Below are 143,185 nucleotides of genomic sequence, written 5' to 3'. Positions count from 1 at the left end.
AAGCCCAAAAGTGTCAAGACCAGCTCACTCTGAAACAAAGCCTGCCATTCATCTCTTCTTATCCATGTGCACGAAACTTCCAGGAAACTTTTCTTCTGCCTGATTCTTAAATATGAAGGGACAACCACGAGCCAGGAGCTATTTAAGGAAACCTGAAATATGAAATAGAAAGACAAAGATAAACAAACTGAAAATAAGACCTCTGAGTCAATCACAACAATTTATAGGTAGAAGTTAAAAAGAGAATTCAAGAAGGCACTGAATTTCTCAAACATGAGTAGTATTAAAAAAAAAGGAACACTTAGGGAACAAAATAGTCCCTGGACATAAAAAAAATTTAACTAATATTCATAGAAATGTTGAAAGTTAAAGTCAGGATAATCTCTCAGAAAATAAAGCAAAAAGGAAAATAATCAAAATTTTATTAGAGAAAAGATGAGACAGAGGAAAAAAGAAACAATGCAGGAAGTCCACATTTGATGAATAAGTATTTTAGGGAGAAGAGAGCAAGCAGGGGAGAGAATTTCCAAATAAATAATTGAACGGAATTTCTCAGACCAAAAAGACTCAAGTCTTCAAACTAACACAGCTCACAGAGCCCGCAGCATAAAGAACACACAAGATTTTGAAATTTCAGAATACCCAAGAAAATGAGAAGGCATCTCCTCAAAGTTTCCAGAGAGAGAAAAAAAGTGACCTACAAAGGGATGGAGATCAGAAAAGTGCCAGATTTCTCACCAGAGGTGCTGGATGCCAAAAGACAGTGGAACAGTATCTTCAAAATTCTGAAGGAAAATGACGCTCACTTTAGAATGCACTACCTGCCTCAACTGACTGTTAGGTACCAGGGCAAATCAAAGACATACAGAGACAGATGAGGGCTGAGGAAGTTTACTTGCCACACGGTCTTTCCGAGGAAGTTATTTGAGGATGTGCTGAAGACAAGGGGGGAACCAAGAAAGGGAAAAGCAGAATTTTTGTCAGCCTGCAAGTTAGCTTGGTATGTGGTTTTAACTGATTAATTAATTAATTACGTTAGTATGTTTTCTCTTAGGTTTAGGCATCAGGGTTATGTTAGCTTTGTAAAATGAACTAAGTTTATGATCTTTTTTATGCTCTGAATGTGTTTGCACAGGGGATAATCTCTTTCTTGAATGTTTGCTCCCCTCCCCAGTAAGCCCAACCCATTTAGATTTTTTTATTTTTAAAAGTTTTATCCATTCAGGGGGCACCTGGATGGTTTAGTCGGTTGTTTGACTCTTGGTTTCAGCTCAGGTCATGATCTCACGGTTCATAAGTTCAAGCCCTGAGCCAGGCTCTGTGCTGACAGCATGGAGCTTGCTTGGGATTATCTCTTTCCCTCTCTTTTTATGCCTCTCTCTCTTTCTTTTTCAAAATAAATAAATAAAACTAAAAAGAGTTTTATTCATTCATTCATTCATTCATTCAAGCTATCTCTATGCCCAATGTGGAGCTCAAACTCACAACCTTGAGATCAAGAATTGCATACTCCACTGACTAAGCCAGCCAGGTGCCCCTAGATATTTTTCTATTTTAAAAACTTTTAAAATATTTATTCATTTATTGAGAGACAGAGAAAGAGAAAGACAGAACAAGTGGGGGAGGGGCAGAGAGAGAGAGAGAGAGAGAGAGAGGAAGAGAGAATCTTAAGCAGGCTCCACACTCAGCATGGAGCCCAATGCACTTTGAGATCATGACCTGAGCTGAGATCAAGAGTCTGATGCTTAACTGACTGCGCCACCCAGGCACCCCTAGATTTTTTTTTTAAATAAGCAATATTTTGACAATATTTTCTATGTTTTCTTTCATCATTGTTTTACGACCTTTGTGGCAGGTCATTCTGCTATCCAGTATTTGTTCTTATTCTTCCTTTGCTTGAAAGAAATCAATTTTGCCAAGTTAGAAATTAAATTTCACAGGTCCTCTTGCGGAGAGGTGGGGAGAGTGACCCAGTTCTGGCCAGTGAGAAAACACACATGTACTGAATGAAAAAAACGACCATTTTCTGGGTAAAAGGGACAGACTCAGCTGCCCTTTGGCCCTTCTCCCTTCCTCTTGCCTGGAACGTAGATAGCATGCCTAGACATGGAGTAGGAATCCTGTGAGCATGAAGACAAAAGCCACTTGCTAAGAAAGTGCAGCAGAAGGACAGAACGAGCCCTGGTCTGGGGTACATCACCTAGCTTCACACCAACCCAGGTCTGCTCACTTCTGCGTTTCCTGTTGGATAAGAAAAATATATCCCTTATTAGTTTAAGTTACCAATTGTTCAGATTTCTGTGGCTTCTCCCCTCTCCCACCCCCAGCAAATTCACCTTTCACTTGATCCAATCTTTAAACTCGGAGCTGCCTTCTGGAACACAGAGGTATTCAGATCCCTGAAAAGGTGTTCAGATCCTCTGGAACACAGAGGTATTGAGTGAATTGAGGGCTGTCATTAAGGGGGACAATTTTTTCCTCTCCCCATTATCCCACCAGCCTATGAAACAGGAACTTACATCCTCTTGGAAGTATTGGGAAGAAACCTTTCGACTTTCTTGCCACCCCCTTCCTGGGTCCTCAGTGTGAGAGAAGCAGTGACCTCTTGGGTTGGTGGGGCAGGGAAAAGGTATCAAGTGTGCAATTGCTCAGCCTGTTCTTGGCTCTCGCTCTGGGACTGACCTGACTCCAAATGGCATGTTGCCCTCTCTGCTCCTGCGTCCTCCAGGCGCTGAGCACCAGGGCTGGCCCAGCCCCGGCCCGAGAGGACTTCAATAGTCCAGCTGCTCTGGTGTGAGTGGGTGGGTAGGGTCAAGTCAGGGGAGAAGGGAAAGGAAGCCCATTCGGGTCTTGGGTCTCAGCCACATCCTCCGATCCATCTGGACCAGAAATAAAGCCGACATTTTAATCCCTACTTGTCTCCTGTGACTATTTCTCAACTGGATCAGAACTTGGAAAATCGAGGGGTGTGATTAACTAGCACCCGCAAAACCCAACATCTGTTGCCTACGTAGCCCCAGTGGGAAAAGCCACAGTTAGATGAAAACAGTGGTTTCAAAGTTTGATAATTATTGGACAGTGCTTCTCTATACTTAATTGCGTATGTCTTTTGATCTCACTGTAGAACGTGTATCACTTTTTTTTTTTTCCGCAGAGTAAGAGGCTGGATTGAGAGTGACAAGCTTCTAGGTTATGCTACCACTTACTGGCTCTGCAGCTTGACTTTTCTGGGCTTCAGCTTTGTCAGTTATAAGACGAATGGGTTCGACTAGGTGATGGGTAGGAGCCAACCCAAGCGTTGATATTCTTTCATTCATTCACCGCAGTTTTATGGAGTACCTCACTGATATGTGTTGCACGTTGTGTCGGGAGGCTGGTTATCCAATATTGTACAAAAAAATTATGGCCCCACCATCTTGGGGTTTAGAATCTAGTAGGAGAGATAGACGTCAAATAAGCACATAGATAAGTGTGTAGTTATAAGTATCTCACTCTTAATTAATAAAATTTTAAGAAATAAGCACCTGGATCATACGCAGCACTCCTACTCGGTATCGCTAACCCACACTCAGGGAAGGCCCTGCTGGTTGGTCCGACAGCCACACAAGGTGGTGTCACAAGTTTTGTAACTGTGTCAGAACCGCCGTGCTCAGGAAGACATGGCAGAGGAACTTCCAAAGGGCCAGGCTTTCAGATTAAAAAATGGTTAAACACTTTTTTTTTGAAAGTGACAAATTAATAACATGCTTGTTACAAAAATTCAAGCAGCACAGCAAAAAAATTGCAAAGAAAACCTCTTTCCTTCTCCCCCTCCAAACTCACTTGGAAATAAAAACAATGGGTAGATGTGTGCCCTTCCAGCAAGCTGCTCCCCAATTGTGTAGGCTCTAGGAAGGCAGGGATGGGACCCGCCTTATTCACTGCAGTATCCTAGTAGGTGCTCGGTAAATATTTGTTGAATGAGTTAACAAATAAGTAATAATTACACATAAAGGCTCAGACGTAGGTTTTGTAGAAGATCACAAAGAGGATCATGCCGTGTATGCTTTATTTCATGTACCCTGGTTTTTTTTTGTTTTGTTTTGTTTTTACTCAAAAGTCTATAACGAACTTTCTTCCGTGTATCCATTTCTAATGTATGCACTGTCTTTGTTGTGGGTTGAATTGTGACCCCAAAAACGTATGTTGAAGTCTTAATCCCCGGTACCTGGGAATGTGACTTTATTTGGAAAGAGGATCTTGGCAAGGGGCGATTGAATGCAGATGAAGTCACACTTAATTAGGGTGACTGGTATCCTTATAAGAAGAGAAGACGAGAGACAGAGATGCAGCGACGATGTCAAGTGATGACAGAGACAGAGGCCGGTGTGATGCAACCACAAGCCAAGGAGCACCAAGGATTGATGACCACCACTGGAAGCTAGGAAGAGGCGAAGAAGGATTCTGCTCAGAGTCCCAGAGGAAGCCTGGCCCTGCTGCCTCCTTGATTTTGGGCTTCTAGCTTTTAGAATTGTGAGACAATGAACTTCTCTTATTTTAAGCCACTTCGTTTGTGGTATTTGTTACAGCAAACCTAGGAAACCCAAGACACTCCTCTTGAAGGACATTTATGTTGCTTCTAATCTTGCATTATTATAATAGTGATGCTTGCTGCCATTTTCTGAGCAGTGTGGCTGGGGCCTGGCCTGTTTGGAGAGAGGAGCCCTAGAATTAATTCCTTTCTCCAGAAACTCCTTGGAACAATCATGGACTCCAGCCCGGGTGCCAGAGACTCAATTCATACTTGGCAGAGTTGCCAGATAAAATACAAGACGCCCGTGTCATATTTGAGACATACTTATTCTAAAAAGTTATTTGTTGCTTCCCTGAAATTCAAATTTAATGGGGGCATCTGTGTTTTTATTTGCTGAATCTGGCAACCCTAAATCTCGGGGCTGTGGGCCACCCACACTGTACCTGAAGGAACCCAAGGATCCCGATTTTCTGCAGGAATTCTGGAAGATCTCTGCCTGTCCTGGATCTCTGACTCTCCCCTGGCATCCTCAGTGTTCTCAGTGGAGCCCAGATGTCCTGTGGGGCCTGCCTCCCTCAGAACCAAGCTGAGTCTCCCTCCTGTCCACATCAAAGCAATCAGTGCTGCTTTGCTCTGCCCCACCTTTTCGGTGGCAGACTGTCCCCATCTCCCTCTGGCCTGCTCCCTCCCTTCCCCATTCACCCCCCCCCCCCCTTCAGGGAACCAACTAATCAGTCCCCTGTGTGCCATGTTCTGACTGAGGTTGGGGAAGGAAGTGCTGTGGGAGCCTGTAACAGTGATGGCCAGGGTCTCCCAAACCTGCACTACATAACAAATCCCCCAGGGCTCGCTGAAAATGCTCTTCCAAGTTGAGTCAGCCTCAGAAATCTCCAGGGAAGCGTCCTGTCTCCAGCTTACTCTAGACAGGTGGCTCTCTAAGTGTATACACTGGAGTATTTGTAGGATCAGATTTTTTTTTTTTTTTTGGGTAGTTTGGTGACCAAATAACCTTAAGTAAGAAAATGGATTTAAACAGATTTGCACCTGCTCAAAGTTACTGCAGGAGTTTTCAAGATCTGCATAGAGGCAGAAGACGCAACTTTGCTCAAATCGACCGGACCACAGAACTCTTTTCCCAGGGAGCATTTTGGGAAATGTCACTTTTAAGGATCCAGAGGAAAGTAGACATAACCAGATGGATATCAATATGATTTAGAGTCTAGAATTTATTTCGTTTTGGCATTTTGGGGGAATTCCTTCCCTTTTGGATATATCGTGAACTTAATGGAGACAAGTTTCATGGAGAGTAGATGACACAACTTAAAAACATGAAAGAACTTGTGTGCAAAGAATACTTTGAAACTTTGAAAAAACAGTCTGTGCTAAAGCTTTTAGGAGACTGATTAAAAATAAATGTCGAAATTCTTCGAAATGAGAAAAAAAAAAAAAAAGAAATCTCTAGGGAGGGGACCTGGCCTAGTGTGGAGGCCCAAGGGAAGTCCCTGCAGGGAGGTGATGTCCAGGCTGAGGCTGAAGGTTCAGTAAGGGTTAGGCAGGTGAGGCTTTGGGGCAGGCCAGGGTCCGAGAGAGGCAAGATCACAAGCTCTTGCAGGGAGATGGGAGAGGCTGGCCTGAGACCGGGGAAGAGGCCGGTGTGGCTGGAGTGAGGAGGGCTGAGAAGAAAGTGGGGAGTTGAGCCTGAGAGAGATGAGGCCACCTCCGGCCAGGCCTTGTTGGCTTCTGCAAGTGTCTGGTTGCCCCATTCCCACATGACTGTCACCCTCCTTCCAAGTCTGGAATTCACTCATTAAGCCGGGCCTTTCTGCTAGGTGAGGTGGGAATCAGAGGCCATGAGCACCATGAACCTTAGCTCCATGGGGGCAGGGGACGCCCGCCCGCGGCCTATGAGAAATGGGTGTGGGAGTTTGCCGACAGATTTAGAAAATCCCCACGTTAGACAAGTCATGTCGAAAATACTGTTTTTTGTTATTGAGAAGATACTATAAGTGTTCAAGTATGTGGTAGGCACACCACACGTCCTTGTGTATTCCCCTCCCTCTGAGTGTGGGCTGGACCTAGTGACTTGCTTCTAATGAATAAAACATGGCACACATGAGAGGATGTCACTTTTGAGGTCAGGCTATTCAGGACTGTGACTTTCATCCTGCTCGAACCCACTCTCTGTGACTCTTCTCTCTCACTCACTCTGTTGAAGCCAGCTGCAGCCTTGGGGCTGCCCTATGGAGGAGCCCATGTGCCAAGGTGGCGAGGGAGCCCTCCGGCCAACTGGCGGTGAGGGAATCAAGGCCTCTGGCCCAGCAGCCCACAAGGAGCAGAATCCGGCCAACGACCGCGTGAGTGAGCTTTGGACGGTGCCTTCTTTGCGGCCCTCGAGAGACCCTGAGGCGGAGGACTCGGCTAAGCTGTACCTGGATTCACGACCTTCACCGTGACCTGCGGTTTAATAAAAGTCGGTGAAAGGCACTTCAGTGTTAGGGCAATTCGTAGCAGTAGGTGACTAATACAAAGTATGATTTGGAAAAGTATGACTGATATGACAGCCATCCTTGTCACCATCCTAACGTATATATACATTCACGTAATTTGAACTCCTGGCGGGCAGGCTAATTTTGAAATCTCCTTTTTCCCCTCCATTTATCAACAAGGGGGGCGATATCGTACATCAGGGTCTGTGGTCCGTGTATGTGTCTCCCGGGGTCCCGCCAGAAAGCAGAAACCATACCAGTTACCTTCACAGAATTTATTTTATTATTCTTCTTTAAAATTAAAAAAATTTTTATTTGTGTTTTGTTTATTTATTTATTTATTTTGAGAGGGAGGGAGAGAAAGCACGAGCGGCGGAGGGGCAGACGGAGAGACAGAGAATCCCAAGCAGGCTCCATGCTGTCAGTGCAAAGCCTGACCTGAGCCAAAATCAGGATTCGAACACTCAACCAACTGAGCCACCCAGGTGTCCCTGTTATTATTATTTTTTTAAACCTTCACAGAATTTATGAAGAATCACATCACTTAATTCCATCACAGCCACGGTGTGAAAGGTGAAAATCATCAATAACCAATAATCAAAATCACTCTCTGAAAATCCTCTAGATCATTAGGACCTGGGGCCTCGGAAACTCAAAAGCAGAGAATTCCTTAGCTTTATATTGTCGCTGTGTTTCAGCTTGTCTTTCATTTCCTTGGGGGCGGCGGAGGCTAAGAATCTATTTTGAACACCAGCAGAGATTTCTCTCCCTCTCCGTGTCTCTGATAAGCGTGGTTAGTTGAGTTAGCTAGTGGGGCGGGGGGGGGGGGGGTGTTGGTGGTGACACAGCGGGTAGTAAAATCATTCCCCATTCCTGTCACAGTTCTACAGCTGCAGTTTTCCAGGCCTGATTGCCCATTGTGTTGATGTCCCAGTTTACTAAACCACTTCCCTAGTCTGGTTCCCAGTTTTTGACCTTTAAAGAAAAGACTTCAGTGCACGCATTTATGCAGATAACACTGGGCTTCCGCTGAAATTATTTCCTTGGAATAAAATCCCAGGAATGAGATTATTGGGTCAAAGGAAGAGAAACAGCTTCATGGGTGTTGCTGTGAGATGCTTTATTGCTTTCAAAGGAACTATGCCAACCAACGTCAACAGTTTAGAGCATGTGAAGGGATAGCTTCAGGGCAACAAGCAATTCACTCTTGGGAAATCAGTTCCCAGGCCCTTCCAAAACTACCTGAAAGGCCTCACAGACGAGGCAAATGGGGTGCAGTGTGGAGTCCTGGGCTGAGAAATAGGAGGTCTGGGGGCGCCTGGGTGGCTCGGTCAGTCAAGCGTCTGACTCGGCTCAGGTCATGATCTCGTGATTTGTGACTTTGAGGCCTGCGTCGGGCTCTGTGCTGACAGCTCGGAGCCTGCTTCAGATCCTCTGTGCCACCCCACCCCCCCCCTCCCCCCGCCGCCAATAAATAAACACGTAAAAAAAACTCTTAAGAAATAGGAAGTCTGAAGGTCTAAAGCCGAGGGTACAGAGTAGTTAACAGTGTTGACTGTGGACAACGGGTCCTCAGTTCAAATTCTGACTTTGCCCCTTAATCTTTCTGAGACATGTGTTTTGTCACCTATAAAGCAGGGATTATAGCAATACTGAGCCTTGCAGAGGTGAGGTGAGGATGAAATGGGTTATTACCTGCTGGGCGATTAGATCAGCACATGGGACATCACATGGTAAACACCGAGTAAATAGAACAATTGTTATTACTATTTCCATTATCTACTGACTGAGGCTCTATCCTCGTCTCTTGGCCTCATTTCTCCAGCGGCTGGCCATCTCTTCCTCCGGACTTCCACACGAGACCCCACCCAGGCCCTTCAGTTTTCCCTGCGGGTCGGGTCTCCTTGTCTCTGAGGCGAGAGTAGTCACCTTGGCTTTCAGGCGTTGAGTCCCAATGGTCTCTGGATGCCCCCTTGTGGCCAGCTGGCTTTCTCTTGCTCTCCTCCACTAAAGGGGAAAACCAGCCCTGCACTTGTGAGGGACCAGATGTGTGTGTATGTGTGTGTGTGTGTGTGTGGTGGAGGAGGCTTCCATTTCTGCAGATAAAACAGGAAATAGCACGTCACAGCATCCTCCTTGCTAGCTAGAAAGGGGATGAGTCTCTATATGCTTATACCTACGCACGAATGGGAACTGCTTGTGCTGGCTTGCATGTGTGTACGTGAGCACTTGTGCGTACACTTGATATCACTCTTCTTGCCCCAGGGGTCTCATGGGATTCCACTGAGACTATCTGGTCTGAGAAACGAAAGCAATGTGCGGACATCATCAGGCCACTATTATGTATAAGAGCACCTATAACCACTCGGTTTATCCATTTGCTCAGGTGGACATTCAGTTCCACAGGTATTTACTGAGCGCCTACCACATGCCAGGTCTTCTGAGGTCTGGGGAGGCAACAGTGACAAAGACAGAATCCGTTTCTGCCCTCTCCCAATCTAGTGGGTGAGACAACCGTTGCAGTACAGGGAAGGGGTAGAGGCGCCAAGGAAGACTGCCTGGAGGAGGGGACACCTGAGCTGACCCGTGAAGCTGTGGGTGCTCTAGGCCCTCTGCAGCTTTGGGGCGGAGGGGTTTATACAAAGAACACTTGTGGGGGTTTTGAAGTGCCGATTTTAACCCCAGCTCACCGAGCTAGTCTTTTTCTTGGGGCCTGTTTCCTCCTGAGGTAAGCCAGTGGGCTGGCCATGATACCCACAGTTTCTGTCGACCTTGATGTTCTCTGATCTTTCATTCCATCAGCCTGAGGAATTCTCTTTCTTTCTACTTTTTGGTCATACGCCACCCCCTTCCCTGAAGAAATGAAAACCAGACTGAGTGAGAGAGGAACGGCAAAACACTGATACACTCACGTAGGACGCGTGCCTGCACATGTGCAGTGTGCATGTGCCCACGGGCACACGTGCGTGTGCATGTGCCCCTCCATTCCCACCTTGGCTCTGCCAGAACCCCCCGGGAGGGTCAGCAGTGATCTGACAAGAGAGAGGTGGAATGAAGGTGAGGCTTTCTCCTGGGCTCAGCGTGGAGGTGAGGGTCCAACAGACACGGCTCCTTCTACTTGGCCCGGTCGCTTAGCTTCCTGGAAACTGCTTCCAGGTCAGCCAAGTAAATACCCGCCAGGCAGGGTTTCTGCAGTGATCAGAGGTGACATATGGGCAGTGCCACCCCCCCCCACCCCCTGTTGTAAGACCTAGCAGGCTTTTGGAAAATAAGAACTAAAAAGCAGCTACATTTAACAATATCTAGGGTGGCTCACACACTTGGCCGTGCAGCGGAGAAAGGGTTGACTAGAACACCACCCTGACCCTCCCAGTGACAATAACCTCAGGGAGGATATCAGACAAGTGCCCAACTCACTATAGATGGCTCTGTTCTCTGGTTCCAGTTAGAATGAAGCTTATTAACTGGGTAACTTTGGCCAAGTTACTTAATCTTTCTAAGTGTTAGTTTTCTCATCTGTAAAATGGGGACTTAACAGCAACTCCCTCACAGAAGTGCTGGGAGCATGAACTGAGGTAATGAATGTGAAAGCACTTAATAGAGTTGCAGGCAGATAGTAGGTGCCCCATGCTTTGGTAGCTGCTTGTATTGGTCACGACAGGCTAACTGGTGTAACAAATAGGCCCAAGAATGTATAATGGCTGAGAGACGATTCGAGGTTTGGTTTTTGCTCCTAGGATGGTCTCGGGAGATACCAGGTTGGCCGTGGAGTTCATTAGGAGACCAGGTTGCTGCCAATTCCGCCATCTTCAACGTGTGGCTTCCAAGATTTCTTCAGCCATGGGCATCCAGGCAGTGGGTGGGGAAGAGAGTGTAGAGAAGGTACATCAGTCTCTTACCGCCTCGGCCCAGGAGCTCCACATGTGCTCACATTCTATTGGTGAGTCTCGTGGCCTCATCTTAATGCCATGGGGGCCAGAAAATGTAGTTCTGGGTGGGCAGCCACTTCCCAGGGTCGACTCTGTGTACTACGGAAGGGGAGGCAGGACTCTCTGGGAAACAAAGATTTCTATTTCTGTTATTATTGCTCTTTCCATCCATAGCAGAGCGTAGTAAACATCGGGTGGGAGGTGAAAGCACAGGGGGAGCTTAGCAAAGGGGGTGATACATTCTGACTTCCGACGTGTTTGTGTGTGTGTGTGTGTGTGTGTGTGGTGGTGGTGGAATCTGAGGGGTCTTGAAGGAGAGGCAGGACAGCCACATAGGGGGAGGTGGAGAAAGCTCATGGAGGCCTAAGGGAATCACATGAACAGAGTCAAGAGGGAGGAAAGCTCAGGGAGGGGGAGGCGGAGGCGGGAAGGGGTGGAGAGGTGTGTTGGCAGCCCACGAGGAAGCCTGGAATGTCAAGATAAGGGGGTGGAAATGCAGAGTCACGCGTGGTCTTTCTGCAGTGGAGTCCAGGGGAGTAGGTGGTCATGGAGACAAAGGAGGGAGAGATGGGGGAGGAGGTGAGGAAATAGAAAGACAAAGGAGGTGGGGGAGGAAAGTCTGGGGTTCACAGAGGAGAGGCTGGAAGAAACAGAGGATAAGGGGGGAAGAGAAGGGGTCTTGGGCCGACCACACCCTCAGGTCTCCCATTTGTCACCTGGCAGCCTCCCTTCTTGGAGGCCTGCCCACTTGGGGCCCAGCCCTCCACACCCTCCATGCAAGGGGAGGTTTTATCTCCTCTTTCTGCTTTGTTCTCTTTCCAGGAAGGAAGTGGCTCCAGATGCCATGGGTGGGACATTCCTTGGCTCTGCTCACCGTTCCCAGATTTCTCCTGATTCCTGGTGACAGAGTTGGCACCTCTAACCAGTCTTGGAGAGGGGCAGAGCCTTGCTCAAGAACACCCTGCACCCCAGGAAATCCGAGTCTCGTTTTGAACCACCCTAGCTCTCTAGGTGCAAGACCTGCTTCCAGAGAGATGCCATGACAATTCTGTTCCACCCAGGCCTGCGAGGCACCTGCCACGTTCCCAGTGCCGTGTGGGGCACCAGGGAATTCGCACGGAGAAACCAGACAGGGTCTGCCCTGGGAGCTCGCAACAGACTGGGGCGAGGGGGAGTGGGGGATGAGCTATTCTTTGGAGAACTGTAAACCTGGTGGAGTAGACCCATGGGGAACTACAGGAAGGGGAGTTCGCATTAAAGTGTTAGTTGGAGGAAGTGGCATTGGTAATGGGTCATGACAGAGACACGGGACTCGGACAGGTGAAGATGGCTGGGTGGGGATTTCAGGGGGAAGAAAGAGCCCAGCAAAGGTGGAGGGGAAGGGAAACGCAGGTCTTAGTGGGGGAACACAGACCAGTCCAGTTGAGCTGAAACCAAAGGGGTGATGGGGAGTCAGGGGGGTATGGAGCAGGGTGGGGTTAGACAGAGGAGGGCTTGAATGTGAAGCTTGTGTTTCACTGAGAGGCAGTGGGACCCTTGTGAGGTTTCTGAGCGGAGGAAGGATGAGGACATAACTGACAGCTTGCTCTTTGTGTGGAACACACCTTTCCAGCCGCCCTCACCCCGTGGTGAGACCGTCCACCTGCCTGCGGGTCAGGCCCCGAGCAGCGCTGACCACACTGAAGCGGCTAGAGGGCTTGCGCACGGGCAATTCGGCTTCCGGTCTCAAGAATCAAATCAGGCTCACATTTAAAGGACTGAGATCCTGGGGGAAGTATCAGCCCTGAGAGGAGAGGGAGTCAGAGAAGCCCGGGCTTGCCTCTTGGCTGCTGCACCCACCAGCTGTGGGACGTTCGGCACGTTGGTAAATCCCTCTGGGCCTCGGTTTCCTCAGAGTGACCTGAGCATAACAACACCTGTGGCTCACGGGTAAAATAAGATGGCCATCCTGGCTTACTTCAATAAATATTAGTTTTCTAAATATTGGGAATGGCACGGGTGGGGGAACTCTTCAGTACTGTGGCAGGCCAGCCTGGCAAAATGGCCCCTGCTCCTTTTCACCCTGTGCCTGCCCTGGTTGGGGGAGAGGAGGGTGCAGCTGGAACACCTGTGCCCTTCCCGGCCCCAGCTGGCTCCTCGCCTGGCTCTCCCACCTGGTAGGATGGGTAGGGCCCTGGGATCTGTGGCGTCCTAGGCGCTGTGACATCAGGCCAGCAGGAGCCCTGCAGCACCAGGGGCTGGGAATGAGACTACGTGGGGGAGGGGTGGCAGTGTCAGGATCTCTGGGCCCTATGCCCAATGCTGGCACAGCCACCAGGTCACCAGAGGGTGCCACTCAGGCTGGCTTGCCGGCTCCCTTTCCTTTTGTGAACTTTCTCCAGGAGGAGCGTTACAGAGAGGGGCTTCAGGATGGAGGTTCATTTTGCCAGTTTTTGTCCAAAGTCCATGAGGAGGGATGTGTTGGAGCTGTCCACATCAGCTTTGGCTGGTCTCAGAGGCAGAGCAAACGGACTCATGATCCTGCCTCGCTAGACCTGGCTGGTCGTGGGGGAATCCCCAGGTTAGACAGAACTTGGGTCTAATCCTGCCTCTGCCTCTCATTAGCTGGGTGACCTTGTGTGCATTATTAACCTCTTCCAGCCTCAATCTCCTTGACTATAAAATGAGAATAATAACAGTACCAACTCACAGCATTGGGAGAACCCAATGAGCTAATGGTTACACAGTCAGCACAGTGACCAATGCATATTAGGAGCCCCTGAAATACCAGTTTCCCTCCTTCCCTTCTTCTTACCTCTCTTCTTTCCATTCTAGGAAATTTCAAAGCTGCTTTGAAGGAAGAGCTCTGAGGCAGCCCCCTCCTCATAGAACCCCTCGAAATCCCAGGTCAGGAGACAGGGGCAAACTGGAAACTGGTGACTTCACCCCTAGGCACAGACCTCTGAGGTTTTGCCCTTGCAGGAGTGGCTGGCTGGAGTAGTGGGGGAGAGGAGTGGAAACGAGCTAGACCCCTGCTTTCCCAATCCTGAGACCAGGTCTCTTAAACTCTCACAGGCCACACATCCCAACCCACCTCTGCCAGTAGCTAATTCACACTAAGATGTTAAGTGAATAAGTGAATCGATGATATTCACACCCTAGGGGCGTTGATAGCTGTTAAGGGCTTTCTATTCAGCCAAACTGCCTTCTTAACCAACATGACTCCCCTCCCTGAACTCCGCTGGGGCTCTGGGGCTCGTCTGGAGTGCTGATTGCCTGCAGGGAGTGGAGGCCCAAGTTTTGGCTCTAGTCAACCGAGGAGGTTCAGAATAGAGCTAACCAGGGGACACAAGCCAAAGGGCAAGGGGTAGGCACACCTGGAGTGCTGGGTCACCTTTGTGACCATCAACTGTTGGAGAGTGGGCCAGCCGGAAGACTTTCAAAGGTTTGGTCAGACCAGATGACACCTTGCATGTGGCCCCCTGCCCACCACCGCTCCATGCTTCGAGACGGACAAAGTCTGGAAGGTGGAGAGAGTGGGGGGGATGAGAGGTAGGTTCGGGCATGGGGCTTCTGCCCATTGTCAGCACAGGCAGCCAGCACCCTCTGAGTCATGAGCACACCCACCTCACCTGACTTTTCTCTGGGGAAAGAAGGCAGTGGTGACTGAGGTGAGCTGGCCGCAGCCTCCCTGGGGCACAACACAACTCCCAGGAGACCTGGGCCTGGGCTGGGGAGTCAACTAGGGAGCTTGTCAAAACGCACATTCTGATTTCAGAGGTGTAAGGCCTGAACATCTGCGTTTCCTATAAGCTCCCAGGTGCTGCTGGTTCAGGACCACGCTTGAGTAGGAAAGATAGATAATGGGGAGTGGGGGTGCTGGGGACTCTCCAGGCCTGAGGCAAGTCCTTGCGGTGCTGGCTTGTGACCTCTGGTGTCTCCATTCTGACACCCTGCACAGCTAAGACCACATGGGGGTGGGTGGCCACAGTGCTGAGCTCGGCCACTCGACGGCTCTTCTCGATGCTGTTCCAGACTGACAGAGGAAAGCAGCTTCCCTTTGATGGGGACTAATAATAATAACAGCTGCCCACCACCAAGAACTAACCACGAGGAGACCATATCTCACTTATAAGCGGCAGAATTGGCCCTAAGATATTTTTGTTTGGGTCCGCGGGACTCTGGGTGTAGAGAAAGTGCAGGGACAGGACACATTTTTTTTTTTTTTTCCTTTGGCAGATATTTCCACTCAGGACCTCTCTGGACCTTTTGGGGGTCAGGGAACTTGTTAACAATTCCTTTGTCGGACCGTAGCATGGCGCTGAGCTGGGGGATCTGTGGGGGTGTGGTATATGGCCCCATCCTGCCTGAACTTAGCAACCCGGTGGGAAAGCTGACACCTCACAGAGGCTCAGACCATGTTAGAGGCAATGTCCCCTGCAGGGGAGGCACCTCAAACCGGCCGTGCTCATGAAGGAGGTCTCAGTGAGCTCAGGTAAACACCGAGCTTTGTACCCCAGGAAGCTCCGGGTACAGGCACTTCAGTCTCTCCCCCTCTCTCTCAGGGCTGGGTTCCTGTCAAGGAGACAGAGAAAGTTTCCACTGTGTGGAACTTGCATGTGTGTGCAAGTGAGCGCCTGTGACACCACCCACATGGAAGTGCCCTGTTATCTTTTCTTTTTTGCAGAAAATCAGGTCAGTGGTTTGACTGTTGTCGTTAACCACATGGTGCACTGAATAGGTAGCATGAATGGCCATGGCCTCCAAGCGCTGAGGGCAGAAGGGTGAGGCCAGGGTATGGGGCCACCGGGTCACGGGGGCCCCCAGAAAGCAACCACATGGCTACCAATCTGGGGAGGGCACGTTGCTGGCCGTGTCCCGTTTCCTCTCAACATTCCTCTCGCTCTGCTGGGGGCCTCGGCCGCCTGCCTGGGGTTGAAGCGTCCCGAGTGGACACTGTTGAGTAATCGGGGAACCCGGCCTGCCGAGAGGCAGGCCATCAGTCGGTCCGTGGCCGGGCGCTCTGCAGGAGGGGTGGGCAGTGTGGAGAGCTCTGGGGTTGAAGCAGGGTACAGTGGAGCTGTCCCCACAGGTAACAATAACAACAACAGCAGCAGCTGAGGGCTCTGGGGTGCAGAGCATTGTCACACATTTCCTCACCCCGCCCACGACACCCTTGGAAGGGGCAGGAGTAGGCGTTATTGTTATGTCCCAAGTTGCTGATGATGATGCTCAGAGAGAGAGAGTGTGAGGTCAAGGGCCTAGTTCAAAGGCATCCAAACTCCTGCCCTGGCTTCACACTCCCCTTCTGGGGCCCCTGAGGGTGCCTGGGCCATGCACCTGTTGCCTTTATAGGTGGTGGGAGGCAGAGGCCACAGCCGCCCTGGGCCAGGAGTCCAGGTGGGCTTAGCTGGGTCCTTTGGCTCTGGGTCTTTCCCAGGCTGTGGCCGTCTCAGGGCTTGACTTGGGAAGGACATGCCTCCCAGGCCCTAAGCCTGAATGGACAGGAGACAGAGAGCAGAGAATCGTCCCCCCACCCCTGCTCCATATAGTTCTCATCCTGGCTTTTAAGTTCCCCATTGCCTTGTCCACCAACCACACCCCCTCCAGCTCCCAAGCCCTTCTCTGCTCTGCTTTTGCTTTCGTGGCGGTTTCCTCAGAGGCTCAGACAATAGAGGCTGATGATCCAACCGCTGAGAGCACCACCTCCCCTCCCCCCTGCAGCCAGAAATCATCTGTTACCCATCGCTGGGGCCCAGGCTGCCAGACTGAGACCTTGTGCATCTCTCCTACTTCTTACTGGAAATGAGTCCCCCGTCCACCCCCGCCCCCCGCCCCCGTCCCCCACCCGGCCTCCCTGGGGAGGTTCGAGGACTCATCATCTCTCCCTCTCCTCCTCTGCTGGGCACCACTCCGCAGTGGGGAGGCAGGCAGAGGCTGGCGACTGCTGTCCCCAGAGACCCTTCCGGGAGAGGACCCTCATTGTGATGTCTCTGGGTCAGCTCAGCTGCCCTGGTCTGGACTCACACTCCGAGGAGCAGCTTGCCGTGAGGTTACGATGCTGACGTTGCACAGAAATGTGCTGGAAATTACAGAGTGCCTTGGAGGGAAAAACAAACTGGGGTTTCAGTTCCCATGGAAACGGCATCTATTTGTAGAGGAGCCTGCGTCAGCACCTGGACCCCGTGCTGGGGGGTGGGGGGTGGGGGCGGCCATAAGAGGGCAAGGTCATCTGTTTATGGTCTGAAACTCTTTCAGGACAGCACGTCTGAAAGGGCCCCCCTTACCTTTAGCCTTGACTAAGCTCTTCCCACACAGAGGCCCGTCTGCTGGGCATATCTCTGCAGCACAGGGGATTTTGGGTAGATTTTAAACTTATGAGTCAAGGGTGTGGGAAGACCCCAAATTCACCATTTATACATTTATTCCACAAATGTTTTTGACCTATTCTGTGCCAGGTACTGGGCTCGGCTGGCCAATCAGGAACTGGTCTGTATCAGCTCAGGTTGGTGGCTGAAGTCCTTTCCTGGAAGGAGCTGCAGTCATCAAGGAGCACGGTGGGCACCTGCTGAGGACCGACCACATGGTACAGGAGCACACAGGTGCACCCAAGCCACTGCCCTTGTTCTGCAACCAAAGCAAGAGACTTCTGTTCTCATGTGCCAAGGTGGGCTACTTCCCGCATCTTTTGGGGAAAAATTGCCCCTAAATGATCAAGCATGTACTCACATAAGAGGGGAGTATTCCAGCTACTGTGAAGGAAAGGGTGTCTTTTCCAAAGGTGTCGTTCAGGCTAAAGGGCTTTTTGTCTAGTGATTGCCAGGCCGAGGCCCTTGTTTTGTGTTAATTTCCCAGTTAGGTATCATTTAGCAAGCCAATACAAAAAGGCTTTATTTCCACACGACTTTACTGTCACAAAGAGCTCCTGTCTCCCCTATGTCATTCAATGTAATTCTCCCGACAGCTGTAGGAAAGTTGTTGGAAAAACATCATGCCCATTTTCAGAGGGAGAAACAGAGGCTGTGGAGGGTAAGGCACTGGTCAAGGCTACACAGACAGTAAATGGTGAAACCAGAATGGGAATCGGGCACCAGATCCCTTGTTTTGCCCCACTCCTGCCTGTCAAGGGGTACCTGGTGACCAGACCGCCTCTACCCCTCCCTGGCTGACCTCCAACCTGCCTGAGGAATGGGAAAAGTCAGCTGTGTGTGAGAGAGACTGGGGGCGGGTGGGGAAGGACGCTCTGAATTTCGTCTCTTAGGGGCCGCATGGCAGAAAGACCACAGGCCCATCTTCCCCATCATTTCACTCATCAGTGCCTCAGTTTCCTTCTCCATAAATCGAGGGAGTGTGTGTGGGGATCTGAAGGATCTACACCCTTGTAAGAATTCTAATGAAATCAAGGTTCTTGGTGGTCATCACTCAGATGGCCGTTCTGCTCTTCGTGTGGGCGGGTGTAAGGGGGGCAGGGCCATGGCCCTCACTCTGCAACCAAAGCAAGTGACTTCTTCTCTCATGTGTCAAGGGAAATCGTTCCTTCATCTCTTAGGGGAAAAGAGGCACCCCTTGGAGCTGATTTGCTTCCCGGTTAACTCCTTAGTGTCTGGTAACACTGAACAGATTGCTGGGCCTTTAGGGTAGTGACAGAGTCTGGAACAACTTTAAGGAGGGAACATTAGGATTGGGGGCAGAAAGCAGAGAAGGAAGAAAATGTTCCAGGCCTCGAGGCCCTGCTTGGTTTGAGGGTGTGTGTGCAGTGGCATCAAAAGGGCCTTAGGATGCTGAAGGTCTTTGAAGGGATGGTGGGTCATGGAATGTGTCTACCTGTCACGTCTGTGTCTGGCTAGGAAAGGAGGGGAGGGGAAGACAGGGAATAAACACGTCTGAACATCTGCCATTAATGAGGGGTCTGGAGTTTCTGAACCAAGGATCGGATTGCAAGGCCTGACAAGGAGACAAGATGTTGAAGCTTGGGAAAAATCCAGGAGGCGAGGCTGCGGGATCTGGGCGTACCTCATACCCCTCCGGTGTGGACATAGTTTTCTCCATTCCGAGGAGAAGGAAGCTGAGGCTGGGAAGTTGAGTGGCTTGCTCAAGGCCCTGGAGCTAGTGAGAAGAGGAGGTGGGGTTCCTGTGACTGCCTCTCCTGGGTGGGGTGGGGGTACTGTGCTTTCAGGGGCGGACAGTGCTGTTACTTTTTTGAGTCAAAGACCTTTTTTTCTTAAGTTTATTTATTTATTTTGAGAGAGAGAGTGTGTGTGTGTGTGTGAGCAGGGGAGGGGCAGAGAGAGAGAAAGAGGGAGAGAGAGAATCCCAGGCAGGTTCCGTGCCGTCAGTGCAGAGCCTGACGTGGGGCTCGAACTCACAAACCGTGAGATCATGACCTGAGCTGAAACCGGCTTACCCAACTGAGCCACCCAGGTGCCCCGAGTCCAAGGCCTTTTAAACTCGTATGGGACCACTGCTCTGGCTAACTTGCCTGGAGACTCCATTATTGTTCTTCTTGTTCTTTTTTGCTGTCTCTCTCCCTTCCACCCCATGTCCTGCTCCCTTCCCACTGATCCCTCCACTTCCCAATCTCTACCTTGCTTCTGGTCCCAGCTGCTGGCCTTGGGCTGATGAGAGAAGCCAGCTGTAGCTGTTGGGGAGGCTGGGGACAGGAGGAAATGCTTTCCCACCATGCCCTTCCCCAAAGCTTTGTTCGGCTGTCTCTCAACGTTAAGGTGATTGAGCTGTGCCAACAGGTGTGGGTGAACTGCAGGTGTCTGAGTGTTACTGGTGAGTGTCCATGGCCCCTCGGTCATGTGTGTGCTGCAGTGAGTGTGCATGGAGGATGAGGGGACTACTGCTCTATGTGGGAGTGTATGCACATATCTATACTTGTGTGTGTGTGTGTGCGCGTGTGGTGTATATAAATGCTTGTGTGTTTCTTAAACATATTGTGAATGTACATACTTTTGCGTGTACACCAGCAGGGTTCGGTGCAGAACTTGTACACTCCAGTCCAGTGCAAAATGAGAACGCTGAACCTCTTGAGCAAAAATTATTAAGAAGTTCAAGATAGAGACAGCTGAGCATTAAATCAAGTGTGGGCCCTTCTGAGCGCAGCTCTGTGGGACTGCACGGGTCTCAGGCCCGTGAAGCTGGTTGTGTACATGAGTGTGTGCAACTTGTATATGTGTATGTGCGTGCCGGTTGTGTGCAGGTGCGGTCTCGGGCATGAAATCGAAGCCTTTTGCTCACCGCCCCCAGGCTAGGCACCTCGGCAGCCGCTGGTGTCTATCAAAGGAAAGGTGTGTTTTATTTTTGGCACTTTTGGCGCCCTTTGCTGCCTGCTCCCATAGTGCCCCGGGAGGCTTTTGTTTTACTGCTTTGTTGGAAGGGTGACAAACACTTCCCTCCACCTGCTGCCACGGTGGCCCCACCAGAAACCACAGCTGGGGGTGGGGCAGCTTCCTCAGCCCCTCACCCACTCACTCTGTACCCCTTCCAGGCATCAGTGTGCCCAGAGCCCTGCCTGGCCGACCCCACCCAGGTGAGGAGCCGCCACCGCGTCAGAGCGGGAAGCAATGGTGGAAATCATTTGGTGCAGCTCCCCCACCTCACAGTTAAGGAGATGAAGGCCCGGGGTGGGGGTTGGGGGAGCCACTCGCCGGTGTTGCCCAGTATGTCTGTGGCAGAGTCCAGACACTTGCCTCCTAGAGCCTGCAGCCCTGCAGGGCTGGCCTGTGGGGGAAGCTTGGGTGGGAAGCAGAGCCTGGAGGAGAGAAGGGGAGACCAAGCTCTCAAGGAGCAGCAAAGACCTGGTTGCCACAGGGCCCGTGGGGTCACATCCCCCTGGTGGATGGGGGCTGTATCTTTGTTATTTGGTTCTCCCTCCTCCCAGGTCAGAGCTTTGTGTCCAGTAGGTTTTGCAAAGTTTTGGCTGGTACATTTTGAGAATATTGGCACAAGGCCTGGCGCAAAGGAGGGGCTCCATGCATATTTGGTAATGACTGAGCAGCTATTTATTTGGCTTGTGTAGTTGAGTGGCAAGAACACGGGCTTCGGAAGCCAGATGGTCAAAGAACTGGTCAAGAACTAAGCCATTTAGTGAAGATTTATCACATAGCAGCTGTGCGTTTTGGCCAAGTTACTTAACCTCTCTGAGCCTCAGATTCCCGGCTGTAAAATGGGACGCTAGCAGGGTTGCTTGAGGATTAAATGAGTTAAGGTTTGATGCTTAGTGCAGGTTTGATGCTAACACAATTGTGGTAAGGTTGTAGTTATTCTTATGGCTGTGTTACTTCAGGTAAGTCACACAGGCTTTCTGAACCTCAGCGTTTTCATCTGTTCTAAGAATTCAGCGGGAGGTGGTATACCCAGCAGTCCCTGGCACATCATAGGCACTCAGTAAATGTGAGCCTGTCTCCCCTCCTACGTGAGGTCTTTTCCACCTAGAGGCTCTGTGATTCCTGCAGTCACTTCTGTGATAGCCTCCCACCCTGTAATTATCCAGCCTCTGACTCAGAAGCTCCACCTCTGACAGGGACTGAAGGATTTCAGGCAGGTGTAGGCCTGTGTCTTGATCTGAAGGTGAAGTTGAAGGCAGAGGGGCCTCTCCCTGAACTCCCCAGGCTCAAAGCTTCCCATTGTTCTTCCTGCTCCCCTTTCCCTGGACCCCCAAGGCCAGAGGTTGCCAGAAATACCCCTTGGTAGCTGAGCATCCCTGAAATGGCGGTGTCCAAAGAAGGCAGGTGGCAGAAAGAGGTGTTAGTGCAGGCAAGATGGCAGGGTCCGGGGAGTTAGCTACCGGGGTGGGAGCCCAGGCTTCCACGCAAGAGACAGAGCTGGTGCCACCAGAGGTGACTCCTGGCCCCTGGCTGGACCATAGGCTCTGACCATGCCGCAGAAAACACCTCCTGGGCCTGGGAAGAATGCTTCACTTGGCCTTCACACGTGACCATGTTCCTGTTTCAGTCACTTGAGTAGTTTGCATAAACCATAGAAGATAAATGTGCGTGCATTTCCAGGCCTCCTTTTAAACTCTGGGAAAGGGTCTGGGGCATTTCATCTGCAGTATCTGTTGAACTTCACTGTGTCAGATATTTACTTGGGACTAATATAAACTACGCTGCCCTAAACAAGCTCTGACATAGGCACAAGAGAATGCCGGGGCAAGGCATGTTTCCTCACTTGCCCTCTTGCTAGGGGGATGGCTGTCTGACCTCTGGACCTATTGCACCCGGAGGGAATGAAACTGGCCAGAACCGGGCAAAGCCTGACCCCACCCTGCTCGTGCAGGCCGATGTTTATTTACACAGAGAGGAGCACCTGGAGGCCACACTGTGTAGTGGTTACTATTACACATAGAACAATCCAGCAAGTGGATTCCCTGGGGTTAGGAAACAATAGACAAAAAGAAGGTTATATCCATCTTCACAGCGAATGCGGGAGGAAGAGCAGTCTGAATTGGCCACGCACGCACCCAAGGAGGGGAGTCGTGGAGCAATCACGTGCCCTCGCTGCTGATTTTGGAGATCAGATGAGATTTGTTGGTCTAGAGCTGCTTTGGCTGAGCAAGGGGCCATGTAGCCTTTTCTACAGCAGACCCCTTGTCTGTGTCTCTTTCTAGGCCCCTGACAAGACAAATGGCTGAGCTGGGGGGTGGTGTGTGTGCACACGTGTGTGTACGTGTGTGTGTGCGCGTGTGTGATGAGGCTTCTCCTCCCTGCAGTGCCTCTCAAACATCTGCTCTCAGAGTGGAAGCTGGGAGGGCTGACACGGTTGTTCTTTTGATTTCAGGGAGAAGATACCTGCTTCTTTTACTCCATAGGGTTTTTCTAGGGGCTCAGACTAGGGGAACTGGGCTTTCTAGCCTCCTCCTGGCAAAGAAGGCCATGAGCCCACCTGTGTCTAAGATTAATAGAGCTCCTTTCTCCTCACCTGTGATTGGGAGGTCCAGGGAAGCCGTGTGCCGTGTGTGTGTGTGTGTGTGTGTGTGTGTGTGTGTGGTGGGAGGACATCTTTCCATCCACTGACAACACTCTCCAAGTCTGGTCCCTACCTGAGTAGTCCCTAGAATACACCCCTGCCCCACCTTCCCCCTGCCTTTTGCCCCCACTCAAAATTGCGCCCCTCTGCTCCCCATCTTATTCGCCTCAACTCCCACCCCCACCCCCACAGGCCTGTTTCTTCTCCCTCCAACTATTTACCTTCAATACAGACAAATAACTGAGAACGTGACCTCCAGAAAGGATCGTTTCTTAAAAAGATCAGTTGCCTGAATTCCTTTGGGCCTGCTGCCCATCGTTCTTTTCTTTGTACCTCATTCTCCCAGACTCAATGGCAAGGACAGGAATGATTTAAGGGGGAGAGGGGAGAGTCTCCTTAAGGACCTGGCCACAGGACAGGAGGGCTGGAGCTTGTCAGGGCAGAGCTACGTGGTCTGGGATGAGGGTGGCAAACGCCAGGGTGGATGTGTAGGGCAGTGTGAGTGAGTGCAGGAGGTCCGGAGCAAGAGCTCTGGATGGAGCTTGGGAACCTGGGTTCAAGTTCTAGCATGGCCAAGAGCTCCTGAGAGACCCCAGGGGAGTCATTCACCTCTCAGAGCCTCAGTTGGCTCACCTGTACAATTGGTGGGAAGGACAGACTGACTAATCTTCAGCTTGTCTTCCAGCTTGATTTACAAATTGTATGAGGATGGAAATGGGGCTAAAGAATTGAATTTGGTTTCCTTGTGGTTAGCAACTTTTTTTTAGTTACCGTGTCTTGAACATTTCTGAACGATTATCAACAACACTTCCGTAAGGATTTCTAAGCATTTTACATATATGAATTTTATTTGCTCCTCATGACAACCCTAGGAGGTAGGTGCAATGATTTTTGTTTCCATCACATGGATTAGGAAACCGAGGCATGGAGAGACTAAGACCAGTAGCGCAGCTGAGATTCAAGCCAGGCAGTCTGGCCGCAGAGGCTGGGTTCCTCACCGCCACATGCAGCATTCCAGGCACCGTGCTAAATGTTTGCCAAATCCTCTCCACTTTGCAGTTGAGAAATCTGAGATTCAGAGCAGTTGAGCAACAGTTGGAGGTCACACAGCTGGGAGGCAATAGAGTTGAGGTTCACAGTCAGCCAGTCTCCAGAGCCTCGGCTCTCCCCCCATCCGCCTCCACAATCTTGCCAGATCCTCAGGCGCCCAAAGCAAGTTTATCCAGTATCTGTACATTGCAGTGTCTATTTAAGCAAGTCAGTTCCTCTCTCTGAGCCTCAGTTTCCCCATCTAGAGAGTGATTGGGGCTTGGGCCAGCTGGAGGCCCTCCCTGGAAACACCATTTTGGGGATCTTTGAGGCCCCTTGCAGCTCCGTGAAACCATGATTCTAGAGGTGTGGTGCTTCTGGCTGGAAGGGCAGATTTGTGGCCTGGGTTTGCAGCCAGGGAAGCTGGGGGGCAAGGTGCTGGAGCTGGAAAGAAGGGGGAAGCTGTGGGAGACGGGGAGGGGCTGTGGGGGCCATGAACCTAGGAAGACGGGGTGGTTGTATGAAGCAGATGAGAGAGAGAGAGAGAGAGAGAGAGAGAGAGAGAGAAGCCCTTGGGGGAGTGCTCCCCAGTGAGTCTATTCTTTCTTCCTAGGGGTCCCCCAAAGTTCATTGAAGGCACATGAGGGTGCTGGGCAAGGAAACAGGGGCCAGGCCAACAATGAGCTGAGATAGAGCAGTTTGGGGAATTAATTTTGCTGGGGTTTTGTAAATACTTGGAGATGTCCAGTTATTTTAGAAAAATGTATTTGAAGCTGAGGTGGCATGTTTGTGCGGTTGGACTGGCTTCCTGTTCACGACCGTTCCTTTACATTTCTCCCTTCAGGAACTGAGGCTGGGTTTCCTGCCTGTACCCTCGTTAGGATGTGCACACCAGTGGGCTCCACGCTCCTTTTGGGGTCCCACAGGCACTCTGGGGCTCCCCCTTTCTCCCCACACTCGTGCACACACATTTGCAGCTGCACCATTTAATATTTAATGCTGCTGCGGCAAGCACTGCCCCACGCTAACTGCGTCCTTGCCGGGTTCCTTTTTCCCAGGGCGCCGGTTCCCGGTGTGGAGGCCGGCTGACAAACAGTGCCCAGGGCATCCCACGGCGGAGGGTAATGTAATGTGCTTGTGAAATTGGACAATGGGCTTCATTACCAGACAGGCTTTTTTTCACTTTGTAAAGTTGATGGAATTACCTTTGCATAAATGTCACCCCCTTCCCCGCATCAGGCCCCCAAGTATTGGTGCTCAGGGCCCTTTAGACCCCTCCTCATACGTCACAGCTTGGGCTAACTTCCGCTCTGGCTTGGAGGGGTCAGGTTCTGGGCATCAGGGCACCCAGGGACATGGATATATGTGGAGGGCAGTGGCTGTTTCTTGATTCTTGCCCCTCCATGGTGGGTAACCATACATTGACTATTGCTGCAACAATGGTCAGTAGGGAGGGACATGGGTGAACCTGGCTTTCAAGCAGCCAGCAAAGGGTAAGCCTATCACATGGGTCTCATCCCAAGCCCCCTTAATCCAGCATGCTGTGGTCTCTGTGCCCAGGGGGAGGCCCTCCCTGGAAACACCATTTTGGGGAACTTGAAGGGACTGACAAAGGGTCAGGGGCTCTGGTTCCAGGCTGAGTCGGGACAGATGAGCAGATCAGTGTGTCAATGTTCCTAAAGGTCAGGGAGAGCTCCCAGCCATTGAGGTTACAGGGACAACTTGGTTCTTTCCAAAGGTCAGCTCACACTGGTGTCTCTAGATCACTGCTGATGGTGCAGGCTTAGGTCCTCTCCCATGAGCTCTGGAAGGGCATTTGCAAGACAGGCAACTTGTGCCTCCCCTCCCCCTGCTTCTTTTAGTCTCTTGGGGCTGTGTCATTGGATGGGCTCAGGACATAGCTCGGCAGACCTCGTGGCTCCGAGCATCTCTGAGCAATGAAGACCGGGGCAAAGAGAGGAGTGGGGGTGGTCAGGTGGGAAGTGAGAGTTTGCAAAACAGGAACATGCCCATTTGTCATTTATCAAAAAATGTTCCCTTCTTTTAAAGCTGTTGTTTCCTCAAGGGAAAACTTGTATTTGTATGTGAGTAAACCGTGCTGGACAGGATGAGAGTTTTTTGTCCCCATGACTAAGAACAAAAAGCAGCTCATTGGTCTTTGGCAGCCAGCACTGTCACCACCCCGTGGCCCCTAACCCCTCTCCCTGCCCTCTCCTCCATCTGAGCAGAGCTGAGACCCGAGAAGGGCTGGCCACACGTCATCCTTGCCCCAGAGTCCTGGCTGGGAGCATGGCTTTGGCCGGGCAGAAGCGGCTGGCCTGACCTGCAAGAAACACCACACCCCTCCCCGAGGAGAGCCTGGGAGGGCAGCAGCCTGATGAGAGGTGGCAGGCGAGGGGCAAGTGTGCTTTGGGGGAGGCCTAGAGGCTGCCATTTCTTGCTGGCTCAGATGACAGTGGAAAAAGCGATGAAGGCAGAAAGTCGGAGTTGGGCCCACTGGCATCCTCCTCTCGCTGCCATGCCAAGCCTCCCCACCATCTCTGGTCTTGGAGACAAAGCCTTGTTTTCTGGAAGACCTTGTCTCAGCCCTTGAATCTCAGGGAGGATGTCATTCTAGGTCAGAAGGAGTTTCCTTCAGAGGACCCGCCGGGCCCCCTCCGCCAGCCTACCTGTCACCAACTACTTGTTTACCCCAAGAGTGTGGACCGTATTCCGACTTCCACTTTGGGTTTTTGGTTTGGGAGACAACAGCCTCGGTTTGGGAGTGTTGCAGGACTTGGTGTGGCTCATCGGCCACAACTCTTTGCAACCTTGGTGGAGGTAGCTAGGGCCGGGGTGAAGCCCGGGCTGCGGCACAGGCTTTCCCCACGAGACAAAACTTAATAGCCAGGACTGCTTTTCCCTCTGCAGTTTTTGGAGCCCAAGTCATCTGCTCCCTATCCCCAGCCCAGGGGCCCTGGGGGAGGTCCATCTAGTCCTGGCAGAGGAGCCTCCTACGGGGAGAAGGTGGTGGTGGTCTCAGCCTCCACACTCATGGAGGAGCGCCGGGTGTGGCGGCAGGAAGACCACTGACGGAGCCGCTCCTGGCTCAGGCAGCCCAAGTCCTTGAAGAGTTTGAAGAGATCGTTTCTGAACTTGACGCCAATGAAAGCGTATAAGAAAGGGTTGACGCAGCAGCGGACGCAGGCCAGGCTGTAGGTGATGTCATAGGCGATGTCGAGCTGCTTGCTGAGCTCACAGCTGCCGCTGCCGGTGATATTGAAGTTGGCCACCGTCTGGGCCAGGACCACCCCATTGTAGGGCAGCTGGAAGGCTATAAAGACCACGACCACAGCGATGATGACCTTGATGGCTTTGTTGCGCTCGAAGTTGCGTGCCTGGAGCAGGGTGCGGATGATGACGAGGTAGCAGAAGCTCATGGCCCCCAGGGGGATCAGAAAGCCCACCACCATCTGGGCCACCTGGATGGTGATCAGGGCTTCCACGTGCTCAGTGATGAGGGAGCACCGCAGTGCTTGTTCGCTGCTGCTCTTCTGGAGGCCGCTGTACATCAGCTCTGGGGTGGACAGCACCATGGCCAGCATCCAGATGCCCACACAGGAGAGCTTGCTGATGAAAAGGACGCGGGCACGGTGTCGGTGGGCCGACACGGCCTGGACAATGGCCACGTAGCGGTCAATGCTGATACAAAGAAGCAGCAACATGCCGCTGAAGAAGCTTATCTTGTAGATGCCAAAGATGATCTTGCAAATGTGGACGCCGAAGGCCCAGGACTTGGCCGCGCTGTATGCCCAGAAGGGAAGGGTCAGGAGGAAGAGGATGTCTGCCATGGCCAGGTTGAGCAGGTAGGTATCAGTCATGGTCTTGAGCCTCTTGAAATAGATGTAGGTCAGCACAACCAGCCCGTTGCCCAGCAGACCCATGAAACAGATGACGGAGTACATGACTGGCAGGAACCAGGCTTTAAAGTTCCGCACGTCTTTCTTGAAGCATACGGACTCATACAGCGTGTAGTCCACCGTGGTATTTTCTCCGATGTAATCATCTGTGACCTCATCTTGGCACAGGCACACCTGCGGGGACGGGAATAGGGCAACATGATCCAGCTTAGTGAAGTGGTTTCCAGCTCAGCTCAGCGAATCTTGCTGCCCTGGGATTGTCCCAGGGCAGTGGTTTCAACGTGTGGCCCCCACCACTGGCATCATCAGCATCACCTGCAAATTCTCAAACCCTACTTGAGACGAACCATAATCTCAGAGGGCGGGGCTCTCTGGATCTGGGCCACTTTCCAGGTGGTTCTTTGGTGTGAAACCAGTGCTTCACAAATTTTAACACACATATGAATTACCCGGGGATCTTGTCAAAATGCATGTCCTGATTTAATAGGCTGGAACCCAAGATTCTGCATTTCTAATAGGTAGCAAGGGTCTGATCTTGCCATCTCTGAGACACTTGTCACTACATGCCCTGATGGGGGACTGGAAAGTGTCTGGGTTTTGGGGTCAGATGAGCCTTGGGCCAGATAAACACACTTTATTTCTGGGCCTCAGTTTTCTCATCTGTGGAATGGACATGGGTACTATCTCCCTCACGTGGCTGTGGCGAGGGGCCTAACTTAGGTTCTGGCGCCTGGAAACTCCAGGAGAGTTGGGATGTGTGCCTTTCTTCCTGAGCCTCCTTTAAAATCTGCTAGAAAGATTTTTTCCAGGGAGCCTACAAAATACTTGAGCTTTTAAGGGAAAATCCACCTTGGGGTTAAGGTTGAGGAGGGCCTAGAGCGAGAAGAGAGGAAGGCAAATGCTTGGTTGAGAGGCCTTGAAACCCTGGTGTGGGGTGAGCTGCTGTGACTTTGGGCGGTTAGAGACTCGAAGAATTCTATGAATCCCTGGGGCCCAAGGCACAGTGTCCGGCACGCAGTAGGGGCTCAGACAATGTGTGCCCAAGTGCACTCAACTGCACGGCTATGGCAGGAGTGGTTGATGCACCACTTGGCCATAGCCTCCTCAGCTGTGACGGAGTCCTTCCTGCACCTCAGGAAGAGAGTGTGGTTCTGTCTCCCTCTCCCTCTGTGCTACCCTCTTCCCCTACCTCTCTGTCTCTTTCTTCCTTGCAGTCTCTTCCGGCAGATCCCAATCAGCCAGGCTCAGCTGCTCAGGGCTTTTTTTAGCTTGTCTGCAGGGCAGGGTGAGGGTTCAGGCAGCCTGCTGTGATTTTATCAATGAAGGAGGACTCACGTCTGCCTGCCCCGTGCCTCAGCGCACAGCGATGGCTAAGCCTGTGCAGCCTGGCAGTGGGGCTGCAAGATCGCCTCAGGAAGCCCACGGTCCCTCCTCTGGGAAGTGGGCTCTGGGCAGCTCAACAGGATGGGGTTTGCATACAACTGGGGAGCTGGAGTGACTTTAGAGCTGAGGAAAGGGAGGCTCTTGGAGAGCCTCGCTCAAAGTTACATAGCCAGAGTGGAACCCAGTCTACTGACTTCCCCACATCCTGTCTCTGTCTTTCTTACTTCCGAATTCCGAATTTATCACTGTCCTGCTTGGGGACAGAACAAGGACAAACTAATGTCCAGGAACCTTTTCTTTGGGCTTTGCTATCTTGAGCAAATATCAGTGACAACCCCCTTTCCCTCATGTGGGCATGATGGCAGCCTGGGAGTCCTGGAAGAGGCTGGTTGCTCTCAGCCACCCATGGTAAGGCCCAGGATTTTAAGTCTGGGGTCCCTGGACATAAGGGGGTACACCCAGCCTCTATGAAGCATGCTCCCCACCACCCTGTCCTGCCTTCTCTTTCTCCCCTTCATTACCTCCTGGCTCCAGGCCACCAGGCTTGATGCCTCTGTAGCCTTCAGCCCCACCACATCCTGCCCCATCTGAGCCACCCCCCTCCCCCCAAGGAAAGAGAAGAATGAGCCCCAGCTGTCTTGTCCCCTCCCCAACCTTCCAGGCTCCACTTGCAGCAACACAGCCCCTCCGGAGTCCTGGAAATGGGAAGCAAGAGGGGAGTGAGTGGTGATGAGGAGGGGGGCCAGGCTGTGGGCTGCAGCCCAAGCTCCGGGGGGCCTCTGGGATGGGGTTTTGGGAACAGCGCCCAGGTTGGGGCCTGCCTCTGGCCGGAGCTCTTGGAAAGCTGCCCCTCTGGCCTCCAGACCTGGGGAAGCGCCAAATTCTGAAGGACTGCCTCTCCGGTTCTGGCCTCAGCCTCCCCCTCCCCCTCCCCCTCCAAGAGAGCTCCCGCCCCGAACAAATGGAAGAGAGTAGACTGTATGAGTTACAGTTTCTTCTAACTCTGGTACTTCATGGGGCCAGATTTCCTGTCTCCGTTTCTGGGATTGCGAAGCAGAACGTTGTAAACTGGGGGACTTTGCTCCTGCAGAGTTCAGGCCCCCATAAAGTATGTGCACCAACCCCCACCCCCACTGTCCCAGGCCTCATCCTTTCTTCCCTCCCCATTAAGTGGGGCTCAAATGAGCCTCTTGACTTCACAGAAGGGACTGGGGCCTCCAGGGGAGGCTTTGGCTGGAGACTGGGGGAGGGAGACAGCTTTGTGGTAACTGGATAGTAACCAGGCCACCAGACCAAGGGTTCTCTCAGCTCACGTATGAAGTTTTACATGTGTGGCTATGCATACATATGCATAGACTCCAGTCACCTCACAGCCTTTGCTTTGTGCAGTTCCTTCCCACGAACTCAGATGGAGCCCACATTTCTGGATCCTGAATGGGGACAGTGGAAGTGGGGTGGGGGAGACAGTGGTGTCTTATTCCCTGACCCCATGTTTTCATTTAAATGGAGTAAAGGACATTCAGAGACCATCTGTGGCTTTGTAGGGTCACTCAGCAGATGGAAAGGGATGACCATCAGCTTAAGGAATAACGAGTGGGTTTGTGTCTGGGTCTATTTTCTTCCAGCAAGTGCCCACCTCCTCCACCAGGACCCCAGGGATGGGAAGGGGGGGGGACTTGGGGAGGGGGTATGGAGGAGGGAACAGAGCTTTTCTTGGCCACAGATCTCACCTGGAAAATGACAAGGAGAGCCACCACCAGCACGCTTTTCATTGGTTTCCCTGTAGGAGACAAGGTGAGAAAGTTATTGCGTGGCAGGGCCAGGGATTTGTTATGAAAGAAAGCCTCTGGGAGGGGTGGGGGCACTGCTGGGAACTTTCATCACAAGCCCCAGGCACCACATTTGCCTGGAACATCAGAACCAGATTGTGCCTTGAAGCACCTGGCTGCCTGCCCAGCCTTGCCGCCCTCTCCTCCTCGTTCTCTACTCCGAGGTCCTGGGAAGGAGTGGGATCAGCGGGCAGTCCCTGCTCCCCACCCCCTTCTTGGTTCTTCAGGGTGTCTTCTGGAGTTGGAAAGTCCACTCTGGCCCATACCACCCCTCAAGGCTGAATTTTGATTGACCTTGACTCCTGGGTCTGAGCGGCCCCTCCCATTCCAGGTTATATGGGTAGCACAGCCCTGAGGTGGTGGTGGTCAGGGTGTGTGTGTGTGTGTGTGTGTGTGTGTGTGTGTGTGTGTCCTGCACCGTTCTGGTGCCAGTAGCCACTGGGGAGCATTTTTCCTACACCCAGGTGAGTGGGCAGCCCCAAATACAGCCCTGAGTGTCTTCTGGGTGAGGCCAGCTGAGGAAATAGGGTAATGTCACAGGGATGGGTGGAGGAGTGAGGTTATTTCCTGGCATCTCAAAGATGGGAAAGTGCTCTGGGGACCCATCTGCCTCCATAGCCTCTCATTCAAGTGACATTCATCAAGGCCAACTGGTGGTTTACTTTGCCTGTTCTCTCAGCCTGCTTTTAGAGCAGGGATCTCTTCCCTTTTACCCAGCGCAGACCCCAAATCAAGAAGGCACCAGGGAATTGTGTGTTGGTGAATGAATGAACGAATGAATGCCCTGCTTCCCCTTCTTCCAAGGGAGAAAGAGCACCAGGATGGCCTGAGGGGACACTGTCCTGTGACAGTGTGGTATGATGGGAGACTTCTCTGAAGTAACTACTTTTTTGGCTTGACTGAAGTGTGTGTATACATTCTCTCTTTAACTTCTTGCTAATCCGGGGCCTTGTGTGATGTGGGAAAGGGGAACGTGTTCAGCTGTGGGGAAGGGACCCTGTCTGGCCTGTCCAGAGTGTGCCCTGGGTACATTCTGGAAGCCAGGAGGCTCTCCTTGAGTCTGAGCAGCAGGCCGAGACCCTAGGTGAGCACAGGCCTGGTGTGCTGCAGTCAGAAGATGGACAGTTGGCTGCTCAGTTCGGCTTTGTAGAGGAGCTGAGGGGCTGGAGCGGGAGCTTACTTCCTCTGAGCCTGAGCAGGGAGGACAGTTCACAGGGTACTTTATGTACAGATCACCTAACCTTCTGGGAGCACCCGGAGGGCAGGAATTGTGCTTTCTTGCCTTTGTAGCCCCCTCCCTATAATAACAGGACCCTCAGTTCCCAGCCAGGGCCTGGCCCACAGGACAGTCAATAACTGGGGTGCCACCAATGCATGCCCAGGCAGGACTTGCAGGCCGGTCGCACCTCCAGCCTCAGCAGGGACAGGGGAATGCTTCGGACTGTGCTTCAAGCACCTTCTGGAAGCTGGGGGCCCTCTTCCTGCAGCGAGGAATTCTGCTTCCAAGAGGGAGAGCACCGGAGTCTGTTTCCTTGGCCACAGCGCCACCTGCTGGAAGCCTCTCTGCATGACACCCATTTCACACACCGTGTGCTCTGATGGAGAGCCTAACGCGGGGGATTCTGGGCTTGGGGGTTCCTGAGTGAAGGAGGAAGGGCATCAGGCCACATAAGCAAATAGGTATTTCTCTCACGTCAAGCAAGTTATACGGCACACTACTGCTTAGACACGTCTTTCTGAGGCTGACCTCTGATGCCCACCCCGACCAGCTGTCCTCCGAAATCCTGAGGACCTCGCCATCCACCCCTAAGGAGGAAGCCCCCTTAGCTTAGTATGGCAGTCAAGACCCTCATGGTCTGCCTGCACCTGCCTTCCTGGCTGTCTTCTCTTTCTGAGGGCAGGCACCCACTAGCCGGTTGTCCCCAGCTTGCCCCCTTGTTCCCTGGTGGGGAACAGATTGTCATGCAACATCCTAGCCCCCCTCTCCCATCCGCCTTCCTTGCTGAATTACCCGGAGGGGCCCTGCCCAAGCCCACGTCTTTACTTCAGCCACGCTCTCGTCAGGGTCCAACGCGCACAGCCCAGCCTCCACTGACTCATCTTGGCGTGAAGCGCTCGAGGTTTCTTTAAACACGTACAAATATTTCGTTACTCTAGAGAAAGCTCGTTTTGACTGTCAGTGAGAACTGAGAAACCTCAAAGGTTTGATTAAGTCACAACGGGTGAGATACAAAGAGCAAGAGGTGTCTCTATTTTACTCCATCAACCCCTTCTCCTCCTGGGCCCTGTCCCATTCCTTTGCTCACCGGTGGAGGGGAAGAGAAACGGGGCGGGACCAGGGTGTGTGTGTGTGTGTGTGTGTGTGTGTGTGTAGATGATTTCTCATTCCAGGTGTGTTGGAAATGGCGGATGAGCAAGGATTTGTAGAACAAAAATAGGCCGTTTTCAAGAAAGGTTATCAAATGGGAATTTAGGGGAACTCTGTGGTGGGACAGGAGCCTGGTCAACGGCCATGAGTCAGATTGCTTCTGTCTGGCACAAAGTCATAAAGCAATGGACCCTGAGCACCAGCTTGGGTGAGGTCACTAACGTTGGGAATCTCAGGGGTTGAGAAGTGGGTGACTTACATGTTGGGTATTTTCTGAGTTCTTGAGTTTCTAGTAATAATCATAATGGAAAGAAAATTCCCTAGAACTCCAGCCTGAGCCCCCAGCAAGGGAAACTGCCTCCCTGTCTGGGAGGAGGAGACTGCTGGTCAGTTACTCCTCCAAATCCTGAACTTCCATCTCCACATTTTCCGGGCCCTCCAGGCTGCCCAGAGAATTATAGCTGCCCATCAGCTGCCCCCCCGCAAAGCCCCCCCCCACCCCCAGACTTTTTCCTCTCTGGAATTCCTCACCTGCTGACACTTTTTTTTTTTTTTTTTTTTTTTTTTTTTTTACAGGGGGCAGGGTTGGAGGGAGAGGAGGCAGTGGAGAAGGGGAGGGAAGAAGCAAGGAAGCAGTAAGGAAATTTGGAGAGAAGGTGGGAGAACTGGGGGGGGGGTGCCCTTCAGGCAGTAGGCAGGGCTGTTGAACCCGGCAGTCACTGTGATATCAACTGTTTTATCCAGTGATATCATTCAGATCCCACTGAGCTCTCAGTCCACACCAAACCCTTCCCAGGTCTGATAATTTCATCCTCACAGAAGACCTGACATAGGTATTCCTGGTATCCCCATCTGGCACTGAGGAAACTGAAGCACAGCGAGATTGGTAATTTTCCGAGTCACACGGTCAGGTAGTAGTGGAGTTGGGCTTTGAATCCTTCCATCTCCAGAAACCACACTCCTAACCCCTCTTTTGTTCTTCCCTTTCGTCTTTGTGTATGTCTCCCTTGTAACATCCTGTGAGCGATGTCTTGCGATGTTCATACTATATTCCCAAAAATAGAGGCCCAGAGAGGTTAAGCCACTTGCCTGGGGCCACACAGCTTCTAAGAGACTGATCTGAGATTGGAATGGAACTCTCACGACTGCATCCCATTACATTTCTGATGAACCCACTGTGTATAGGAACCTCCATGGGGCAGGATGGGAATCCTCACTTTCCCATATCTTACGAGTCACCCAGTTCTGTTGTTTCTATCCCCCTAACATCGCAGAACTGGCCCCACATCTGCCCTGACATAAGGGCATTTGACTTATTGGCCTCTGATGAAAATTGGATTTGTTATCCCTGCCACATCCCGCATCCCTTGTTCCTCCTTGTCTGCTTTGGTGACGCTTACCCACCTTTCAAAACCCAACTGAAATGCCCCTCTGACCCATGCTCACTATTCTTTTCTTTGAGCTTCCCAAGTGCCTCACGCTCGCCCCATCAGCTTTGTATCTCGCTCTGTCTCAGTGGCTTGTTGACATATGTGTCTCTCACTCCACGAGACTTGTCATGCCCCAATTCGCCCATCAGTGATAGCCGATGGAAAGAAGGTGCCAAACCAAGAGGAGAGATTTCTCCAACAGCCCCCTCAGGCTGTACCATTCCCACCCCCCACCCCCATCCCCACCTGGCCAGGCCCCCAAAAGGCCAGGAAGCGTTGGCCCTGAGTTCCTTCAATACCCCTCTGCCACCATTTCAGGTCAAGCTATGAGAGAGAAGTCTCTGATGGGCTCATTTTTTTCTTCTCTGCTTTGGAGAATTCTGAGGTCTTAAGTTTCCTCCCTCGAAGGTGGGGAGGATGCTTGGAGTGGGGGGTGCTCATTCAAATCGTGAATCAAAGACCAGTTCAGTCCTGCTTCAGTGTTTTCATTTTGTGTAACAGAAACTGTGTCTCCTCGCCCACCTCTTGCTCCCTGCTGGGCAGATGAAGAGAGAAAAACAGATCCTCTGTGGCCCACACGCCTTAACCAACCGTCCAGAGTCCGTTCTGAGCAACGCTTCTCTCAGTGGCTTCCCTTCTTACCAGCATTTCAGGCTTGGCCGTTGGGGCTCTTTCTTGAGTTGAGTGAGGCAGGCAAGAACATCCCTTTCTCCTAAACCAGAGGTTGCCCTCATTCCCCCCATCAAAGCCTGTGAGACTAGCTCCCCAAACCTAGGTTGGGGAGGGGTGGGGGACCCTCAGTGGTGGACTAGAGAGCTGGTTCTCACAGGCCCAGGGAGCTAGTTGTGTACATCCTTCCCTGACTCTGTGCTCAGCCATTTCATCCCTTGAAATTGTCTAAGGCTTGAAATTAACCATGGCGGGAGAATTTACACAATGGAAATTGGCAAGAACTACCAATCACAGCCTCTCCTCCTAGGGGGATGGGGGGGGAGCAGGTTTTCCAACATTTCCCATCACACCACTGGGACCCTGCTTGGTTTCCTTCACAGAGGTCACACAGAGAGTCAGGGACCGCTTCTTAGGGGGTGATGCCTGCGTTTTGTGATTATGGTAAGTGGTGGGGGTCTGGGGAGTGGGATTAGCGAGCAGGCTGGTGGCAGGAGAGGAGGTTGGAAGAGATTTTTAAAAACTAAAATCAACTCAGAGTTCTTGATGTCATTCATTCATTCCACAGATACTTTCTGCTCACAGCCCCAAAGCACCTGTGATGGAGAGGTAAAGATCAGACCCCACCTTCCCAGGAGCCCCAGGTGGTGGGGTGGGTGGCTACTTTAACCCCTTTACAGCTGATCGCTTTGTCCGCCCAGGGTTCCGGGCAGGTGTGGGGGAGGTAGAGTAAAGGCAAGAAGCTGTGGTGTGGTGGGAGGAGTATGAGGACAGCACCAGTGAACCTTCACTTTTTAAAGCCAACCTCTTGCGGCTTTGAGGCCGCCGTGGTGCTTCGCTTGCTGGTGAGAATGAACCATCCAGGAACCTGGCCTTTGTAGCCTCAGCCGGGTCTGACTTCACAGCTGAGATTTACAAATGGGGTGTCTGGAGCTGGACGTACCCCTCAAAACCCTCTCAAGAGCTTCGTTCCCTCTAGTTAAGACTGAGGTTAGACCAGAGGACAGGCTTTTTAAAGGGAAGACTCATCTGCCAGGGCAGAAAAAGCAATGAAGTGATGCAGAGGCTGTGCTGGAGGCCTGGGCTCTGACTTCAAACTGAATGCCCCATTGCGGTCCCATCTCCCATAGCCCACCCAGCCTTTAACCTGCAAGAGGCGGCGGCAAAGCCAGAGAGGTGGGCAGCCGGCTTGCATTTGCACCGCCTATACCACTGGCACAAGGCATCATCTCCTATTTACTCCTCCTCGCAACCCTGAGGTAACAGAGCTTCTGATCCCTGGTTAGCAGGTGATAAAGGTGGAAATCAGAGGGAAGACAGGAAGCGGAGGGGCCCAGAGCCCTCTGGGGAGACTTTGTCCCTGATGGAACAGGTCCTAGAGAGCCTCACCCATCACCCCAAGCTGAGATGAGAACAAGTGCCGTCCAGATCACCACCAACCCTAGCCCTGCAGCCTTCTCCCGTCCCTACTGTTCTAGAAAGACACAACCTCACTCTGCCTTGTCTTTCCTAGTACCGATGGTTACCCCCTTCCCCAGGTCTGACAGGTGCATCCACCATGCCTGGGAGAACAGGGTGGCACTCTCTGGGAGCAGACACCAAATTCAGAACCTGATTCCTCAGGAGGCTCCTCCATACCTTCCATCCCCCTCCTCCACCTCCATTCCACAAAGTCAGGCTGGATGTCAGAGTGACCCCAGTACCGCTTTTTCTCACATAGGAGGCTCACTCACCCAGGTCCATGACACTCTCTGGGCGGCTGAAACCACACAGGAAGGCTGTGCCGGGTCTTGAGCTCTCACTGTCTGGGGAGGAAGTGCTTTTAAGTTGTGAGAGCAGCCACCCTCTTCTCTGCCCCTCCTACCCCCGCTCCTCCCTCCAATCCGGCCTCAACCCTATAGTGCTTTCTGGAACCAAGGGGAATGAGAAGGTGACAGTGATAGCCCACTCATTGGTCATAGGATCATGAATCATCAGGTTATTTATATTCAAAAAGCCCCCTGTATAGTCCAACAGACAGATCCCAGCCCAAGGCAGGAGAATAAGGGCCAGTTATAGATTTGACACGTGTTTATAGACTGAATCTCACGGGCCAGAGAATCAGAGGTGAATGAGGGGTTATCTCCATCCTTCCTCTGCCCTGCTCAGTGTCACAGGGAACTACATTTCCCAAACAATTTTGCCCCCCAGCTTCTTGGATAGGTTTGGCCAATGGGAGGCATTGAATGAATGAGAGACATTGTCAGAATGTTTCTTTCTTCTTTCTCTTCTCTTCCTTTCCTTTTTTTTCTGACACCTTTATTGAGCTATAACCCACATATAAATTTAAGATTCACTCTTTTTGGTTTTGTAGATTCACAGAGTTGTGCAACCTTTACCACAATCAATTTTAGAACATTTTATATCACTTTCCCCTGCAACCCTCCCCCTATTCATTAGCAATGACTCCCCATCTCCCCTCCACCTTTGCCCCCTGCCCCTGGTAACCGCCAATCTTTCTATCTCTATACATCTGTCTATTGTGGGCATGTCACATAAATAGAATTATATAATATGTGGCCTTTATATCTGGCTTCTTTCACTTAGCATAATATTTTCCGGGTTCATCCATGTTATAGCATGTCTCATTTCCTCATTGCTTCTTATGGCCCAATAATATTCCATCGTATGGATATACCACATTGTGTTTATTCATCATCAGTTGGACACTTGGGTTGTTTCTACTTTTTGTTTTTTATGAATAACGCTGCTATGAACATTCATTTACAAGTTTTTGTGTAGGGCATATGCTCTTATTTCTCTTGGGTACAGACCTAGGAGTGAAATTGTGAGGTCATATGGCAATTCCAGGTTTAACATTTTGAGGAGCTGTCAAACTATTTCCCAAAGTGGCCTCATGATGTTACAGTCTCATAAGTTCTATATGAAGGTTACACATCCTTGGCAAAACCTGTTATTGTCTTTTGAATTCTAGTCATCTAGTGGTTATGAAATGGTATCTCATTGTGGTTTTGATTTGCATTACCCTAATGGTGTTGATCATTTCTATATTTCTTTGGAGAAATGCCTATTTAAATCATTTGCCCAGTTTTGAATTGGGTTATTTGTTTTTTTATTGTGAGTTGTAATAGTTCTTCATTATTCTGGGTATAAGTCCTTTATCAGACATAGGACTCATAAATATTTTCTTCCAATCTAGTAGATTGTCTTTTCATGTTCTTTTTTTTTTTTTAAGTTTATTTATCTATTTTGAGAGAGAGAGAGAGAAAAAAAGAGAGTATGTGTGTGTGTGGGGGGGGGGGGGACAGGGGAAGGGCAGAGAGAGAGAGAGGAAGAGAGAAAATCCCAAGTAGGCTCTGCAATGTCAGAGTGGTGGCTGACACAGGGATCACACCCATGAACCATCAGATCATGACGTGAACCCAAATCAAGAGTTGGTTACTTAACTGACTAAGCCACCCAGGTGCCCCTGTCTTTCACCTCTAACATAAAATTTTTAAATTTTAGGTCCCAATTCATTTATTTTATTTCATTACTTGTGCTTTTGGTATTCTATCTAAAAAACCACTGCCTAATTCAAGTTCAAGATTTAATTTGTTCCTATGTTTTCTTCTGACAGGTCTATACTTCTAGCTCTGACATTTAACTCTGATCCATTTTGAGTTAATTTCTATATATCATGTTCTCCTCTATTCCCAATTTGTTGGAGTTTGTTAAATGCTTTCTCTGTTTCCACCTTGGTTTTTGTTTTTTTTGGTCTTTTATTCTATTAAATATGGTGTATTATGTAGGTTGATTTTTGTATGTTGAACCAGCCTTGGATACCTGGGATAAATTATTGGGTTATGGTGTATAATGTTTTTTTTTTTTTTTTCAAAAAAAATGTTAAGTTTACTTATTTATTTTGAGAGAGAGAGAAAGAGAGAAAGCAGAGAGCAGGAGTGCAGTGAGAGAGGGAGAGAGAAAATCCTAAGCAGGCTCCTCGATGTCAGCACAGAACCCACGGTGGGGATTGATCTCATGAACTGGGAGATCTTGACTTGAACTGGGATCAAGAGTGGGAGGCTTAACTGACTGAGCCACCCAAGAGCCCCTAATCTTTGTTATATGCTGCTGAATTGGGGTGTTAACATTTTGTTGAGGATTTTTGCATATATGTTTATAAGGGATAAAGGTCTGTAGTCTTATTTTCTTGTGATGTTTTTGTGTGGTTTGGGTATCAGGGTAAGTCTAGTTAGAGATCTGTCAATTTTGTAAATCTCTTCAGTATACCAGTTTTTGGTTTTATTGATTTTCCCTACTTTTTTGTATTCTCTATTTCATTTCGTTACATTCTTGTCTTTATTCTTTCTTTCCTTCTACTTGATTCAGGTTTAGTTTGGTCTTCTTTCTCTGATTTTTCAAGGTGAGAGCTAGGTTCTTTATATGAAATCTTTCTTCTTTTTTTCCCCAATATAGTCATTTATAGCTATAAATTTCCAAGCACTGACTTAGCTGCATCCCATAGGTTTTGATATGTTGTATTTTCATTAGAAGCATTTTCTAATTTCCTTTGTGAGTTCTTTGGTCCACTGATTATTTACAAGTGTGTTATTTAATTTCCACGTATCTGTGGATTCTGAAATTTTCCTTCTGTTATTGATTGTTTTTTTAAAAATTATTTAATGTTTATTTATTTTTGAGAGAGAGAGAGACAGAGCACGAGTGGGGGAGGGGCAGAGAGAGAGCGGGAGACACAGAATCCAAAGCAGGCCCCAGGCTCTGAGCTGTCAGCACAGAGCCCAATGTGGGGCTCGAACTTATGAACCATGATATCATGACCTGAGCTAAAGTTGGATGCTCAACTGACTGAGCCACGCAGGTGCCCCATTCCTTCTGTTACTGATTGTGATCAGAGACTATCATTTGTGTGGTCTTAGTTCTTTTGTTTTTTTTTTAATATTTTTATATGTGTAGTTTTTTTTAATGTTTATTTATTTTGAGAGAGAGCAAGAGAGCAGGGAAGAGGCAGAGAGAGAGGAAGAGAGAGAATACCAAGCAGGCTCCACACTGTCAGCACAGAACCCAACACAGGGCTCAAACTCACAAACCATGAGATTATGACCTGAGCTGAAATCAAGAGTCAGACCTTAACCAACTGAGCCACCCAGGCACCCTGATCTTAATTCTTTAAAATTTGTTGAGATTTATTTTATAGCCTAACATATGGTCTATTTGGAGAATGTTCCATGTGCACCCGAGAAGAATATGTACTCTGCTGTTGTTGGGTGAAGCAGTCTATGGACATCTGTTGGGTTCAGTTGATTTATAGTTGGTCAAGTTTTCTGCTTCCTTATTGATCTACTGCCTAGTTTTTTTAATCCGTTATTGAAAGTAGGGTTTTGAAATCTCCGACCATGATTGTTGAATTGAGTATTTCTCCCTTTGATTCTGTCAGTGTTTGCTTTATGTGTTTTGGGGCTCTGTTTTTTAACTGCATATATGTGTATTTGTTATATCTTCTTGATGGATTGATCCCTATATCATTACAAAATGTTCTTCTTTGTCTCTATAATCAATTTTTGTCTTAAAGTCTGTTTCGTCTGATATTAGTATAGCCTTTCAAACTCATTTGTGGGTGTTGTTTGCATGGTATGGCTTTTTCCATCACTAGGGTGTTTCCTTCTCTGCTTCCAGTGGTGTCCCCAGCAGTGGCTTCATGTCTGTGATCCTAGAGTCCATCAGCCAGCCCCTGCTGCTTGGTGCCGGCATCTGATGAGTACCCCCACCTTGGCTGCAGCTCCTGCCCTAGTTTCTGGGCTTTGGTAATACTACTTTCTTCCTGTGTCCCTCCAGCCGCAGGGATGCTGGAAACTTTCTACTGTTATTAATCTCTGGGCAGCCTCACCATCCCTTGTTTGACTTCAGCTCTTCCATCACCTGGATAACTAGCCCCCCATATTAAATTGATTTTGTTTTAAATATCTAGAGTGGGTCTTGCTTGTTTCAACCCTGACTGATACAAGGTGATTCCTGTCCCCAAAGAGTTTAAGGTACAGAAGAAGTTAAAGTTAGATTATACCCCTGTTCCCTACAGTTATAACCAAAACCAAGCATGAAATGATGCTTTACCTAAAATAAGGGGGAAAAAAATCCAAGATTTCACAGAGCAGATGGGCAAGTAGATAGAATAGGATTTCTTCTCCCCAGACATATGAACATTCTTTTGGGGTATAGTGCAGTGGGCTTAGCTCCCTGTATGACCTTGGGCAAATTGCCTCCCCTCTCTGGGCCTCAGTTTTCTCAAGTGCAAAGTGAGGAGACTGGGCTGCCTAGAAGATGCCTAAACTTTGGCATCTGAGACTCTGAAGTGCAGGACTTTTTTTTTTTTTTATGGCATCCTGCTTATTGCTTAACTACTCCCTGTTATTCCAAATCCCTAAATGGAAGCATGAGAAGACCTCATTGAACTTTTCCTCCAACCCAAAGGTTTTGGCTACTCTCATTGGCATCTGGAACCCATTTGCTTTTAGGGATATGGGCAATCTCTTGAACCAGGTGGAGAGGATCCTCAGGGGTTATATCTGGGCAGGGTGTTGGTAAGGAATGTCAGGACAACTTCAGTTTGGAATTATTCCGGAAGCTTCCTCCTGGAGCCCTTTTCCGTGTGCCAGATGCTTCTAAGAAAAAATAAATTCAGAGGCAGAAGATCTGTGTTCTAGTCTTGCTTCTGCCATAAGTTACTATGTGACTTTGCTCAAGTCAGTTCCTCTCTCTGGTTCTTGGCTGCCCATCTAAAAAGTTACGGGATTAGACATAATCTCCAGACTCTCCATAAGCTCCAGACTCTCTTTTCAGGCTATTCCTTGTTATCCTTAGGGATTTTCTTGGTTCTCTCACTGGTATAGGCCACCATGGAAAGTCCACAAGTACAATGGGAAGGACTAGAGAATTTTGTGGCAGATACGCCACGTTTTTGGGGGTAGAGAGATAATGGGCTGCTACTGATTCTGGTCTCCTTAGTAGCTTCTGCCTGATGCTAAGTGGTGGTGCTCACTTCAAAGCCTTTTCCTCCTCTCACTGTACTGCCAAGCTCCTCCAGCTCTGGCTACGTGGATGTGGCATGTTGTGGCCTGGGAGCCTTCAGTTTCAGTTTCTTAGCTGGTCTCTGAGTGAGACGTTGGGGATTCCCTAGTATTTTCAACACTGATTATGAGCTTTCCCTCATAATCCCTCATGAGTGCTAGCATGCAGTCAGTGACTATTTACTGTGAATACACTCTTTATGGGAGGTGCAGTGTAGGAAGAACTCAGTATGACTTTCCAAGTCCCATCCCATCCTTGGAGACTCAGGATGGCCCACCTCCTCTGCCCTTTCTTCTCGGCACTTCCATAGCACTTTAGTTTGGTGACACCCAAACTGGTATATACGGCCATGGCACGTGAACTATTTTCTATTCTGGAATAGACTCTATGCTTCTTGAAAACAAAATTGTGCTGGGTACTTTTCTGGGTCGTCTTTGCATTGTCTCAAACAATGGTGTGATTTAAACAACAACAACAACAACAACAACAACAACAACAACAGATTTTTTATGTAGTTTGGTATAATTCAATAGTAGTTCAATAATGGGTCCCACAGTGATATCCTCCATCATGGAGGGTTCTGTCTCATCGCACTTGTTATGGAGCATGTGATGCACGTTGAGCAAGAGACTTGAAGCCAGCTTCTTGAGACTGTTGCCTCTTTCCCTCTGGAGAATCTTAGAAGTCAAAGCAGAGACTCCAGAAGTAAAGCCCCTTACTGATGCTTAGGGGCTCGTGGGAGTGGCCACGATCATGTTCAAGCTGTGCCACGGATGTGCTTAGTCTTATAAACTGAAGGAGAGGTCTTTCAGCTTATGTTCTCCATTTGGAGTGCCACGAATACTCCAAAGCGTCCATACAAAGGACATGTCCATAACAGAAGCAGACACACAGTGCTTGCTTATATCCAGGGCATCTTAGGACCACTAGGTCTTTGGTCTTTTAAAGACTGATTGCCGGGGCACCTGGATGGCTCAGTCAGCTAAACGTCTGACTTCAACTTAGATCATGATCTCACGGTCCGTGAGTTCGAGTCCCACATCAGGCTCTGTGCTGACAGCTCAGAGCCTGGAGCCTGCTTCGGATTCTGTGTCTCCCTCTCTCTCTGCCCCTCTCCCACTCGCACTCTGTCTCTCTCTCTCTCTCAAAAATAAAATAAACACATAAAAAAACTAAAAAAAATAAAGACTATTGCCTTACAGAAATGGAGGCTGTTCAACACTGAATTCCTAATAAGCGGGTGCCTGATACACATTTAATTGGTCGCTAAAGCGACTTTCTTAAGATGCCAGCACTTCCTGCACTTTTTTCTTGGGAATTCCCTTTTCTCCTCTTAAATTTACTTTGTTGGGAGTTGACTATATATAGTGGTCTCAGCAGCAGCTTGAATGGGACCTGTATTGTGGCAGAGCAGAGAACACTTTGGTCCCGGGAAATAGGCCCTAGGACATCTGTTTTGGTTCTGCAGTGACTTCCTTTTCATTCATTTTACAAATATTTGACAAGCATGTACGTGTCAGGCATGGCTGTGGAGTCTACAGAGATGAACACCCGTGGTCCCTGGCCTTTCCTAGCCCACTTGGGGCACAGTGGATGTAGCAGTCAGCTCACGCTGACAAAATACCATACATTGGGTGGTTTAAACAACAGAAAGTTATTTCCGCACAGTTCTGGAGCCTGGAAGTCCCAGATCAGGGTCCAGGAGAGTCAGCGTCTCTTTCTGGCTTGCAGATGGCTACCTTCTCACTATGTCCTCACATAGCCTTTTCTCAGTGTGTGCAAAGGGGCGGGAAGAGAGGGAGAGGGAGAAGGAGGGAGAAAGTGAGGCCTCTGATATCTCTTATAAAGACATTAATCCTATTGGATCAGGGTCCCACTCTTACGACCTTATTTAACCTTAATTACTGCCTTAGAGGCTCCACCTTCAAATGCAGTCACCCTTGGGGTTAGGGCTTCAACATATGGGTTTTGGAGACACACAAACACTTATTCCATAATAGTGGGGAGGATGGAAAAATAAAGAGGCAGTTAACCCATAAGCACTAAAAGTACAAAAATGTGCATGACAAGGCATACATTAAACTCAATATGGGAAGGGAAGTGGTTGCAAATGGAGAGGTGTCTAGGAATATGATTGTATTATTCGTTATACCTTTATATATTTAAATATTTCAGAATATTTTAAAAATAATGGAAGACAAAATATAGTACAATGTTGTAGGAACGAATGGAGTAGGGGTGGGGCAAGCCCAGGAAGCCACTAGAGCACACAGGAAGGGAATCAGGAAGGCCATGAAAAAAGTGCCATCAAAGAGGAGTCGGAGTGACCCAGGGGAAGGAAGGAAGGTAGTGGTGAGTGATCAGTAGCGAGTGCCAAGGCCAGAAGTGTCGCCCAGCAGACCTTGAACAGGTTGCTTACTTTCTCAGCATCTCTCAGTTTGGGAGTTCAGGACACAGGGAGAGCCACACTGTTTAACTTGGCCTTCTTGCAGGGAACACGTAGCCTGTGGATCAGGTTTCTGGCCTTCGTTACCTGAGCGATGGGTAAGTTGTGTTTGGCACGTGAGACATCTTTTGCTTTCGCTGTATCTTTGGAGCGAATGAGTCTCTCTCTGCTGTTGTGATCTGTCAATAGATGGTGTGCAAAGCATTTCCTAGAGTTGACTGTTCCTCACGACTCTGCTTGTCCATTTGTTCATCCATCCATTCACCTGGCATCCATTTACTGAGCCCCTACTCAGCCAGGTGTTGAGTCAAGTGCTAGGACTTGAAGGCCCGATAAACCACAGTTAACTAATGACCAAAGAGCATGCCAACTAATGGGAAGTAATAAGTCTCTGCATATGCATGGAGCTTGCATATTTCTAAGCACATTCCTATATCTTATCCATGTAACCTCCAGGGCTACTCTGTTCGCTATGTTTCAGTTTTCTGATTAAGGAAACTGAGACTTCCAAGAGAGAAAGTGACTTGACCTTTGATTCCAAGCTAAGGGGCTTTTCCCATCATGCCAGACTGACGCTAGGCATGACCTGACATACATGAAAGACAGGTCCTGGCTGTCCCCCTCCTTGCCTGGAAAAGATGCCCTCATACTACACTTTCTGCACCCTGTCTTATTCTCTGAGGATGTGTGTACTGCTTTTGGGGAAGTCCTGCCCATGAGCAAAGGTTTCTAAGAAGGAGCAGGGAGCAGGATCTGCAAGAAACTTTTGTAGTTATTCAGTTCAACCACTGAATATATATATATATATATATATATATATATATATATATATATATGAATATACCTTAGCTGAGTTGTCTCTGTCTGCAAAGCCCTGAACGTGGTCTTGCTGTTTCTTACCAATTCTCGGACCCACCTTGTATCCTTTTGATGAACTCCTTTTTCGGAATCAATTGGTTAGAGTTGTGCTTTCCAATTAAGAAGGTAGGCTGCTAGACTTTGTAAAGAGTGATATACTATCTACTGATCTGATCCATCAAGTTTTCTCAAGTGAAACGTGGTCCGTGTGCTAATTCTGACAACAAACTGGGAAAATACTGATTTTTCAAGATCAGTTTTTAAAGGCCTAGGTTAGACTAACCGGTCTACTCAGGTATATTATATAGGACATGCAGAATAGATGATATTGGCTGAGTACAAAATCCAGAAGAAATTAAAATATACCAAAGGCATGTCTGAAAACAGTATTTAAAAGTCTGGATTTTCCCTCTTCGCTGAAATCTCAAAAATGTTAATAAAAACACATTTATCTTTGTCAAGCTGAGGCGTCAGCTGAAACATGAGACCACAAGACAAGTTGGGAAGAGTTCAGGAGCAGTAAAGACTGAGCAGGAGTGTGGTAGGAAACATGTGGTAGGCAACCCTGACAGGCAGTATAGTTGAAAGTTCCTAAGGGGTGCCTGGGTGGCTCGGTTGGTTAAGTGTCCAACTTCGGCTCAGGTCATGATCTCGCAGTCCGTGAGTTCGAGCCCCGCGTCTGGCTCTGTGCTGACAGTGCAGAGCCTGGAGCCTGTTTCAGATTCTGTGTCTCCCTCTCTCTCTGCCCCTCCCCTGTTCATGCTCTGCCTCTCTCTGTCTCAAAAATAAATAAACGTTTTTTTTAAAAAAAAGAAAGTTCCTAAGAGAGTAAATCTTAAGAGGTCTTATCACCAGAAAAAATTTTTTTCATTTCTTTTTGTATCTACGAGATGATAGATGTTAACAAACTGTGGCAATCATTTCACAATATGTGTAAATCAAAGTCATTGTGCTGTGTACCTTGAACTTAATACAGTGTTTGTTATGTCCATTATGTCTCAGTAAAAATGGAAAACGTAAAAAATAAAAAAAAATAAATACAAAGGAATAATAGCTTACCATAAACTCACCCCCCCCCCATTACCATCAGAAAGAACAGGGTGAGTCTTGAAAAGGGCAAGAAAGAACAGAGATCTTCTCTAGAAGGTCTGATCTGGAGAGACCTACCAGAAGGAAGCATGCCCAGAGTCCCTTGGAGGGAGCCAGATCTGCAGAAACTCAGTCCTGCCTTTCCTGCAGCTGGAGCCCTGGTCAAAGCACCAATTTCCTGACTCTCCCGAGTGTCCTCTGGCTTCCAGTCCCTCTGGGCAAGTAGATCAAGTCCACGATCATATCTCTTAGCCCTCCCCCAGCTCCAATCCCTGTTTTAGTTTACTTGGGAACAATCTACTCCCATGTGAAGCCAAGCAAAGTGGGCCTCCGTCAGTGCTGGGTAACTTGGTTAGTTAGATTTAGGGCTCCAACCAGACAGGGATGCCCCAAATTTGAGAAACGTTCTGCTTTGAACCTACCTAGAATTTTGTAACCCCAAAATCTAAAGAAGCAGCTCTCTTAATTCCAGCATATGTGTGTGTGTGTGTGTGTGTGTGTTGGTTGGTCAGTGTTACAGATTACATTTGGAGAGCGGCTATAATCTTTTTAGGGTTTAGGGCCTTTTAAGGTCTGTATCAGGCCTTGGGCCACCACGAAGGGCAGGAGCAAGAGGTATGAGGTGAAGAGCTGTCAGGCTGCAGGAGGAAGGAGGCGGCTGTCCAGGAGGAAGAAAGGGAAGGAGGGCCAGGCACAGGCTAGCAGGAGGCTTCAGGTCACCCTGACACCTGTTGCCACGGCCCAGTGGCGGTTTCCTGCTGCTTGTCGGGACACGCGTGCACGGAGAACACAATGGGTTTGTCTTAACAAGAAGATGCTTCCTGTTTTGCCACCTGGGTTCAGTGCCGAGAGGAAGAGTTTATAGGTCTGTGTTTTTCACGTCGCCAAGCTCTGTGAGGGAAGGAGTGGGGGCAGGTGAGGATGGGGGTCTGAGGAAAGGTGAAAGGGAAAGCAAGGGAGCAGTTGTTCTAGAATTGCTCAGAGAAACCTCATGCCGTTCTAGTTTCAGCCCGTGGGGAGAAGGGATGGCCACACTATGCCAACTGTCCCAACAGCTCCGTGCCAGAGCCCCTGTGTGTGGCGGAGGGCTGCCCAGAATCCCCTTGGCTCTTTTTGTTCCTTAGTGAGAACCTGGTGATGACTTCTGCAGTGACCTTTATCTCGGGGAGGTGGTGAGGGCGACTGGAAACTCGGGCTAAAATAGCCTCTGTGGTGAAAGCAGGGGCCGGAAATGGTGAGGCTGATCTTAAGGCGAGTGATGGGTGAGAAATCCACAGTGCCAACTCCCCACCCCCCAGACCGAGCCCACCATTGGGCTAATCCTACATATTTCACAATGGAGTCTGTACATGTTATTAGTTAATTAATTAATTAAGGTGTGTGAGAGGGTAAGCTTTATTTCTACTCCCAGACTCTTACAGCTTTCCATAAAGTCTTCATCGTTACCTCAGACATGGCAGAATGTAATAAATGATCCACCTCTGTGCATGACACATTGAATTTTAATGTCCACCTCCTCTCGGGGAAGGGAGGTCACACTACACACTTTTGGAGACACCCCAAAGGTTTTCTGGCACTTTGGTACAGAGAGGATTTGGTCCGAGTTCTTGCTGGCTTAGGATACTTAAAGGTGCGTAAAGTTTGGTTGCTCAACCCCCCTGGGCTGCAGTGGGGCAGAAGGTGGACAAGGAGGTGGTCTGGAGCAGATAGGTAGACCATGGAGGTGGACTCAAGTTCTTGTTGACAGAGGTAGTTGATCCTGGGCGGCTGACGGGGTGGCTGAGGGCAGCCTGAGGGCTCAGGCTGGGTAAATGCTGCTTTGGTTGCCTTCGCCTGCCCCATCCACCAGCTCACTGCTCTGGAACCACAGCTGGATCTCCGTCTGGGCCCCCTCCATGGAGTCACTGGTGTGGCTGATGTGGATGCTGAAGTCCCCTCTGATGGTGTCGGGGGCAGTCCCTGCTGAGTCACCGTGTCCTATCAGGGCCCTTGAGGACCAGACCACGTCGAGGCCTTCCCAGACCATGGCTTCCACCAGCCGGAGCTCGCGTAGCTGAGGAGGGCTCATTAGAAGGGCTTCGTCTGCAGGTCACGACAGTGCTTGGCAAGGACTCTGGTGCCTGCAGCATCTTCATCCCCACCCGGCTTGAAGCCCCTCCTATCAAAGCACAGGATCACATCCCCAGCAAGCCGCTGCTGCATCCCACCTGACTTCACCGCAGTCAGGGTCCACTCCTGGGCCCAGGAGGACCCTCCCGAGTTGGGGCATATGAACAGGCTCAGGCCCAGGGCCTAGAGCCACTCAGCAGTCCCCACGGCACATTCCAAGAAGCTGCCCGTGATCTCTCACCTGCGGGCTGCTGGCTCAGTGCCTGGAGTTTGTATATGTTAGTTATTAGAAAGCCCAGTGTCTTTATGCTTGTTTAGCTCAAGACCATCTGTTGTGGTGGGAGAGGTTGGAGTTCCAGTCTCAGCCTGGCCTGCCACGTTTCCAGGAGCCCCTCTCTTGCTTCCTCCTCTGGGGACTGAACCAGATGACCTTGGATGTCCTCTCTGGCCTCACGGTTGGGGATTCCATTGATCATCTCCAGGAGGGGCTGTGGCGTTCAGAGAAGCTCTGTTTAAGCACATTTCGGAAATCCTAGTAGAGCATTGGTGAGAAAAAAAACACAGGAGGAGTCTTGAAACCATCCTTCTCACACAGTTGTTTAGGGAAACCATGTCTGCTTTTTTCTCCTCTTGTGCATGCAAAGCCCTTCTCAACACAGCTCATTCACCAGCCCTGGCCTCAGTCTCCAACCCCAACCTGTACCCAGCCTTTCTGGGCCAACTTTGAGTTCTCCCAAAGCACTATGCACTTCTCAAGGAGAGAAGTCCCTTTCTTCCCCTGTCAGACTCTAACTTGTTATTTAAGACTCAACTCAAACAGCCCTCGGCTCCTGAGGAATTTCTGATGTCTCAAGCCCACAGCATGCCGTTCGCACCTGATGCCCACACCATGCTGTTCACACTGCTGTGATGGCACCCTCAGTCTAATATTTATCCTAGGCATGTATGCATCTTTCTCCATCAGGGTACAACTAAGTGGCACCTTATTTATTTCTTAGATGTTTATTTCACAGCACCTGGCATATTTTTGGTGTTCAACTAGTGGATGTTAAGTCACACCGAAGGGTTTTTCTGTTGAATTGACCCCAAACAGGATTCACCTAGAGCTCATGAAATAGTGGCCACTCTGGTACAACAGGGAGGAGATGGGTGGAGGAGGGAAGCTTAATGTGCCTATCTCTCCCTAATTGCATGGCCACCTGCCCCTGCTCCTTACAGGTTAGTGTCAGCTTTGGCTTCTGAGTAAAACTCATAGGGTCTGTACTCTGGGAAGGCTGATAAGGCAGGGCCATTAATTTCAAGGATCTTACCTACCGTTTGAGGAAGGAAGGGAGCTAATACTTATTCGGACTCTGCGGCATGCCAGACCCTGCATCACCTTATTCGATCTCACAATAATCCTGCGAGGTAAGTATTCTGCTGCCCATTCTGCAGATGAGGAAATAGAAACTCAGAGAAGTTAAGGACTTTCCCAAAGGGGACTCACAGCCAGTAGCCGAGAGCAAGGAATGGAACTCCCCCATCCATCCTCTTTCCCCTCTACACTCCACCACCGAAAGCCCCAGAGTGGACCGCCTCTACTGCCAACACGTCAGCAAAAATGTAAGCCCCTTATGGTCTGGGTGTTCACACCTACTCACTTTGAAATCAGTCTTCATTGCATTTCTGATTGGCAGAGAGTAGGTCACGTGCTCATGTCCTAGCTTCAAGGGAGCCTGGGAGTTTGAGTTCTTGACTTCTTCCTGGGGAGGCAGGACCTTAACAAGGGAATTTCCTCCAGAAAAGGAAGGCTATCCGTAAGATGATGGGCATCTACGAATGTGACAGATGTTCGTGACACTGACTCATGCTAAATGTCACATTGAAAGAAGTTATTTTGGGTGCCTGAACATATTTCTCTTTCAAATCCTGCTCCTTTCTTAAAATGTGGTTTGACGAAAGAACTTTTATTACATAATTTTTTGGGATATAATTTACGTATAGTAAAGTTCACCTAGTTTAGTGCCCACGTCTAGGGGTTTTTATAAATGCATACAGTTGTGTAACCACTGCCACAAGGGTGACACAGTATGTAACAGTTTCATCATCCCCTATAGCTCTCAGAGCAAAGATTTTTTAAGCAGAGAACAAAAATAGAGCTGAAGAGATTCTATGTGTAACTATCAACATATGCACATCAGAATCTCCCCCTCCTTGGCTCCTGCCCTGGGGATAGAGAAAGACAAAGATTACTGCAAATAGACTGAAATGGTCAAAAGTATAATTTCCTTTCAAATGTCAGGTTTAGGGCTTAGCAATAGAAGAAGGATGAGGTTAACTGTCGTGGTGCCAGCTCACGGCATGAATTCCTGCTTAGTAGGACAGGCACACAGTGCCTTGACCACATGCAGTGCTTTCCGCAGATCCAGGTAGAGGAAGGCCCATTTCTGGCCTTCTGATGGCCCTCCTCCCTGTCGGGCAAATGAGGGGCACGTGGTGGGTCTGTGTCCCCACTTCCACGTCATGCTCCAGGTCACAGCATCCAGAAACTCCCAGGTTTACGAGGTGGCCAAAGGCTGGCAGTATGTGTAGGTGGTGGTGTAGACATAGCTTAGATGTGCAGGCAGGGGCGGAGAAAGAGAAAAGGGGAGTGGACTGCAGGCCTGCGCTGAGGGCTGGGAAGGAAGCTCTCCATGGAGTCTGAGAACTCTAAATTTGAACACGGCCTTTTAGGTCATTATAAAATACATTTTTCATTATGGAAACATAGATTTTCAAACTAGGATAGAACCTATGTTATTTAACAGTTTATTGGCTTGATCTATAACATAAATATCTGGGCATGTGGTATGTAGGCCTCCATTGCTTGGTACTCTTGCCTGGGCCCTGCAGATGTTTGAGGCAGGCCTAAAGGAATCCATTCAGCTTCCTCAGAGATAGTTACCAAAGCTTCCTGTGGGCCCTGCTCCCTGGTGGTAGCCTTGTTCTCCTCTCCCGGGGAGGTAAGAGAGGAAGAGAACGAGCAGTTTTTAGACATCAACTATGTGCTGGGATCTGACCTGGGCCCAACTACCCTGACAAGTGGGTATATCATTGCCAATTTATAGATAAGGTAATGGAGGCTTAGTGACGTGTAAGTGCCTCCAGGGTGCAAGCCAGGATTCCAGCCTGGATCCAGCTGCGGTGCCCCATGTTACTAGAGAGTTGTACCTCACTTCTGTTCTCCTTAACACCAGGATTTGTATGGGGCAAGCAGTCAGTCACTTGGATGGGTTGGAATCAGGCCTGTGCCACTGCTTTGAGGGGGGAGGAAAAAAAAAACAACCTTATGTTTCCAGAACCTTCCCTGGGTTGACCCTATTTTTGTTCCCAAGCATAAAAGGGCAAGGTACAGGTAGCTAGGGCAGAGAGAGTGCAAACACTCAGGTCAAGGAGATATGTGGGAGTTGGCTGTGAACAAGAGAAAAGAAGGGAGGCGGGAAGGGTTTGGCACAAAAACCCTGGGTTTTGAGTCATTCCTGATTTCAAATCCAGGTTCCACTACTAACTGATTGATTTTGACAGTCATATAACTACCTGGAACCTTGATTTCAATGCCTGCGAAGGTACGATAGCGCACAGAGTTTCCTCTGTCTCTGGAAGGACGACACAAAACAGAACCAGGAAGGTACCTGGCCTGAAGCAGGTTCTCCACAGGGCTCGGTCCCCCACAACTCCTTCCCCTTGTTGACTGAATCACTGAACTCATTTTGGCATCTTGTAGGTTTCTACAGCTGAGAAATCTAAAAATAAACTTGAATATGGTGGGTTTAGCCTTGAGGTCACTGGCAGGCACTTCTGCGTAAATAGCAGAAGTGAAAAAAAAAAAAAAGGCCATTTCATTTCTAGTATTTGGAACCTGAGTAAAAGAACTCCTATCATGTGGGCGACTCATAGTAGAGGGGCGGGGGCTTTGAGGGGGCAGGTTTGGTATTTTTTCTTTGTTGTTTTTGTTTTTGTTCTGCGTTGATGTGTGGGACTCTCCAGGGACATGTATCACAGAGCTATAAGGAGAAGGGGCAGGTGGGAAATTTGATTCTGTTCCTGACGTTATAGGACAGATCTGAGGAAAGGGGGAGTGTAGGTCAATGGATGGAAAAGGGGATCTCACATTCAAAGGTCCTGTGGCTGTCATGCCCTTCATACCTCTGGCTTCAGGTCACGGTTGGGCAAGTTTCTTAATTCCTTTTTCGTGAGCTTCTGAAGAAAGGCCATCTTTGGGGACTTGCCTTATTCCTGAAATGCCAGTATGTCTGAGACTTTAAGGTTTAAAGTGTGTGTGTGTGTGTGTGTGTGTGTGCCACAGAGACTCATAAAAAGAGAAAGCGAGAGGCTGGCTTACTTGGCCATTGTCCACATTGATGGGAGTTACAGGTTCTTCATCTCATTGTTATTTTTAACAGAATGCTTTCCCACCCCTCAAATCTAATGGTCATGATTCCTACAATCCATGTTTTATAGGCTCAGTGAGATGAAGTGAATTCTCCCATGGTCTTAAGTGGAAGAGCCAGGACTTGGACTGGCTGCCTTCCTCTTTACACGGGGCTGGCATGGGCCATCCCAAGAAGAGTGTACAGGGTGGGCTCGGGGCCTGAGGCCCGGGGAATCCAAGTCACTCAGACTTTTGCCCTGCGACCTGGAATGCTCTGACTCATTTTTAAAATGGACATAATGACATTATATGTCAGTGTTGCTTTAAAAAAAAAGGGGGGGGAATAATCCAAATAAAAACATACCATACCATGCTTGATATTGCATTGATCTAGAATTCTCTGAAGGTGACTGTGGACAACCAAGTCATCTCCTATTCCCATTGCGAATAGCTGGAGGGAAGGGATTTAAGTGTCAATAAGAGGCTGTGGGATGATGGATCTAAGGGGGAGCTTCCTGATTGCAGGGAGTTGTGAGAGCCACCGAAGCATGGAAGTGACACCTTTCCAGTCCCTGAGCCTCCAGCACCTTTTGGTGTTTGCCAAGTACCATCACCTCTCACCACCTGTTGGTGCCTGTATTCATCCGTCTTGAGCCAGCTCAAATGCATCCCAACCGCCACACCAGACTTCCCCACATCATCATGAAGAATTTCGAGCTTTTCTTCCCTGCTCCGCAGCATGGCTTTCCTACCTGTATTTAGCATCCATGTTCTCCTTGACTTAAAGCCAAGCCCTTGAATTCCTCCCTGCCCCGAGTGCTCAGAGGGCAGGTAGGTGTTCCATTCATCCTTATCTCCAATACCTAAGGCAGTACCTTAGGTATGCCTTACTTCATGCCAAACTTCACTGTGAGTTGCCTGTGGGTGGTTTTTTTTTTTTTTTTTTCAACCTGGTTAAATTTGAGAACTCAATCCCCAGTGCTAGCATGCATAAAAATAAGTACCCTCATGCTCTGTTGGTAAGAATGTAAACAGGTTTGACAGGAGAGTCATTTGAATTACTTTGAATCTGGTATGCCTCTTGACTGTATTGTTTTCTTTTCTCTTTCCTTCCCCCCCCCCCCCATCTTCCTAAGGGGTTAGTGAATGGCTTTTCATAAAGATATTGCTATTGTTATGTTCCTAGCGATTTTTTTTAAACAATAGCAAAAATGGGACCAATATTCATATGGATTTGGATAAAAAAGTTGTGGTTTATACATGTGATAGAATACCAGGTAGCCATGACAATCTATGGTACATGAATGGGTATTAACCAAGTAAGCAAAGTGCCAAAAATCCATCACAAAATAGGAAGCATGGTATGGCCCCAATTTTGAACAAAACATAAGGCTGTATCCACGGGAAAGTGGGAGGACTTACATCCAAATGTTTTAATTCTTTTTTGAGGTGGTGGATTTTAGGGGATTTTAACTTTCTCCTTTTTATTTTTCTGAATTTTCTCCATTTCCTACATGTTCCTATTACATTCAGAGCATGGCAAAACATCTTCAAGTGCTTGAGTTGATCCCCTAAGTAAATGCCTTGGTCCTCGAATTCTAAATATTGCAGAAACGAAATCAAATGTAGGAAGTTAGGGTTGGAGGGGCTGCTGCAAGTTGTCTGGGCCAAGAGGTTCTCAGACTTGGCTGCATATTAGAGTTGCCCGTGGAGCCTTCAAAACTCTGCTGCTTGGTCCACACCCTCTGCCAATAAATCAGAATCACCTGGGGGTGCATCCGGGCATCAGAGTGTTACATTTGCCCGTATGATTCTAATGTGCAGCTTTGAGAGCTGCTTCTGTTGAGTCGCACTGTCCCACGTGGCAGCCACCAGCCTCATGTAGCTATTTAAATTTAATTAAGTAAAACTAAAAATCAGTTCTTTAGTCACACTAGCCATGTTTTTTTTTTAATTAAAATTTTTTTTTTAGTATTTATTTTTGAGAGAGAGGGAGAGTCAGAGCATGAGCAGGGGAAGGGCAGAGAGAGGGAGAATCTGAAGCAGACTCCAGGGCTCTGAGTTGTCAGCACAGAACCCAACTCGGGGCTCAAACCCACGACCCGTGAGATCATGACCTGGGCTGAAGCTGGACGCTTAACCCACTGAACCACCTAGGCGCCCCACACCAGCCACATTTTAAGTGCTCGGTAGCCACATGTGGTTAGAGGCTACCATATTGGACAGCACAGCTCTACAGCTATCCTTCAGTTTTCAGGACAGGAGATCAGAAAGGCCTCTTTCTTGGAGGCCTGATGCTCATGGAAAGAGAAAGTCCCTATCCTTGCCTGCTCCAGGGCTGCCTGGGCCATCAATAATCCTGTGCCTAGAAAGTTCCTTATGCTTTCTTGTGTCTACCCCATCCTCCACCTTGAGCATGGGGAAACTTTATGCCACATGTTTATTTTCAAGGGCTCGACAGGCCCAGGCCCTTCCGACCTGTTCAGCCGGGTCAGGCCAGCAGGCGAGCTGTTTACATGGAATCCAAGTGCTCAGCGGAGAGTAGAGCAGGGCTGTGTTTTCCACGGCTGCTGAGAAAGGTGAGTGAGCTGAGGCAGAATAACAAAAAGCCACTTCAAAAACATGCCAGAAAAAGTCAGAAAGCAGACACAATCAGAGGCTTGAGAGACACACACTCCCCCCACCCCCTCCAAACCCTGAAAGAGAGCAAAAACAAGTCACGGGGGAGCCTCTAGCCCTGATGGTTTCGAGACGGTCGCGGTTGCTGACTTGAGAACGGGCCTGTCCCAGCAGTTCTGTGAGGGGCCGGGAGCTGAGACTGTGGGGGCTCAGAAACTTCACCTGAGTTCTGAGAACATTGTGGCCTGGGACGTGGGACAGTCCCTGAGCACTTGAAGCTCTGGGAAGACAGAGGTGTGTGGGAATGGCAGGGCCAGGCTGTCTGGGTAAGAGTGTTTTAACCCAGATACTGGTAATCTGTTAGGAAGCAGAATCCCACATGGTCCTGAGCTTTGGGAACTTACCACCTGGGAGGGTGAGGTCCCCATGGACATAGTTCATTGTGGAATTCAAAGCTTAAGGCCACCTATGTCCAGGAAGCCCTCCTTTAGGACCTGACATGAGGACCCAACCACAGAGACACCAAATCAGAAAGGGAAACCTGATTCTCCCCTCCCCACTCCCATTTCCCAAACTACTGTAGGCCAGTGAAGTACAGTGAAGGGAGCCTGGGAGTTGGAGACTTGGGCTCAAGTCGCAAGCACTGTCATTCCCTTGCCATGTGAGTTGGGTAGATCAGTTTACCTCTTGGACCTGAGCTTCTTGACCTGTAAATTGTAGGGTTGGTGTCGCCCAATAGTTCTCAACCCAGGTTACGTATTGGAAAAAACTGGTGAGATTTGAGCTGTTCTGAGATACAGAAATTTTCAAAGCCCCTTAGATGATTCCAGTGTGACCAAGATTGAGAACCACTGGTTTATCCAGTACATCTCAAATGTAGCATAGGAGACCGTAGGAGCCATTGTGTTAAAATTCAGATCCTGATTCCATAGGCCTGGCGTAGGTTACGAGAGTCTGCATTTCCAACAAGCTCACAGGGGATGCCCACGGGCCACACTTGGTAGTAGCAAGTCTATCTTTTAAAAAAAAAATTTTTTTTTTAGCATTTATTCATTTTTGAGAGAGAGAGAGAGAGAGAGACAGAGCATGAGCAGGGGAGGGGCAAAGAGAGAGGGAGACACAGAATTGGAAGCAGGCTCCAGGCTCCAAGCTGTCAGCACAGAGCCCAATGTGGGGCTCGAACTCATGAACTGTGAGATCATGACCTGAGCCGAAGTCAGACGCTCAACCGACTGATCCACCCAGGAGCCCTGCAAGTCTATCTTTAATGTCCACTTGTCTCTAACTACCAGTGATTCAATCTATGTTGTATTTTGGGAACTGGCACGGGTTGCCTATTTCTGCCAATAGACACCATCACTTCTAGGTTTTTTTCTTTTCTCTCCCTCTCTCACAAGAATCAATGAAATTCTCACTTTTCATTTGAATTCTGACAGATTTGAGTCAAACACGTCTCTTCCCTTCAAGGGCAGAAGATGAAAGATAAAGCCAGGTGGTGATGTGAGTTCCAGGGGGCGGGCAGAGTCCATTTTGCTGGGGCAGGGGCAGCAGGTGGAAAGATACCAGGTAGCTGATAATAACAGGCATTGAGACCCCACTTCTGCTGGGCACTGTTCAAGTGCTTTTTACAAGTTGTCTCACTCCTCACAACAATTTTACGATAAGTACCGATAGGGCCCTTGTTTATACACGAGGAAGCTGAAGCTTAAAGAGAAGCAGAGACTTTTCCTAGCAAGGAGCAGTCCGGGAGTTGAACTTAGGTGTCTGTGTTGACTACTAGTCCATGTAGAGCAGGGGTAGTATTTCAGCTCCATGCCTGGACAGACCTAACCAAACCCAACCAGACCTGATAAGACTTGACCAGACTCAACTAAGACCTGACCAGATCTGACCAGACCTGACTAGATCCAACCAGATCCAATCAGACTCGGCCGGACGCAACCAGACCTGACCAGATCTGACCAGAGTCAATTAGACCCAGCCTCTTGGCATCAAGTTGTTGGCAGGGAGAGGGTTGGGAAGGGGTTTGCATAAGTCTAGTCTACCTAAGCAACCTCTCCACTCACCTTCCATACCTCCCCAACCAGAAAAGGGGAGGTGGTAACAGTTTTCCACCCCCTGCTGCTGGGGCCAGGCCTCAGGGCCCTTGCGTGGAGTTTGGCACCTAGATTCACATCTTTCCCCCGCTTGGCTGCCTGTCCCTGCATAATTCTCTGCTGCCTGGATATTTTTCTACTTGCATCATCTTCTTTTCTCCAGGGGAACAGGCAGTGTGTTTAGCTTTGTGACTGTTTTATCTTCCTTTTGTAGGCTTGTCCCTTCCTAGGAGCCTAGAGTAAGGCTTACCCCCAGCCCACTCCAAATCGTGCCACAGAGAAGATCATCTGGGCAACCAACATTACTGCACACTCTAAATGTCTCAGATTCTACTGGGTTCTTAGCCAAAATGGTAGCCAACAGCCCAACCCAATAGTTTTTCCAACTTGACTCAACCCAGGCTTGTCTTACTTCCTGCTATCAGGGATATGGGACTGGAGTGGGGGTGAGGGGGTGAGAAAGAAAAAAGGGAGACTTTCTTATTGCCCTAGTAGGTCTTGAGACGTTGGAGACAAGGACTTTGTCTTTTCATTTTTGTATCCCCAGTATAGAACATGGTGCCAGGCAGATAAATGTATAATGTTTGTCAGATAAACGAATGACGGTGATAAGGGGGCCTCATTGCACCAAAAGACTGGCAGCACTGATAGCTTGTCCTGCTTGACAGGAGAATCATCTGGCATAGACAGAGCTTGCGAAGGCCCCGGAACCACGTGGGCACAGTTACTGAGAAATCTCTCTCTTTCACCACATCTTCTCAGATTCTGCAGAAGCTCAGGAAAGTGAGGTTTCCTTACAGAGCCCCAGCCCCTTGATACACTGGGTGCATTGCAGAATGCTAACATTGAGAGCAATTAGAAGAGGCCAGGCACTACTCAGGCAGCCCTGGGATTATAGGATGAGGGAATGAGGGGACCCCTCTCTTCTTTACCTTCTGCAGAAGGGGATCATAATATTCTCAAAACTGGGTTTGGATATCTAAACTTGGAGGCTGGGATGAAAAAGGTAGTGTGTTCAGTCCACATGGAAGAAATTTTCTCTGCAGATAGTTTTTCTGCTACCAAGAAAGAAAGAAAGAAAGAAACAAAGAACAAAAGAGAGAAAGAAAGAAGATAAAGAGAAAGAGAGAAAGAAAGAAAATAAAGACCCAAAGAAAAGAAAAAAGGAAGAAAGAAAGAAAGAAAGAACAAAAGAGAGAGAGAGAAAGAAAGAAAAGAAGGAAAGAAAGGAAGGAAGGAAGAAAAAAGGAAAATACAGAGAAATCAGATACATGCCAAGGTGCTAAATGTGGATATGAATCTAAAGTGACTTTGCATTGGCCCCAGCCAGGGAAATGTTCCCATTTATTTGGTTTGTGCAAGAAAATGTTCTCAAGTCAACTCCTTAAGACTCTGTCTTGTGTCTTGAGCCTTACAAGAAATAAGCCAATGAGAAGTATGCCCCCCACTGTTCGGGTACCTGTTCTGGTAAGAGTGGGTCCAGCAAGAGGGGCAGAAGTTAGGAGAGGGTCCCTAACCAGACCCTCTGGATTCACATGGGTGCTACTGTTGGGATCACGTTATTGCTGTAGACCCAACTCTTTTCCTCTGGTTTTCCTGGGCGACTGTGAGGTTAATCCACTTATACCATCTTCTCTGAAAGCATCATCCAGTCCAGGGGCATGAAAACTGGTGATTGGTGCTATTTCTATCCCCTCCTTCAATAAGTCGCTGGTTTTCTTTATTTAAAAATTTTTTAAATTTTATTTATTTTTGATAGGGAGAGACAGAACACAAGTGGGGGAGGGGCAGAGAGAGAAGGAGACACAGAATCCGAAGCAGGCTCCAGGCTCTGAGCTGTCAGCACAGAGCCCGATGTGGGGCTCGAACTCACAAATTACAAGATCATGACCTGAGCCAAAGTCAGACGCTCAACCAGCTGAGCCACCCAGGCGCCCCTGCTTTTCTTTATTTTAATTGCCAGGGTTAGAGTTTTTGATTGTGTGGAACCATGAGGTGGGCCTGGGAGAATGGATTAACATTTCTTTCATTTAACAAACATCTCTCCTGGAGTGTCCATCCACTCCCATGGCTTTTATCTGTATGTTGCTGACTTTTAAACCTATGTCTTTGTTTTGACCTCTCTCCTTAACATTAAGCTTACATTTCTTCTTCTTTTTTTAAATTTATTTATTTATTTTGAGAGAGAGAGAGAGAGAGAGAGAGAGAGAGAGAGAGAGATTGAGCAGGGGGAGGGGCAGAGAGAGAGGGAGAGAGAGAATCCTAAGCAGGCTCTGCACTGTCAGCACAGAGTCTGATGTGGGCCTCAAACTCTGAACCGTGAGATCATGACCTGAGCTGAAACCAAGAGCCGGTTGCTCAACCAACTGAGCCACCCAGGTGCCCCTAAAATCACCTTTCTAGCAAAAGAAAAAAAAAAAAAGAGAGAGAGAGAGAAAGAATGGAAATCGCATGTAAATGATAGCTGTTAGCTTACGGAAGTCATTCTGCAATACATAGTCAATGACTCCATTTCCAGGTGCAGAGGCTGAGGCCACGAGACTGGCTACATTTGCCTAAAATCTCAATAGAAAATTCGTGGCAGTGCCTCTGTTCTGAGATTCACCTGCATCAGAAACAAACCAGGTTCCCCAAAGGGGGTGGGGGGAAGGAAGAAAATTCATGGCAGAATTGGGAGCAGGGCTTCCCCACTCAAAGCCCTGGGTAGAGCCTTAAAATCAGGGCAATGGAATTGATGCGTGTCATCTTGAGTCCCTATTATTAGGCACAGTCTGCCTTCCCCAGGGAAGGGAGCTCTCCTTTGTCTTCCTCTCCCCTGCACCTCCCAGCCCAGTGGAGGGCACATGCTGGGGGGCTCAAGGGGGATGTAGGGAGTTGAAGCTGGTGGTTAAATCTGACTAGTGAAACTCAAGTCGTAAACAGCATTAAGTGAGGCAGCCTGACCCTTCCCCATCCTTTCCACTCAACCGTGTCCAAGAGGCTTAGCTCAAATCACCCCATTTGTAAGAAGACCTTCCAGAAGAACTTAGTCTCTGGTGTTTGAAACAGTTCCTGCCCGTTCCCCTCATTGAACACCTTCTCGATGTGCTAATTTATGTGGGGAAGGGGGAGTGTGGCATATTGGTTTCAAGCGTGGGCCGTGGCTATGAAACCCGTGGTTAAGCCCCAACTCCACCACTTTCCAGTCCTGTGATCTCAGGCAACCCCTCTGAGCCTCAGTTTCCTTATCTATAAAATGGGTCAAGTCATAATTCCTCCCTTCTAGGCTTTGTTGCGAGGATTATTTGGGACAAGTCACACGGCCTGTGCAGTGCGTTGCCAGGCACTCGGTACATTCTGGCTGCTATTGTCACAAGTTTCCACAACGAAATGTGTTGTTCTTCCACCTTCTTGGAGGATGGTTACCTGTCCTGTGAACGGGGGGGGGGGGGGGGGGGGGGGGGGGGGGGGGAATAATAGGCAATCTTAGTGGATCGTCATGACAACGAAACCAGAGGATACAAATGCTGTGTGAACTTTCTAGGTTTGGGTGTGACGTGTGACTGCCCCCAAGGTTACACAGCTGGCACCAAGTGGCGCCCTCCTGGAACCGCCACACCCTCCCCCAGCGGGGACACACACCTGCACGCAGACACAAACGGGCCCAGGGCCACAGCCTCACCCGCCCCGCCCCCCCCCTCCCCCCCCCGCCGGAAAGAGGAAAGCTCTCGGCGGTCTGACCCCTACTGGCGGCCTGGGGAAGTTGTTCTTTCGTCCGGGGATCCGAGCTGGCCCTGGCTGCGGGGAAGCAGAGGGAGTGAGGCGTGGGCCTCGCTAGCCCTCAAGAAGCTTCCGGCCTGGCCTGGCTTAGCCCGGGAGAAGTGTCAACAAGTGTGTCTCTAAATGAGGCCAGAGGACACAAAAGTGGTGGCGACAGAAAGGTGGAAAGAGGGGCAGTTTGGGGGTGAGAGGAGGTTTGGGGGCAGGGCTGGCATTTGAGCTGGTCTTTGGAAGACCGGTAGTGTGTTAAGTTAGTTGGGCTGCTAATTTGATCTTAATTCCCTCTTAAAAATTTTTTTTCTTAATGTTTATTTATCTTTGAGAGAGAGAGAGAGAGCGCATGAGCAGGGGAGGGGCAGACACAGAATCCGAAGCAGGCTCCAGGCTCTGAATCATTAGCACAGAGCCCGATGTAGGTCTTAAACCCATGATCTATGAGATCATGACCTGAGCCAAAATCAGATGCTTAACAGACTGAGCCACCTGGGCACCCCTGACCTTAATCCCCTCTTTAAAGGTCCTGTCTCCAAATCCATTCTGAGGTAGTAGAGATTAGGACTTCAACATATTAACTTGGGGAAGGGCACAATGCAGCCAATAGCAAGTGGGATGTTTGCTATTATATTCGTTCAATTGCAAAAGTAAAATGTGAAATGCTGAGAAGTATGGAAAGGAAATAAACCACTAAGAGATGACCATATCTGCTCAATCTTTTTTTTTTTTTTCCTAAGTAGGCTTCACACCCAGCCCAGAGCCCAAACTCGGGGCTCCAACTCACAACCATGAGATTACGACCTGGGCTGAAACCAAGAGTTGGACGTTTCACCGACTGAACCACCCAGACACGTGTCTGTCCAATCTTTTTTTTTTAAATAAAAGAAGGGATGCCTGGGGGGCTCAGTTAAGTGTCTGACTTTGGCTCAGGTCATGATCTCACAGTTTGTGGGTTTGAGCCCCGTGTTGGGCTCTGTGCTGCTGGCTTAGAGCCTGGAGTCTGCCTTGGATTCTGTGTCTCCCTGTCTCTCTACCCCTCCCCAGCTCGAGTTCTGTCTCTCTTTCTCTCTAAAAAATAAATACACACTAAAAAACTAAAAAAAAAAAAAAGAATATATGCTTTCAAAAATAGGTATATAACACCTGTTGTTTTGTAATTGCTATTTTCATTTAACAAATACATCATGAACTTTCCTCCTTGTAATTAACTATTCTTTCACAACGTCACTTTAAATGGCTGTATATTGGGGCACCTGGGTGGCTCACTCCGTTAAGTGTCTGACTCTTGATTTCTGCTCAGGTCATGATCTCGTGGTTCATGAGTTCGAGCCCCAAGTTAGGGCACTGACAGTGCAGAGCCTGCTTGGGATTCTCTCTCTTCCCCCCTCTCTCCCCTCCCCTACTTGCTTTTTTCCCTCTTTCAAAAATAAGTAAATAAACTTAAAAATAAATGAAAAAACAAATCTATGTCTAAAAAAATAAATGGCTGCATATTGGTTCATTATAAGGATGTATCCACTGTATTCAAGCAGTGGGAGGTGGGATTTTGATCGGCCAAGCCGGGTAGAGAAGTAGATTTGTGGGAGGGAATGATATGAGCTCCAAGAGCATAGTGTTGGTTACATTTCAGCAGAGTGGAACTAGCCAGAAGAGTTCCCAGAATCAGGTAGATTACATTTACATGTATGTGTAATTTTTTTGGGTGGGGGTAGACTGTGGATGTGACAGTGCTATTTCTTCTGAGAATTCCTGAGGGGTCCCGAGAATTGAGACAGCTGTACAATTTGTGTCTGACTAATCAGGATCTCAATGACACCCCATAAGGCAACCGAAATTCAGTATTTGACTCTACAGGGTGAGACTGAACTTAAACACCTACAAGTTTTAATTGAGATGCTACTTTTTTTTAATATGAGTGACTCTTAGTGATGAGTGACTATTGTTTTTCCCATTTCTCATTCCCTTCTCTCCCTCCCAACTGTTTATCCCTGATGAGAGAAATCTTTGATAACACGAAGCAAAATGACAGGGACTTAATGATAAAAATTTGTTTGTCTTGTTTCACACTGAAGACTCTGAAGGGTCCAAAGGGGAAGTTCAGGGTGGATGAGGGGGGCCTCTTGGGGAGACAGGTGTCAGGAAGCACATCTCCAGGATGCCCACCCACCGTGGATTTTAAACAACTCAAAGGGCCATTCAATAGAGAAATAATGCTTAGCCCTGTTAATTTCAATACCTGAGCCTTTTAAATTATGTTATAAAGCCCACAGGCTGTTAGGTTTCATGTTTTTCTATCATGCAAGTGGGAGATGAGGAAATGGGAATGGCTTTGTAGATGATTTGATAGAGAAACTGACAGAAGAGCGTAGAAATACGAAGATGTCAGTTTCTAGATAACAGCCCATTCTCAAGTGAGCAAACCAGTCAGAACTACAGATGTCTGTGAGGGCTTTTGGTTTTTTTCTTTTTTAATGTTTATTTATTTCGAGAGAGAAAGAGAGGGAAAGAGAGAGACAGAGAGAGAGTCCCAAACAGGCTCCACACTGTCAGTGCAGAGCCCTACTTGGGGCTTGAACTCATGAACTGTGAGATCATGACTTGAGCAGAAATCAAGAGTTGGAGACTTAACCAGTTGAGCCATCCAGGTGCCCTGGGGCTGATTTTTTCTTATCTTTCCTTTCCTTTCCTTTCCTTTCCTTTCCTTTCCTTTCCTTCCCCTTCCCCTTCCCCTTTCTTTTTCTTTCTTTCTTTCTTTCTTTCTTTCTTTCTTTCTTTCTTTCTTGGACATGGCAACCACTTCTAAAGCCTTAGGAATCTTACCAGACCGCTTTGTTGAGTGTATTCATCCAGGGACAAATTTATTCTAACTAAGAGAACAGTGATGGATACCCAAGTCTACACCCTGCCCTGGAGAACAAGATTTTTATTTGTGTAAAACTTTTCATCCTAACACCTTGTCAGATCTGATTCTTTGAGTTGGTTTTGTGATGTAGAGTGGCACCTCTCCCTCCTTAGCTGTGTGGGGAGAGAGGCCATTGTTTGCAATCCCTTCTTAGGGACTTATGTTCATGATGATGGCTTGCATTTTGAAGGCAGTTTCATCAGTTAGCATTATAAGAAAAAAAGCAGGCCTGCTGAGCTCAATTTTCCTGGCAAAAATGGGAAAAGAATGAAGGACTGACTTACTAACTGTGAAACGCGGAGCATAGCTTGTTTTGCTTACCGACACCATCCTTTGTATTCCCTTTCATGGTGGAAATTCTGACTTTCTTTAAAGGGTTTAGGTTTATACCCTTCCCTAGTGCTGTGGGTATGATAAGGATTGTGTAACTGATGGCTACTTTTAGGAGCTGTTAGCCCCTTGACTTCAGGGAACCCATAGGAAAAGTGAATCTGGAAGGATGCAATTCACTCCAAATTTTTAACAAATCCACATCCTGAAAACTCAGTTAAGATGATTTGCTCTAGAGGGGCATCTGGGTGGCTCAATTGGTTGAGCATCTGTCTTTTGATTTCAGCTCAGGTCATGATCCCAGGGTCATGGGATAGAGCACCATGTGGGGCTCCATGCTGAAGCATGGAGACTCCTTGATATCCCCTCTCCCTCTGCCCTTTGCCCCCTGCTCTCGAGCTCTCTCTCTAAAAAAAAAAAAAAAAAAAAAAAAAGACTTGCTATAAAAAAGGATTTAACCACTTTGCAACAATTCACCACATGATTACTTTAAATAGACAGTTCTTCTTCTGCATTTTGTATCTTTTTTTCTTTTCCCAAAAATGATTTTTTTTTTTTTGAGGCTGCACTGTGTGCCTAGCTCTATAAGAAAACCACATAGGCCAGATCTCTAAGGCAAACAGACACCCCCTCATGCTGTGCAAGCATGTTTTTTGGTGTCTTTGAGCACCCACCTCCAGTGCCTAGTGAGATAGTCATGCCACCCAGGAAAGTGGGAAATGCTGTCTAAGAACAGCACCCACATCCCAGCAGACAGTCATGCTGGGGGGTGGCAACCCCTCTCCAAATGCCTGTAACACAACAAACATGTGGGAGGGCTAACAGACCCCCAGGCAGAAACCGGGTAGCCAGAGGAAGAACGCTGGGGCAATGCCGGCAAGGTGCCCAGGGCCAGGGTGGCCATAGGGACATTTCTGCGTCACTCAATTATGAAAGCTGATTCAATTTAATTTACTTTAAGTAAAACAGGAGGGTCAGTTCTACCCCTGGGTGGAAGACACTGTCTGGGGATGCAGAATGAGATTTGAGAGCCAGGAAGCAAAAGTGTCACCTCCCTTGCCCCTGTCACAGATGACAGAGATGGCCCCATTCTACTCCTGTGTTGCCCTTTGTGAGTCACTTGTCTGTTATCCTTTCTGAGGAACGCAGATTTTCCTGGAAGGAAGCAGGGCATCACCAGTGCCTCCAAGGGCTAAAGTCTAGGGCCTCGGAGAAACAAGGAGAAGGAATGAAAGGAAAGGGGTTTTTAAATATTGACTGAGGGGCACCTGGGTGGCTCAGTCAGTTGAGCATTTGACTTTGGCTCAGGCCATGATCCCGCAGTTCAAGGTCTCATGATCTCCTGAGTTTGAGCCCCGCATTGGGCTACCGGCTGTCAGTGCAGAGCCTGCTTTAGATCCTCTGTCCCCCTTCTCTCCGTCCCTCCCCTGCTCATGTTCTCACTCTCAAAAACAAATAAGCATTAAACAACAATGTTGAGCGAGGTAGTCCTTCCAATGAAGTGGCTGCTTCATTGTGAAGCCCTATGGGGACAAAAGTGGTGTAAGGTAGGGTGTCTGTCTTAAAGTCTGGCCACATGCTAGCCCTGTAATCACTTGGCATTCATTCATTCATTCATTCATTCAAAGAACATTTACCCAGCCCCTCTTCTGTAATATACTACCTATCACCAGCCAGGCTCTGAGGTTACCGTGGTGACTCACGTTGGGACCACACCCTTCGGTAGGTAGGCATTCACTGGGCTGGGGTGGGGCTGAGGGGAGCATTTAGGCAGCATGTGTCAAGGCCTACAGTCTCTCAAAGGCACACTGGGACCACCTTCCAGCCACACCTCCTCACTCTTCACTTCCCCACTATTGAACCCACTGAACATGACCTTCCCTCTTGCTAGTCTTTCATTGTTCTTCCCAGCTTTGCTCACCCCTAGGCCCAGCACAATAGTAAACGTATAGCACAGATATGTGTTACTATTAATCCCAGTAAATGTAAGAACAGCTCTCAGAGCTTTATGACATTATCCGTGCTGGTATGGCTACGGGACTGTGACTCCCATTTAGTGGCTGCTCCTTGGTCTGGCTTCCTTGGGAACTTCTTGTGGGAGGGGGAGCAGGCTTGGCAGGATTGAGTATTTCTGGGTTCTCTGTGCCATTGAAATACCACCTGGCCCCCACCGGAGACCAGTGGGTGGTAGGTCCATGGACTCTAGCATAATCCAGAGACAGTGTCTTCACAGAGTTGCCTGAAGACGGTAACAGTGTGGGGATCATTTAGAGACATCCACATCCAGGCTGGAGGGGCTTTGACAATATGGTGGTGCATTGGACCAGAAGGCATTACCACTCACACAATTTGTTTTGGTCTCGTGATTCTTTTGGGCTTTGCATCTGGAACGTCAGAACCCAGTCACGTGGCTGCCACCAGAAGATACTGTTAAAATGCAACTCGAAATTTATTTTGGTATTTTTATACATCAGCTGCAAATCTTTGCAGGATTTTCCCCTTCCCAGGGTAAAGAGAGAGAAGAGGAAGTGAAAACAGGAGGGGAGAATTTTCTTACAGCGCCTCTTGCCCTGAAGACAACAACCGAAAACCCCCTTGGGTTTGAGCAGAGCCTTGTACTTTTTAGTAGCTTGTGCCCATCCATGGATTGCCTCATCTGGTTCTCAGAGCTTCCCCCAGGTGGGAGGCGGAATTCTGAGCTGCCCCAATTTCCCTCTCATTTGCAGATAGGAGGCACTCCTGGGGTTGGAGGCAAGGGCTGGACACTGGCTATTTCTGGAAAAGGAGGTAATTCTTCAGAGCTATTCAGCTGGGGTTTCTGAGTTTCTTTAGGAAAGCTCATCCATACTGGATGGAGAAAGGTCTGTGTGAACAGGGATCCCAGCCGACTATCCTCTGGGTGGAGCCATTCGGCCATGGAAGACAGAGAAGCTGTGCTCCCCAGCCCCGAGGCACTATCTGCTCATCACTCTCAGCTCTGGGACTCTCCTGGATGCTGGGGATCCCCCACCCCAAAGCCCAGGGACTTTGAGAGCTCCTAATTGCAGTATCTGCTCCCAAGAGAGGGCTGACTTTCCCAGAGTCTAGTAGGCATGCCTCCAAACTTTCTTGTTGCTTTGGCAGACTTCACTGACAACTTGATATATGCAACAGGCTGGTGGGAAGGTGGGGAGAATAAACAGCCAAGGGATGAAGCTCCTGCTTTCCAAGAGATTTCAGTCTCCTGGTGCGGACAGACTTGCACACAAACACAAGGGTTAAATAGAGGAGTTGGGGTGGGGAAGGGAGGGAGTGCTAGAGATGACTGAGGCAGCCTGATGTTGGAACCCTGAGGCCAAATCCCAGGACAGAGTCTCTGGACCCAGTGGCCCCTGCTCCTGGGACCACATACTCTGCGCTGAAAATCAGCAATGCATGATAGGGCAAGTGTGAAATTCCAAAGCAGCCAGAGTGTTTGCAGTTCAGATGGTCCCATTCCTATTTCCCCTTGGGAGCACTCCCTCGTATAGCTTAGTTGAACTGAGAATAAGGGTCTGGGACATGGAGGATGGACAGGGAGCTTGCTGGGGAGAGCACATCATGGCGGCCCTCTCCTGTCTCCCGTGGGTTTTGGCTTGTTTGGGGTTTGGGATCTTGGGGCTGGAGAAGCTGGGGATCAGGGTTTCTGGGAGGGAAGGGGTTATTCTTCCCCTTGTTTGACAGATACCAAAATACAGAGCTACTGGGCATGCCCACTGGACTACAAACCAAAGTTCCCCAATGGAGAAGCATGGAGATCATCGTGCAGGGGGCCCTCTGCCCTTCCACACTCCAAGGTTTGCTATGTCCCTCCTCCGAGCTCCTCTGGCTCAGGGGCCAAGAATGTGACCCCAGCTTGAGGCATTCAGTGCATCTCTCTCCTCTGGTTTCAAGAATCCACCCCCTTGGGCCTGCGCCCAGGTCCCTCTTATCTCGGAGTGTACCCTATCACCCGGCTATCTATTAAGCTGTCAGTAAGTATTGGATGAACATGTGAAAAACGATCCATCACTGGCTCCTCAGCTACCATCTTGTTTTCTGGAGAAGAGGCAGTCTGTTTTTGTCTGTGTCAGAGGAAGAGGCTGGGGACAAGGCTGGGAAGGAAATTTCATAGCAAATCCTCCCCCTGGATCTGAAGAGAGCTGAAATCTCATCAGGGTCAGGATCCAGACTCAGGAGACACCCAGCCAGGGCCACTGGGAGTAACAGAGCTCTTTGCTCATCTGACACAGGAGAAAGAGGGCAGAAATGTTTGGAATCTGGCCCTGGCATTGCAGGAATTTGCCTGGCCTAGGGGCTTGGGATGGAGGTCGGTTGGTTTTCAGGTGAGGCCAGGAAGGTTCTACCCAGGTAGATTCCAGTTTCTTCTGTCTTTCTAGGGTACAGCAAGTGGGGTGAACGGCAAGGGGCAGAGGTGCTAGGCGACCTCTCAGGGTGGCCACCTTGGCCCCCAGAACCATGTTTGCAAATGGATAAACTCTGGTACAGAGTTGACTCAACAACGGTTCAAATTTCCTACCAGCTAATACTTACTTCCTTGTCCACAATCCAGGCCAGACCTTGGGGGTAGGGGAGGCCTTGGGTCCTGGGATAGGCCCTGGGTGGAGAACATAATGTGATAGGGCTTTGCTGGTTTCCCTGCAGCATTGAAACCGGATGAACAGGACGCATCCTGTTTAAAGTTTACATAAATGATCCTAAGCCTTTTCGGAAGTTCCACGGAGAGGGGGTGGGGGGATCCGGGGGGATGTGTGAGGGGGTAGCACTGGACCCACCTCTGAGCCCCAGAGCCGGGCCCTCAGCAGCTGGGAACCTGTCCTGGTGGCCTCCTTGGTCGTCCACACACACCCCAGCCCTGCGGGACCCCGAGGCTCAGTCTGGCCTCACTGTTGAATCAGAAGCTTCCATCTCTTCGTTTTGCTGGCAACTTGGATTTGTTATCCTCCAAAGACCATGTGTTGGAAGGACACCAGCCTCTTGTTACATCTCCCAGCCTGCCTGGGGGCAGCTGGGCAGAGCTGGTGTCTTCACTCCGGGCCTGGGTGTTCCGACGCCAGCTCTGGCACCAGTTAGGGTGGGAAGATGAACAAAATAATTAACCCCATGAGTTGAAAGGAGAATTAATTCCGCTGTGCAAACTTTTGTTTCTTCTCTTCCTGGGGAACTTCAGATGCGTTCATCTAGGGACTGTCTTTTCTTTTGTAACTGGTCTAATTCATAGCAGTCATGGGTTTGTTTTTTTTGTTTTTTTGTTTTTTTTTTTTGACTTCATTTTTCATTAACGTGTAGGACATGTGAACTTTATAACATTAAAGATATTTGTCCTTGTTTGTTATAAAATAATGTAACTTTATTAAACCCAGTTTTCAAAAGAGAAGAATAAAAGGTCACCCCTGATCTCACCACAAACACACTGGATCCAATTTCCCTTCCAGTCCTTGTCCAGACAGGTATTTAATTGTGCATGATATAATCCCAATATACATTTACCTTCTGAAAGAATCTAATCTGAGAGCACATGCATGGTCCCATGTTGCTCCATGATCTTTCCCATCATGGATAACACACAAAATACCTCCTGTGGTTAGAGATTTGATTGCTTCTTTCACACTTCCACCAAGGTGTTCACCTGTCTTTTCTGGGCTCTGTCAATTCCTGGAGGCCAGGTAGAGAAGGTGGGCTAGCTTTGGGGATCTTGCAGGACTCAGGAGACTCCAGCTGTCCCTCATATGCTCCCCCAACACAGGCCCTGGGCCTGATTCCTGCCAAGCGGTTCTTGCTGTACTCGGGCGCCCATAAGGAGCTCCTCACTGCTCGGTAGGGTAAGGGCATTCCCAGGGCACATTTGGGCAAAGTTTTTTATCCATGCTGGTATTCACCCACTGGACTCTGACCTTGTGTATAGACAACTCCTCTACCAGGTGAAAGGCAGGGGCCAGGTCATACTGAATCTTTATTACTGGTGCTTTGGAACGTTCTTGGCTTATACTAGGTGTTAAATAGTTGTTGAGGGAACAACACTTGAAAGAATGATTCACAGCTCACCAAGAAAAACAGAAATGACCAACCCCAGCTCTTTCCCAGGCTGCTGCAGAATCTGACACATTTCTTTGCTTCAGGGCCGAGGGGTTTTGACTCTGGGAAAAGGGCTCTTTTATTCAATAGCTCACTTCCAACCCCCAGATAGCTCCTGCCCCTCTCTCCTTAGAATTCTGGTCCATCCATGCTCTCTCCCCCTCATTCCCTGATCTCAACCAAAAAGTGAAGGTGGTTTAATAACTCAGGATCTCCACCCCTTACACCGGGCTTTAGATCCCCTTTTAGTTAATAGGGTTCCCCTTTTAGTTAATAGGGTGGCCAGCTTGTCTCAGCTTGCCTGGGACTTTCCCAGTTTTAGCACTGAAAGTCCCCCCTCCGTCCCAGATAAATGTGTGAACTTGAGGGTTTTGTCCCAGCTTCCTGCATCCAGTTCTTGGCAATGTCCTGTAGAGGGCGCCGGAGGCACAGCCTGGGAGACAGGCACCCAGGTGGATGGAGCATTTGCCTCCCAGGTGTGAGGCAATACCTCCAGGACACCGTCAGACTAGAGATTCTGTCTCTGGCCGGTGTCTCAGGAAACAGCCCATCTCCTCCCCCTCCGGCAGGGAGCTCACACCTGTTGTCAGAAGAGGGCGTTACCTCATGAGACAAGCCTGGTGTTAAGAGTCCTCTCTGTTTCTTGACCCCGAGAAGGGAAATCATGTATAAATATATTGCACTTCGTCTCAGGCTATCAAACTACCCAGTATGTTCTAGCTGACAGCAGCTCTAACGCCCCTGACAGCAGGATACTCCAACTTGTGTTGACTAGAACAACTTGGACCACAGAACAAATCGGCTTGCTTCTTTTTAAGTGTGTCAATTAACTATCCACCTGTCCTTGGTCTACAGACCAATCTTGGGAAGTGGGAAATCATAAAATTTACTTTCAAAGTCGGTAGGGTGGGGGGGCGGGGGGCGGTGTGGATAAAGATGAGATAATCTTGCTGCAAGAGAGGAGACCCAGGCAGATCCTGCTTTGGGCCTTCGCTTGGCTGTAACCAACAGCGAGTCAGCTATTCTGATAAGCACAAATTTCCCCCTGCTTCAACACATGAGTCCTCTGCTTCAGTGCATGACACCAAGTGCTGAAGTGTTGGTGTGCTCAACTGGGTTGCAAAGTGTTTGGAAACAGATATTATGGTGGCGGGATCCTGTACCAATTCTTGCATTTGCTCACTTTTTGTCATGAAGCTACACGCTTCGGTGATCATTACAGTTCAGTGAGAAGCCTAGGAGAACTGTTTTGCAAGGAGGGCCTGGCTGAAAACACCAACAAAATGATTAATGATTTTCTTCTCCATATCACCCTGGGAAATTGGTACTGCAGTCATTTTGTCCCCATTGTGCAGACGACAAAACGGAAATGGCGTCACTGGACTTGGGATTGCACGAAAGCAACATTCTTGACACCACTCTTCACAGCCTCTCTTCGCGTGGTGGATCTCACCCTGTACATGTTGGATTTCACTGGTTTTGCTTCTGGAGAGCACATCAAACTCTAGGTTCCTGGATACCGGTCACAACTGGTTTTGGGTTTCTGATGACAACTCATGGTGCTAGCCTCTGCTGTTTAGCGGGGAGAAGTAGGAAGGTTTCTTTGCAAGGAAAGTGATCCTGGTCTAAATAAATTGGCAGGTGAAGGATGTCAAGCTTTCGGCAAAGTTCAGTCCAGCTGGGCTTGCACAGGTTTTTGAATGTCCTGAAGATCTGAAGGAGGGAGAAGCTGTAGAGAACAATTCTAGGCCTGGCTCCCAGATGGTTGGCTCCTGGATGAGTCAGTCGCTCAGTTCTCTTCTTTGGGCCTCAGTTTCCCCTTTTGGAAAATGAGGGGATTAAACTAAATTGGTGGTTCTCAAAGCTTTGATGTGCTGGATTCCTAGGCTTCCACTTGGCAGGCTTTAATTGGGTAGGATTAGGTGGGGCCCGGGCAGCCTCCCTGGGGAAATTTTGATGCCCATTAATTTGAGAATCATCCATTTGGACCATGACTAACATTTGATTTGAAAGCTAATGTCCCAGGATATGTGGAGTGTTTTTGGAGGAGGAGGAAGACCCATCCAAAGCTCACACACAGGAAGAGGTGGGTAAAGTTTACAGAGTAAGTAACTGCATGGCAGCCATCTGACATTGGTACTTCCTGAAATGTCTGAGACTCAGCCAGGAAGGTCTTTTCAAAGGGTTCCCAAAGCTCACAGACTGACAGGAAACCACAACAGGGGTAAAATGCAAACACAACACACCCTATCAGACATGGGAGTCATTCTCCATGCCGCATGATAACTTGTATCATCAAAGTTTACAACTCATTAGTTTTAAATCGGTGCATTTTTGTTGTTGTTTATTTTGGTGGTACGGAGAACTCTGAAGGAAAGAAGACGACGATTCAAAAGGGAATATGTTTCACGCATACAACTCCCAGTGCAAGAACACTGACCTCCAAGTAGATTCTTTTGTCTTCAAGTCTTTTTGGGTTATTGGTCTGCAGTGATGAAATCCTAGGACACAACTTTAATCTCCATATCATTTTAGTACCTTGTGCTACAGCCTGAGGCTGTTTTTTTCTCCAAGGAAAATGGTTTGTAGGGGTTGATTAACTTTGGCTTAAGATTATAAATACAGATTTCATTGGTAAAGTGATCTATTCTAATATTAACTTTAGGAAATTAGAAAATAAAACTCAAAAGTATGAAAAGCACAGAGACATATGGTAAGTGCTCAACAGATGTTGGTTTTTAATATTAGGTGATCACAGGATCAGCTTTCACTGCTTTGTCCTTGAATTACAAACCGCTGTTGACCCAGGGATAGTTTCCTGGGATTCCAGGTAGCAGGAAGTATACCTTCCTTTTATTGCAGCCTTCCCCAAAGATCTTTATCCAGTCTACTACATGGGAGCCTTCAGATGATTTTGGATGATGTGCAGATCTTTTGAACTCGCCAATTGCGAGATCATGACCTGAGCTGAAGTCAGATGCTCAACCAACTGAGCCACCCGGGTGGCCCTGTGCAGATCTTTTAAATAATGTTCTTTAAAATAATGTGATTTAAGTATAAACACAACCAGCAAAATATCTGTATTTAAGATTATTTTCGTTTTATGACAAAAGATAATGGTTTCACATTTATGCTGATATAAAGTTTCCTTCTAAAATAAATGATTCAAGGGGAATGAGTAAGTTGATTCAGAGAAAGCTAGTAAGTAATAATGGTACAGGTGGTACCTAGAAATGGTAGTTGTGGTGATGTATGCAAATGATTGAGCTTTGAGAAGTACGGTGTTAGTGAATCGAGCCCCCTTGCTCCTCGTTTTGGTCCATATGAAACTATTAATCAACACTCATTGTACGGAGTTTGCATCTATACCATAGTTATAAAAATTTTATGCCAGACAGGACCTTAAGGGCATCATCGAACAGCCCTCCTTATTTCAGACAGGTGGTTTCTGAGGTCTCGACATGTGCCTTGATCAAGTGCAGTACATGGCAGAGGAACTATGATTTTACCCTATTAGAGAGAACATTAGTGCTTTCTAGCAGTTCAGACCTGAAGAGTAGAAAAGACATAGTCCTTTACCCACAGTTCATCAAGAGACACTGGACGGGAGAAACTGTGTCCTATGGCAGGATCTCAAGGGGCACTGGTCTTGACATATTTGAAGGTGTTTTACTCAGGAGAAGATTACATTTATTCTCTTCGATTTCCAGGTGTGGGAGCAGGACAAGAGGGTTGACATTATAAGAAGGCAGATTTTAAAGCTCAATGAGGAGAAATACTTTTGAGTTAGCTAAACAAGGAAAGCTCTGTCTTTGGAGTGGATGGGTCTCCCAAGACCAGAGATTATTTATTTTAGCAGCACATGACAACTCTAGGGAATACGGGGAAGGGGATGCTCTCTGTCCCAAGGCTGGATGAGACCTAAGGTCTTTGCCACTTTTTTTTTTTTCACATTTATTTATTTTTGAGACAGAGAGAGACAGAGCATGAACGGGGGAGGGTCAGAGAGAGAGGGAGACACAGAATCCGAAACAGGCTCCAGGCTCCGAGCCGTCAGCACAGAGCCCAACGCGGGGCTCGAACTCACGAACTGTGAGATGGTGACCTGAGCCGAAGTCGGCCGCTCAACCAACTGAGCCACCCAGGCGCCCCTCTTTGCCACTTTTGAATGTCAAGGAGTCTGGGGCAGTCTTTCCTTCCTTTCAAATGGCTCAACATAGGAAGCCATTATCTGCAATTGTCTCAGTTTTGTGTAAAAAGCAATTAAATCGTTGGGGAATTTCCCCTCCCTACACAATACTTTTTACTCCTGATACATGCAAAAAAAAAAAAAAAAAAAAAAAAAAAAGAAACTTTTTGGTGCTAAATGAGAAAACATGTGAACGTAAACCTATTGGTTTAACTCTTTCCTGCAGTGTATTTTCTTTTTTTAAATTAAAAACATTTTCTTTAATATTAATTAATTTATTTATTTTTTTTATTATTTTTTTTTTTTAAATTTTTTTTTTTCAACATTTTTTAATTTATTTTTGGGACAGAGAGAGACAGAGCATGAACGGGGGAGGGGCAGAGAGAGAGGGAGACACAGAATCGGAAACAGGCTCCAGGCTCCGAGCCATCAGCCCAGAGCCTGACGCGGGGCTCGAACTCACGGACCGCGAGATCGTGACCTGGCTGAAGTCGGACGCTTAACCGACTGCGCCACCCAGGCGCCCCTAATATTAATTTATTTTTGAGAGAGAGAGAGAGAGAGTGTGAGCAGGCAAGGGGCAGAGAGAGAGAGAGGGAGACACAGAATCCAAAGCAGGCTCCAGGTATAAAAGACTCTTAAAAAATGAGAACAAACTGAGGGCTGATGGGGGGTGGGAGGGAGGGGAGGGTGGGTGATGGGTATTGAAGAGGGCATCTTTTGGGATGAGCACTGGGTGTTGTATGGAAACCAATTTGACAATAAATTTCGTATATTTAAAAAAAAAAACCTACACAATAGATCTGGAAAACAAAAACAAAAACAAAAACAAAAACCCAAAGCAGGCTCCAGGCTCTGAGCTGTCAGCACAGAGCCTGATGCAGGGCTCAAACTCACAAACTGTGAGATAATGACCTGAGCTGAACTACCCAGGCACCCCGCCTGCAATGTATTTTCAAAATCAGTGGTTAAATACTTGCTAGTTTGGGATTTGCATTTGAATCAGGGTTTTATTTAACAATATGCAGTAATTATTAGAGAAGTATATAGATCAGCCTGATAAATCGAAGGTTCTATCATTTCACACTCAGAAAGCTGCTATTTCGAGCTTATACTTGGACTATAAAATGCAAAATTACTAGGTTGAACCAGTTGAACTTGTCATTTTGTAGACAAAAACCTACATTGACAATTTCATATGGTTCAACCTAATACTAAAGACATTTATAAATATAGTTTTATAGTTTCTGATACATTTAGACATTGTTTTCTACTAAATTCAGAATTTTCCTTCCCATACTGATCAAAGAAGCATTATCACAGTAAGCCAAATTATAATTCAGCATGATTTCTTCTAAAAAGCCTCCTTTTAACAAGTTCCTTTTAACTTGTTTTGCACAGTGGATTTTTCATTCACAAAGACGTTAAGCCCTCTACTGCGCAAATCATTAAGAAGCCAATTATTGTTCCAGCAAGGTGTGCCCAGTGGTCAGAAACAAGAAAAAACCCCTGCGTATGCTGAAACCAGGTGGGGAGACCATGTGTGGTAGTGCTTGGGGGAAGAGGGGGATTATTCATGAAACGAGGATTTAACAAAGCATAATCCCAGCTTCCCTGCCTGTTCACATGAGAAACCAAAGGTTCAATTTAACTGCAGGCAGTGGGAGTTTCACACTGTCAGCACCAACTGTCTGAAACCCCAAACTGGTATCTAAATGTGAAGGACCAAAACTAAAAATTTAGAGCAACTTAGTCAAATGTCAGATTTCCCTTTTCAAATATACAAAGTATTTTATCTTTTCCATAGGACATTCTACTATGTTAAAATGGGATAGCTCCTAGTAACTTTCTCCCAAAGTTCTCTTTTACAGAATAATGTTCATGTTCTGTAGGAGAGCCATTTAAAAATACATGCTTGTTGACAGGGTAAAAAATGAAATTTGAAACTCCTGTAAGAAAACTGGGGGACTGTGGGGGATTCCCCCTCCCATTTTTTTTTGGTTGTTAAAAATTAATGAAAATATAAGCCCTTAAATTCTACGCATCCGTACTCAAATGCACTAAAGGTCATGGCTCTTTGGAGCAGGAAGACACCGAGACAAAGTAGTTCAATTTATTTTACAGTTGAAATAGGCTGAGAGTTTATGTGACTTGACCAGTGCCTATGGGAATATGGGAAACAAAAAGAAAATCAAAGACCTCAGCCCTATCCCACATTGTCAAAGAAACATTGAAACATCTCCAGCATTGGTGACTTCTACACAGATCGCTCTGACAAGTGGGAGTTTTAATTCAATCTTCCCTGCCCTGTGGTTAAAAGCAGTCACATCGGATCTGACTGAATTCATTCTCCAGCCAATTGGCCTAGCATGGTGTGGGCAGGCATATGTAGATAGGCTTGTTTTTCAGGGCTGAATCCAGCCTGGCAAAAGGCACAGATTCTGTCGTCTTAAGACTTCAATACCATGGTGAATGACCCGAATCTTGCTCTGGCATGCTTCTCCACGCATATATTTAACTTCTCTGCCCAGTTTTGATGGAGGGAATACACCAAGGCAGTTATCCAGTTTGTTGGGTAGGAGATGCCTACAGGTCTTGGCCTTATGATGCCCGACACCCAGAAACTGATCTATTTGACCGGTTGGTTCTTCAATTCACAAACAGAAGAAAGATCCCATGTGCTATTTAGAAAAAGAGATCGAGGGTTGTTCCCACCCAGTATCAAGCTTCCTTTCCCCTCTCAGTCTCTGGCGCCTGAGTGAGTGGAGTCAGCCGTGGTTACTATGTGCTGTGAGCTCAACAGCAGGAAATTATAAAAAACATCACTATGAATTAAGTCCTGTCCGTATGGAGTTTTCTCCATGTAAGTTGAGGGCTTATTTACCCACTTTTTCAAAGGTAATTTAAATGTAGAAGGGCACCTGGGTGGCTCAGTCCCTTGAGTGTCCAAATTCAGCTCAGGTCATGACCTCATGTCCGTGAGTTCGAGCCCCGTGTCGGCCTCTGCGCTGACAGCTCAGAGCCTGGAGCCTGCTCTGGATTCTCTCTCTGCCCCTCCCCTGCTTGCACACTCTCTCTCTCAAAAATAAGTAAATGTTAAAAAAATTTTTAAATGTAGAAACATACTTCCTTTTAGAGTCAAAGACCAACATTTATATATGGCATGACTATAAGGAGATGGATTTTTCTAAGTGTCTTGTACAAATGAACTTGCTACTGCAGCAGTTTACAGACATCGTTGGGTGATAGAAGGGCCCTGAAGATGCAAATCTATAATGGCTGTGTAAGGCCACTCCCTGATGTCACAGTAACAAAGTATTTGCTTTGCATAAAAATAGTGCATTAAAAACACAGAGACATTTTTTTCCACTTATTTATTACATTTGGACCTTTAAGAAACATATACCATCAGATATACCACTATTCAGTAAAAATCTACTCTAGTTTTTGGGACGCATACGTGTCACAAACTATCTTTCTTCTAGTCTCCAAGACTTTACTAAGAATTTATCAAAAAGGTAGACTCTGATCTATGGGATCCTGAGCCTTGAGGTTTTGAACGTTTTGATTATTGTAGAACAATTCCAAGTGGATGAACTTAATTCCCAGCTGTTTTCCTTCTGGAAATGGGCTAATCATTTTGAAGTTGTCTAGTTCACCGCAAGACTATTCAATACCTTAAGCTTTGTGATCTATTCTGTCTTTGGAAAACTTGGTAAAAAAGTAATTTTTTTTTTCCTGTACAATAAGGATGAATTTATCAGAACACACCCAGTATTAATCATAACAAAAAGCAGTACACGTAATGTGTATGTGCCATGTTGACTTTAATGACTACTTCAGAAGCTGGTAACTACTCTACCTATGGAAACTATTTCTGGATCAATACGACCCAAGCTCAGTTGCAGTCAACTCCTTAACACAACTCTTGGTATGTGACATTGATTAAAAATAAAAAAGGGTAAGTGAACAAATACATACTCATACATGGTAACGTTTTCAAGAAGCTACTCTTTGTGGAAGGCTACAGGAAAGGGGACTTTCAGGAGACTGTTGACAGGGACCGGGAGGTTTAAAGCTATGGCTTTGGTAAGCACCCCAGTGAGCTATAGGAAGGCATTCGTAAGAGTCGGATTGTGCAGCATCAAAGGAGAACTCTCTAAAAGAGGTGGGTGTTTTCTCAATTAATTTAAATTCTGAGGCTTTCAGTAGTCGAGGGCTAGAAATAAGACCCAAAGAAAAGAACCATCTTCACAACGGCTTAAGAAAGGTGACTGTGCCATTCGGCTCATGATGCTAAATGGTCCAAAAGCATTTGGTGGTGTGATATGGACAAGAAAAATATTAATACACAAACCACATAACACCATTAAAACTCAAAAAACATCTTTTTTTCATTTAAAAAAGTATTTAGAACACATAAAACAAGGCAACATTTATTCTTTCTTCTCGTCTTCCGGTGTGGGGTCTGCTGGTGGTTCCTCCACAGTTGCACTGTTGCTCTCTGAGCCAGTGTTACTATCACTGGTCCCTTCCTCAGCCATACTGTCCACCCCCTCTTGCCCGCTCTCCTTGTCCTCAGGAGTAGATGTGCCTTCTTCACCATTCTGTTGGCTCTCCGTCGCTTCTTCAAGGTGTGTCTCCTCTGTAACCACACATCTGTCACTGTTAGTTCCAAGACACAAATTCATTCTTCTAATTATGCTGACAGTCTAGAGCTGTACCGTCCAACATGGTAGCCGCTCACCATGAGTAATATTAAGAGCCAGCATGACTGAGGAACTGTTAGCATCCCTGAAACAATTTGGGTTTGCAAATCTACTTTTTAGCTGTAAATTTACAAAAGCTAAATACAGATCAAGTATTTCTGATGAAAATTTAGCTTCTAAATTTAGATGTGCTACAGGTATAAAATACACATCAGATTTTGAAAACTTAGTATGAAAAAGGAATGTAAAAAAGTCATACTTAAAAAAATATTGATTACATGTTAAAATCTTGTTCAAGACATACTGGGTTAAACAAATAAATATATTATTAATATTAGTTCATTTGTTCTGCTTTACTTGTAAAAAGTGCCATTAGAAAATTTACAATTACACAGCGACTTACATTTTATTTCCATTGGACAATGCTGTTCTGGAGTGCTTTGGATTTAATTAGTAAGAAAGCAGGTGTGGATGTGATAAAAGGGCGATATTTTAGGTACTTTGTTAAATGTCATGCTGGGTTGTTTTCTGTACGAAATTAAGAGCACGAAGTTTTTGCTCTAATATTCTCAATTTCGTCTTTTTCTTTAGCTAGAAGGATAAAATCTAAGTAAAGACTATACAGGCATGCTCTACTCATAGACAGAACAGAGGCAAAGGACAGAGTGTTCTGTCTACTTGCAAAATAAGCAAAGAATCATACTCCATACCCTAATTCTCAAGCTCCTGCTTTAACCACAAAAATGTGCTCATGCTCCAAATTTGTTAAGATAAAAAATATGTTCAAAGCAGAAAAAGAGTCAGATAATGAAACTTAAAAATCTGACTATCTGAAATGCTAATCTGCTGAATTAGATCTTGTAGAAACATCTGGTAAAGAGATCTATATTCCATGAAATGTTTTCCTGATGTCAAATCAGAAACTGTCAGCTGAATACCAAGTATGAAGACTGTCCCTCCCCCTTCTGCAATGATGGTCCAGGGAGCCTTTAGCTGTATTTCCCATGATACTTTGAGCTCAGTCCTGTTTGCACAGGGCACGGGACAGGGTCAAAGTAGTACCTAAGGTGAGGTGATCTCAAAATTTCAAGTAATTGATTTAATCAATATTTTATGTGAGTTTGACATGTTATTTTGTGCTTTGAGAAATGCTTTTAAACAGGAAAAGCAGTAGGCTTGGTAGTAAGAACTTTTCTCAGATGGGGTCAACAAGTCTTTTCCGTAAAGGCTAGACAGTCAAGTATTTCAGGTTTTATGGGCCAGGCAGTCTCTGCAACCACTCAACTACACTGTGGTGGCCCCAAAGCATCCAGACAACATGTAAACACACAGGTAAGGCTATATTCCAAAAAAGTTTATTTATGACAATAGGCGGTGGGAAAGGATTTGGCCTGCAGGTGTCCCTTGCAGGTGTCCCTGATCCTTAAAAGCAACAACCACAAATCACATTTTAGCAATAAAGGCTAAAATACTGACTGCCAACACTACATCAAATCCAATACTAAATGATTTTATATACATTTTCTTATTTATCCTTGGGCACTCCTTCTCAGAGGCTGGCACCAGAGTACTTACACAAAGAACCTGTGATTAAATAATTTGTCCAGTCATATGCTAGCAGGTGGTGAAAGAGTTCAGACCCAGATCTGTCTGACTCCAGGGCCAGGATCCTAACCTTTGTATCATTATACTTTATATTCCCAAGCTAGAAAATGATGCCTCGATCTGGGCAAATACCGGAGACCTCAAATAGCCAGACTAAACACCAATGCCCCACTGCTGTTTTGTGTTGACACCAACATTTTAGCTGAATCTAGGACAGAGATTAAGATTTGCAGAGAAATGTGTAGATCACAAAGAGAATAATCCTGACATTCACTTTGCTGTCAACTGGCAGCTCACCTGTCTCCATTGGGACACTCTCGTCATCCTTCTTGTCCTCGGTCTTACTGGCAGCTTGCTCTTCCTCAGGAACCATGCTGCTCTGACTGCGTTCAGCTTGCTCCGCTGCCTCTTTTTCTCTTTCCTCCTGCCTTTTGCGAGCCTGTTCCTCTGCCTGTGCAATTTCAGCGGCAATTTTTTCCATATCCACTTCCACTTTCAAACCACACAACTAACAGAAAGAGAGAAAACTCTCTTAGTAATGTTTCTTTTTTTTTTTTTTTTCAACGTTTTTTATTTATTTTTGGGACAGAGAGAGACAGAGCATGAACGGGGGAGGGGCAGAGAGAGAGGGAGACACAGAATCGGAAACAGGCTCCAGGCTCCGAGCCATCAGCCCAGAGCCTGACGCGGGGCTCGAACTCACGGACCGCGAGATCGTGACCTGGCTGAAGTCGGACGCTTAACCGACTGCGCCACCCAGGCGCCCCAGTAATGTTCTTTTCTTACAATCTCTGAACCAGAGAAATTTTATTTCAAAAGGGGGCTTTCTTGGCTAGGAACTATGTACATGTATACAGGAAGGGAAAAAACATGGTTCTAGGTCTGCTCTGAAACTCTGTGTCTACAGGAAAAGAAAGCAGCCACGTAACCCTAAGGACTGCAGAACGGTTGGGGAGGTGATGCTGAAAGTACTGGGTTATATACAAGGCTTCCATTTTTTATCTCAAGCTACCTAACATTAGATGTACTTGTTTTAATACAAAGTACACACTGTAAACTACATTTCATGAAAACATTTAATGAATAAATCTCAATAAAATGAAAACAAACTCATGATTGCAGGAGTTTAAATTAAAACACCAGAGGGTCCAGAGTCTACGGACTTAGCATGTGGGTGTTTTTATATTTTAAACCCACTGCAATTTTGCCAGAAAATGGGAATAATTTCATAAAACAAAGATCTTACTGGTTATAGCACAGTTAATTCTATTTGAAAGTGAGTAACATTCAATAAAAACACTATTTTAGAAAAAAGAATGAGAAAAACAATAACAGACACAGTGATAAAAAGTACAGTGAACACATTAAATTGATACCCTTTTAAGTTCATTGTTAAATGAATCTGTGCTTTCCAGGAATTTCCTCTTCTTTTCCTGGTGTCTCTCCTCTATTTGAAGAAGTTCAGCTTCTAGTTTTCGCTGAAAGACACAGGATCCAGCTTTCTTATTACTGAATTACTTTCTCAAAAGCAAATGTCAAACACAGGAAATACATCTCATTTTGTAGCGGTCTATACTTTTTTAAAAAAATGTTTATTTATCTTTGAGTGAGAGAAAAAAACGGAACCAGCAGGGGAGGGGCAGAGAGAGGTGGAGACACAGAAGCTGAAGCAGGCTCCAGGCTCTGAGCCGTCAGCACAGAGCCCAACGTGGGGCTCGAACTCACGAACCATGAGATCACATGACCTGAGCTAAAGTCGGACATTTAACTGACTGAGCCACCCAGGCACCCCTGTAGTAGTCTATACTTTTTAACAGTGTGACAAAGATTTTGAATTTTTTATTTAAATCATTTATTACACAATGTGTCTAGCTAAGATCTTAAAAGCAAAAAATGCAGTATAGAGGAATGATTACAATTAACAAGTAGCTGTTAAAGAATATTGTTTCAGGCTTAACTTCTTCAGAAAAAAATATTTAGTTAAGCAGTAAAGGATGATAGGATGTCTTAAAATCCTGAATGGACATACTTTCCATCACAAGGGTCTTTGTTACAGTTTTAACAACTTATTAAATCCCTGGGAAACCTCCGTTTCCTCTAGCTCTTCTCCGAATCAGGAACAGGTTACAACGAACACAGAAATACTTAACAGGCATACCGCTGCATGGTATAGAATCACGCCACTGGGGGTCTGTGACACAGGCCCAACTTATTATAACAAACAGTTTGTGACTTTACCTGATGAACCATTAAGGACTGGACCTGTCGTTTGAGGACCTGCATTCTAGCTGTTGTGACAACTGACCGAACGTCTGGCACCACACTCTCACTAAGGATTTCACTGATGAGGCGGTGGTTTCTCTGGAAACGGGCGGTGGCTGTATGCTTCATTGAAAAGCCATCATCATAATCTGGAATAAACAAGATGTTCTGGAAATGAGGTCACCAGTAACCATAAACAGGAGAGTAACAATGTTAATGCTTTATTACCAAGGAGCCATGGCCCTCACTGGTCTAACAATGGGGCCTAACAAGGGCATTGTGGGAGCACCGGGGCAGTCATGTGATAAAAGTCATACAGAGGACCTAACATGTTCACTGGCCAAGGTATTGGTTTTTCTCACAAAATCTTTAAGTGATGATATGTGTCTAGAAGGATTTGGTTGAAACACAAATGAGATAGCCATGTGTCTTCTGGCCTGGAAATCCATCAACGGGAAGGCTGCATGTTACAGCAAAAGTGAAATGCTGCTGAATGGTTCACTTTCTTGGTAGTAATTTAAGGCATTTACACCTAATGACAACATCTGAACCGGGCAGTGTCTTTGTCTCTGTTTAATTTTAATAGTAAAATAATGAAAATGCCCACCGCAGAGAAAACATTATCTCTAGCAATACTGTTTCCCAGACCAGCATATACATTTCATTCGATTAAAAAACCATTAAAGCCCTAAAGTAATTTTATAGGAAATGAATGTTTAATACCAAATTTTACTTTTATTAATCCACATACAAATATAGTTGTTGCCAGTCTGTAAAGCTATTACTTTGTTTTCATTCACTCAAGTTCATACATATATAGTATGGATCAGGCTCATATGCTTATCTTTAATAGCTATGAAACAGTATTTCCTTCTTCTCAACCCTTGCTCTATCACCTCCATGATTTTGGACATACCTGATAATAATCTGTACTATTTTTATTTAACATATTTATTTAAATTAACTCACTTAAAAAAAAAAAGCTCCCTCTAAAGCAATACACATTAAAATAGAAGTTCCTCTCCAACCCACCTAAACTATCTTAGTGGCCCACCAAAGGTGGAGGGACCATGGTTTAGGAAACTTTGCTAGAGGCCCGAATTGTGTGGCTCTATCACAGTTTAGCACCTCCGTTATCATTTGGTAATCAAGTAGTTCCTAAAATGCCCATCATCATAATACCAGTGCTACAAACTGCTGTGCAAATTACTTTTTGTCTCCTTTCGAGTAATTTCTTTAGGACATATACTTCTAAAATTAAAACTACTGAAAGAAAGAATACTATTTAAGAAGATTGTGACCTTTTCTATTTGTTAAGGAAGTTTTCCATATTCACACTTGAGATTATACATGGTATATTCGTGCTACCTCTAGATTATATATATGTATTTGCTTTTTGATGTTTTCTTTCATTACTTGGAGCTAGTGTTGACCACTTGGAGGGGAAATCAAGTCTTAGCAATCTAGACTTGTCTTTCCTGCCACTTCTAGTTGTCTAATTTGGGTTTTTTGGGGGAAGGAGTAGGCTTATATTTTCTGGTTATTTTCTAATTTCCAGCTATTTACTTGATCTCATGAATATTCTCTAAATGCCATTTAAAAAACCTTTCACTGCTTTGTGTGGAAACTGTGTATGCCTTCTCTGTAACAGAAGCTGGCAGCTGCTGTGCTCACAGGGACCACCCTTCTCTTGGCCTGATGCTCATCCTCACCTCCCAAACCTTCCTCTTTCTACTCAGTTCAGGGGCATAAGTCCAAGGTCTAAAGTTATTCTTATCCTGGCATCTTTATTTTCACCTTACTTTCTTACCAGCAGCTTTAAGTTCCTATCTTAAACTTACAAAACATAATGGGCCAAAGTCTGAGGAACAGAGAAGAGATCTTTTGAAGACTGTTTCTGAATGAATCTCTGCAATCCTGCTGGATGTTCATGCAGCCACCTTTCACCTAACAAAAACTGTTAACTGTTTCTACTTGTGGCTTCCGTGTACTCTTATATTGAACCCTCACCATCTTTTCAATTATTTGTAGACTGGATCTTCTTCTATTTTTTAGTTCAGTATGTTTTTCTTGCATTAATCATCCAATCTGAGTAATTTTTGGTCTGTGTTTGCTAGTGTGTCCTAAGCACTGCTGACTCTGTTAAACAGAGTTTAACACTAGGCATTGTTCCTAGTCTGTATTCTACTCTATTATTTACAGTATTCTATTCTACTCTGTATTTATGTGAATATCTATCAATATCCCAGTCCATTCTTTTAAAAAACCATTGTTTTTCCTCTCCTTCTGGGTATATGTTTATTCATTGTGTTTAGGTGACATTATTGCTTCCTCCCTCAATGTTATTTTTAAAGTTCTTACAAGCTTCCTCTTTGTTACCACTATGGGATCTTAAATTATTTTCTTGATGTTTTTGTTACTTGTAGCTAGAGCTTCTGGCCTTTTCCACATCACAGCCACACAGGGAGAAAATGTTATTTGTACAGCAGGCTTGATTCGTGGAGGAGAATGCTCATAGCTGCAGGAGGCCAACTCTGAGGCTCCTTGCAGTGTCATACCCTGCCTGGCTGTGGAGAACCCGGGATTAATCTGTACGCCTGCAACCTAGTCACAGATTGCCCATCAGGAAGCTCTGCTATTTGTATGTGTATACATTTGTACATGTGCATAAAATTTGTATGTGTTCCCTCATGTGTCACCATGAGTTATGTTGGATTTCTGAATTAAATGGCAAACAAATTTATAATACTTCTACCCACTCAGTAACCTTCTCCCTTAAGAGCCTTTAATTCAGCAAGCTTAAGGAACCAATAAGAAAACAGGACATAAGAAGGCATTCAGCTCTTTAAAAGCAGGTAAGGCAAAATTCTGACTCAAAAACCTTTCCTGCATTCTGAGTATAAACATTCTGATAAACAATAAATAGTTTTTGCTATTTTCTGCACTAACAAAATATCTTTTTCTTGTGGGAAATTCATACACAGATCTTAAAATAATTAATGAAAATACTGAAATGGCACTTAAATATGCTTTGTTTTTCATTTAGGATAGGAAATAAAAACAAACTTAAAAGATTCCTTGTAATTTTACTTCTCAGCGAATGCATAAACAAAACCCCACTTTTTTTTTTTTTTTTACCATCTGGATCTTCAGCAGGCTGAATGCTCATGTAAGGTTCTCCTTTCTCCATGCGAGACTGTCTCTGTCGACTTTCTTCCTCTAAAGCAGCTTCTGCACGACTTTTTGCATTTATATAAGCAAGGTATGCGGGGGAATTATGATAGGCCTTCATAGATTCATTGTACTCTATCTGAAATTCAAATGTTTTTCAGTTTTATAATTCACATATTACAGGTTATATGAATACCTTTATCTCATTCGAATATCAAAAGATAAAATGATTTCCTTTTTACAGACAAGGAGTCTGAAGCGTAGAAAAATTAAGGGACTTGACCCAGGCAGACAGACAGTGCAGACTTAGCTGATTAGATCTTTTGTTTCTTTTCTATACAACAAGCAAATGTTTATGCATTTTATATTGTCTCCATCCCGCTGTGGTCCCCATTCTACCTTTTCTGCTTCGTATTCGTTTAAATATTCTTGTTTTTCTTCATCAGTGAGATCTCGCCACATGCCACCAATAATCTTGCCAATCTCCCACAACTTTAGGTCGGGGTTGGAAGCTTTTACTTGGTCCCAGACCTTAAAAAGGAAACATGAAATTTCAGTATTGATGCCTAAAAATATAGACCTTTAACAATACTTTTTGATACAGAAACTTTTTTTTTTTTTAATGTTTATTTATTTTTGAGACGGAGAGAAACAGAGCATTAACGGGGGAGGGTCAGAGAGAGGGAGACACAGAATCTGAAACAGGCTCCAGGCTCTGAGCTGTCAGCACAGAGCCCGACGCGGGGCTCGAACTCACGGACTGCGAAATCATGACCTGAGCCGAAGTCGGCCGCTTAACCGACTGAGCCACCCAGGCGCCCCAATACAGAAACTTTTAAACATGAACAAAAGCAGACGGAATTGTATTAAACTCCTGTGTTCTGATCAGCCCGCTGCAACAATTATCAATAGCTGGCCAATCTCATTTCATCTATACTCTGCTGGATTAATACACAGCAGATCTCAGACATCTCCGATCACTGTTAACAGTTCAGATGAACTAACCCAGTAACAGTCTCTGTCTCTTTAAAGGTTCACAGAACTTAGAAGGAAAGTGGTTAATCTGCTAACACAACAGACCTTATCTTCAAATACATGTACAGTAATTATGACCCAAAATTTCTAAATAGTGGCGAATATGCTAAATGCTCTTGTCATTAATAAAGACACTGGCTGTGTTTGTCATTTTAAGAGAATATAGGTTTGTCACCAAATGGAACTAAACAGAACAAAATAAAAACATGTGGGAAAATTTAAGAAATGTAAAGAAAATAAAAATTACCATAAGCTTACACTGTTTGGAGACAACTACTGCCTTCTGGGCTTTTTTTCCTTCAAACTAACATATAGCTGCCACTGTTTTAATAAAAAATATGACACAAATAAACAGATGTAGTCCTGTATTCCTTTTTTCACTTCACACTTTTCTCACGTCACTGAATTTCTCCAAAAGACTATATATTGTCTACATAACATTACCTTCTGGATATAAAACGTTTTTATTTAATCATGTTATTCTTGTTGGATTTTAGTTCTGGAATTCTGAAATCAGAACTAAGTTCTTTAAAAACTGCAATTCCTTATCCTTCCCTCTGTGCACAGAAAAACTGGCTAAGCCATTATGAAATGTGATGGAAAGCAAACAAGCAAAGACAGTAGTCCTCACTCCCCTCTGGCTCCTGGGCACCTACCTTTCTGCTGTACCTCATGTAGGGCATCAGCGGCTTATCTGGTGGCTTTGGGGGTTTTGGAATCGTAATACCAGAGGAGGCCTACAAAAGAGTTAAATATATTCATTATTCAATCGCAAGTAGTTCACCAGCAAAATGAAAAGAGAGTCCCTTAACAAATTCTAATGCGCCTTTCTTCTACTCGTCCATGGATACAAGATTCTTATATTTTCTCCACTGAAAATAGCTATCACTGCAAATTCAGAAATGTTCACATCAAAAGAAAATAAAGAAAATGACTTTAGGCACAAAATTTTAAAATATTTTACTTAGCAGTTTATTGCTACTGCTTTGACAACCTGGCTGTAAGAACAAACAAAGTATTACATAATAATCCATACATCAAAAATATAGAGTTACATATCACATGTCCCATGTTAGGACATTACCTAGCACCCTTTTGTTGTGCTTAATTTACCATTACACATACAGTCAACACTTGATTATCTGCCCGAGTCTGGGCTCTTTCAGCACTTACCACACTCACAGTCTGAGGGGGGCTTTGTATCTACTCGGACAGCTTCAGGAATACACTGCACCCCCACATGAATGACACCCCTACAAAAACTACCTCCTAGGTTCAAAAACAGAAAAAAACAACAACCCTTATTTCCTTTATCAGGACTAGACATTTTATTTTTCTTAAGGTTCTGTCTGTATCTAGTGGTTTGTATTGAGGGGATCCAAAAGCGTAAACTAAAGTCATGTCTTTTCTTGTCCTGAGTCGTAATAACAGTGCCAGAGTAAGTAAGTTATCAGGAACAGAGAAATGGCAGACACAGAGCCCAATTAAGTTATTTCTGAGGCCTTACCTTATATTGATTTAAAAATTTTGGGGTTGGTGGGAACAAAGAAAAATGAAAACAAGAGGGAAGACAAAATATTTTTTAAAAAGGTAAAGAAAAAGGTGAGCTAGAGAAGAAAAAGGTGAGTTAGAGAAAAAAAAAACAAAGCAAAGAAAATGAGAGATTGGTTCATTCTATGGGCTAATATCTAGGCAAGAGATACCAAAGAGCTTCTAGTGAGCACCCCAGATAACTCCGATCCAAGAGTGTTTCTTTCTGAACTTAGTTTCATTTTAACATATATGACTACATTTGATGTAGGACCCAGAATAAATTAATCATGGCCAAATCATATATTTCCCCCCAGTTTCTAGGAGACAACTGATATTGATTCTCCTTGCCAGGCTTGGGGGAGGGGGAAGAGGTGCTGGCTTCACTCTAATTATCAAAAGACAGAGACTGGCAACTCCTTATAAAGAGACTTAGTGACATTTTGTTCCCTTGCCCTTCAGTTGTTATGATAAAACCCTGGACAAACGCCTCTTTTGAGTTGGGACATCAATTACAACCTTATTTTTTGTCCAAGGCTCAGAGATTAGTGTATCTGTGCGCCAATTCCACTGTTTTCAAACAACGCTTCCTCCTCCAAGGAGGGTCTTCCTCCATCCTTATATATTTTTCAGTAACTCTGCTTCTTCACACATGAAATTGTTAGAAAGCATATCACCTTTGAAGCAGGATTTCCACTCTTCTTTCCACTCCTCCTATACATTTATACAATAATTCATGCTGGTGCCCATGCAGACAGACCCTGTTTTGTTTTGTTTTAGCCAGCAGCGGGCAATGGAGGTGAGCCACAAGGGATAGAAACTGTAAACAGCAGTGATCTGAACAGCCAGTAAGAGAAGATCTGTCTCCAGGTCTGCAGCAGTTTCAACGAGGGGTGAGGGAACTCCTACAAGGCTAAACTTAAATCATGGGTTCAGAGCAAGACACACAAAGGTCTGATTTTTCATTCATAAAGTTATTAGAAAGCATCTCCAACATAAATCTTCAGAATTCCATGAAGTGGGTTACAAACAAAGTTGGAATTATGCCAATAACTGAAGTTGGTAGACTGCCACTCACAGATTTTTTTTTTAAGAGAAAGAATTCTAAAAGGTCTGTTTAAATATATCAAATTAAAACACTTTAAAAACAAGTTCTAGTAATATTTGCTCTGATTACTTTTCAGAGAACCACATTTGATAATATTAATGGATTTGCTTATTTCTCCTCCTTTCTTCCAAAGGAAGGTACCTAAATCGTCTACATACTGAGGCTGTATTTTCATTACAATGATAGTCAATTTATAAATACAAACAAAAGAAAACCCAAAACAAGAATCACAAAGTTAAATTCTAGCAGGTTTTCAGGACACTGAAGATTTATATCACTAAACATCCCTAATTTATTTGCCATCTCAGCAGGCTTCTACAATGCCTTAAACATTACTCTTAAAGAAAAAACACACACACACAAAACCAGTTTGCACTTAAGACACTTTAACCTTGTTTTGAGAAGAGTCCATTAGAAACAACCCCTGCTTTCCTGTAGTCCTCTAGCTTGAGGAGTGAAAAGCTGCTGGCCCCTTTACCAAATGGCCCAGTGGTTATGCTTTTGGAGGGTTTTTTCACGTGTTTCTATCAAGAAAGCTACTCTAACCGCAACTGTCCACCTTTACATTTTCTAACTGGCAATGAGTTGGGGAAAGTAACTGTGTGACTATGCTTGTCACAACTGTGCTCACATGAGAGTAATTCCTGGGAATCACCATAATTTTATGAAATTTATTTTGGCCACTCAAGAGATTTTATTGTTGTTTCTTCCAATTCCCAGCTTTCTCTGGCAGGGTCTCATTTAAGGGTTTCCTTCTAGGATGGAATTTCCATTGCAGTACAGAAATAAGCTATGTTTAACATCTTGTCTCTACCTGGTTTCACACCTGTACTTAAGAGCATGCTAATCACCTTCGGGAAGAAGGACTGACTAGGAATGGATTCCATCTCACAGCTGTCACTGGTGCTCCAAGAGGTTTCAACACACTGCATATAGTCTCAAAACCATTCAAGTGCATGAGAGTCACCAGGGAAACCAGATGTTCTGTAGAGCCTAAAGGAAGCTACTTGATGGGGTTTCACAGAATCATTCCTTCAAATCACTGACTTAAGACTATTTGCAAATAATAATACCAACTAAGAGCCAAAAAGGGGAGAAAAAAAAAAGGTAACACATAATTGGGGTCATTTGAAAATAAAACACTTTTATCATGGTCAAAATCAGATCTATTAAGTCATAACAAAGCTTAAGTTAGATATACAAAAAAGGTGTATGAAACTTCAGGCATAACTAATTTTCTTAGACAGCAATTCAGTGACCTAAAGGAGAGAAGACTAAAAGTTGAAGGGGCTGGGGTTAACACAGGCTGAAACCCTTCAGTTTCTAGGCCCTTCAGGTTAAGTCTAGCAAGCAGTTTGATTACACTTCAACCTGGTGTTGAGAGGACAATGATACCAAGAAAACCACCACAAAGAAGCAAAATACTAAATTTTCTATGCCCAACAACCCTCCTGCACTAATTGACCCGGAAACTAGTGCCCAATGCAAATGCTGGGTTCTAACATCTCCAAGAGGGAATGAGAAACAGATCATTGACTCACAGGCCCTGAAACAGCGAGTGACCTTTCCTTTTCCTACTGAATGATCTCTCTTTATTAACAGAGAATTCCCGCAGATACATCCAAGTTAGGAACAAAATGCTTATACAAACTGAAATACAAATGATTCTAATATTACACTTATCACCATTTCTATGCCATTAACATAGATAATCAAGAGCTGACTGTATAGAGCTATTAAAATGTAATCATTCTCTTGTTCACTCTCCATGAATAATTTTCTGCATTAACATGAATGATCCAAAATTGATTCTGCTCCTTGTTTAAATTAAATGTTCTTTATCATTGGATAACCTTGCCACCCATTATACCTGTGAAACACATTTAGGCCAGGGAAAAACACGTACCGATGCACATAAAAACTGTATGCATTGTGAAATGCATACATACACACACTTGTCAAAATTCTTTCCAGATACCATGAAATATGCATGGCACATAAAACTTGATATGCTTATGAAGTACAAATTATGCAGAAACAATGAAAAATTTAGACAAACAAAACTATCAAGTTAAGCAATATGCTTACCAAGATAGACATACAGTTTGATAGTTACAAGCTTTCTGCTCTAGCTTGACTACAGGGTGAGAGGGCTCTTTTGAAGTCACATTAATTCAATTATTTATGAATACAGCAAACAAAAACCAAGTATTAAAAATTTTACAGCCATTATGGATTGTAAAAATTCTCACCAATGCCACATTCCAATGTATGTAGGTATTTGGCTTTTGGATTTATTTTTATTTACTTTTGGTAAATCATTTTCACATTTATCTTTCTTTGGTACTTAAGCTTCTTTGACTGTAGTTTAAGATGATTCTAAAATGAAAATGTGAAGTACATTACCCAATTTGGGTGTCTTAAGTTGATCATTTAAATGAAACATCGTCAGTTACAGAAATCATACCCTTGTCCTATGGATTATAAATGCACTTCAAAATGGTCTGGCACATTCAACTTGCATTCTGCAATTCTTTGAAGTGATATGAAAATGTTTTTCTCTTTTTAACTGGAGAGAAATGAATCTCAGAAAGTCAGCTCTTAAATCCAAAAGACAAACAATTATGTGTAGCAGTTCAAACTGGTGGGCCACCGAAAAAAGCTCAGGTCCGTAAGCCCGGCTTTTATTAAGAAACTGAGTCCTTGAGCTTGACGCCAATGACCTTAAATGAAAGATACTCTTTATCTCAAAAAGGGTATTTTAGCTGTAATAAATTCTAGGTTTGTCTACATATAGTATAAGCAGTGCCCAGGGCTTTATCTCTACCAACCACCAAACAGAATGGATTCTTCTTTTCTTCTATATACATATCCAGATCTCACTACTTTTTTTTCCAGTGTACAATCGTACAACGAATGTTTAAAATACTGAAAAAGCCAGGTTAAAAAAATTGTTTTAGATGGCTGTGCTGATGACTCAAAAGGACCTAACTCTGGAGGCATTTCTGGTCAAATCCAGTTGTTTGCCGGATGCTGTAATAGTTGATTCTCCTACCGTGACCCGGCTGTTGGTGCCCGGGTTCCCTCCCAGCCTGTAGTTGTTGTAGGCGAGATGACTGTATGGATTGTATCCCACAAACCCTGGTGTGCTGGGCATTTGCTGATGGAAACAAATGAGACAAAAACACGAATGAGAAATGAGCTCAAACGAGGAAAACACAGAAATGAAAAATGATCTGCATATGGCATGCAAAAGCAACCTGAATTTAAACAAGCAATGATGTGTTGTAATTGTTCTTTTTCTTTCATTGAGAAACCAGTCTGCAAGTGTTTTTTTCTTTCTTTCTTTCTTTCTTTCTTCCTTCCCTTTTTTCCTCTTTGCGGGGGGGCCAGTGGTGTTTGTTGTGAGTGAGAATGTGTGTGATTTTTCTGAAATAAGCAACACACTGAGGTGTGTCAAACACTCAGGATTACTTTATGGTCAATAACATAACAACTTAGCAATACATGTCTGAGATAGGAAGGCTTGAAGTGTGATAAACTAGAAGTCTGAAAACACTTTACATGCAAAACAAAATGTGATTTATTTGACAGTTATGTAGATGCTGCCAATGTATTTATCTATTAAAAACAAATAAAAACAAGAAATGGATTGTTTTCAAAGACAGTTTTAAATCATTCTATATAATGTGAGAAATGAAAAGATACTCAAATCAGGAAGCCAGAGTTGTCAATAGAAAAGAACATATGTGGGATTCAATGGATGTCACATACATGATTTCAAAACAAAGACTTGTAAGAAATGCATGGATTTAATTCTGGGGTGCTATCTCATCTTTTCAACCCAGTCTTTCTTTTTTAGACTTTCTCTTCCATCTCTTCTTTGATCCATCACCCAGAGGTCAATCATGAACACTTTCTGCATTTAGTTTTAATGCAAACTACTTTTCTAGTCGACAGACTTGAACTCTCCTTTTTCATCTAGTTTCTTGATAGCTCTGACCCTTTCAAAACACAGCTGCTCACTGCAGCAATGGAATTTTTCTTTTTGAATTGTATGTTGATGTAATCACAAATGGGCTCTTAGTAGTGCCCTCATGGTTAAAACAATGACATCCGATGTTCATGAGAATCAAGGTAGAATGCATAAAAAGGATGTAGCAAAGAGAAACCAAAAGTAGGGTATTTAACCTAATGAAACTCAATCAAAACAACTAATTTAATTTTAACATGCAATTAACAGTATTAGTCTTCAAGTGTAGAATGTAAAATACACTTAACACACCCCAACTAAGCTGAAGCTGTTATAAACACAATTTTCTAAAACATGCCGCTACACATATCCTAAGTGTCCAAAAGAAAGATATTCAAGCAGATATTACATTTGCAACTCTTTAGGAGAACAACTGAGCAATTCTAGTCTGTATAGGTATAAAAGACGCAAATTAAGCATATTTAAGTAGGCAAAACACAGATGAAGTATCAAAGGCACAAAAGAAGTGTATGTTACTTGGAGTGGTACATTTGGGTGGTGGTGGTATTGGTGGTGGTATTGGTGGTGGTGGTGGTGGTGGTGATGGTAAATAGGTAATGGAAAAAAAAGAAAAGGAAGGAGGATAATTCATTTAATATCCATTCTGTTGGATGTCCTAATCCCTAGTCTTCTGTATTTTATGTGTCAATGTGAAATTACAATGGTACAGAAATAGGACTAAAGAAAGGCCAAAAAAAAAAAAAAAATCCCTTTCTACATTTGAGAAGTCATAAGGGGACACTTGGTTTTCGAGCTATTTTTGTTATCTCAAAAAATCAAGTTTTTGTCTTCAAGAGATTATACAGTGTCAGAGGCAATATTTACGTCAAAATGACATCTTCAAAGGTTGCATAAAGAATGAGAATCACAATGTAAGAAAATTAAGGGAATTAAAAAAAATCAAAACTAAAACATTACAATTATACCATTTCCAAAATTGAAGTACATGGTTAGCTCTTTGAGGTCAGGAATCTCAACTGTTCAACTCCACCTGTATAACCACTAGCAGAGTGCCAAGGAGATGGTCATAAGAAATGTTCTTTGATTTAAGAAAGAAAACAAACCAAACACAGGACTTTAAGAGTACTGGAAGTAACTTCTGAAATTGTATGTTACATAAATGGAAATGAGAACATGAGATACGGTATCTCTTTTAAGAAGTATCTTAAGAAAAACAAATTGTTGATAAACATAACTAAAGCATACATCTGAGGGTTAGTAAGAAGAGTCATGGAGTGGAGAAAAAAATTACACAAGGACCTAATTAGTAGACTAGCCTGAAATTTTGGGGCTAAGGGGTAAGGAAGGAGGGCTGACAGCTGTTAAAGAATTGCTTTTGTAGGCTATGGTCAATGTTAACAGTGTTTTGTTTTGTTTTTTAAGACAAAAACAAACAAAAAAAAAACCCAACAAGGAATCCATTTCAGCAAGGCCTGAACAGTTCCTGTTATATCTGTTTTGTGGATTGGATGATTATTTTACATGCTGTCCAAGCTGGGCCAGAACTTGTTGGGTGAAATACCTAGTTCACAAGTATTTAGAAACTTTGAAACATTCAATAGGCAGGATCTGACCCATGGATAATGAAATCCTTACTTAAACAGCTTGAAAAATAAACATTTACAATGAGTGTTATTATAGAACTGGAAGCTTCACTATTTGATTTAATATGAAAATTATATATAAACAAGGAGAGAAAAATGTAACCACTTGAAGGTTAGGTTTAAAAATAATAACATGGCAGAATGAGCATTCACTCAATATTAACTTTTAAGAGTCTTGACAGATTAACTAGAAAGAGGTGTTAAACTTATCATTTATTTCCCATTAAAAAAAAGAACTGAGCATAGGAGGTTGGAATTTCAGCAGTATGTTTCTTTAAATGTTGGGGTTGGTTCAAGGTAAGATGCAAAGAGTTATTTTATTTAGTAGGAAGTGCTGTTTTTTGGCTGAATTTTTCATCCTGTTGCTGTGATGACTGAGTGACTGTCACTGGAAGACATCTGGGTTTTTGTATCAAGGCCAGACTTGGCTATTACATTAACAAGAAAATTAAAACTTACTGTTGCAGGAGCTGGGGTGGGAGGTGGGGCATAAGATGGTCTTTCTGTTTGAAAGAAAATAAATAACTTCTTGTAAACAACTGAGATATAATACTATGCAACAAAACTACCAATGGTCCTGTTTTGAAGAAAAAAAATGAGAGTATTTTGGAATTCCCATTTGCTAGGGCATTAGTCTCTTATTAATAGATTGATAAATATAAAAAATGAAACTTACTTGACATTTTGGAAGGTTAAGTTCTCAGTTCCTTAAGAATGAATCTGAGACACTAAAATAAAAAAAGAAAAAAAAAAGAAAAAAAAAAAGAGAATCAAAACTCAGCAAGCATAAGAGATGTTTCCCTAAAGAATAGGGTAGTTTAAATTGGTACTTCTTAGTAAAATTACACTATCTTCTAATAATCCAATTTTCTGCATATTTAACTAGTTCTTATAGGTCATTTGGCTCATCAGAATTAAACAACTAAAACAAATTACTGGGGATATTAGCATTAATATTAGACAGAGACTTCCAAGTTTCTTCTTATGATATTGGGCCACCTCTTGCATGGAAAACATATTGCTAATGCCATGTGAACATTTAATTAAACTGATAAAAATACAATGACAATAAAATGTGATGTATTATCAGGGCCCACCCCAACAAGGCCTACCAGATACTGACAGATCACTGATGAACAGCAGCTTTACCTTCCTCTTAGAATAACAACTTCTATTAAAACAAGGCAGCATTTTATTCCTGGAGGCAACGCAAAAGGTAACTGGCATGATCATGAGCTTTACGCTCTCTAATGGTGGCAAATAACTTTATCTCTCCCGGGAATAACTTTGAGAGTCTACCTGAGAAACACTTATTAACCCTTCACAGCCCATTTCAAAATATTATCTCCACAGTGGAACTTTCATGATAAATTACCCGGGAAGAATGAATTGCTTCCTCATCTGTACTCCTATCCAATTTACAGATCTATAATATTGTTCATTACATTGTATCATACCTGTTAATATGGCTAGATTGTGGAATAGAGACCATCTAACTCATTATTGCAGTCCCAGCACCTAGCTCAATTCTTAATGCATTTTGTCCTAATATTACCAGCTCAGAACAAGACCATACACGCGTGAGCTTGTTCCTCACATCAAAATACATCACACACGATGTGTACAAAGAGACAAGCATTCATTTTTAAAAAAGAAGCAAATAACTTCTATGACTACTGGAATACTTTCATGGAACATTACGTGAAAACAAGCATGATGCTTTTGCTTCTATTCTACATTTTAAGGGAATTCCCTGGAGCATAAGGAATAAGAGGACTGTGTGGAAAGAAATTTTTCAATGGCCCAACCTGGGTCTCTCCCTCTTAAGGAAGGGGCAGAATCCATGGACTCCGGTGCAGATAGATTTCCTTCCGCTCACATTAGGGAGTGGGTGGGGTGTGGGTGGAGGGACTGTCAACATCCAGAAGGCCTTGCTGCGGGGATCCCTGACAATAATTGGCAAAGCTCCCTGGTACATCACACTTTATTGTTAATATTTTTAAATTATTGCTCTCGTCTGCTACTATAAATTCTAAGCGTGAGCTTGTACATTTGTCTGCCACTGGATCCATCCCCCGTGCCTGGCATAAAATACTAGCTATTTGTTGAACACTTTATACGGGGCAGGCTTATCACTTATTTCGGTTCATGGTCACAACCACCCTACGAGGTATGTATTGATAACCTACTTTACACCGGAATAATGGGAGTCTCGGCGAGTTTAAGTAACTTGTCTAAAGCCACACAGCCAGGAAGTGCCAGAGCCGGGTTTCAAACCCAGGCCAAACTGTTTCAGAGCTCTCGCTCTCCACTCTAAGCCACAAGTTCCTCGGTCGTTGCCGAAACAAGGGGAAACCACCTTCCTGGGGGGGAGGGACCAAGGGCTTGGCTTGCCCCAGGGCTTCCCCTGAGGTCGTTTCCTTTAGGTTGTTGTAGAGAAGGCACTTCACCAGCAACTCCACTAAAGAAGGGAATGCATGGGTGCCTTGACCAGTTTGGCGGGGCTAGTGGCAGGGGCAAATCTTGCCGCCGAGGAGGGGCCCGAGATAGACCTCCCTCCCGGCTCCGCTAGGCCTCAAGGAGGCCGCAACCGGCCCCCAGCTCCGGCCCCGCGGCCCAGCCTGAACCTCAGCAACCCCCGGGAACTCGAGGTCCAGCCAAGCAGGGACACCGCGACTCGCCACCCTCCCGACCCCATCGGGCCCAGTCGGAAACACTCACCCGCGGGCAGAAAAAGCGCCCGTAGCTCCGGCCTCGTTTTCCTTTGTCCCGCGCACGCCCCGCCCCTCGCGTCCGGAGCGTCCGCACTCGCACTTTCCACACTCTTCTTAATTGCTTTCCAGCCCTCACCCGACTCTTTTGCAAAAGGAAACCTCCAGGTGAGGACGCGGTGGTGTTTGGTCCAGTCAGGGATTTTTTTTCAGGCCACAAACGTTCCTCAAACCCCCCGAATGTGGGCACTCTTCAGGCCTGGCGCCGATTCGTCACGGCGAAGTGGGCGGAGGGGCCCGGCGGCGGCCGAGGCCCGGTCGGCGACCGCGCGGAGCCCGAACGGCGGCAGGTGGCGTGGCGGGAAGCGTCGGCCTCGGCTTCCACGAGCGGGGCCGAAAGACGGCGGGGCTCGCGCCGAGAAGAAAGGCCCAGAACCACTACGGCCGCGCGGGCCTGGCCCCCACCGCGCTCGCGGCGGTGGGGGGAGTAGTGGTTGTTTTTTCCGGGTTCTTCCTTGCTCTTTCTCTCGGAACAAGAGTATATACTTCAGCGAGCCGAGGGGTGGAGGCGAGGACGACTCGGTTCGCGGAGTTTCGGTCCCCACGGGCGCCTCGCAGGGCTTCCTGCTTTAACGGCTGGGCATTAACCCTTGACCAAAAGCAACACGGACCTTTTCAGTTTTTCCAAGCGCGAGTGGAGTCGAATTGCCAGGTTTCCGAGCCGGGGCCCAGAGATGTAAATCCCCTCGCCCGAGGTTGTGCGCCCTTGCGGCGCCGGGATGCCACCCGTCTCTGCCCAGTGCTGCCTTGCCTTATCCCCACTCTCAGCTTAAACACCTCTGTCCTTCCGGATCCTGCTCAGATTCTCATTGTGGTGCCCTCCTGGAACTTTCCCCCAATAGTCCTTCCTCTGAATTCCCACGGTAGTTGGGTAACTTTATGATACTGTGTACCCACTCTCTTTTATCAGACTGTGTTTGCTATCTCGAGCGTATTGTGGGCCTTGAGAGCAAAGGTTCAGTCATCTTGCGTTGATCATCTTTCTATTTCCAGTGCTTACTTAGGGCTTGGCTCATTGTTAGATGCTCAATAAATGTGCACTGAGGCAGCTTTCTGGTGTAGTCCAGGGCTCTTTCCACCAAACCATGAGTACGTTGGTTTACCGGGTAGTACCCCGTTCCTTGGGTATATAAACACCTGACCCATGCTGTGGGCCGCTGTGAAGGGAGAAGAATCTGTAATTACTTGAAAACACTGTTGACATTTGACTGATTGAATTTTTGGGTTGCTCTTAGCCACCATCCTGGGCATGCCAGCAGAGATGAGGACATTTCTAGAAGTCTGCAAAGCCAGGCATAAGTGACATTTTGTCTAATTCTTCCTCTCTCAATATTTTCATAGTCATAAATGGAGATAAGTGAAATTGAAGGGGACGACTAAAAGAGAGGTCATCAAAGGATGACAGGTAGTCTGAGTGGTGTTTGAGATAATGTACAGCTGACTTTGAAGGAAGGAGATTAGGGGGATGGGTTAGAGATGCCCTCCTCCCCCCCCCCCCCAGTAGAAAATCCAGCTGTAACTTTTGATTCCTCCCAAACTTACCTATTAATAGCCTACTTCTGATTGGAAGCCTTACTGATAACATGAATAGTTGATTAACACATATTTTATGCCTTGTATTATACACTATATTCTTTTAAAAATTTTTTAATGTTTATTTTATTTTTATTTTTGAGACAGACACAGAGCATGAGCGGGGGAGGGGCAGAGAGAGGAGACAGAATCCAAAACAGCCTCCGGGCTCTGAGCTGCCAGCACACTACCCGTCCTAGGGCTCGAACTCGTCAACCTGGAGATCATGACCTGAGCCGAAGTTGGACGCTAAACCGATTGAGCCACCAGGTGCCCCAATGCATACTATATTCTTAACAGTAATACCTAACTTTGTCTTTTTTTTTTTTTTTTTTTGGCATTTCTAGGCTATGCAGTTCCTCTGCAAGTTTTTTCAAATAGTTGCAAATCTCCAAAAATTTTACCAATATATTTATTGAAAAAAAGTCCACGTGTAAGTGGACGTGTGCAGTTCAAACCCATGTTGTTCAAGGGTCAATTGTACTTGAAACCACCTTTTTAATATAAAAGCATCTAAGACTTATAAAAGATTAATGTAAGATACATGAAAGCCTCAGCAAGAATCTCAGTACCTTCTTTCTCTGGTTTTGTCCAGTACCTCCAGCCTGGTTTCTTCCCTGCACTTGGGGTTATGGTGGGGGGATTGGGCAAGTGTGGTGCTGGGGCAGGTGTTCCTCTGTGTCATTTCCAGGCAGTCCTGCAGGTGCCGGATGTTACACTGTAGTGGGAAAGAGGTGGCACAAAAATGGCGGAAAAAGAAAAGGGGATCTGAGTGGAGTAGTGACATTGATGCACTTTCCCACCTCCTGGTCTTTGCTTAAATGTCATCTTCTCAGTGGGTCTTTTCAGACCTATTTAAAATTGCAACTCATTTCCCAATCTCTATCCATGGTCTGTGCTTTGCTTTGTTTTGTTTTTCTATAGCTCTTATCACCACCTGGCATACTATGTATTTATTTTGTTGCCTTTTTCTTCCCATCAGATTGAAAGCTCTTTCAGGGTGGGGACTTTTCATATCCGGAACAGTGTATGGTACATCCACGTGCTCAATGTTTGTGGAGTGAATAAATAGTTACCTCCTTTTCTCTGCTTGGCTCTTTTTCCATTCCCAAAGATTTGCAAAATTAAGAAAGGAAGAATACAGACAAAATATAATGGACAAAAAAATCTATTCCCTAGTCCTGAAGAAATTAAGACTGAAGAGTGAAATATTCACCAAGATTGACTCTACTTACACTGTGTTGTGTCTCCCCCCCCCCCCCCCCCCCACCACCAAGGCAAACTCAGGTATAATCTTGTATGTACTAGGGTGTTTATTGGAACAACAGGTCAGGCTTTTGGAATCGTGACTATTCCTGGAAAATATGAGATGCATCATTAATATGACTATTGAAACTATTGTAACTATAAAGGGTGTTGGGAACCCTTACAGAAACCTAGTGGTAAACCCCAGAGATAGTCTTAGGCCCAAGTAGTTTAATTTTCTTTCTGGCAGCAAGATCCAGGAACTTGGTCTGCTTTCCTCTCTGACACGTACCCATACTTTCTCAAACAGGGAAGCCAAAACTAGTAAGTGATTAAGCTGGATTTAAGCCCAGGTCTCTTTGATTTCTTTGCACAGTGCTGTAGGAAGAAGCTGGGGAAGGAGACAGAATGAGGGGTAGGAAGAGAGCCGTGGCTGGGAAGAAAGAAGGAAAAGGAGAAAATGGGAGAACAAGGGAAAATCTACAGTCCTTAGATACTTAGGTAGTCCAAGAATAGGCCCTAATGAGGTCTATCAACCCTTTAAAATTATGTGCAATTTTTTGTACTTTTTTTTCCCCCCAGGTAGAGTGTTAGTAGTTCAACGGATTCTCAAAGAGATCTGTGACTCCAGAAAGATTTTGAACCAATCGTTGAACCATGCAGTTTGTAGTATTTTCTAATGAAGCTATTTTAAATGGTTTTCTTTTTTTTTTTTTTTTAAGTTTTCTTTTTCTTTTAAGAGAGACAGAGACTGTGAGTGGGAGGGGGGCGCAGAGAGAGGGAGAGAGTGAGAATCCCAAAAGGGCTCTGTGCAAAGCCTGAGCCGAAACCAAGAGTCGGACACTTAGTAGACTGAGCCACCCAGGCACCCCTGGAATTTTTTTTTCTTAAAATAGGGAAAGAGAAGACAGAGTTCTCCCAGGCCAAATAGCTTATAAAAGTCTGGTGATAGGCAAAATGGTGAAATAGGTTAATTTTCTCAGCTGTGTCTGTGAAAGCAGAAGTTATGGGTATTCAGTTTCTATCACTAGAAATAGTTGTGAAATCTTGAAGCCCGGTAGATTCCAGGACAGAGTAATTTCACAGCGTGTTGTAGAATTTGACAAAGTATGGTTTGTTTTTACAAGCTTCTGCATTGCCTACAAGATACCTTGAGGATTTGGGACATGAGCTTTGACACATGGTATGGAAAAGGATGAAAATAGGATGGTCATGGAGAATCTGAAGGTATGGTCTGGCATCCACAGACCTTGTTTGAGGATCTGGGGAAGATACCAGCAAAGGACTACTGCAGGCCCAATCTGAGCTGCCCCCTGTTTTTGTAGTTTATTAGGACACAACCATGCCCATTTGTTTCCATATTATTTATAGTTGCTTTCAGCTACAAAAGCAGAATGGTATAGTTCCTACAGGGATCATATGGCCTGGAAAGCCTAAAATATTAGCTACCTGGGCTTTTACTGAGAAAGTTGGCCAACCTTGGCCTAGGGTCTAAGTGTGTAAAGGAAACCAGAAGAGGCTTGTACTGATTTGCACACATACCTTCCTTCAAAATCTGTAGTATGTCCATTAATATTAGCAGTCGGTGTGTCCATGCTGATCATCATTTATAGCCACAGAAGCAGATTCTGCCCTGTGTACAAACTTTCCTTTGGTTTTATGTGTTGATCATTTGAATGATGTGTCTATACATTTAACTAAAGTTTCATTTTGGCCCGTGTCCCATAATACATTTCTTTTTTTCTTTTTTTTTTTCTTTTCTTTTTAAAATTTACATCCAAGTTAGTTAGCATATAGTGCAACAATTATTTCAGGGGTAGATTCCTTAATGCCCCTTACCCATTTAGCCCATGCCCCCTCCCACAACCCCTCCAGTAACCCTTTGCTTGTTCTCCATACTTGAGTCTCTTATATTTTGTCCCCTTCTCTGTTTTTATATTATTTTTGCTTCCCTTCCCTTGTGTTCATCTGTTCTGTGTCTTAAAGTCCTCATATGAGTGAAGTCATATATTTGTCTTTCTCTGACTAATTTTGCTTAGCATAATGCCCTCTAGTTCCATCCACGTAGTTGCAGATGGCAAGATTCCATTTTTTATTGCCGAGTAATACTCCACTGTATATATATGCACCATATCTTCTTTATCCATTTATCCATCCATGAACATTTGGCCTCTTTCCATATTTTGGCTATTGTTGACAGTGCTGCTATAAACATTGGGGTGCATGTGCCCCTTCAAAACAGCATACCTGTCTCCCTTGGATAAATCCCTAGTAGTGCAATTGCTGGGTCATAGGGCAGTTCTATTTTTAACTTTTTGAGGAACCTCCATACTGTTTTCCAGAGTGGCTGCACCGGTTTGCATTCTCACCAGCAGTGCAAAAGAGATCCTCTTTCTCCACATCCTTGCCAACATCTGTTGTTGCCTGAGTTGTTAATGTTAGGCATTCTGGCAGGTGTGAGGTGGTATCTTATTGTGGTTTTGATTTGTATTTCCCGGATGATGAGTGATGTTGAACGTTTGTTCATGTGTTGGTTGGCCATCTGGATGTCTTCTTTGGAGAAGTGTCTATTCATGTCATTTGCCCATTTCTTCACTGGATTATTTGTGTTTTGGGTGTTGAGTTTGATAAGTTCTTTACAGATTTTGGATACTAACCCTTTATCTGATATGTTGTTTGCAAACATCTTCTCCCATTACATCAGTTGCCTTTTAGTTTTGCTGATTGTTTCCTTTGCTGTTCAGAGCTTTTTATTTTGATGAGGTCCCAATAGTTCATTTTTGCTTTTGTTTCCCTTGCCTCTGGAGACATGTTGAGTAAGAAGTTGCTGCTGCCAAGATCAAAGAGGTTTTTGCCTGCTTTCTCCTCGAGGATTTTTATGGCTTCCTGTCTTACATTTAGATCTTTCATCCATTTTGAGTTTATTTTTGTGTATGGTGTAAGAAATATACCACATGCAGGTTCATTTTTCTGCATGTTGCCCTCCAGTTTTCCCAGCACCACTTGCTGAAGAGACTGTCTTTATTCCATTGGATATTCTTTCCTGCTTTCTCAAAGATTAGTTGGCCATACGTTTGTGGGTCCATTTCTGGGTTCTCTGTTCTGTTCAATTGATCTGAGTATCTGTTTTTGTGTCAGTACCATACTGTCTTGATGATTACAGCTTTGTAATATAGCTTGAAGTCCAGGATTGTGATGCCTCCTGCTTTGGTTTTCTTTTTCAAGATTGCTTTGGCTATTTGGGGTCTTTTCTGGTTCCATATAAATTTTAGGATCATTTGTTCTAGCTCTGTGAAGAATGCTGGTGTTATTTTGATAGGGATTGCATTGAATATGCAGATTGCTTTGGGTAGTATTAACCTTTTAACAATATTTGTTCTTCCTATTCAGGAGCATGGAATCTTTTTCCATTTTTTTGTGTCTTCTTCCATTTCTTTCATAAGCTCTCTATGGTTTCCAGTGTATAGATTTTTCACCTTTTTGGTCAGATTTATTCCTAGGTATTTTATGGTTTTGGTGCAATTGTAAATGGGATCGATTCCTTGATTTCTCTTTCTGTTGCTTCATTGTTGGTGTATAGGAATGCAACCGATTTCTGTGCATTGATTTTATATCTTGCAACCTTACTGAATTCATGAATCAGTTCTAGCAGTTTTTTTGTGGAATCTTTTGGGTTTTCCATATAGAGTATCATGTCATCTGCAAAGAGTGAAAGTTTGACCTCCTCCTGGCCAATTTGGATGCCATTTATTTCTTTGTGTTGTCTGATTGCTGAGGCTAAGACTTCCAATACTGTGTTGAATAACAATGGTGAGAGTGGTCATTCCTGTCCTGTTCCTGACCTTAGGGGGAAAGCTCTCAGTTTTTCCCCATTGAGGATGTTAGTGTCGGGTCTTTCATATATGGCTTTTATGATCTCGAGGTATGATCCTTTTATCCCTACTTTCTGAGGGTTTTTATCAAGAAAGGATGCTGTATTTTGTCAAACGCTTTCTCTGCATCTATTGAGAGGATCATATGGTTCTTGAACTTTCTTTTGTTGATGTGATGAATCACATTGATTGTTTTGTGGGTATTGAAACAGACCTGCATCCCGGGAATAAATTTCACTTGGTTGTGGTGGATAATTTTTTTAATGTATTGTTGGATCTGGTTGACTAATATCTTGTTGAGGATTTTTGCATCCATGTTCATCAGGGAAATTGGTCTATAGTTTGCCTTTTTAGTTGCATCTTTGGTTTTGGAATCAAGGTAATGCTGGCTTCATAGAGTTTGGAAGTTTTCCTTCCATTTCTATTTTTTTGGAACAGCTTCAAGAGAATAGGTGTTAACTCTTCCTTAAATGTTTGGTAGAATTCCCCTAGAAAGCCATTTGGCCCTGAACTCTTGTTTTTTGGGAGATTTTTGATTATTAATTTGATTTCTTTACTGGTTATGGGTCTGTTCAAATTTTCTATTTCTTCCTGTTTCAGTTTTGGTAGTGTATATGTTTCTAGTAATTTGTCCATTTCTTCCAGATTGCCCATTTTATTGGCATATAATTGCTCATAATATTCTCTTATTGTTTTTATTTCTGCTGTGTTGGTTGTGATCTCTCCTCTTTCATTCTTGATTTTATTTATTTGGGTTCTTTCCTTTTTCTTTTTGATCAAACTGGCTAGTAAACCACTAGCCAGTCAATTTTGTTAATTCTTTCAAAGAACCAGCTTCTGGTTTCATTGATCTGTTCTGGTTTTTTTTTTTTTTTTTTTTTTTGGATTTGATAGCGTTAATTTCTGCTCTAATCTTTATTATTTCCTGTCTTCTGCTGGTTTGTGGTTTTATTTGCTGTTCTTTTTCCAGTTCTGTAAGGTTTCAGGTTAGGTTGTGTATCTGAGACCTTTCTTCCTTCTTTAGGAAGGCCTGGATTGCTATATACTTCCTTCTTATGACCACCTTTGCTGCGTCCCAGTGGTTTTGGGTTGTGATGTTATCATTTTCATTGGCTTCCATGTACTTTTTAATTTCCTCTTTAACTTCTTGGTTAGCCCATTCATTCTTTGGTCGCCAAGTATTTGTTACGTTTCCAAATTTTTCCTTGTGTTTGATTTTGAGTTTCATAACGTTGTGGTCTGAAAATTTGCATGGTATGATCTCGATCTTTTTGTACTTGCTGATTTGTGTCCCAGTATGTGGTCTATTCTGGAGAACGTTCCATGTGTACTGGAGAAGAATGTATATCCTGCTGCTTTAGGATGAAATGTTCTGAATATATCTGTTAAGTCCATCTGGTCCAGTGTGTCATTCAAAGCCATTGTTTCCTTGTTGGTTTTCTGATTAGATGATCTGTCCATTGCTGTGAGTGGGGTGTTGAAGTCCCCTACTGTTATGGTATTATTATCAACAAGTTTCTTTATGTTTGTGATTGATTTATATATTTGGGTGCTCTCACATTTGTAGCATAAATGTTTACAATTGTTAGGTCTTATTGGTGGATAGACCCCTTGATTATCATATAATGCCCTTCTTCATCTCTTGTTACAGTCTTTATTTTAATGTCTAGATAGTCTGATGTAAGTATGGCTACTCTGGCTTTCTTTTGTTGACCAATATCATGGTAGATGGTTCTCCATCCCCTTACTTTCAATCTGAAGGTGTCTTTAGGTCTAAAGTGGGTCTCTTGTGAATAGCATATAGATGGATCTTGTTTTCTTATCCATTCTATTACCCTATGTCTTTTGATTGGAGCATTGAGTCCATTGATGTTTAGAGTGAGTACTGAAAGATATGAATTCATTGCCATTATGATGGTTGTAGAGTTGGAATTTCTGGTGGTGTTCTCTGGTCCTTTCTAGTCTTTGTTGCTTTTGGTATGTATGTATGTATGTATGTATGTATGTATGTATGTATGTATTTCATCTTTTCTCCCCTCAGAGAGTCCCCCTTAAAATTTCTTGCAGGGCTGGTTTAGTGGTCTCAAACTCCTTTAATTTTTGTTTGTCTGGAAAACTTTTATTAGTCTTTCCTATTTTGAATGACCGCCTTGCTGGATAAAGATTTCTTGGCTGCATATTTTTCTGATTCAGCATATTGAATATATCCTGCCACTCTTTTCTGGCCTGCCAAGTTTCTGTGGATAGGTCTGCTGCAAACTTGATCTGTCTTCCCTTGTAGGTTAAGGACTTCTTTTCCCTTGCTGCTTTCATGATTCTTTCCTTGCCTGAGTATTTTCTGAATTTGACTATGATATGACTTGTTAATGGTTGGTTTTTTTGTTGACTCTAACGTGAGTCCTCTGTGCTTCCTGGATTTTGATGTCTGTATCTTTCCCCAGGTTAGGAAAGTTTTCTGCTATGATTTGCTCACATAACCCTTCTATCCCTATTTCTCTCTCTTCCTCTTCTGGGACCCCTATGATTCTGATGTTGTTCTTTTTAAATGAGTCACTGATTTCTCTATTTCTTAAATCGTGCTCTTTTGCCTTAGTCTCCCTCTTTTTTTCTGCTTCATTATTTTCCATAAGTTTTTCCTCTATATTGCTGATTCTCTGCTCTGCCTCATCTATCCTTGCTGCCGTTGGCATCCATTTGAGATTGCAGCTCAGTTATAGCATTTTTTATCTCATCCTGACTAGCTTTTACTTCTTTTATCTCTGCAGAAAAGGATTCTAATCTATTTTCGACTCAAGCGAGTTTGCTTATTATCGTGATTCTAAATTCTGGTTCAGACCTCTTGCTTGTATCTGTGTTAGTTAAGTCCCTGGCTTTTGTTTCTTCCTGCTCTTTCTTTTGGGGTGAATTCCTTCATTTCTTCATTTTGAAGGGAGAAAAAGAATTAATGAGGTAAAAAATTTAAAAATTAAAAAAAGTTAAAATTAAAATATTAAACACACACACACACACACACAAAATCTAATAAATGATGCTAGATCCTAGGTGTGTTTTGGTCTGGGTGTTGACGAGGGCTTGACAGATTAGAGAAAAAAGGGGAAAGAAAAAAAAAAAGGAAATCATTTGAAAATTTGAAAAAATGAATACACTGAAATAAAATGAAATGATGGAAGTAAAATAGGATTTGAAAAAATTTACACAAAAGTAAAAAGTATAGTAGAAAAAAATTAAAAATCTTTTTAATAAAAATTGAAAATAAAAATAAATTGTTTCTGTATTCAAGAAAAAGAAAAGAAACGAAAAAAAGAAAAAAAAAGAAAATAGAATAGATGGACCAGCGAACAGATTGAAATACAATTGAAATTACTTCATTTTCCCCTAGAAGTCAAACTATGAAGTGCTTTATAGTCCATAAACTAAGCAGGCGGAGAACACTCTTCTGTGTTCCTGAAGAGTGAGATTGGCCCCGTTGGGCGGGGCTTAGTGTAGTGGCTCTGTTCTCCACTAGATGGCGCTGCTTGGCTTACTGGGGTGGATTGTTGTTGCGCATGCAGGCGTGTATGGGCATGCGTGGGAGCAGTGAAAATGGTGTCACCCAGCTACCCAGTCTCTAGTATCGGAACTCTGCTCTCCCTGACCAGCAACCCTGCACCTGTCCTTTGTCTTCGGCTTCTATCCACTCCCCGCTTTTACACTATCCGTGACCAAGCCCCAGGCAGCACCTCCCTCCTGAGTTTTATCTCCGATGCGGCTGTGTTTCCCGACCCCTTTCTTCTGAGGGACTGCGGCTTTGACCCATTCTGCCCCTCTGCCGAGGGTCTCACCGAGCAATGGCCGGGTGCCAGCTGCACCCAGGAACATTCACGGGACCGTGCTGCTGCCAATGCTCAGAGATTGCGGCAGGGTGCCAGCCCACCCCAGAAAAAGTTCACACACGATCGTGTAGCAGCAGCATTTCAGGGATTATGGCAAATTGCAAAGTGCATCTGGCACCGGGCTTCACCCCCAGCAACTTTGTTCCAGCACCAGCGAATGTGGTTGTTCTCCCGGGTCCACTGGGGCCTTCCTTTTGGGGGACCCACACAGCCTCTACCAGGTGTCCTCCCAGCAGGGGAACCGCCGCTCCCTGTGTGGCTTGAAGACCCTCCAGACTTCATTCTGCTCCTGGGGATTCGCCCTTCTCACCAGAGCACCACCAGGTATCGAGCTGTGGCGTTTCAGACTCTATAGAGTCTTAATAGAATTTCAACCCTCTCCTTTCTCCTTTCTCCCTTTTTAGTTCAGTCCCTGAGGCTGTTTCCACTTTTCCACTTTCTCTCCAGCTGCTTTTGGGGGGTGCTTTTCCTGTATCCCCCCGTCTCCATCCTCTCTTTACATGAAAAAGCGGCTCCTTGCCCTCCGTGGCTTCTCTCTCCCCCAGTTCACCTCTCTGCATCCGTACCTGCTGAGTTCTGGGGTTTAGGTTGTGCAGATTGTTATGTTAATCCTCAAATCAGTTTTCTAGGTGTGCAGGATGGCTTAGCGTTGATCTGGCTGTATTTCATGGACGCGAGACACACAAAAAACCTTCCATGCTGTTCTGCCATCTTGGCTCCTCCTCTCCATAATACATGTCCACTTGACACTTTCAAATTAATTTAAGCATTTTTTTTTTTTTTTACTTTAGAGAACACTTTTGTAATTTGAAAACTATCATGGTAGAACAGTTCAAATTAGGTAACTCACTGGGAAAGAATAATTTAGCAGCAGTTGAAGAATTTGGAAAATTTCTTCACCGTTTGTGTTTTGAACTATTACTTAATCACCATCAGCTATAACTGTCCTCACAAATTCCCAATGACAATTTTCATCCAAATGGCATTGTATATTTGAGTAGTGCTTTGTCAAATATTTTCACACGTATATTATTTCAAACAACTCTGTGCTATAATCAAGGTAGGAATATTGCCAAGCATCACCTTTCCTTTGTTTTCAAGTGTGAACACTGAGGCTTAGGGGACTCAAGTAATTCCTTTCTGGTCACATGGGGAATTAGTGATGGTGCCTGGGCTAGGATCCTATAATCGTTAGTAATTGGAATCATTCTTTACTTTTGTATTTGTATTTTGACATATACAAAAGTCAGAGACTCCAGAATATTAAGTTCTATTCACCGTAAAATGAGGATAAAATCTTGTAGGACTGCTGTAAAATTTGGAGATTATGTACAACTTTGCTGAGTACAGTGCCAAGGGCAGAGTAAACATTGTGCAAATTATAGCTACTGTTACACTTTTCCCAGGATGGTGGGATTATTTTGATTCTCTTAATTAGAATATACCATTTATTCGACTATACCATTCTTAACTTCTCTTTTGCCAAAAAAAAGTATAAAAACTGTTCTGTCTCCACCATGCTTGCACATTTCTTCATTCCCCAAGTGAGCTAATAATATCAGAACAATTAAACTTAATACAATGTATCACACTCAAATAAAATGCAACTTTCAAGTTCATGTTTCAGGTTTTTTTTTATTGTAGTGGTATCATTTACTCTGGTAAATTCATATCCCAATTTAAAATGCCCCAAAGCAAATAAAACTTTTTTATAAAGTCAAGTACTGTATTTTAAAATGTACATGTTATACACACAAGAACTGCATAGTGGAATTACTATAACAAGCAGTTACATTCATGACGCCCAGTACTGTTTTTAACACTGCATATAGATTACGCTGGATACATTGTTTTATTATGCTTACTGTTGCTTAGTATAGTAACTTTAATACAATAGCTTATACGATTGCATTTTTCCAAAGCATTGATAAAGTTTGTAGCATAGCATGTAACTAATATTGAATGAAAACACTTATGTACAGGATGTATTTTATGTCAGACGCTTGCACAAGAATAAGCATTTAACGTGCCGTTGTATCCTTGACAAAACAAAATCATCCCTTCTGCTAAATAGGATAAGACAGGCTAAAAGGAATCTAAAGTAATTGAAAAAGAAAATTTAAAATTTTATATCCCTGTATTATGTTAAAGATTATTTAACACAATTTTCTCCTGGTTAAAATATACATTTTGTTCTGTTTGAAATAATAGAGACAGAGAGAGAGGGAGATTACAGAGGCTATACTAAAAATGCTAAATGAGCTGTAGCCCTTATATGACACTTTAGCTGGGAAAAAGTATGGTGAGTTGTACTCAACATTTTTTCTGCTTAGAAAAAAAGTGATAGCCTATAAATTTCTAATGTTTTAAAACAGGTATTATTATTTAAGGTCTTAAAATAAATAAATATGCCTGTATTAAACAAATTAGGTTGTTTAAAAAACTTTGCAACAATACTTGACTTATTCACAAATATATTTTCTGTCCATATTTATTACAGTTTGAACAATTTAAAAACATAAATCCTGCAAATAGCTTAGATAACAATACTGTTATCATAGTTCACATAAATGATTGCAAGAAATATTTATAATACTTTTTATAGTATCTTATCTAATGCTCACACTGAACATCCAAATTAGTCACATTGAGCTTGACAGATGGAAAAGTTGCGATGGTGAGATTGGAGAACTATTCTAGTAACCATAGCAACGAGATTTTCATCTTTTGTTTGTGCCGCTGGCCTTCTGATTTTTTTGTGGGGGAGGACACAACCTTCAAGTTCTTTGAATAAAGTTACTCTTTTGGAAATCAGATAATGGTTACAAAAAGCTTTTGTATGAAGATTAACTTAATTTTATTTAATCATCAAATTAGCGAGGGGTGTGTTCTATAGCTTGCTCAGAACTGCTCATGGAAAATAACTGTTTTTTTTCTAAGTGTGCAAATAATTGTCTCAAAAAAAGTTTTTTTTAGTTATGTGAATAGTGAGCCCTCTTTAAAAGTTTGTTTATAATTGTTTTCCTTTCTAAGTAGAAAAATCTTTTTAGATATAACCAGTCATGGAATAATGATGCATAAGTTAGTAGGATTCTTAATGTGATACAATCATACTTAAACAAACTGTTCTTTTTCCCTAGAATTTTTGGCCAGTTGAGTGAAATTTCAAAGATTTAAGCCAGCTTAACACTTACAGTCTCCGATAACATTTCAAGGAAAAAAGAGAAGACTATGTGGAGTAAATAAAATAGAAACCATACTGAATTTCTGATTTTATTTTTAAGCTCCCCCTCTTCAAAGAGTACATCCATAATTAGATTCAGAGAAATTTTGTTCCTTACTGTTTGTTTTCTGAAGAGAATTGCACATTGATCATAACATACATACTTAATAATTGGGACAGAGGGTGATCAGTATGGCCTACCCTATGGCCTACCCTTGGTCCACCCTAATGTCATTTTCAAATCAAGTCAGATATTGTCTTTGGATTAATTAGCTCCGGATGGAGGTTTGATAGAGGGGATACTACATGATCTTCTCATGATAAGCCTGACTTCTATATCTGGTAGATTATCCTGCTTAGTCTGTAAACACCCTTCATCAGTGGCTGCTAAATGAAGGTCAAAACGAAGAGAAACAGATTTTTTCCTTAATCGAGGGTTGTCTTTAAAGAAGGAGCCTTCCCATTCCTTAATAACTTCATCCACTTTCTCTGTCCTGAAATGATAAAATAAACCTTTCCATATAAAGAAGGATGGATCTATTAAAAATACCTAATATATATTCCATATGAAAAAGAAATCAAGAAATTTGCATAGTTCATAACTGACACATTTTGAATTATAACTCACAATTGACATAGTGACATTTATAATTTACATACTTTAAAAATCAAATGAATATAATTTCCAAGGAATTCTATGCAATTCACATGTTTTGGTTATAATTTTAGAAAAATGGTGAATTAAGGGTTGAGTACTCCTTCCTCTGGGTTTTTGTTTATATATATCTAGTCATGTCGGATTTAAAAAAATCACAGCATATTAAAATTATGTTTGGAAACATGCAAAGATCACCGAGATTACACAAGTGAAGTTAATTTCTTTGCATGTGTGTATTATTGTTTCTTAGTCAAAATTATTTTACTTACTGAATTGTGCCACGAGCCTCTGTGCTTTCCTTCACAACATTTCCATTCAGTATTGCTTGTTTGGTCACTGTTTCCACTTTTTCGTTCTCATACTTTTGTGGGAGTTTGGTTGAGAAAGATATTTCATTTATAATGGCTGTGTAAACATTAACATGAAACATTCAATCACAATGTTGTAATACTAGTCACAGTCAATTTCTGTGTCGAAGTTTACTCAAACATTGCTTGTTTTTGCTACTGTACAGTATTTATTTATAATCCCTATAAATGACGTTTTACTTTTCAAGTCATTTACTTATATCAGAAACTCACCTGAAGGTAAAACAAAACCAACTCTACTTGTCGTAGGTTTTTGTTCTTTTTTCTCACCTTGGATACAACCATAGTATCTGAAATTGGAAAGAATTATATTATAGAAGCAAGACCATATTAGCCTTTAATTGAAACAAATGCTCGCCAGTAAGAGAATGGATAAATTGTAGTATATTCATACAATGGAAATACTACTTAGCAGTGAAAATAAATGAACTAAAGGTACACTGTATCGTTTTTTAAATTTTTAAAAATGTTTATTTATTTTTGAGAGAAAGCAGAGACGGAGAGACAGAGCGTGATGGGGAAGGGGCGGAGAGAGGGAGACACAGAATCTGAAGCAGGCTCCAGGCTCTGAGCTGTCAGCACAGAGCCCAATGTACACCTTAAACTCGGGAATGGCAAGCTCATGACCTAGGCCCAAGTTGGACGCTTAACCAACTGAGCCACCAAGGTGCCCCAGGGTACACCGTACCTTTATGGATGAATCTCCCAAGTATAACATTGAGTGGGGGTGGGGGGAAGTAATTTGTAGGTAATTTTATAAAGGTTAAAATAACACACGGGGCACCTGGGTAGCTCAGTTGGTTAAGTGTCTGACTTCGGCCCAGGTCATGATCTCACAGTTTGTGAGTTTGAGCCCTGTGTCAGGTTCTGTGCTGACAGTTCAGAGCCTGGAACCTGTTTCAGATCTTGTGTCCCTCTCTCTCTGCCCCTTCCCCACTTGCATTCTCTCTCTCTCTCTCTCAAAGAAATAAACATTAAAAAGATAATAATAATAAAATAACATGCAAAATATCTTCACTTTTTGCTTAGGGATACATATCTACATATTAGTATAAAGGAATGTGTGAGACTGAGAAGCATCAAATTCAGGATCCAGGTTAGACTGAGGGAGAAGGAGAAGATGGGGGGATGTGCTTTAGGTGTCTAGGGTCGGGGTGGAGCAATCGCAACAATACTGTATACGTTTCATTTCTTGAGCTGGGGGAAGTGTGTACGTGAGGTTTGTGAGATTCTTCTTGATGCTTTCTCATGTATCTTAAATATAGCATAACGAAAATGTTTTAAGTTGTATTAAAGGAATACAGGTTTAAAGACCACTTTATCATCATCTTGAATGATTAGGCATTTAATAAAATCCACCACCACTTATTTTATTTAATAACAAATTATATGTGTGTGTATATGTTTATATAGCACTCTTTTAAGCACTATACAAACATTAATCTATTTAATCCACAAGGGAACCCTATGAGGTAGGTAATATTATTCCCATTTTATGGATGAAAAAACCCTGAGGCACAGAGAGGTTCAGTAACTTGCCTCGTGTGCCTCAGTTAGTAAGCGGTAGATTTGGAATTCACTTTGTGTTTTTCAAAGCTTTAATAAATGTCAAGACACTTAATAAACGTCAAGACTTATAGGTTAAAGTAGTTTCCTCTACTTTTGTAGAGGACTAGGAATTCTGAAGCAAGCAAGAATGAAAGTTTCTTAACACGGGAACACGGAAAATTGGAGGTTGTGCTGTGTTCAGAGCCATGTGACCTTATACGTGATTACAGATTATGAAACTGTAAATTAGTAAGAATTTCTCTTGTGATATTTTGATACCTTTTGTTATCAGGACATCTGGAAGACTTTCAAAACATGTGCTCAGAACTAAACTTTTTATGGTTGTAATATAATCATGTTTTATTATTATTAATTATTATTATTATCATTATTAATTTTGGCTTTTGATGTGTGATGGGAGTGGGCCTTGGGTGGGGAGATGTGGTCATAGGTGAATTTTCCAAGCTTTCTTTGTGGGTGGTCCATGGAAGACAGTGACTAATTCTAAAAGAGATGAATGGCAAGGAAAATGAGGAAGTTAAGAAAGGTCATTTTTTGTAGCAACTGAGAATTATTTACAGTTTGTTCTAGGCTTGACACGCTCCTTGTTGTAGCTAATGTACCCGACTTTGGCCATTCTGTCCATAATTCTGGGAGGCTGAAAATAGTTCTCTGCCTACTTAATCCTATTTTGTTTAGGAACTCAGTGAGCATGCTGTGGTGATGTTGGTTTTTTTTTTTTTTTTTTTAATGAACTTAAAAAAATATTTATTTATTTTTGAGAGAGAGAGGGAGCAGGGGAAGGGCAGAGAGAGAGAGGGAGAGGCAGAATCTCAAGCAGGCTCCACACTGTCAGTGCAGAGCCTGATGCAGGGCATGACCTAAGCCAAACTTAAGAGTCCCACCTTAACCAACTGAGCCATGCAGGTGCCCTGAATGTTGGGGTTTTAGATGTGATTTCTAACTACCTCAACAAAGATGTAAGTGACTCTGTATTTCTGGCCACTTGTCATTAAGTACTGTATATGGAATTAGGTACCTGATTTCTTCCTTTTCTAGGAGGCGGCGATAAGTGGCGATTTCTTGTTCTAGCCTCATCTTTGTGTTGAGAAGCATCTCGTGCTCCTGCAGCTGCTTTTCGATGCCGCGCCTTACTTCCTGTAGCTCTTTTTCTAGTCCTTCGATCACAGCTTCTAGGTCTTGCAACTGCATCTGGTAATGCTGCTCGCTGGCATGTAGGGAGTTTTCAAGGCCCCTTTCCTGTTTTATACAGATTGTCATCAGTGAATCAGTGCAACAAAATGTGTTTCTGAATCTGATGTGTAATGCCTTCATTCGATTGTGTTCTTTCTTAAAGGTTTGCAATCGTAGTATATCACTTATGCAAGAGATGTTTCCTGACAACTTTGTGTATGACTCAAATGACAAAAATCATAGCTAGAGAGCGTACTATTTCAAAGGAATCCTGTGATAATTCTTACAACAACAACAAAAAATCTACAACGTAACTGACTTATCACTCTGATTTTTTGATTTTTAAAAATTGAAAATGTAGAATATCATATGTCAAAGCAGAGCAGGCTGCTTTTAAAGGCATGTTAGGAAAGCGTTTAAATATTTTTTTACTATTACAAGTCACAGGGGTGTAGATAGAAGACTCCCCACAGTCACAACTTTGGATAACGAAAAAGGCTATGTTCTCCCATGCCAGAAATTAGAGAACCCCAGGACGATAAGCAAGGATTACTTCCTTTTTTATAGGCGTGAACTAAACCTCGAGTGAATTGCTAATAGCCGTGGCCACGATGGACGGAGCAGGGTAGTCGAACTAGCACCAGGGATAGATTTCAGTGGCCTTGATTTTCAGTTTCTCACTGGAAGTTAATAGGCATTATTCCTTTCTGTCTCTTAATCAGCAAATGCCTGGGGACTGAGTGGGCCAGTCACTTTTAAGATCAAGATGATTCTCACCACCGCCTGGAGAGATTCAATTTCCACTTGCAGGTGGTGCCACTGGCGTCGAGCTTCCTTGAGTTCTGCTTGAGCTGCTTTTAGAGCCTCTTCGTCTTTGTCCATTTTTTTGCTCATATCTTCTTCTAGCTTTAAGAAAGCCACCACCACCAAGAACAACAGACACAAAGAGCACTCTTGAAAATGAGACCTTTAAAAGTAAATCCTAAAAACATAATATAGGTGTCTCATTTTTTCTTTAACCTGTTAAATTTCAAATGTGTGTTCCAGTGCTTAGTTACTAATTAATCAGGTATGGGATTGAGTGGATTGCATGCTGAGCTTTAGTTTTCTCAGGTATAAGATGAACCTTAGAAGTCTCTTCCTACTATGACAGTCTAGGAAATGCAGAGAAAAATACATCTATTTTAATGAAAAGTAACAGCTTGCAGGATCTAAGCTTGAGACCTCTGATTCTGACCGTTCTATTATTTATGGCATTATTCAGGAAGAAGGATTGAAACTCAGCTATTATTTCCCCCCATATTTTCTTGTAGGCTGCTTTGTAAAAGCAGATAAACAGCCATATAGTCTAAACCAATCAATTCTGGGACTGGGTATATGGATGGGGATTAAACACTGCTGGAAAGTATATTATGAATAATTTAGAGAATTAAGTTATCATAGGCATTAGAAGCTCTAAAATAGACTTCCGTATAAAGAGAACCCACTGGTGATTTACCTTTTTCAAATGATCTTTTTGGAAAGCATGTTAATCTTGGGTATCTAGGGAAGTAGTAAAAATTACATCTTTAAAGATTGTTTTCTAAATGTCGACATATTAAATAATAAATGGAATATGTTATATTTGGCTTTAAATGTTCTTATGCTGATGTTCAAATCAAATGAAAGTATCTTTTGACAGAATTCTCAACATTTGGCCCCAAAAGCAGCAGGAGCAATGGAAGGAATTGATTGTGTATAATTTTTAAAGCAAAAATAACTTTTTAATGTTTTTATCAAAATGCATTTTGAAATAAAAAATTTTAATTTGATGACACAATAGCTATTTTTTAAAGCAAACATTGTAGTAAATGAACGTTTACAAACTTCAGGGCAAGGCATTAAAGGACAAAATTCATACATTTCTTTGGGTTTGTTGTATCACTTGCTCTTAGCGCTATGCTGGCAAAGTCAAGCAGCAATACATACCAGAGCAATTACAAAACAGAATGTCAAGAACTTAGGAAATAGGAGAGCATAACAATGCTCGTGTCTGCCGGTCGTTTGGATTGTGTATGAAACTGGCAGCTATGTTCGCGTGGCAGCTGGAGTCCAAAGATGGCCTCCACTGAACCACTCATCCACTCCCCAAATTCATGTCCTCGTGTGGTCCCCTTCCAAACTGAATCTGGGCAGACCTGTGTCTTGCTTTAGCCAGTAGAATGTGGCGGAAGTGCCCATTCTAGCCCTAAACCTTAGGAAGCCCTGAAAACTTGCACTCCTGTGCTTTTGGGAGTTCTGGGCCAGCACGTTAAGAAGTCTGGATACGCTGCTGGAGAGATCACACACAGGCCAGATGGAGAGAGAGAAACAAACCCAATGGTCTCAGCTGAGCCAGCCTTCCCCAAACACCCTGCCGAGGTTCCGGACACATGAGTGAGCCACCTTGGATGTCCTAGCCCAGTTGTGCCCCACGATGATTATAGTCTCAGCCAACGTCACATGTAGCAGAAGAATCACCCCCACTGAACCCAGTCAACCCACAGAATCATGAGAGACAATGCCATCGTTTTAATCCATTGAATTTTGGGGTAGTTTATTCTACAACAATGAATCACCAAAAGCTTATGTTTCTTTATTTTGTAATAATTAATCAGGCTTCTCTGAATTTCTGAGTTTCTTGAAAGAAATCCTCTAAAGTAGACTGACATTAAGAAGACTCGAAACAAGTTACTGCAACTTTTCCCCTTTACTTTAATTTACTCATTTTGGCATCATGACTTACAAACTAGATAACTTGTATTGGTACCATTGCAAAATAGTTTCTTTGATCTATAATTTTCAGAAATTGTCATCTATTAATTTTTTCCCTTCTCTTTGCAAAAGGTGAGTGAACTATTCCAGTACTTAAATATTCCAGTGACTTTGCTTGATTTAGGATACTGATCATTCTTTGTGAAGACTGAGAATATTACCCTGAGGTGCAATTTATATTGTTACCAAAAATGAACTGCTAATGAAATAAAGCCCTATGATTTCCTGGAAATATTTTTTCCCTTTCAGTGAGGTTCTTAAGTTCACTCTTTGCCATATTTGGGTGCCTGGACTAGAACTTGAACTCAGATATGATAGGTAAATGAAATGAACAAACAAACAAAATCCCCCAAATCCTGAATTTGTAAATTTTTGTTTCTAAATTATTTATCTGTGCATTTATTTAAACATTTCAGGTATTCATGAGTTGCTAAATGTGATTGTCACTTTAAAGCAAAGTAAGTCTATGAAATTGAGAGTCAGCCCTTATTTAACTTGGCTTTCTCTTTTTTTCAGTGCTTAAATAGTTCATGGCTTGTCCAATAACTTGGACAATGTTATTGGAAATCAACATTTCTCATCTTGTAGTACACAAGCAAAACTGTATAAGTGGGGAGTCATTATCAATGTGGGGAATTTTGATTTGTCCCAATTTATACCACTGCTTCTGAATGCCATGTTCACATATTTAGGTAATTTCTATTTATAACAATCTGGTATAAAACTGAGCTCATTAAAACGATGATGGAAACCTTTCAGAAATATTTTACTTAGTTTTATTTCTACAAAGTATGCAAGCTAATAAATCTTACTAGAAAGCTTGCCATATTAAAGATGTTATTTAAACAATTTCTATAAATAACTCCGTAATATCTTCGAAGGGTATTTGAAATACTTCCTTGCTGAAGGATGTCTAAAAGAGGTTAGAGTGCCCCATTTTATTGTATGTTGGCCCCATGTTTCGTTAATGATAGTAACCTCCTAATTGATACAAAAATCAAATGCATCAATTGACATTCATTGAATGGTCACTTAATAGTCTAGTTAGAGCGTTTCCCCCTGTAGTCCAGTCACATTGCAGTAAAACCTATATTCCTTCCCCAGTAGACGCTGCATTGAAAAGGAAATACTGTACCTCAGAGAGGCCGGGACAGGAATTGGATAGACATGGATTGTCTCCTTATCCTGGAAGGTGCCTGTCTGTATGAAATCATTACCTGGATCCTTGTTGAGAGCACGGTCTCTATCTGATTTCTCGTGAGGAGCTTTTCATAGTTTGCCCTGATCTCATTGAGTAGCTGGGACAGCTCCATTCTTTTCCCATCCTCCACCTTGGCTAAGTGAACCTTATCGATAGGATGAGTCGCTGCGGCAGAGCTGGTCTGTCTGCGTCGAGCAGAGAGCGAGAGCTCCGCGGAGCCTTAAAGACGCAGAGCTCCTTTTTCACAACCGCGGAAATTCCTGTGTCTCTAATCAATTGTGCAAATACTTGGCAAACCCTTTTCTCCTACTGTCGGTTTGGTAGATGTGTCAGACTCTCCATAAAGGAACAGAAAAAGGAAAACATCCGCAGTATTCTGAAATTGGTTCTCTGTAAAGTTGAGCCCTTGGCGGGGGGTGGGGGTGTGTGTGTGGGTCAACTTACCTTGTGGAAAAGGACATGGGGAACAAGATGAAGGAAATTGTATTTTGTTTTTCCCAAGATAGTGCATGGAAATTAATCCGGGCTGCAAACATGATAGCTAAAATTTTCTTTTATAGTTTTTCTTGCCATTTGGATTATTTAAACAGAAATGCTGTGGTAGGGCATTATTAGAACATGTTGTAAGTCTGGAGTATTCTGACAGGTGTTGGAAAAGGCTACCATCAGATTAAGTTGGCCATTGTCCTTAGCCACAGGACTGATTGTATTTCTCTCAAATGCATACTGTGTGGTTCATGGCAGGCTGCTGGCCTGATGGCAGGGTTTGATGTATTGAGGCAGATTCCTGAAGGCATATTCTGATGAGGGCTATAGCCCCAGGTAAGGGCTAATAGATTGTGAGAGCTGAGAGTTAACATTTCCAATGTATTAACAAGGTTGAAGAAATACAACCAGATGGTCTGCCTACAGGGGGTATTCACTGGGTAAGATTTATTGTGGGATTACTCCTTCATTAGGAAACGTATAGTTCACAGACAACTCATACCTGTAAATATAACATTTGTGCACTCTTTTACCTTCAAAAAGCATCATTACATCTACCATTCCATCTAACCTTCTTAATCCCTGTCACTTTGTACCCTGAAAAGGTGACAAACCGGAAGCAGAAGGGGTTAAGGTGTCTTGCCTTATGGCGATGTGATGGCATCTTTGGGATTGGAACTATGATTGCTTGGTTTTCTTCCATATATTGCCTCATCTGCCTCTGTATTCTCTCTCTAGTCACCTAAATTTATTGTTTACTCTGGCCAGCTCGCTGTTATGACTGAAATGTGGGTGACTGAAATATTTTTGAGAATGGATCTATCGTCATTGTTATTTGTAGAGTGGCTTGGCTGGAATTGTGTCCAAATGGTAGTTCAGGAAATAATCAATCCTTGGCTCTAGTGCTCACAGGGCCTTTGAATATGCAACGTGTTCTTTTAATTTCTGAATTAATGCACTGCTGGCCAGGCCAGTCTGTGCTGGGCATTCCTACAGTCCTGTGTAAACCAAGCTGAGAGGAGAGGTTCCAGGTCATTCCTGTCCTCTGATTAACCTGACCCTTGCCTCCTCCACCCTCCCCACCAGCCACAACTGATTGGCCTAGAGACGGACACTTGACTGAAGTGTGGACAGACAGTCCATAGGTCAGAGACCTATGAGTTAGCCTGATACAAAAGCTCTGATTACAAAGGGTCAGTTATGAATATCTAAACCAGACTCTTCCTGTTTCTTGGTAATTGCAACGGAGACATACGAAGAGAATCAGGTGGTTGGTAGTGGGAAAAACAGCAAGAAAGTAAAGAAGTACAGTCATTACTTTATGTAGCTCCTGCTAATCTCTGCTGAAAAATACAGAGAGTTGAACTGGATTCCATAGAGGACTGGTCCTGGCAATCTGCATTTTAAGTAGGACTCCCAGATGTGTCTTAAGTACCCTACAGCAGTGCTTTCCAATAGGAATATAAGACGAGCCACCATGTAAACCACATGCATATTTTTAAACTTTCTAGTAGCCAAATTGAGAGAGAGAAACAGAAACAAGTGAAATGAATTTTAATATTATATTTTATTTAACCTGATAAAGCCAAGGTATAATTATTTCACCATGTAATCAATATAAAATATTAAGATATTTTATGTTCTTTATATTTGATACTGTCTTTCAAAGCCAACGTATATTGTTATAGCCCATTGCAATTTAGACAAGTCACATTTCAAATGCTCAATTGCCACATGGCTAGTGACTACTGTGTTGAACAGTGCAGCTCTAGAATTTGGCCCCCACTGCCTCACACAAATGAGAGTTCCATGCCTGCGCCCCTCCACATGAATCTTAGATTAAAGGAAATAGTGCTAGATTTTTTTTTTGAGGTGGGGGGAGAAGGGAAGGAGTAGTATTTGGGGCACCTGGGTGACTCAGTTGGTTAAGCTTCGGATTCTGTGTCTCCCTCTCTCTCTGCCCCTCCCTCACTCGTGCTCTGTCTCTCTATCTCTCAAAAATAAATAAACATTAAAAAAATTTCTTTAAAAAGGTATTCTGCAAGCATGTGAACAATGAAGTTAACTATTTCAAAAATCTCAAATATCATTTTTCAAGGAAAAAATATTGCTAATTTACTTTTCAAAAACACTGCCTGGGTGGCTCAGTCAGGTAAGTATCTAACTTTGGCTCAGGTCATCATCTCGTAGTTCGTGAGTTCAAGCCCCGCATCGGGCTCTGTGCTGACAGCTCGGAGCCTGGAACCTGCTTCAGGTTCTGTGTCTCCCTCTCTTTCTGCCCCTCCCCTGCTCACACTCTGTCTCTGTCTCTCTCTCTCTCTCAAAAATAAAACATTAAAACATTTTTTTAAAAACCCACTGCCCTTCATTTAAAAATATCAGTAACAATAGCTCATTAAACACTGTGGCATATATAAAATTGCAGGTTTCATGCAATTTTCAGTGCACTAACTCTATTACACCCTGTTCTCTTATGCTTCAAAAATCGTAACATTGCAAATAAGCAAGCGTGTCATAGGGACAATCTTGAATCCACTCTGGTTATCAGAAGGAAATCATTTGAAAATGTTGTACTTTATTAATAGGAACTCATTAGTTATAACACACTTCACAACAGCCAAAATGCTGTGGTTGAGGACACTGGCTCTAGGGACATTCCTGAGAGTGGGCCCCAGACCCTTGGGGCTTAGTATTCAAGACTGAAGCCATTCATTCAGTCATTTGGTTATTGTATGGCTACTGTTTGCAAGAAGTGTGTTGGGTGCAGGGGAGTTCTGAAGAGGAGAGGTGACTTCCTGGGGCACGTGGTGGGGAGAAAAGATGGAGAAGGCATTACAGGGAAACCAGTTAAAAAAAAAAAAGTGGTCATGGGACACTTGGGTGGTTCAGTCTGTTGAGTGTCCTACTTTGGCTCAGGTCATGATCTTACAGTTTGTGAGTTAGAGCCTCGAGTAGGGCTCTGTGCTGACAGCGCAGAGCCTGCTTCGGATTCTGTGTCTCCCTCTCTCCCTGCCTGTCCCCTGCTCCTGCGCGCGCGCCTGCGTGTGTGTGTGTGTGTGTGTGTGTGTGTGTGTGCGCGCGCGCGCGCGCGCGCGCACGCGTGCTCTCTCTATCAAAAATAAATAAACATTAAAAAAAATTTAAAAACAAAAGTGGTCAGGGCCAGATCATGGAAAAGCAGGTGATGAAGGCTGGGTTTTATTTGGCAAATAATGGAGAATCGTTGCTGATTTATGAAAGGGGAAGTCCCATGGTTGGATTAATTTGGATTAATTAATTAATTGCAAAAGATTTCAGTGTAGGGATGCCGATTGGAGAAGCAGTGCTAATGAAAAAGAACAAAGCTATTTCCACCAAAGTTCAGGGTGAGAGACCCTAGAAAGCTGAATTTGAGTAACACTGTGGGAATAGAGCAAGGGGAGCAGGTATGACCTCTGGAGCTTCAGCTAGGCACAGCTGTTTACTAAAGGGAAGGGGAGTGGAGTCAGAGGTGACTCAGGAACGCTCTCTCTGACCAGAACATCGGTGGTCACGTGATCAGAAACAGTGACGACAGGAGGATAATGGGCTAATTTCAATCCAGACCCTTAAAGCTGCAGGATATAGTGGGAAAAGACTGGGGGTCAAACCTCTGTCTGCCAATTACTAGCAAGGTGGGCTTGGGTAAAGTACTGATACTCTTTGAATTTAAACGTCCTCATCTGTGAATTAGGATTAATGATACATTTTTCATACTACTGCTATGGTTGCTAACATTGGTAGACGCTGTTGTCATCCTTGGTTTACAGATAAAGACGCTGAAGTGCAATCAAGTGCAGAGCCAAGATTCAAAGCCAGGCAGTCTGACTCCAGAGCCTACCCCTTTACAGCACAACTTCTAATTTCCTGGTAATCAGAAGTAAAACACTGGCATGTAATAGAGGTCTTTACCTCCTTGCTACTTAGAGTGGGAGCAGGTTAGAAATGTAGGCTCTCAGGCTGCACCCCAACCTCCTAGATCAGAATCTGCATTTAATCAAGATCTCTAGCTAATCTGTGTGCACACTGGTACCACTTTGAAATCACTGGTTCTCCGGGCGCCTGGGTGGCTCAGTCGGTTAAGCTTCCAGTTTCAGTTCAGATCATGATCTCGTTTACGAGTTTGAGCCCCACATCGGGCTCTGTGTGGACAGCTCAGAGCCTGGAGCCTGCTTCAGATTTTGTGTCTGCCTCTCTCTCTCTCTGCCCCTCCCCCACTAGTGCTCTGTCTGTCTCTCTCTCAAAAATAAATGAAAAAATTAAAAACAAAATCACTGGTTCTCAAACTCGCTGCACAGTGAGCCCACCTGGGGAACTTTTTTTTTTTTTTTTTAATTTTTTTTTCAACGTTTTTTATTTATTTTTGGGACAGAGAGAGACAGAGCATGAATGGGGGAGGGGCAGAGAGAGAGGGAAACACAGAATCGGAAACAGGCTCCAGGATCCGAGCCATCAGCCCAGAGCCTGACGCGGGGCTCGAACTCACGGACTGTGAGATCGTGACCTGGCTGAAGTCGAACGCTTAACCGACTGCGCCACCCAGGCGCCCCCACCTGGGGAACTTTAAGGAATAGGGACACTGCATCCCCTCCCAGGGATTCTGATTTATTAGCTCAGGATGTTTTGCCTGGGCATCTGCATTTTTAAAAACTCCCCAGGTGAGTCCAATACATGGCAAAGTTTGACAATTATAGCTGTACATGTTATGAATGTTTCCTTCTACTCATCCCTCTCCCGCTTCACCCAAAGGAAATGGGTTGTTAGTACAAGTGTCTTAAGTAAGACTCTAGGAGCTAACCATTGGCAAATCCCAGTATTCATGTGGTAGCTGTTGTAGATCTGAGTCAGGTAGATGAGACATAAGAATTGTTAACTTTTCTACAACAAATTAATCTTTCCTTTGAGCTCCCATTCTGTAGAGGATGTGTAATGAAATCTCATCAATTGGGTTTCCTGCTTTTTCTCCAAAACCTTGCGTCTAAGTTTTGGGGAACTTCAGTAGCTGGGATTAGGAGGTCAGTATTGTCCTTGAGGTCATTTTGTCCAAGTCTGGGTTCACTAGGTCAGTCCATTGTTCTTTCCATTTGTCCCGTTCAAGATGTTGGGGAAACAATTACAAACAATATCCCCCAACCCAGAAATCTTCTATAGTAGAGAAAGAAAACACTTTCGTTATTGTATACACGTTAAACCAAATGTGATACACAGCACAAGTAATCCACTAAGAGGTTGCAAAGACAGAAAGAAATCTCACCCTCTTATGTAGCCAAGCAGATACAACCCATACATCCCTGTTCTCAAGATAAACAATAACTAGTCCCCAAGTAAGAGGACTTGCCAGCACCATTTGTCACACTAGCTCATCTGGTAATTTGGTGACTTTACCTATAATTGAGGTGACCATCTGGGCTCACTAAGAGGCTTCATACAAGGAAAAATTTACTTCTTTATAACAGGATGTAGATTTGAGAGAATCTCCTACCTCCCCACAGAAACTGGGAGGCAGGGCCTCTATGTGCCTTATGCTTGCAGTACAAAGATATGGTTCCCAGGTCCTTGAGAAAGACATTTCTAGGTCAGAAAGCTGGCTAAGGGCTTGTTTAGCTTTTAAAAAGATTTACTTACATTTCAAAGAGACAGAGAAAGAATTTACAATGACAAGGTTTCTAAAGCAAACGCTCTAAGAAAGTGGAGTGGGAGTGTGTGTCTCTCCCCTTATTTTCAACAGAGAGAATTAAACCTCTTATTTTTAATTTGTGTTTGCCCTCACGACATCCAGCTGCTCTCTTCCATACACCCTTCCATGCCTGAGGGCTTGGGAGCCATTCTGCTGCATCAGTGTGCCTATGGCAGGGAAGTAGCAGGTAGATTGTGGCTCCATCTGCCCAGACACACTGCTCAACCAAAACCTATTTGGCCCTTGTCCCTTTCCTGGGGACACAATCCAAGAAGCAGGACACAGTGCTCCTAAGCAGTCAGGTCCCCAACTTACCTCCCGTTTTGCTGCTTTGACTCCGAAGAGGGGTCTGGGCATCCCTTTCCCTCAGGGACCTACTGCTGCCCATCTCCTTTCTACCCTCTCCCTTTGGTCCAGAGAAGCTCTTCTATTCTTGAGGGTTCTAGTCTAGAATGTAAGTTCCAAGACCTGTCTGTCTGGTCATGAATCTGTCTAGCTCTGTGCCTAGCACTGAGATGGCAGAACAAAAAAAAAAAAAAAAAAAAAAAAAAGTGTGTAGAATGAATGTTTCTTCTGTATCTTCTGTCTGGTCCCTGAGACCTCTTCAATCTAGGAGGAAGGGCTTTGTTCACTCTCCCCAGAGGCTACTTATTTGCTCAAAGGAGGTAGGAACAGAGCTGCTGATGAACTACCAGGGATCAGGTAAGAAGTTCAAGAACATTACCCTCTCTACGTGTGTAGATCCAAGTGAGTCAGGGATGCACCATCTTGGTGGGTTTCTACTGAGTCATATGATGAGAATTTTCATTAACCTTTGGGGGAAATAACATCTCTTCTAACCTGTTTCGACTTAAGATTGGATTTTTGCTTTAAGGAGGAAAAAAATATTGAAAATAAAATAATGAACTAATTTATTTTTATGCATTGCACTTGGACACATATGTATGCACTTTTTATGTAATGCACTTGAACCTCCTTTAAGGTACATAAGTTTGTTGAATACAAGGGTCACAAATCTTAGTCCATTTAATGTTTTGTCCTACACATAAATGTGATCAGGTTTTATTCCAACAAGCATAGCAGATAGAACTGAAGGCAACATAAGTTTATATTAAATGGATTTCTACTCCAGGCAGTTGTAAACATGAATCTCTTTTCCTTAGACAGAGCTATCAGTCCAACTGATCTTTTAATTTGGCAGATAATCCCATAGAGCTGGGGTAATATTTTATTTATTAAGTGTCATTTCTTCAGCAGCTAAAGACATTGTGTTCTTTTTTTACTCAGTCATGTACTTTAATAAGATTATAGATGCATAATTAGTCAGAAAATAAAGGTGTGTTTTTCTTGTACTTGTAAAAAATTGTTTTAAGTGACAGGCTTTTACTTTACTGGTTTGTCCCCTTTTTGTTATATTGGTGATTTTTCTATTCATAGGAACATGCCTCCGCCTAATATGGCTTAGTCTTGTTCCAAGTATCAGTTAAGAATGTAAGTAGACAAACATTTGTGTTGGAACATATTTGCCAGCATATTTAGCATGTTTCAAGTTGCATGTGCAATGTCTGTACACGTATCATGCCCTGCACATACATTTCACTTGGAGTGGTTAAGCAGGCTGTACATGCACAGGCTTGCTCTTGGCAGGTACTGAATTCATTCTTTGCTCCTGGAACCCACAAGTAAAAAGCAGAGCCATTTCTCTAATCACGGACTCTGCCTTTGGGTCTTGTTTTCTCTGGTACCTTCTGACAGTGCCTGTTCCTACTTTGTTCACTGCAGCCTGACACACAGGCATTTCATGCTCAAAAATGAGCATCACTGTCACTCAGGGATGAGGGCAATTTCGGATAGTGGTTATACACAGTTTGCATGTATTGCAGATACAACTCATATGTCGCTATGTTGTTAGCTTTGCAGATTATAAGCACTAAGCAAACAATTCAGTAAATTCCATGTTCTTTTCCCCATCCCCTTTTCCTCTGGAGGTGCCTTCATGAAGCCCCAACCTTTGAAGGTTTAGTTCTTCAGCTGAAACTGTGACCCCGTTCACTGCTCCCACTTGAGCTACAATATTTGTCTTTCTTTTCTGGTCCCTGGAGTACAGGTCTTTGTTGGGCCCCGAGTATAACTTTCTCAACAATTTGACAGGTGTTCCCTTAGCTCCCCACCCCCCTTTAAAAAAAATTTATTTTAGAGGGGGATTGCAGGAGTGGGGGAGGAGCAGACGGGGAGAGAGAGAGGATCTTAAGCAGGTGTCGCACTCAGTGCGGAGCCCAATTTGGGGCTCAATCCCACAACCCTGTGATCATAACCTGAACGAAATCAAGAGTTGGATGCTCAACCTACTGAGCCACCCAGGTGCCCCTGTATTTCTTTTTATTGTATTCTGTGACTGATGTTTGATGTTAATAACACACATGTGTTTATTTATTCAAGGGCCTTTTTATTATTTTTTTTTCCAAAAAAAATTTTTTGTTTTGAGAGAGAGAGAGAGAGCAAGCACAGGAGGGGCAGAGGGAGAGGGAGAGATAATCTTTCTTTCTTTTTTTAATTTTTAAAGTTTATTTAATTATTTTGACAGTGTGAGCAGGGGAGGGGCACAGAGAGAGAGGGAGAGAATCCCAAGCAGGCTCTGCACCATCAGCACAGAGCCTGATGTGGAGTTCGAACTCACAAACTGTAAGATCAGAACCTGAGCCAAAATCAAGAGGCTGACACTTAACTGACTGAGCCACCCAGGTGCCCCTAGGGCGCTTTTATTTATTTTTTTAAACTCTCCATTTTGAGGTAATTGTAGATTCAGTTGGAAGAAATAGTATAGGGAAATCCCACATACCCAGTTTCCCCAGTGATAATGTCTTAGAAAACCATAGGACAATATTGCAACCAGGACATAGATGTTATACAGTCAAGAATCACACGATTGCCATTGCCACAAAGTTCCCTCCTGTTGTCTGCATCCTTTCCCGATTGGTGGCTCTGTGTGGTATGCTGGGCACTGCAAGGGATGAAGAAAGGCACCAGATATGGATCCTGTTGACATTGTTTCCATTCAAGGTGGAAAGTGGAAGGCGCCACAGAAAAGGCACCTCCCGAGGAGAGAGTAATTACTTTTTGCTGATGGGATCAGAGGAGGCTTGTAAGGGCAAATACAAATTAAAAATAAGGAGCTTAATTCTCCCTGTTGAAAATAAGGGAAGACACACACACTCACACTCCCTTTTCTTAGAGCTTTAGAAACCTTGTTAAGTGTACATTCTTTGTCTCTTTGAAATGTAAGTAAATCTTTTTAAAAACTAAATAAATCTTTGGCCCTCTTTAGGACCCTGGAATGTCTTTCTCAAGGACTTGGGAACCAGATCTTTGGGTGGTAAACATCCAAGGAACATAGCAGCCCCATCTCCCAGTCTCTGTAGGAGGCTAGGAGCTTAACTTTGGTGGATGCCTTGCTCCACAACCACCTCCTGTCCTAAAGATAAGAGGAACTTATTTTTCCTTTATATAAAGTCTAATAGCTAACACAGATGGTGACCCCAATTGCCAGGTAAAGTTAGGATGAGCTACATGTGACAGATGATGCTGACAAGTCCTTTTACTCAAGGACCTGTTATTATTTATCTTGAGAACATGTGTGTAATGGGTTCTGTCTGCTCAGAATGAGACTCTTCTCTGTCTTTGTGATCTCTTAGTGACTACCTGTAATGGGAATTGCATTCGGGTTTGATGCTTATTCAATAATACAAGTGTTTTCTTTCTCTATACTTTGTGGAGAAGATTTCTAGATGCAGAGAAGATTTTGTTTTTAGTTCTATTTCCCCAACAGGTTTCATGGGGGGAGATAGTGTCCAACCTTGGCTTTGAAGGATGGCTTACAGGCAATGTTACAGGCAATCTATTTAAAAATATATAACACTCTATTTGTAGTTTAACCTACATTTTAGGCAGGTGATGGTGGAGACTTTGCTTTGAAATTAAAAGAAAATTTTAATGGAGATGAAATTTACAAAACATAAAATTTAAAAAAATGTATAGTTCATTGGTATTTAGTACATTCACAATGTTGTATAACCAACATATCTATCTAGTTCCAAGCCTATTAAACAGTCACTCCCCATTTCCCTCTTCCCCCAGCCTATGTAATGGATGTGGAGAATAATGACAAAAGAAAAAAAATGAAACTTCCTTATAACTTATAGCCCATTGACAAGTCCTTGAGACAAGCATAGCGACTTTCCTCAAGGAGCTCAGCTGCCTCAGTGTTAATACTTTGCTAAAGGCAAAAGGCAACCTTAGCTCAACATTAGCCCGACCTCCAGGATCCTACCAAAAATCCCTTTAGAAACTTCCTATGTCTCTACCCCCCAAGATATATGTTAACAATCATCCTCCAAGCATATGGCCCCCGATATACATCTGAAGGGTCTCATGACTAAGGTTTTACTAGTAGTAAATGACATTTTCCTAACAACAGCTAGCCCCTCAGGTCCTGGAAAACTTGCTTCCAAGTTCCTTAGAGACTTAGGCTATCCCTAATCCCCCTCCCAGCTTGAAGGTATATAATCAGTCACTCCTCACAGCCCCAGTGCAACTCTTTCTGCCCACAGGTCCTGTCCTCCTGCTTTACTAATACCACTCTTTTTTGCACAGAAGGCATTTCCAAAATTCTTTCTTTCTTTTTTTTTTAATTTTAAATGTTTATTTTATTTTTGAGGGAGAGAGACAAAATGTGAATGGGGGAGGGGCAGAGAGAGAGAGGGAGACACAGAATTTGAAGCAGGCTATAGGCTCTGAGCTGACAGCACAGAGCCTGACATGGGGATTGAACTCACAGCCCATGAGATCATGACCTGAGCTTAACTGACTGAACCACCCAGGCACCCCCCAAAATTCTTTCTTGACCATTCACTCCCAAACTCCAACAATTTCACATCATAACCATCGATTTGCTGTGTCTTTACGGATAGCAGCATTGATCATAATACTCAAATGGTGGAAATAACCCAGGTGTCCATCAGCAAATGAATGGACACACTAATTGTGGTATTTCTGTACAATGGAATTTTCTTCAGCCATAATAAGGGATGACATACTGATGTATGGAAGAGCCTGCAAACCTTATACAAAGTGGAAGAAGCCAGACACCAAAGGGCACATACTGTATGCTTCTATTTATATGAAATGTCCAGAATTGGTTAACAAAAAAATTGTTGAGGGAACATTTTAGCACACGCAGGAAGACATTATATGCTAGATGCATTATATGCATTATATAGCATTAGATGCTAAATGCATTATATGCATTATATCAGAGATGATTAGGTCATTGTGTGGAGATTTTTTTTTTTTTCTGGTAAATAGAAGTAGTAAAGTGGAAGAGGTGGTAAGTGGAAAATCGGAGGATGGCTGATGATGGCAGAAGAAAGACTTCACAGAAATTCCTCTGCTTGGCTTTCAACATCCACCCTACCTGAGCCAGCTGGTGCCTCAGTGTGAACCTTCTCTGATCATAGGGCCGGTCAATTCCTGGTCCTGGATATATGCCCTGTGCAACTCTTGTAGTTGCGATAGTCCAGTCCTCAGAATCGAGCATTTATGTGTTTCAAATGCCCTGAATGCAGGACCCCGCTGTGGTTGTCCTCTCCAATAGCCTCCCCATGACAGATTGTGTGAGCAGCATGAGACGTGCATGGATCGCATTCAAAGGTATGACGTAGTTCTTATCTATAACCCAAGTTCATATATTTTTGGGTATTATTTTTGCTTATTGGTCTGCACATAATGACTGGAATTACTAAGTTCTATTTTCAGGTTTAAATGTTCTTCCACTGCCCAAAGTGGCCAGATGAATGTGCCCACTCCAGAAACGCCTCTCCATATCCTGTGGCCCTTTTTGCTTTATTTCTCCATGATGTCCATTGTCTCCTTAATTTCTTGCTGCCAGTGCTGAGTCCTCCAACTTTCCCTGGGCCAGACTCTGCTCCCTGCCAACTGCTGTCAAATGCATCAGTTTCTATCTCCCCATCTTTCTCTTCTTTTCTTGCTTCTACCTTCCTGGTTAGTGTGTAAGTATCTGAGTGCCTTCCAGCTGCTCAGATAGGTTATATAGCTTTGGAGGACACAGGAAGCATAATAGTACATTCATACTTGTATATACCCACGGATCCCTTTCTAACTAAGCTTGATGTATAAAAACTGGAGTCCCAGCAGTGGTACCTTGAGGCTTTTTATAAAGACACATTTTACAAAAGAAATTTTAGCTGTACAAAAAAAAATTTTTTAATTTATTTCCCCACTGGCTTGGAGGAGGTAGTATCTGACCTTAACTATTAAATGAATGGCATTTAAAAGTACATAGATTAATAAAACTTTTACTTCTCCACAACCTTTTAGTGGCGTTCAAAATGCTTGGTAATTATTTCCTCCTTCACTAAATTGAGAACTTCTCCAGGGCACAGAGTATATGTTTTATATTTCTTTGGAACCTGCCCCAACTCCCGGCTTTAATGGGTTTTGCCATGACTCCTTTAGACTTAATGTTCATTTAATGCTTTCGAACAAATGGATGAATATCAGAGTAGATCATCTTTTACTGACTTTATATCATGTCTTGAAAGTGAATTGATTATTGTTAAACTTCTGTCAAAAATATGTTTTGGATTCTGGAAATGTTCACTGCAAGGTTCAGGTTTGTTTTGACATTCTCGTTGTATAACCAGGAGAAGAGTTGCTCTCTTAGGGATTGGTGTTGTATACTCAAGATAGAATGATAATCTTTTCCTCTTGGGTGTGGGGCTGTGTTCAGATTAAAGACACTAATCCAGCATACCCAGCAATTATTCGGTTTAATGCAACATAATTACATCTACAGATCATACCACTTTATGTGAAAATAGTACTTCTACTTCTGTGAATAATTTTACATGTTTGGAAAAAATGCTGGAATCAGTAGTTTGACCTTCAAAAATCATCTTCAGAACGTCTCCAAGCAGCCACAAAACTAGCCATGTGTGCTTTCAATGATAGGATCGCTGAAGTCAGCGTTGTTTGAGAATTAGGGAAACATTTTCTGTTCTCTTTGATAAATTCTCAGTGTTAATCTTAGAGATTGAGTAAATCAGAACCCATTCTTTTCAACTATAGGATTCTGTACGATACCTTTCATAGTTTAGCTATGTTACCTTTTTACTTCTAATCATAACTTCATATAGTTAGCAGTCAATAAATTTTGAGCTGTTAAAAATAATCTGGCATTTGGGCGCCTGGGTGGCTCAGTTGGTTAAACATCTGACTCTTGGGGTGTCTGGGTGGCTCAGTTGGTTAGGCGTCCGACTTCGGCTCAGGTCATGATCTCAGTTTGTGGGTTCGAGCCCGCATCAGGCTCTGTGCTGACAGAGAGGGATTCTGTGTATCCCTCTCTCTCTGCCCCTCTCCTGCTTGCACTCTGTCTCTCTTTCTCAAAAATAAATAAACATTAAAAAAATTTAAAAAAACCCATCTGACTCTTGATCTCAGCTCAGGTCTTGATCTCAGGGTTGTGAGTTCAAGCCCCGTGTTGGGCTCCATGCTGTGCATGAAGCCTGCTTAAAAAAAAGAGTTAAAAAAATAATCTGGTATTAAGATAAAAGTGTGCTGATTGATTTGCTGATTTAGCACTTAACACAGTTGCTGATTTCTTGAAGACTAGTCTTCAGCAATACTATGTTCATTGGTGGCACAAAGTGTTCCGAAATCAGTGAACGTTTTTTGTTTCCTTTTAATTTTTTGGCCCCTCAGTTTGGCTTCTGTTTCTCTTTGGCTTCTTACACCACTGGTCCATTCAGAAAAAAAAAAAATAAGTTTAATACCTTTTAAAATGTCTTTTGGCTTAAATCTTAAGCAATTACATTTGGAAATTAACACATTTTCTGAAATTTAGTCCAGTCTATATGAAAAACAAACTGTTGGTAGGGGTAGAATAGTTGCCCTTTAGCAACTCCACGTTCTGCCACACCTTTTATGAATATTTTCAGTGTTGCCTTCAGAAAAATTCATTATACTAATCCATTAAGTTGAAGCTTAACTTCGTAATTGCTTTTTTTTTTTTTTTTTCAAATATCTCAGCTCACCAGTGGCTCAGTACATCTATCCTTGCTGACTCCTGACATGAAACTTGGTGATATGTTGACACGCAGGTACTACAAGCTCAGTTACCCTCACAAATCATTACCTTTGAAACTTCTCCAAGTAGCCAGAAAACTAGTGACTCATACTTTGGAAGAGATGGTCATTGAAGTCAGCATTGTTTGAGACTTAGGGAAACATTTTCAACTTTCTTTGAGAAATCCTAAGTGTTAATCTTTTAGGATTCACTTTGGTCTTTTTTCAACTATGATACTTTTGATGGTTTAGCTATATTACTTTTTAGCTACATCATATTATATTCTATATTCTAGTATTTGATAGTTTAGCTGTATTACCTTACTACTGTACCTGCATATTGTAAGCAATAAATGGTTTGTGAGTTAAGTACCTATGAGGCTGGCTTTGCATGATTCCTTTCTGAATATGGAATTGGGTATTTTTGTGTGTGACTCATTTCTGAAAGGGACCTCTCTGCTGTGGTTCTTTTTCTATTAAAATTTTTTTAGTTTGTTTATTTTGAGAGAGAGGGAGAGAGAGCGAGCATGTGAGCCCGAGAGGGGCTGAGAGAGAGAGGGAGAGAGAGAATCCCAAGTAGGCTCTGTGCTGCCAGTGCAGAGCCAGACACAGGGCTCAATCTCACAAACCATGAGATCATGACCTAAACTGAAATCAAGAGTCAGACGCGTAACTGACTGAGCCACCCAGACACCCCTCTGCTATGGTTCTTGATAATTCATACTTCAAAATACAGTTAGTTCTGAATTTTTAGAGTTTTGTTAGCCATAACATGGTTTTTAAAATGCACTTAAAAGGTTTGAATGTTTACCTGTTGGTTAGGATTTTTGTTGTGTATAATCAATTTTACATGACAGTTAAGACTATTGTGTTTTTCATGCTATAAATATCTATCTTAGTGCAATTTGTAGACATTATCCATTTGTATCTCTGGTTTTCTGTTGGATATTTCTAGGTGGATGTTCCATTGTTACATCAAGCTCAATATATGCATGGCCTGTTGTATCTTCTTCCCTTCTGATTTTGCTCTCTTTCCCCACTTTCCAGTTTTTATTTCACCTTGCAATTTTAGAATTTTTGTTTACCATCTTAGCTCTATAATTTATGGTTAAAAACTTTTTTAATCTTTATTTTTTTATTTATTTTATTTATTTATTTTTTAACATTTATTTATTTTTGAGACAGAGAGAGACAGAGCATGAACAGGGGAGGGGCAGAGAGAGAGGGAGACACAGAATCCGAAACAGGCTCCAGGCTCTGAGCGGTCAGCACAGAGCCCGACATGGGGCTCGAACTCACGGACCCTGAGATCATGACTTGAGCCGAAGTCGGCCGCTTAACCGACTGAGCCACCCAGGCACCCCAATTCTTTATAGTTTAATAATTAACCAAATCCTGTCTCTCAGATTCTTTACTTCCCCCAGGAGTATCTAGGTCCAGAAAAATTTCAATTTATCCTTAATTTGTCACAGTAACCTATTTACCTTATCTCTAGTCTCCATCCCCACTGCCCCAATCCATCTTGCATACAGAGGTTATATTAATTTCCTTTTTCAACCCTTGATAGGTTACTCCTAAGCCCAAGGTTTTCAAGAGTTCCCTGTGGAATTTCAGATTAGTCTATACTCCTCAAAGAAGCTCTTAAGACTCTCCATGATTTGACCATATTCCATATTTAGTCTTATCCCTGTCGTTATCCAAGATGAATTCTTCACTCTGCCAGATTCCACTTCATGGTTCCATGTATATCATGGTCAACCCTATCCCTTTCCTTCACTTGTATTGGCTTCATGTCTGCCTATTCAAATCCTTCCTTCAAAAGCCAACACTTTGCACTTTACTGAACTTAAAAAACATAATTGAGTAGATGCAAAAGAATTTTTATAAAATATGTACAAGGTAGTAAGAAAAACAATGCAACAAATACCCATGAACCATACCTACTTTAGAAATAAAATGTTGGGGCGCCTGGGTGGCTCAGTCGGTTAAGCGTCCGATTTCGGCTCAGGTCATGATCTCACGGTCCATGAGTTCGAGCCCCGCATCAGGCTCTGTGCTGACAGCTCAGAGCCTGGAGCCCGTTTCAGATTCTGTGTCTCCCTCTCTCTCTGCCCCTCCCTTGTTCATGCTCTGTCTCTCTCTGTCTCAAAAATAAATAAACGTTAAAAAAAGTTTAAAAAAAAGCATTAAAAAAAAGAAATAAAACATTGACATTACCAGTGAGTCACTTGTGCGCCCCTACCCACTTCCTTGCCCCCTTCATATTCTGTTTATATTTCACTTGCTTTTCTTTTCAGTGTGCCCTCATTTGTTTGCATCACTAAACCATACATTATTTAATAGTGGTACATGTTTTTGTAATTTTATATAAATGGAATAATACTATATATATTCTTCTGCAATTTGCTTTTTAAAAATATGTTCCTGAAATTCATCCTTGTTGTATGTTCTAGTTTATTAATTTTCCCTGGTTTATTGAATTCTGTTCTTATGAAGAAATTCACAATTTATTAATCCACAGGCCTGTTTTCAAAAATACTTTTTTGGCCATTATAATCAGTGCTTCTGGTAACATTTCTGAACATGATTTCTGGTGTATCTATGCATACATTTTGCTTTAGTGGGGACCCAGGGTAGTTTAGACTGGAAAGTTGTGCTTACAACAGTGCATGGTATATGGGAGGAGTTCAATTATTGTTGAATGAATGAATGAGAGGTATCTCTGGTTCATAGCGTGTCTTCTTCAACTGTAGTCGATAACAGCATTTTCCAAAGTGGTTGCACTGATTTGTACCCCCATTAGTAGTAGGTGTGAGTTCCAGTTGCTTCATATCCTAGTCAACACTTGATACTGTCTTTTAAATTTTTGCTCACTGCTGAGTACGAACTATTATATTAGTGTAGCTTTACTTTAGAGCTTCATGAGATCTTCATTGGCCTCTCTGGACCATATTGAACTCTCATCTGTGAATTCTCTTGGCATTTACCATCTGTACTACTAATTTTGGTGCTATGTGATATTCTGATGCCACTGAACTTTTTTTTTTTTTTTTTTGGGGGGGACAGAGAGAGACAGAGCATGAACGGGGGAGGGTCAGAGAGAGAGGGAGACACAGAATCGGAAACAGGCTCCAGGCTCCGAGCCATCAGCCCAGAGCCCGACGCGGGGCTCGAACTCACAGACCGCGAGATCGTGACCTGGCTGAAGTCGGACGCTTAATCGACTGCGCCACCCAGGCGCCCCGTCACTGAACTTTTTCACGTATTTCTCACGTTCCAGCTAGATGTTAGCTTCTCGAAGGAAAATATTACCTCTTATTGTTTGCTATCTAGAGTGTTTAGCCAGGCACTTGAGCCAAGTTGATTGCTTCAGACCAGAACTGAAAACCTCAAAATTAGACCTCCTAAATCAGAGGTGTACTCATTTTTAGTAAATTCAGAAAGATTAAAATAACTTCAAAATGAAGATGGATCTGTTCCTATGACTTCATTGCAGATAAGCAAAAAAAAAAAAAAAAAAAAAAAAAAAAAAAATCCAACTATCTTGCTGACATTTCTTTTTCCCATTGTTAAAAGATCAGTATTGTTTGGATGTATCCCATGGTCTTCACATCTTTTTCATTTGATTCTCTAAACATTGATGGCTTATCTTATATATACGACTAAGATTAAATGGTCCTTGATTTGTCTTAGTTTTTGTGAGCTGATTTGTGTGATGTTCCTTAAGCTGGTCTTTGGTGGATATCTTTTTTTGTGTGTGATGAGACAATGCAATCAACAAGTTCTTCAACAATTGTCTTGTACTGGATTATTTTTGTTGGTTCTGTGAAAAGAAAATAGGGAAAATGAAAAGTCAATTTTATGTTGATGGAAATGAAGTAAACTGATAAAGCATTCCACTTTAATCAAAAGTAAGGCAGCTGTCAGGGCGCCTGGGTAGCACACTCTGTTGAGCTTCTGGCTCTTGGTTTTGACTCAGGTCATGATCTCACGGTTCATGAGTTTGAGCCCCACATTGGGGTCTGCACTGATGGTGTGGAGCCTGCTTGGGATTCTCTCTCTTGCCCTCTCTCTCTGCCTCTCCCTTGCTCATGTGCTCTTTCTCTCAAAAATAAAAAAATAAACATTAAAAAATATATAAAAAGAAAGTAAGACAGCTGTATTAAAAAGTTTTTTTTAATGTTTATTTATTTTTGAGAGACAGAGACAGAGCATGAGTGAAGGAGAGGGAGAGAGATAGAGAGAGACAGAATCCGAAGCAGGCTCCCAGGCTCTGAGCTATCAGCACAGAGCCTGACGCAGTGCTCAAACTCACGAACCGTGAGATCATGACCTAAGTCGAAGTTGGACGCCCAACCAACCGAGCCACCCAGGCGCCCCAAGACAGCTGTCTTATTGGGCACTTTTTAACTTCTCTACCTACTAAATAGTCAGAAAGATAAGCATATAAATCTCGTTGATTTCAATCTTTACTCTTTAGAGCTTCACTAATGCAGAGTGATTTTTCTTAAAGTCCAGTCAGAATTATGGTTAGTGCTTTATTATTTATATATTTACATATATTCTTTCTCTTTCTAGACTGTCGATTCATCCAGAGAAGGACCTGTGTCAGAAACTTGGAAAGTAACTTATCGATTCCCTTGGTTGACTTATTTAACTTGCTCTGTGTTACATCTGTGTTACAGATGTGTTCCCTCATCTGTAAAATGGGGTTACTAATAGTCTGCCTCACAGGGTCATAGTGAGAACTGAATTCGTTGACACACATACAGTGCTTGGAACAGTGCCTGAACTATGTGATCCAGATTTAGGAGATGGCTCTAGCAGCAGTGTGGACGATGAACTGATAGAGGTAGAGGTAGGTTGCAAAAAACCCCTCAAAACCCAAAAAAACACAGTAGTTTTCCAATTTCTTCCATAAGAAGAAATGCATTTTATGCTGTGACATCAGCGTACACACACACACATACCCACAAACACACGCTTATAATTAAAACATTTGTAAAATAATATTTACCACTCATAGATAATATGTACTTTGCTGTTTTCTCTTACATTCTGCTTAAAAATGCTGACTGTGACCCAATATTTTTAAAGAGCTATTAACGGGTCAAAGCATACAGTTTGAAAAACGGTGTTAAACTAACCTATCAGCATAAATCTTGTTATTTTGACCTTTCAAAAGAAATGTTCATTAAAATGTCTCCCCACATATTGAGTTGAACAGTGTTGGAAGGAAAACATTTAAATGTGGTGTGATAAAAGCTTCTAGGACATTTATTATTACTTCATATAAGCATACATTTCAAAGAAAAAAATTACAGTGCTATTTTGACAAATCTCTCAGTTGAAACTATTCCATAATTAAGCCTTGGATTAATATGCCTTCAATTGCTGGGGCACCTGAGTGGCTCAGTTGGTTGAGCATTCAACTTCGGCTCAGGCCATGATCTCATGGTTCATGGGTCCAAGCCCCGCATCGGGCTTTGTGCTGACAGCTCAGAGCCTGGAGTCTGCTTCAGATTCTGTGTCTCCCTCCTCTCTCTGCCCCTCCCTTGCTTGTGCTCTGTCTGTCTCTCTCTCTCGAAAATAAATAAATGTTAAAATTTTTTTAAAAATATGCTTTTAATTGCATAATATAAATGATAAATTCATATAAAAACACAATTCTCTTGGGCCTGGAATATACTGTTCCTCCAAAGAAAATGAAATAAGACAATCTTTCTTATAGAACTTACCCTCGATTTATTTCCTCCTTTGGATCCAGTTTTAAACTCATGACTGAAAAGAAAAATAGAACATCTTATACTCTGTTTTAATCGTTTGAGGTATTCATAAACATCGTAATACCCAGGACTGTTTTTAAAGACTGTGAGTTGAAGGCATTGCATTTTAACTTGGTGTATTTTTATTCATTCTGTTTTTGAATTACATGGCCCCAAATGACTATTAAGCATATAACAGGTTGGATATAATGTGCTTGTTTTCTGAGCAGGGGAAATAGGGCCACGGCGCTGCCCTAAACTTCAGTTCAGTCAGGCAAACATTCGTGGAGTTTCTTGTGTGGGATGGTAATGCGTGGGACTGGGTGGGGGGTGCGTTCATAAATCAAGGCCTCAGTCGCTGCCTTTATACAGCCGGCACTTACAGGATGGGTCTTGTGGAAGTTTGTTCAGCCCTTGTAGTATAATACTGTTGCATTTAGTTAAGAACGTGCATAGAAGCAACTGCACACCTATACTTTCCCCCAGCCCCACCTGCTCCCCTTCTTCACAGAATACAGCTTCCCAAGTACCAGCCCTGTCCCTGGAGCAGGCAGTGGGAGGTCTCAGTTTGGTTCTCCAGGTACACCATGATGCCCAGGAGCTGCTGGTAGCCTGTGTTCTGGCTTTCTATCTCCTTGCAAACATGAGCACCTGGATCTCCAGGGTCAGCATCTATACTCGGGTCTGTGAGAGCTGAGTCTGGTAGTTGGCCTCGGGTTCTGTCAGCCTGGCTTGCAGGGATGTTTACTGAGGATATAGTGAAGTTTGAAGTTTGCACCAGAGAAAAGATGAAACAAAGAGTTATTTAGGCAGATAAGTATCAGAAAGGGTTCCTATTTGTGCTGTGAGAAAGAAGACAGGACTCATAGGCGTGTTCTTTCCTCTATCCCAGCCTTTTCTCTTTCAAGTGAAACAGGGATAACCTTTTTTGCTTGGACACCATGTTTTAAAGGGGTGAAGATTTGAGATTTGAGGGAAGGAGGGTACTTCATCCTGTGTGTTTTGTACCAGGCTGAGCATTTCATACTGTGATGAGCGCTCGCTTTTGTGGAGTATGAAAATGCTCTTTGCATGTGAAGAGCAGTGATTCTCAAAAGGAGTCACTTTGCTCCTCTTGCGGGCATATGGCAACGTTTGGAGACATTTTGGCTGTCAAAATGGGTGATAGGAGATGCTGTTGGTATCTAGTGGGTAAAACCCATGGATGCTGCTACAACGCATAGGTTGTACAGGACAGCTACCCCCTCCCCAAAGAATTATCCAACCTCAAATGTCTAGAGTTGCAAGGTTGATAAACCCTACCTTAGAACCTGACATTGGATGTATTAAAAAGATATAACAAACTCCTTGAATTAGAGTAAATCTGGCCTAATTTTAATTCACTATAATATTCATTTCACCCACCTTGATATTTTTTGATGGTTTTAAAAATTTGGTTGCAGAGGGTCATAGACTGTAGAATAAGAAGGTATCATAGGGATTGCCAACTCCCCTGTTGTATAGATAATGGAAAAATGAGGTCTAGAGATGGATACTTTTGGAAAAGTGACTTATCTAAGGTCACACTCTGAGTTTAGAGACAGCCTGGGACTGGGGCTCGGGTCTACTGGGCTGATGCAAAATATAGGAACTGGCTAATGCATTATTAGGTTAGTAAACGTTTCCCTATGGTGGAAATGTGCTTCCCAGAAGACAGAAATGCCACCACTATCCTGTTTCCTATGTCACAGCTGTTGAAACATCAGATACTTAATAAATGCTTATCACAAATCATCCCATCTTTTGGGAATATAAGTGAAGATTGACTTAAAAAGGAAAACATTGGGGCGCCTGGGTGGTGCAGTCGGTTAAGCGTCCGACTTCAGCCAGGTCACGATCTCGCGGTCCGTGAGTTCGAGCCCCGCGTCAGGCTCTGGGCTGATGGCTCGGAGCCTGGAGCCTGTTTCCGATTCTGTGTCTCCCTCTCTCTCTGCCCCTCCCCCGTTCATGCTCTGTCTCTCTCTGTCCCAAAAAAAAAAAAAAAAAAAAGGAAAACATTGCTATTCAAGTTTAAATGTATGAAATCTTCATAATTAAAACACAACATTCAACATCACTCCTTGATATTGAAAGAAATCCTAGCTGGATATTCCTGAAGACATTTTACCGACACTAATTGTCTTAAGCTTTTAGACAGGAGTCTTGCCTTACCACCTACCCGGAAATAGAAACAAGTGATCTCATTCCGAAAATGAGCCAGCCCAGTGTTTCCCTCACAGCGAGCTCATGTTGATATTTGCAGTGTCTTAGCTGATTCAGGG

General features: G+C 44.3%; 3 protein-coding genes, 1 long non-coding RNA gene and 1 pseudogene across 7 annotated transcripts; 1 reads left to right on the top strand and 4 right to left on the bottom strand.

Annotated features, from left to right (window-relative positions):
* Window positions 1-23,693: 23,693 nt before the first annotated feature.
* CCR7 (C-C motif chemokine receptor 7) lies at window positions 23,694-37,291 on the bottom strand. The gene is made up of 3 exons (XM_058703374.1): window positions 37,221-37,291; window positions 30,922-30,971; window positions 23,694-27,982 (listed from the first exon to the last, which is right to left on the bottom strand). Exons 1-3 carry the CDS (start codon window positions 37,228-37,230, stop codon window positions 26,903-26,905), a joined length of 1,140 nt encoding a protein of 379 aa, XP_058559357.1. The 5' UTR covers window positions 37,231-37,291; the 3' UTR covers window positions 23,694-26,902.
* Window positions 37,292-48,533: 11,242 nt separating this feature from the next.
* On the bottom strand, window positions 48,534-49,303 carry LOC131497380 (nucleoside diphosphate kinase, mitochondrial-like; annotated as a pseudogene).
* Window positions 49,304-79,236: 29,933 nt separating this feature from the next.
* SMARCE1 (SWI/SNF related, matrix associated, actin dependent regulator of chromatin, subfamily e, member 1) lies at window positions 79,237-99,655 on the bottom strand. Its single transcript, XM_058702549.1, has 11 exons — window positions 99,205-99,655; window positions 97,160-97,211; window positions 96,943-96,986; window positions 93,902-94,006; window positions 88,865-88,945; window positions 87,573-87,704; window positions 87,141-87,312; window positions 83,979-84,151; window positions 83,117-83,218; window positions 82,038-82,248; window positions 79,237-80,071 (listed from the first exon to the last, which is right to left on the bottom strand). The coding sequence occupies exons 2-11, from the start codon at window positions 97,164-97,166 to the stop codon at window positions 79,863-79,865; spliced, it is 1,236 nt and encodes a 411-aa protein (XP_058558532.1). The 5' UTR covers window positions 97,167-97,211; window positions 99,205-99,655; the 3' UTR covers window positions 79,237-79,862.
* LOC131496833 (uncharacterized) lies at window positions 99,252-101,911 on the top strand. The gene is made up of 2 exons (XR_009254653.1): window positions 99,252-99,362; window positions 100,935-101,911. It is a non-coding gene; the product is annotated as an uncharacterized LOC131496833 (long non-coding RNA).
* A 9,523-nt stretch (window positions 101,912-111,434) lies between these two features.
* On the bottom strand, window positions 111,435-121,008 carry KRT222 (keratin 222). Of its 4 annotated transcripts, none has more exons than XM_058703554.1 (6): window positions 120,817-121,008; window positions 117,584-117,712; window positions 116,652-116,872; window positions 114,278-114,354; window positions 113,966-114,101; window positions 111,435-113,532 (listed from the first exon to the last, which is right to left on the bottom strand). In XM_058703554.1, the coding sequence occupies exons 1-6, from the start codon at window positions 120,910-120,912 to the stop codon at window positions 113,304-113,306; spliced, it is 888 nt and encodes a 295-aa protein (XP_058559537.1). In that variant the 5' UTR covers window positions 120,913-121,008; the 3' UTR covers window positions 111,435-113,303. The 4 variants fall into 4 exon arrangements, with proteins under 4 accessions (XP_058559537.1, XP_058559538.1, XP_058559539.1 ...); XM_058703555.1 differs by having other exon boundaries at window positions 120,735-120,934; XM_058703556.1 differs by having other exon boundaries at window positions 117,584-117,708; window positions 120,735-120,934.
* Window positions 121,009-143,185: the final 22,177 nt, after the last annotated feature.

This window comes from Neofelis nebulosa, chromosome 16 (genome assembly GCF_028018385.1).
Source record: "Neofelis nebulosa isolate mNeoNeb1 chromosome 16, mNeoNeb1.pri, whole genome shotgun sequence".
Lineage (NCBI taxonomy): Eukaryota > Metazoa > Chordata > Mammalia > Carnivora > Felidae > Neofelis > Neofelis nebulosa.
The sequence above is the reverse complement of the archived record's forward strand: the minus strand, read 5'-3'. Positions and strand labels throughout refer to the sequence as shown.

Coding starts and splice junctions, on each gene's coding strand:
- KRT222 (XM_058703554.1), bottom strand. CDS start 120,912: ATGGAGCTGTCCCAGCTACTCAATGAGATCAGGGCAAACTATGAAAAG. Junction 114,102..114,277: donor TGGTTTTGTTTTACCTTCAG/GTGAGTTTCTGA, acceptor ATGTTTACACAG/CCATTATAAATGAAATATCT. Junction 113,533..113,965: donor GAGGCTCGTGGCACAATTCA/GTAAGTAAAATA, acceptor TTATCATTTCAG/GACAGAGAAAGTGGATGAAG.
- SMARCE1 (XM_058702549.1), bottom strand. Junction 87,705..88,864: donor ACATGAGGTACAGCAGAAAG/GTAGGTGCCCAG, acceptor TTCCTTTTTAAG/GTCTGGGACCAAGTAAAAGC. Junction 80,072..82,037: donor GAGTGTCCCAATGGAGACAG/GTGAGCTGCCAG, acceptor GTGTGGTTACAG/AGGAGACACACCTTGAAGAA.
- CCR7 (XM_058703374.1), bottom strand. Junction 27,983..30,921: donor CTCTCCTTGTCATTTTCCAG/GTGAGATCTGTG, acceptor CCGTCCCCGCAG/GTGTGCCTGTGCCAAGATGA.